The 144,179-nt window shown below is 44.0% G+C and overlaps 1 protein-coding gene across 1 annotated transcript; it reads left to right on the top strand.

Annotated features, from left to right (window-relative positions):
* The first annotated feature begins 49,019 nt into the window (after positions 1 to 49,019).
* On the top strand, positions 49,020 to 111,314 carry PRR5 (proline rich 5). The gene is made up of 8 exons (XM_074168677.1): positions 49,020 to 49,150; positions 59,129 to 59,209; positions 65,838 to 65,886; positions 66,562 to 66,619; positions 70,949 to 71,040; positions 73,248 to 73,388; positions 106,992 to 107,130; positions 109,919 to 111,314. Exons 1-8 carry the CDS (start codon positions 49,020 to 49,022, stop codon positions 110,467 to 110,469), a joined length of 1,242 nt encoding a protein of 413 aa, XP_074024778.1. The 3' UTR covers positions 110,470 to 111,314.
* Positions 111,315 to 144,179: the final 32,865 nt, after the last annotated feature.

Raw genomic sequence — 144,179 nt, 5'->3', positions numbered from 1 at the left:
AGTAGGATAATACTGAGAGAAATAATGAGGATTATGAGAGAAGAATTAAGAGAAGGACAAATAAAATCTTAAAAGCATCTTCCCCCCCCCCCCATCCCTTCTCTCCCAAATACTCTACCTTCTCCTCTCCAGTGGAAGAGAGGCATGGGGAATAGGGGTTGTGGTCAGTCCATCACATGCCTCAGCTGCTCCCTTCTCCTCAGGGGGAAGACTCCTCACCCTCTTCCCCTGCTCCGTTGTGCGGTCCCTGCCATGGGAGACAGTTCTCCATGAACTTCTCAAACATGAGTCCTTCCCACGGGCTGCAGTTCTTTATGAGCTGCTCCAGTGTGGGTCCCTTCCATGGGGTGCAGTCCTTCAGGAACAGACTGCTCTAACGTGGGTCCCCCATGGGGCCATAGGTCCAGCCAGGAGCCTGCTCCAGCATCAGCTTCCCATGGGGTCACAGCCTCCTTTAGCATGGGGTCCTCCATGGGTTGCAGGTGGATATCTCTTTCACCATTAACCTCTTCAGGCTGCAGGGGGACAGTCTGCCTCACCATGGTCTTCACCACAGGCTGCAGGGGAATCTCTGCTCCAGCGCCTGGAGCACCTCCTCCCCCTCCTTCTTCACTGACCTTGGTGTCTGCAGTTTTCCTCTTGCATATTCTCACTCCTCTCTTCTCGCTGCTGTTGTGCAGGGTTTTTTTTTCCCCTTCTTAAATACGTTGTCAGTGAGGTGCTACCACTGTTACTGATGGGCTCAGTTTTGCCAGCAGTGGGTCCGTCTTGGAGCCAGCTGGCATTGGCTGTATCAGATATGGGGGAAGCTTCTAGCAGCTTCTCACAGAAGCCATCTCTGCAGCCCCCTCGCTACCAAAACCTTGCCATGCAAACCTGATACACCCACAAATATGTAAGACTTGAGTTAATGTGTATTTGGATACATTAAGAGAGATCAAACATTTATTATTTTTTTTTTATTTGGAAACAGCAGTGGCTGTGGAAAGACCAATAGGATATTCAGTTGGAGTCTTACAGAAATTTCACATCTTCTTCTGGTAATGTTTTTGAAAGAACAGTTACAACAGTGGGTATAAGGCAGTAAATATGTATGAATTATCATTTTATTACTTTTAGTCCAGTATCAGATTTATAATGTTATTTATTAAAGTCATTTTGGTATATGGATTTTAAACAAGATACTATTATTCCCTACAGCATTACCAGTGTGCTGCTATTAATATTTAAAATCTGTTACATGGGACTACTGTGAGTTTGATCTTCGGGGTATTAAAAACAGTACTTAAAAAAGAAAACAGGCTCTCTTAAGGAAGAGCCTCAGCAGCGTAATAAATAAATTGTTTAAAAAACACATCAGAAACTATAAAGTGAAAAATATTAAAAGGAAAATATTTTTGTAAGAACTTGAAATCACTGTAAGTGATACGTGTGGGTTCTTTAGCCAAACATTTTTCCTTAAAGTCTCTGTGTCATTTCACACTTGCTTCTGAGTGTCTCATTGTTCTGGGAAATTTAATCATGATAATTATGTACCATCTCTTCTTTGACAAAGACCTTTAGCACTTAACAGACTTTTAATGATGATATGAGGCGTAAGAATCACTTTTGCAATCAGGGAAATGCAGCCAGTGCTGGCATGGAGTGTGGCGACTGCTTGGTAGCAAGGCAAATGCACTACACGCGTCACGGTCATGGAAGGAAGAGTTGAATTGGATCCGGTGGTGAAATAAACAGCAGTCCCAGTTTATTCATAACCTAAAATCCTAGAAAGGGTGGACAGGGAAGTCCTATAACCTAGTTCCCTGGACCAGAGCAGGTTACTGATTCAGAAGGGCAAGAGCATGACAGCAAGAAACCTCCTGTGTCGTTCCCTGCAGCACCTACAGCAAAGCAGTGCAGCAACAGCTTTTATTTCCTGCAACGCTTTTCGAGATTCAAAATATTGTCTTTTTTTTTTTTTTTTTTTTTTTTGTTAGAGTTGTTTTGTTTTGAGGAAGTCATCAGATACTCTGCATGGCCGGGAGAGTCCCAGTACCTGCTGCCCAGCAAGAGGCAGGGGCAGTCTGGACCCGTGTGGAGCACAAGGGAGGTTTGAGAAGCGGAGGGACTGCTGTGGTGTCTGCAGCCCGCTTACACAGTAAGGGAGAGTGAGCCTCTCGCAGCCCTTGCCCAGCAGGGGTGGGAATAGGGTGAGAGGGCAGCAATAGCTTCTTTGATAGATTCCTTTTGCTGGCAATTCTCATGTACTAGGGATGGAGTACTCCCGTGGTTCTTGTCATCGCTGTGCAGTTCTCTGATGTCCAACAGGAAGGTCACTGGGAAAGTGTCTGTGTCTTTGCCTGGTTCACAGTGAACAATTCACACCAAATTGAATAGTTCCAAAGACAAGACAGAGACAGGTCCTCCCTCAAGCAGCCAAAGCCACAGATGTAGTTTTGCTCCTACAGAAGCTGAGGGAGACCCACCTGCAAATTCAACAGTTGAATCAAAGCAGGAACACGGGTCCCTGGCATCCTGAACAAGTGTTTTCCATCCTCAGGTGCATTGTATATTCTCTGGGCAGCCTCACTGATTTGAATCAAAAGTTTCAGTCTGGATTTGAGCTTAATTTGAGAATTACCCAATCCTGATTAGTTTACAAGATAAGATAAAAGCAGGAGAAAGGATAGTCTCTCTCTCCCCTCTGTGGTTCATAGCCTTCTTGTATCTGGGATGGTGGGTTTGGGACAGTGGGCTCCTGCCAGACTTCACCTGAGTGTGTGTTTAAGCAATGCTAAGTGTAAAAAGAGCAGAGATCCCAACCAGCACCTCTGCAGAGTACTGCAGTACTGCTACCGGTGATTGAGCTCAGGGCTGACATTACACTGAACTGCACCATCAAAGATGCTGGGTTTTGAAACGTCAGCTGAACTGCAAGTCCTCTTCTTTCACTGCTGACCGTCAAGTTGAAATCTCTGGTTTATTTTATAGATCCTCCAATGTCAGCCAGAACAACTCCAAAATAAAAAATGGTTTTAATGTTCAAACCTGTTTGTTTATGCTGAATCCTTGGTGGCAGCCATCTACTGCTGTACTTATAATTCACTTAGCAGAACATTTGGAGATATCTTGAGGTTGAAAAGTTCCTGGACCACCAAGAAGCAATATGAAATGGAAGACAGGATATCTGAGACACGTATCAGTGGTATATCGCTGATTTGCTACATGCCCTTCAGCAACTCATACCTGCTTTTACATCTGTTTTGGTGTAAGTACACTTACATGTATTTTGGCGTTTTACCTATTGTAGCTGTTTTGCAAAATAACTCAGTGTCTCAACTGGATGTTTTGAGAGAGCTAATTAATTAATGTTAGTGGAGCATTTGGTATTCTTGGATAAAAGACACTACAGAAAAACAAATTATTACCCCTTATGTTGTAAATCAGATTCCACTACATTCCTAAACACCCACTTTATCTAAGGCTGATAGCAAAATCCAACAAGCTCGTTAAAAAAAATGGTAAGATACAGTTGCCTGAGGGCATCCTTAATCCGAGAAGATCTTTCCTTTTCAGCCGAAAAAGTTATCTACAGTGAACAATTTCACTAGCCAAGAAACAATAAAGAAAAGGCTTCCCATGCTAAGTTAAATAGATGGTAATTACTTTGTGACTAGAGAAGGAATGTGGGAAGAAGGCTGAGACAAGCATCTCACTTCTGAGCCACTGAAGCTAGAAGGAAGCCAAAGCCCTGTAGCTCCATTAAGAATCAGAAGTTAGAGGTCTTTATCACAGCTGCCTCATAGCTGAGAAAGTTATTTAATCATCTACTTGCGCCTTGGTTGCCCAGGTAGGTTTCCTTTCCCATCGTCTGCAACCGCACCTTTGGACTACAAGCCCTATTTAAAATTTTGTGATTATGGTTCATCCTCACTTCCCCTGAGCTTCCCATCCTCAGCTCTTCTGACAACAAACACTCCCTCGTGTAATTTGAGGACGCGCAACAGCAGGGACATTGTAAAACAAGCGTGCGCACAAACCCCCTAACTGCGTGCAATGAAGTAAATCTGGCCTTCTATTAATTTTAAGCAGCTGGTGAAAACCGAGCTTTCTCTGTGCTCTTACTTCATTGTTTAGAAAAAAATGACTGGTTGGCGAGGTATTGTTCTTGCAGATGGAGGGAAATTTCTGCCTTCAGTAATATCTGTGGAATGAAGTTGCCGGGAGTGGGCATGCTACGGCTTAACTGAGGACACTCTGGCAGTCCTACTCTTCGACAGTGTGAGCTGGTAGTTTTCCACAGCCTCTACCCAGTATCAGGACATCAACCTTTTTTCCATTAACTCATCCTTTCTGCAGCTCTGTGGTTTCCTGTGCTTGTTCTAGTGCGAATTTCCTTCCATCCACAACTTCGCTGTGCAGCTTTTACTTCGGGAGGCAAGAGCTTTGCCCTTGTTTTGATAATCGTGAACTGCTTAGAGCACCAAAAAAAAAATGCTAACAGCTAACGCCCTACATTTCCCAAAGCCCTACATATTCTTCCTGCTGCCACAGCTGAGATATCTAAAAAACGTGCCACCTCAGCATACTAGGCACCAGGAAATGTTTGCTTAAAATTAACTTTACCAATCTCCTGTCTCTTCGGCAGCCTAAGAATATGAGCCCCAGAGTCTCCAATAACATGTGGATGATGATGTCTCTTGCAGAGCTGTCTCGGAGCTTGGCAGCCTGGCTCAGCATGGCTTATACAAATGCTCTCGCCTCAGCCTTTACTGCTGCCACTCAGGCTGCTCCGGTGATTAGCATCGTTGGCAGAGGTGGCCCTGGTCCTTCCAAATATTCCAGTTGATTTTTGCCATCTAACCAAGTCTCCTCAGTGACATCACCCACAGGAGGGAAAAGGAGCTCATAAACCTGGTGATATAACTTTAAAGCTACTGCTGTTTCTATGCACATCTCAGGCTATTTGTGTGTGATGCTGCTGCTCCCTTTGGTCACCTAGTGCAGGAAAACAAAGCGAGATGGAAGTCAGATGAGGTCCTGTCAGTAGGATAGCCACCAAGACCTGGCTCCTCCCGCGAGGCATGTTTACTTTGCTGCTTGGTACAAACCCTCTGCTAGGCAAGCTCCTTCAGGTAGAGAAACCTCTTGTTCCGGCTGGACAAACTTCTGCCTCCCTCAACAGCTGACCAAGAGTGTACGTTTGTGTGCAAGGCATCAGTCTGAGCTTTTGCAGTGACAGTGTGCCCTGCCAGCTCTGGCGTGTGGCCTGCTAGCACAGCCATCTTTGCGAGGAGGTGAAGGGCAGCGGCTCCACACACCTCCTGTCTTGCTGGAAGCACATTTTCGGACAGGAAACGAAAACTAGCTCTGGGAAGAGGAACTGAAACACAGAGAATGGGGCTCAGCTGCCTGTTGATTTGACTTTTGCTGCCTTCCTGGGCGTGCTTTGGTTGGCTATGTCTAGTTTCGTACAGGTACTAAAGAGGGCTTGCTTTCTCTTTGTGTCCTTTAAGACAGGCAAAAAATTAACAATTGGTTCCTATGTACAGATAACTCTATAGTAGACTGTTTCACTGCCCTGGGCACCTGGGCTGACTACGGTTATAACACTCCTAGTCTGCTTCCTGAGGCACTTATATCTGTATTGAACTGATGAGGGGCAATAAAATCAGTTGACGCCTTCTCTGAACTGTTGCTGTCTCCATAGAATCACAGAATGGCTTGGGTTGGAAGGGACCTCAAAGATTATCTAGTTCCAACCCCCCTGCCATGGGCAGGGACACCTCCCGCTAGAGCAGGTTGCTCAAAGCCCCGTTACCAGTGTAGCTACGTTGTACGAAACTCTGCCCATCACCTCTTGTACTTACACTGGTAAGAAGCGCAAGTATCCAGATTAGACCTTAGTAGGAAGCTGTTGCTAGTGATGTGGGGTTTTATTCTGAAGGAATTGGATGCATTTGGCTCTTAGCAAAGGATTTGAGCGTATTCTGACTGATGTTACTCCATCTGGCACTAAGATTAATTTGAATCCTTTGGTATTTTTTCCTGTTGTGAAAACCAAGCACAGCTAAATATTTCTCACATCAAGACACCATATCAGGGTGGTATTTCGCCGACCCAGAGTAATCATAAATTAATACTGCAAAATGAAGCTCTGATCCCGTAAAAGGTTCCTAACAGAAGGGGTTTTGTGCCCATGCTAGTTTTGGCGGAACTCAGCTGGGCTGTGAAGGGGTACCAAGAAGTTGCTCATTTGGCTGTAGCTATGATCCTGGTACTCATCATTACAGTCAATTGTTAAGTACCAATTCTCTCATTTTTATGCTTGCTAGGGAGTATGTAGTTTTTAAAGCAAAGCTGTTGGAAAACTTCCAGAGAGAATGTAACCTGTAGGTTTTTGCTTTGTTAAGTAAATAAATAAATGTGTTTGAGGCTTCTGATGACAAATTCAGATACCAGTTCCTACCAAAAAAGCATTGTTTAATAGTGATTCTGTAACACTTATGGATCAAAGACCCAACTCGGGTTCCTTTGCATATTAATTAATTACACTTTAATAATTCGGTTTAGATTTTCTAAAATCGAGACAACTTAAAAGGAAACAGACAGTGATGAAAATGTCTCTTCCAAGGGCTTTAGTTACTCCTAGAGACCTACTGTTTGAAAAAATGCCAGATCTGGAGAAGAAACTTCTCCCTGATCCTCAGATTAACTCTTCTTTGCATTCAGGGACAAGGGCAAACAGGGACATTCCTTTCATTCTTCCACTGAAGGTTTTGAAGGGCAAAGTTGTCTTCCCCAGATTTCTGGGTCAGTTAAGCAGATGAGAAATCATGGCTTTTTTCAATGCAGTGGTTTTATAGGTTACACGACTCTCAGACTACTTAGTCCTGAACTTGATTGTTTCACCATTTAATCACAGAAGCCACCATGAATTCTGCATGTATAAATATTCAATGACAACTCATGTACTACTGCTGTTGTCCTTGCAATCAGAAAATAGGCAACGGTGTGCTTTATTAATTGCTTTTAAAGTGTAACAATTTGCCCTGAATACCGCAAAGGAAGACTCCTTTGTATAATCCTCACTTCTCCTCTTTTAGATTCCTTCATCTAGCGTTACCACTCAAAATCATTAGAGCCTGAACACAAACTGGATCAAATCAATACAGTAAGTCCCTGATGTCCAGCTTCCGCTGAAACAGGAAGAAAGTGAAGCACGAGCCGAGCCTTCTGAGATCAGAAGACCATGTATTTTGAAGCCTATGGTACTGTGACATGATGTTGTGGCATTAACACCCAGACACAGCCATCATTTGAGTCCGCTTCTCGGCACTGTCATTGCCTCGGCTGAAGCAGGTAGGAAACCAAAGCAGTGCGCCTGCCAGATACCCCAAACAAGTTACGATTTTGATGTGGCTGAAACTCGGGTTGGAATTGATTTGTATAAAACTTCCTTTGGTTTAAATCCCTGCAGGGTGTACTTTAAATCCCACAACTCAGATCAAAGCCACCAACTACAGACCAGGCGAAAACCGCCCAAGTTTTGATTGATGCACAGCCATAAAGCAAACTTCAGCCGGCCAGCATTACGCCGTCCCTGCGCAGGATTTCATGCTCCAGCCAAACCCTTGCCCGGGATCTCCGCACACCCCAGTCCCTGTGCCGATGGCGCAAGGTGGGATGCTTCCCAGTGGGCTTCCCAGCTCCGCTGGCACCGGAGGGCCCGGGAGCAGCATCGCTTCTCCTTTGAGAAATGACCCCTTCGCTTGACGGCCGTGGAGGGGCTCCTTTATACTCCTGCCTCAATCTGCACCTCTCTCGTAGGAACTGAAGGTTTGAGTCGCTGCCCGTGTGCTGCTCCCTCTTCTTCCCCTTCAGCAGCCGCAACCCCGCAGCTCGCCGGAGCGGGGCGGGGGGCTCGTCAGCCAGGCTTCGGCTCGGCGGTTGTTCCGCAAAACAACTCGGGGGGGGCTGCACCAACAAGCTCAGCGCTCCCAAACCGGCCGGCGCTGGCCCCGCGGTTACCCGCCGGCGAGCCTCCCCTCCCGGGCGGCGGGGACCGGGGAGAGGCCACCCGAGGGAGGGAAGGGGCTGCCGGGCTCTGCTGCTGGGTGGATTCGGGGGTTTACGGGGAGGTCTTGTTTCTCCCTCGGCTCCCCCCCGGCGGCGAGGAGGGGCGGAGCGGCCCCGCCCCGCCAGCGGCTCCCGCGGCCGCGCATTGTGCATCGCGCCGCTGCCCCGGGCGGCAGCGCCGGTACCGGCCCCTCTCCGCTGCGGGGCCGACGGACGCGTTTCACCCCCGCCCCGGCTTCCACCTTCCCGGGCTGGGCCTCCGGCTCTTTCCCGCGGTGGCGGCGCCGGCCGGGGTCGCGCACGGTGAGTGGGGGGCGGCGGCGGAGGGGCTTCCACCCGCGGCGGTTCGGTCTGGGGGAACCAAGGCGCTGCCGCCGCCGCCGGGACCGTGCCCAACCTTGGAGGAAGGGAAAGTGGGTCTGTCTCTGTCCCCCGTCCCCTTCCCCCCCTCCCCCGGCGGGGGGGTGCGGTGCCGGAGATGTGGGGAGCGGCCGCGGGGACCCCTCTTGGCACCCACGGGCCGTGGGGCGGCGGGGAGTCGGGGGTCTGCGGTGAGGGAGGGGAGGCGGCAGAGGAACGGTGTCCGTGGTCTAAGGAGGGGGCTCCCGGCTTTGTTTATTCCCGTGAAATGAGGTAAAATAGAAGCCTCGCAGCCGCGTGGATGATTTCTGCTGATTGTGGGCTCGGGGCGGGCGGTTTTTGGGCACCAGGTGAACGTTAAAGGCGCGTCTGTGCAGACACTCACCTCCTTTCCTTTACAGTCTGAAATAGCGATCTCAGGTAACTGGAGTTGCCTCTAAATGTGATTCCCGTGGGTTGAGCTGCCGTAAGCCTTATTCACGCAAGTAAGATCTATATGCATGAGTAAGATTTTTGGGTTGTGGGGTGGGTTTTGTGTTGTTTTTTTTTTGCAGTATGATTTTGCATGTTTCCACCACGAAATGTATAATCTCTGATAGCTTTTGCAGAAGGTGGGCTTGCCCGTTTCAATTTTTGTCGGTGTGCGTGCAGCCTCTATTAATTTTGGCAGCTCGTAAGTGATCTTTGGTAAAGGTCTGGTGTCTTCATTTTCTTCAAGAATCCGTTCAGTTGGGTGTATGCCAGCGTTTCAGTATTGTAGAAGCAACAAGAGAGACAGCCTTAGGAAAAGGATCTAGGAAATGATTTAGCTTTTCTGATGTTCATCATTTCCAGCCAGCATACTTTTAAGCATTTCGTTTTAAGTTACAGGAAACGATCAGTTTTTGCGTTTACCAGCATGTTGATTAATAATGGAAAGGTAGGTCTAAACTAGATTTTGATGCTTCATTTAAAGTAAATGCTTTTCATTTCTTCTGTCTCACACGCCTATTAGCTTTTAGGAAGAAGAAGATCGCTAGGTGATGATTAGGCAGCTTTCTTACAATTTGAATAATGAAGTAATAGTTCGATATAGGCCAGCTATAGAATAACGGACACGCTTGGCATCTAGGGCATAGTTGGATGTAGAGCTGTGGTGCTGCCTGGCAAAACTGTTCTTTGTTCATAACTTCTCCCGTCGCCAAAGCATAGCGTGTCTAAAACTCCGTTCTGGGAGTCGGATAAATTGTGCGTATAGCCCTGGTTTCTCTCTGATAGTCTATTAATATATGACTTGCTATGAAACGTGTATTGACAGGGATTTCATATTTGTGATACACACCATTGATTGAAGGACTTAATGCTTCGTCTTTCTTTTTTTCATTAATAATCTAATTAGGGGAAGACTCTGGAAGGAATATGGAATTAAGACACGTTCCCAGTGGATACACAGTAAAAAAGACACTGCGAAGCAGACAGTGTAAGCGGAATTTCCAAAAGTACTCATCACCTAAGACAGAGCCATATTTTGAGCACTCTTAGGCTTGTCTTTAGGCTCCAGAGTAAATTGCTAGATTTTTGAGTCTTTCTTTTCAGTTCTCAAACTTTTGTATCCAGAGTTCTTTGGGGGACCTTGAAGGAAATGCATCTGTGAAAGCCAAGTTCTGAGTCTTCAACACTTAAGAAAATCAAGCCCCAAGCACTTCAGAAAATCCGGTCCTTGGGTCACAGTCGTTCCTCCCCCCATTTTCATTCTGGAGGCATTTGCTTTTAATTTTTATGACAGAATTATAGTTATAAAAAGTAGCCACAATAAAGAAAGCCAGTAAATTTGCTTTAATTGTTGGGTTTTTTTTTTAATGTAAAAGCCAGTGGGATCAACGAACAGCTCCATAAATACACTTGATAAAACGCAGGATTGGTAATAGAACTGTAAGTGGCACTTAATCTTTAAACAAAAATAATAGGTAATGGCTAAAAATAGTATTTCCCGTTTCAACAATAGAGTTAATTAAATATTGTAATGGATATTAACAGCAACAAGGTAGATTGGTCCTGAGCTGGAGGCTCTGACCGTTTGTACCCACTGACCTTCTGGCTGCTTCTTTATTTTCCTTGAAAGTATCACTATAGCACATGTGCCTGGTAATAAACCACAAATGCAAAGTAAAAAGCTGTTCTTTAAAGGGAAAATTGGAGCTTTTTTGCTGCACGATAGTGGCACTGTAATTTCTAGAACGTATTCTGATCTCATGTAGCTCAGCGCAAACTGCAGAGCTGTGTTCAGGTTGTACCTAGATTTACCCAAGTGGTTGGTCCCACACATGGGCAAGAGCATCCTTGCACCAGAAGAAAAGCAATTAGGTCTGGTTCTGATTGTTTAAAAGCGTTTGAAATGTTTCGAGATCACCGCTGCATAAATGCCTTCATATTAAGGTCAATGAAAATGTTGCCTCTCTGATAGCCCTGGCCGCAGCCTCTCAAGGAACTGTTGAATTATGAGAGCTGGTAATTATCCGCTTACATCTGTGGCCTGGGACTCATTGACACCGAGCACAAAGGAGAGAAGAAAATGATAAATGCTTGTCTAGAAGTACGTCCCTTCAGTGGTGTTTGCTTTCCCCCTGGTTTCTTAGGATAAGATTGGCGAGTTTGGGGTGTGGAGAAAACAGTGATTAATTAACTAGTCCATCTCTCACCCTTGGAAGACGGAAAATACTGTATGGGGATGACTTGAATTAAGTGCTGTTATTCCCTGCTATTAAAGAAATTGCTTGCCTGCTCTATGTCTCAAGTTGGAGTCGTAGGCGATTTTAAGGCATTATTTAAACTGTGGTTTAGGTCTCTTTAAGCAGAAGGGCTAGGGAAAGTCTTTCAATAGGAAAAAAATAATAAGTAAAGATTTTCTTGCTTAAGCCTTTTGTTTAGTAGCTGCAAACCTGTGTATATGGGAGGGAGGAAAAGGGAGTCGAACGGAGCCGAGCGAGGAGCGGTGGTTCGAGGTAAAATTCTGATATTGTTCTCTCGTGCCACCCCGCAAATACATTTGCATTTGAAATTTCCAGGCGAGCCAAACTGTAGGACCGGTGCGGAATGCTAAACACAACCTGACAGCTCACTTGGAAAACGCCACAAAGCGATGCCGGCCATTCCCCTGCTTGGACAATTGAGTTGAAGATTGTTTCTTGTAGTGATTATGGATCTGGAACAAAGACAGGTGCAGAAAAAAAAAAGGGACATCAGTTTTATTCCAAGCTATTTTCACTTAAAAGATGTTTACTTTCTGTCAAGTTACCCTGTGACCGCTGGAAGGCTCACAGGAACTGTAAACCCCAAATCCCTTCCTGCCCATCAGCTAGCCACAATATACTCCTTTGTGTCGCTCGGGCTGAAATTCAATCTGCTTGGGAGGCTGACGAGTGGTTCGGTGCGCAGTTGTGATCTGAAAGATATTGGGTATCACGAGGGAGGTGCCCTTTATGCCACTTGTGCGAGCCAACAAAGCAGCAGCTCTTTGGGGGAAACTTGGTGATGCATCTCCTGCATAAGAGTAAAATGTATTTATGTTCAGCGGCGGCACGATGTAGGAGCCAGGGTGATGACAACCGAGGAAAGAACACGAAAGGCATCAGAAGAGCTCGGTGCGTTGTACCTTTTCATGTGTAAAACTTGGGTGTCTGCAGTTACTGGCAACGAACTCGGCCTCTGCAGGCAGTCCAACGGTGCAGAACAATCTGAGGAGACTTGAGGGATGGAGACGGGAAAATGAAATGAATGATAGGTTAACGTGTGTATTGGGTGTGAAAGAGCACAGGCAAAGTCACAGGGCTGAAACAAATCGAGGGCCTGTGGTCAGGCATGGCTCCTGCAGCGATGCAGTAATACAAGGCAGCTCAGTTGTCCGTGATAGCCCGGTTACGAATGGAAGAACAGCAGGCTTTACACGGGCAGCGTGGATGCATCTGCCTCCCTGGCTTAAATATAGGACACCTGCCCTTTGAAAGTTTGAGAGGAAAGGGAAAGAGCTGATGAGGAGAGTACAGGGACTGATTTCTGAGGAATGATTAAAAACGCTTAATGTTGACAGATTATCTAAGAAGCAAAGGTACCAAGAGTTTCAGGTGTGGGTACTCAAGAGCTAATCACGTAGCCTTTGCAAGAGCGTGCATCTAGACTTAATGGGCTGCAGAAGAGAAGGTGACTCGAACATCAGAGAACAGCTTGTTGATGGAATGAATCTAAATAGTCTTCCATGAAAAATGCCGGTAGCATTGGGGGTTGTTGCCTGTTGTTGCTTGGGGTTTTATAAAGCTCATAAAGAGCCATGGAAAACGTCCTGCAGGGCTGGCAGCTCAGGGTCACATCTCCCCCGGCCGAACTGCGCCTGGGGATTAGGATGGAGGTTTCCGGAACAAGGCTCTTTAGTTAGCAGGCCAACTCCTCTGCTGGGAGTCAACTTCTCCACTCCCCTTGTGTGGTCTGCTGGAAGGGACAGAGTCATGCTCTGCTAGCTTGGATTAGATGCTGATAGGGAGGGAAATGGGCTGGATGAATTAATGGATCTTATTCCATCTTTAGCTCATAGGAGCCTGTGATCCAGGAAAATATGAACACTTACCTTGCTGGCAGCTGAAATGCATGCCATGATTCTGTAAAACAAATGCTATAGCATCTCCTATGCCTTTCCGGTCATGCAGCGAGGGAGGATGGGAGGAGGGATGTGATGGAAGACACTTTTCCTGTAGTGAGCACAACAGGCCAGGCTAGAAATATTGCTTAGTTTACATTGACTCTGTTATTTTGTGTCCTTGGATCCACGTTGAATTCTCCTCTTGAGGAAAAGCTAGAATGCAACAGGCTTGGGGTGTTTTCCTGCTTTAAGTTCCAGCCATTATCAGCAAAAAAAAACCCCAAAGGATGCTGTTGGACAGTAGTTACCTCTTCCTTTGCTGCCTCCCATAACACAACGTTGAGTACTTACTGAAATGTGAAGAGCAGCTTCCAAGGGGTGTGCAGCTCTGCTGAAGGCACAGGCGATCCACAAACAGATTAGAAGGGCCGAGGGCCATGATCCAAAATGCTCTGCAGTCAGAGGAGAGACTGCTGATTTGGATCAGCTCCAGCACTTCTTCAGTCCAAGATCTCGTGTTTGCTTATGTTTGGATTTAATCAATTTATTTGGGTTTAAGCTATTTTTTAGAATGCGGTTCCAAGAATATGAAGAGGTTGCAATTCTGAACTTAATTAGTTTTATGGCATTACTGCATCCTGGTGATTATTGTCCTATTCCTCTCTTCAGATATGAGGTGGGTCAATTAATAAAAAGTCTGATTAAAGAGACCACTGAGTAGTATCATGTAAGACAGTACAATAACCTGCCTCTCCAGAGTGGTTTGACGTCTTAACGTGTAATCTTTCTTCTGCCGCATTTCTTGTTGTAACTGAGAGTAAACCAGAGTTTATGTAAATTAGACATGCTTTTACTGCAGAACAGGTGGAGTTATAAGGGCTCCAAGATGGTATGTTGTTGCTAGATAGGGAGGAATATTTTTATTCTGATTCATAGTGGCTGCTTTAAAAATCGGAGACAGTTTGACTGTCTTCAGCATGAATGATTTATTGGATGGTAGGCATGGAAAACATTGACAAACATTTACAACACTGGCTTAAGGATGACTCTCCCTTAATTAAGTGTAATTTGAGTCCCAGAATTTCTTCATCTGGTGACTTGGTACTAGGTTTTTACTTTCTGCGTTGTCCATTTGAAATGGAAAGTCAGAAGAAAAGAAGCTATGAAATTTTGTTGTCTTGGTTGCGAAGGAAATCAGAAAGCTGAAAGAAGTTAAGCATTCTTCCAGAAAGTGCATTAACCCAGCTTGGATGTGCTCATCCAGCCCCTCCATACGCCAGTACTGCTGGTTTTCTTTTCACCACTATATCAGTCTTTCTTTCTGTAAAATATTCTGTTAAGGTTCTCTCCAAGAAGAATGGAGGGCCACTCCTTTTCCTTGGATTAATTATATCCTGATCTAGAGAAATACCAGCAAACTGGTTGAACTTGGTGATTTTCATTGATTCCGATGAGTAAATTAATTTCACATCTAATTGTCCCTGTAAGAGGAACACCCACTGTTATCTGCATTAGTTCATAGATATGACTTGGGTTTATAGTATCAATTACTTTTTAAAGTACGGGCACTAAGCATTCACTCCTGACTGCTCTACTGGTAGTTACCATGACTTTGTGGTCATGGTTTTGCTTGTTTGTTTTGCTGGGTTTTGTGGTGGGGTTTTCTTGTTGTTTTTGTTTTGTTTTGTTTTTTTAAATTTATTTTAATTCTTGCTTTGGAGGACTAGGCAAAGGCTGCAGTCGGCAGGTCATGAGGTTCAACAGATGATTGTGTTGGCTTGGCATAACAAAATCTCTACTCTTAAATAAAGCATGGTTCCTGGTATAAGTTATCCTGTAGTGTATCCTATCAGTGAGGTTTGAATCAGTCCAATTCAAAGTGCCAGGAAAAAGACATTCTTGTGGTAATTCTGGCAGCCCTGAAGATAGAAAGTATTGGAAAATTTGAGAGAGCTTGTTCTCATAAAATACCCAAACCAGTTTTGTATAACTGAGAAGCAGCTTGGAAAGTTCAGATAAGAAGCCAGATGTTGGCCCAAACTTGTGAGATTTGCTTGCGTGGATCAGGTTTGGCATTACAGCACGCTTCCCAAATTAAATCTGTAATGTATAATTTCAGCATGAGTTGATTTTCCATTTTATTCTGCATGACTTCTGTTCATTTGTCATTATTAAACAATTTCCTGGAGATATTCAGGCTTAAGTATGTGTTTGTATGACTACCAGAATTGTCTGCAGTTATACAGACAGCACAGAAAATATTAATGCAGGTTAGAAGATAATTTTTTCCCATGTACAGCTCTGTGTATACCTTGTTACAGTCATCAAAGATTTCTCAACGTTTATCAGAAGATTTAATTTGAAGAGTGGTCCCAGCCATGAACAGGATGCAAGGTTTATGCTTAGCATACTCATGTATAGTAAATTCCTTTCTTTTGCTGTTTTTGGGGTCAAGTTGCTTGGATCGTTCCTTTTTACTCTTTTACTGGGAAAAGAGTATCCAAAAGAATATTTATTAGCTGATTTAAATTCAATTAACTTCATTTCCCTTTCGTGGAGTTTTTAACAATGTTTAATGAGAAATGCAACTGAATTGCAGAGCTATTATTTCCCTCTGAATACGTTGAGGTCTTTCTTGAATTCCCATGAAGGTTTCTTAATCATTCACATTTTAATCCAGGCCCTCGTAATTATTTTGTAGCATATGGGAAGTCCTGTAGATGCTAATTCTGGTGGCCTTTGTCATGCTTATTTAACAAATAGTTCCAGTCCCTCATTTATCTGCCTTAGTATCTATTGTTTATTGGTGATTTGGGGTTTTTTTTCTACCTTTAAACCCTTGGGTTAAGGAACTAAGACCACCCTGTGCTAGGCAGCCTACAAACACAAAACAAAGTGCAGTCTCTGCCCTGGACATTAACGTTTTGTTTTTATTACTAAATGAGGGAGATTCCTCTTAACTGATCTGTACTGAGACCTCTCCAGACTCTCAGTTGCCACTTTAGCAGCTTTTAGATATCCTAGAAAGTAAATCTCCAGTTTAGGGAAAACAACTTAAAACTGAGCACCACCATAACAAAAACAAGCGTTGTGCTTGATGAAAGCTGCAAAGAATTTATGAAAAGCCTACCTTTCATCCGTGCGCTTGGGCAAAAATATGATGCTCTCTCCTCTCTGCTCTGCTTTATTTTTCCTCATTTAAGCAAATGGGCTGATGAATTCTTAGGCAAAACATGCCCCTCCTATTGTCTGTCGTGTTTGCTCGCTGCTTTCAGCAGCTTCTCTGTTCAGCATTAAACAACAGGAGAAGAAAATCACTGCTAAAAATGAAGATATTCTCTTATCACGTAATCCTGTGAAGAAGGGTGTTCTGTTTCTCCCAGAAATGGTCGAATTAGAGAGGATCCTTGTTGGCCCTAAAATCCATGATGGCAGGGAGAACGGTAAAAGCACATTGGAATTACAAACCATTGCGCTGCTGAGCGCAAACTACTGTATGTGGAGCAGTCGGTACCCTTTGAAGACTGCAGCCTGGAGTGTGACTTTGTAGGCAGAGCCTGGGGATGTCAGAGGGCAGTTAACTGAACTAGACTCTTCTCTAAGTATTCCTTGTTTTTCCTTTGGTTTCCCATACAGGCGCTCATACTTAACGCAGACATACATAGATACATCACAGGCAGGCACACGATGTTTAACAGGTGGAGCGTGAAGGCAGATCCGCTGCTCTTAAAACAGCGGCCGCCGCTCTGCAGGTTTTGCAGCGTGTCCTCCCTAGTGCCCTGTGTAACCTCGTTTGGGGAATTAAATGGGATATGACTCCCAGAAAGCTACGTCGGGTATTGCAGATGATGCCTTTCTCGCACTGACACGGCTGGTGGAAAAAGCGCATGGGGTTTGCCATTCTTTTGATCCAGGAGAAGGTATGTCCAGACGGACCCTGGGTGGCTTCTGTGTGGTGATCCCGTCACCAGCAGGTGCTAGGGAGGATGGATGTGGCTTTACGCTGCCAAGACGTATCCTTTAAGACTTCTTGCTTCATGCTGTCATACAGAATGTGAGGAATGCTACGTAGTGGTGAAGAGCAATGAAACAGCTGACACATCTATTGGAATTCCTACTCTTTCAACCCGAGCTTTCCAAAGCCTGGTGAGGTATCTCTGGCAGAATCCTGAAGAGCTCAGGATGGCTTTTTATCCACAAGTCCTACTGAACAATATTTATGTAACGTGGGGCAGGATCCCCTGTGGTTTGATCTTTGGATAAGACCCAACTCTGTACCACTGTATCATGCCATATGAAGTCTAGAGGCATGTTGTGGTTTGGGGTGGCCACAGTGATTAGGTGAACTCCTCCTGGGGGGCCAGGGGGAGCTTAGGCAACCACTGCTACTGCTTTGGCAGCTCCACGCACACATTTGGGGATCCCAGATAGAAGCAAATAAAAGCCGTTTGCTTAGGTTCCCCCCACTGCCTTTTATTTTTTAAAATTTCTGCATCTGCTGTGTTCCATAGTCTTCTGCCTGTCTCTGCAAACGAGGCAGTAATGGAGCAGATTTATTAAGCTGATTGATTAAAGAACAGGAAATAACAGTGGATTTAGTGGGATTTGAAGACAGTTCTGACCTCTGAGAAACACAGCCTGGTGTGCCAGAATAAAGCTGAAAGATTATGGTGCCCTTGGTCAGAGTGCCCAAAGTCATGGGGAATTTGAGACTGGCTTTGCTTATGTTTTAAAAACACCTTGTTGTTTTGCTGACTCTACAGCAAAGCCCCTATCTTCCTACCTTGGAAACAAAGTACCTTTAGCGTGCTAGCGATGCGTGTCCCCCCTCAGACCAACACTTGGTTTAGTTCTTAATTTATTATGGTTTTGGCTTACTGAGAGATAGTCAAATGGGTTGTGGTGCTTTGGATGGTGGCAGGAGGTGTCTGGGAATGGCGAGTCCAGCGCTTTTGCGGACAAATCTCGGTGCTCATGGCTTGTTTTGTAGCTGCTGAGTGGGGTGTGATGAGCCAGGGCTTACGCTGTCGTGTTAGGGAGTCGGGCAAATTCTGGGAGAGCACTCAAGTAAGAAGTCTAAGTGCAGGGTCTATGTGAACAAATGAGGAGAAGCCGAATAACGCCCATGTACTTAGAGTAGCTAAAGGTATCGATTCATTTTGCGTTGAGTTTTATATATGAATGCGATCTATAAGCAGCACCACATGTCCTTTTCCTTGGGGCTTTTCCATGCAAACAGCACTATCTCATGCTGTAGCTGATGCCTGCAGCGCTGACAGCTACGTCTTGTGTGCCGTCCTGTTTCTCATTCCTCCCTCTTCCCCACCCCCTCCGATTACTTTTCGGTTTCTTCTGTTTAAGAACTGTAAATTACTACAGTAAACCTATTGCTCTCTGGGGTTACGTTTATCTGTTGCTGATTTTACTGAACGGAGCCCTGCAACAGCCTGAAAGATTAAGACCGTGTGAATTAGGATACTAGGTCATGTTGGGGGCTTTTAGTTTCTACGAAGTGGAAGAGCAAATATTGCAAACTTGGAAGAAATACAAGGGGAATATTTACTGCAGCCTCCGTGCACGGGATAACTTCAGGGGAGGATACAGGTTCGCCAGCCCCGCTGTACCTCAGTACACCTAAGCGAAAAGCGGCGCAGCTGCCTGGTGCCGAAGAGGAAGATGGATGTTTAGCGCAGCACTGCTTGATGCGGCTGCGACCTTGTGCCTTCTCCCAGCAAGGTTGTGCAATGGGGGACAGTGGCAGCAGGGAACAAGGACAGAAGGGAAATGACTTTCCAGTTTTCTCTCCTCCCTCCCAGGAAAACCTGGGCCGTGTGAAGTCACCCTGAAGCTAAAGCAGTTTCAAAACTCACCGAGTCAAGCCACCACCCTTGCCGGAGAGCAGAAATCCGGTCTCCATTTCACCTAATTCTGGTTCAGCCACCAAAACCTCTTTGTATTAGGCCCTTAGAGCCATATTCCAGCTGTTTATTTTGAAGAGCCAATCTGGGTAATGCCTTCTTGGGGGAAAGAGCCTTCCTCTTATGGGGGATACCAAGCCTGGAGAGTCCTCTGCTTCCACAGAGGCCATTTATATTCAAATAGAAACAAGAAGAGCTTTCTCCTGAATCGAAAATCCCCATCTCTGGTGCATTTGCCGGCTGACTGCTGCAGCATCTTATTTGCTGTGCTCTCATGGCTCCCTGGCAGTGTTCTCCACTGTCGCGTTTCATTGTATGTTTTCTGTTAACACAAAGGCATCTGTGTTAATCTCTCATTTTCCAGGCGATTCGGTGTTCTCTTCCAGCCTCTGGCTGCCTCCTTTTCTCAGCTTTTTTTCCCAAGGTGGAAGTCAAATTTGGTAGAAATATGTGTAAGGGGAGTTTGACCCAAGTTCTCAAGATAAAAAAATTACTACAAAAGGGAACCAAATGGGCTTATGCCCTTCTTTATTTCTGTTTGATTTTTTTATTTTTTAAATTTTTTTTAATAATAGTCAGATCCAGGGCAGCCCGTAAGTTGCCGTGACCATAGTAAGTCAGGCAAGGCAAGAGGGGCTTTTGCATTTCTTTCTTTAGCAAAACCTATAGCCTTCTGGCCAAATCCCACAACCTTAGAAAGGCAGCAGAGTATTTCAGCTCTTGGAGCAGCCTGCAGGCTGCTCCATTATTAAAGAAAATGCACTTGGGGGAGGCTGTGGGGAAGGGAGCGTTCCCTTGTCTTAGATTTTGATTTTCACTTTTGAGGGTTATTTTTGTTCATGTATTTTTTATTTTTTTTTTTCACCTCTTTGAGCATCACTATCATATGAGAAATCTTTCCTCTCCTGGCCTTTAATAAACAGATGTGAGCTACCAAACATCATCCCATTAATATTTCAACGAAACTATGGCATTCCTGGTGTATATATAAGGTAAGCAAACCAAATGACAAAACCCAGGTTTTTATAGCAGTCATATAATATTAATAGTAGGCTTTCAACTTCTTCTGAGGCTTCAGAATTAATTTTGAGGCAGGGAAGTAATTTTTTAATTAACTTTAAATAGAGTGCTGAGGACTATAAAAAGCTATGTTGCCTCTGTGTGGGGAACGGAGCAGCAACGACGCGGACCATCTTTCCTTGGGGACCGCTGTGTTGTAGTCATCTCTGTGAGGTCTTCAGTATTCAGTCAGGTACCAAAACGGTGTGAAACAAATGGAGCCCACCAGCCTTTTGTGGCATCTTGTAAAAGCCTTTTTCTCCCTCATCATTTGAAAACGAAGGGAAATAGGGAGGAATTTTTTTGAGTCATCTGGCTTGCTGCTATGAGATTATGTGGAAATGCTTTAGCTACTCTTTAGTTACCCATGAATGATTGTGCCGAGAACATATCCTGAGAGAACATATGCTTCTGGTTTTGCTTATGCTTAATTATCTTTTTTTGTGCTGCCTTCCCACAGCACCTACCTCAGTCAGATTTTGGTCTGTGAGTCTATGATAGAGGCTCCATAGCTTGAGAATAATGCAAAAATACCCCAACAAATAATAATTCAAAATCCTTAAATACAGCTACTTTTGTGCTATCTTGTAGATGGAGCCTGCTTGATAAAGCTTGGAGGGAAAATTGTCAGACTTGCAGTTAATTTTTATTGAGGTGTGATTGCCCTTGAAGGTCAGAGAGAGTTTTCCCCAAATAAAAAGTCTGAGAAGTTGTGCTTAGGCTTGTGCAGTCTCTCGAGCAGCTTTCAGGTTTGGGGTTTGATTCTTCGGGGTTTCCCCCTCTTCGCTCTCTTTGTGTCTGAACCCTTGGCAGCTCTCCAGCATTGTTCTCCGACCTGCTGTGAAGGAGTGGAGGAACGGTGCTCTCTTACCGCTAATTCAGCAGAGATTGAGCGATAGCATTTGCTAAAGGTTAGAGACGCTGGCTGAGGATAGGTTCAGAGTCACCCACCCGGCCATGTGGCTCAGCTTGTGGTCCCTCCCTGTTGTACGTGCCTGTTTCTTTATCACTGAAGGTAAGTGCTACCGAAGCTGGGCATCACTCTTCAGGTTCTCACTTCTGATTTGCCTCTCTCTTTTTTTTTTTTTTTTTTTTTGCATATTCCTTCTCTCCCCCCTCCCCTCCCCCCCCCCAGGTGGAATAACTGATGCTCCAGTGTAAATACTGTGGCCCTGGAAAAAGCCTTTCCTCTCTCTCTTCATTATAAGTGCTATGCATGTTGTTGTGTCTCTGTATCATGCAGAACACTGGCAAAAAAGACTCCAGGTAAATTTGTCATCAAAGCAATTACCAGCACAGATTTGACAAGCTCCACAATATGCATTGATATCCACATTCTTCCTTCTCTTTGCTTATCCCTAACTTTTGCTATTGGGATGCAGAGTTTTCATAAGATTTCCTAAAGTTTAGTTTCATGTTTAGTAAGATCTTTTGGTTGGGTTGTGCTGCTGAATCTGAAATCTAAATTGTGTTGCCCTTCAGACACCTGTGATACTGGATCTCCCGTATTTCCTTTGTTTTCATGGAAGCTTGAATATCCCCCAACTCTATAATCTTTTGTGAAGAACTACTTTTATTCAGGTTTTAAATGACTCCTCCTACTTGCATAGGGTTGTTACCTGCTTACAAAAGGGTTGTAGAAATAGCGTTTAAAAAGTTTGTAGGTTTGCATTCTCCTTGCACCAGCAGAAAATTTCTTTGAGGGTTTTACTGGATGACTCAGATAAGGCACAGCAAAGATGCTGCACTGCCATCTGCTTTGCAAACTGCTGTTTCCAGTGAAAATGAGGAGAGACCCCCTTCGCCCCAGCTGTTTGGTACTGCTCCTCTGCCAGCAATTAGTCTTACATGTGTCTGCTTAGCAGAATAGACTGTGTGAGCACTCCCTAACCTACTTCGGGCAAAAGCGGAAATCTCAGGTTAAACTTCAAATGAGAGATGCTTAAATGAGGATGGCTGTCTTAGTGCTGGTGGGGCTGATCTTCCTTCTGCCCCAGGCAGGAGGGATGGCTGGACCCGGGGACTGTTTCAACACTCCCACTTGCATCCACAAAGGGATCTGTTTGCACAGTGTGGCAGAAGCTTATGGTGGTTTAAATAAATCCATTTAACACTAGTGTAGCAATCGTGTTCTGGCAGAACTGGAGTGTTCCTCTGAGCCTAGTTAATGTGTTGGGTTTGCAAAACGTTCACCTTTAAATTGCCCAGTTACGTTTTTCTAGCAGCTCTTTTCTTCTCCTCTGCCTGGTGAGGGGCTAACACTTAGGGCTTTCATTATGAGCGGTAGTTTTGTCCAGGTGTCTTGGTACAGGTTCCCAAAGCTCACAGAGCACCGTGCAGGTAGCAGGCTGCTTGTGGTCTCTCAGCAGGCAGTAACTCTTCCCTTGCTTTTCCATCCATCCGTTCATGTGTAAAAATCCCAACAGTCGTGGAAATCTCGGTAGGAATGAAGACATGACAATGAAAGTCTCTGAGAAGAACCTTGCAAATTAAACTGGAAAAGAGAAAGATACCACCACCCAGACTGAAAAGGGTCTTATTTTAAAAAGTTTAAAGTTGTGTACAACTTTAGCCAAGTTGGGAGCGAGTTGGGTAGTCCAGGATAACCTCATTGGTTTTACCAAGTGGAGGAGAACAGGGAAGGAGTTTGAGGTTTTTCTTTTTATTGATAAATTGGGGTTCCTTTTTTTTTTTTTTTTTCCCTTCTTTTTCTAGTAAGGATGTTTCTTTTAAGTGCAGCTGATACCAGTTTAGCCCTCAAGATGGTCATGAGGCTTTCACGTTCGTGTGCTTACAACAGTGTCAGGTTGGGACAAAGCTCTGACGTGATGGTTGATGAAATGCCATCGTATTTTGGCTGCAGAATGAATGAAGAGAGACTCTTAGGAATATTGCTGCTGTTGCAGTTATTTGGTCATGATTGTACTTAACTTATTAGCAGAACCGTTGTATTAGGCTTTACATAAGTACATGGAAATAGACACTTAAAATGCATATATATACACACACGTATATATGTATACACATTCTAAGTTAATGAAAAAGAAGAGGACTGGTAACAGCTCCTTGGAGTGGAAAGAGACTTAGAGTTGGCACCAGCGAGGAGTCTACCACCTCCTTCAGTCCTCCGATAAATGCCCAGTGTCAGCTGGCATGGTCTAAGTCTTAACGGACAAGTATATATTAGATTTTTCTCTGATTAAACCACCAGCCATCCTGCAGGACCACTTCTAAATCGTGCTCTCCTCAGCCCATAGGCTGGGTTTTCTTCCTTGATTTCTTTGCAGCTGGTGAGCCAAACCAGCTTCCCACCTGCCTGCCATTCATCCGCTGGCTTTGCTGGTGCCAGACCAGCTGTGCAGCAGCAGTTGCCATCTGTCTGGAGCGAGGACAGATTGCTAGTACGGAGGCTCAGGAAGTAATTATAAGGCGAATTTAATTTGCTCTTCTACCACGTGGAGGTCCAAGGAGCTCTCCCTCCCCCCACCGAAAGAATCGGAGGGGGAGAGAAAATTATAGGAGGGAAGTATTGGGAGGAAAGAATTGAGCTGCGTCCTCGCCATCTGTCCTCTGCGATTCGTGCAGCTGCTCTGCCGCTGACAGGTTGCTGTCTCTCCAGACAGCCAAATGACTTGCGTCCTGAATACAAGCCACTGAAGATTAATACTAGTAAATAGCCTGGTTAGAACAAACTACCCTGAGGCAGAGCCTCTAGCTGCTCGAAAACTGTAGGTATGCTCCCCCTCTCCTCTCTCATTTATCCATTCTTTTCACCAAAGATTTTCCCAGAATTTGGGAGCTAAGCATAATTTCAGTACACGTGCTTTTTTTCTGGATCAAATCCCATACCTCTGAATGCAGCACGATCAGTTTTGGAACGTTAAAAGGTTACCTAGAAGCAAAGGGGAATGGCCAGCTAGAGCTACAGTGGGACTACTTCTGTGCTTAAAATTAGCAAAGGATGTGCTTAAAGGCATTATTAGCTCTGGGCCTCCATCTGCTTCCTGGGGCTGCACAGTTTCTGACAGTCCCAGCTCCAGGGGCACGTGGAAGATGCCCTCCTTTTATTTCTGAAGAATATGTATTTTGCATCTATTGCTGTGGAAACGTGGCAAATGGGCAAACGTGGACTTCAAGGTAACAAATACTAGAAACTAAACAAAAATACCAAGGGTGCAGTGTCCTTTTGTGAATGGCTTTAGATATGTTTCTTGAAATCTTAAGTCAGGCGCTCAAGAGCTTGCACTGAGGGGTTTTCCCAGTGCAAGGAGTGTGTGGAGTCCACTTCTCTCCTGGAGGCTCTTCGGCAAGGGGGGGGGGGTGTCTCTTATGAGAGGGGCCTGATTCAACCTGGGGCCTGATCCAATATCTTTTGACATCAATAGAAAAATACCTTGTGTACCCAATATAAAAAAATCCAGCACAACACTATTTTTGTTTTTCCTCTCCTGGTATTAGCGTCTCTTCCTGAGCCTGAAGGACCATTCAGGCGGTTGCTAATTCCCGAGAATAGCTCTGCACTTTAGTCATTACTGAAAAATTGAATATTATTTAGGGGCTCAATGTGTCTCTCGTAACTCTTCAGAGCAGTGATGATGGGGTGACATTAAAGCTCCCTAATGTTTGTGCTGTAGGACTTTAAATTATTGATGGCAGGAGAACAAAATGATAGCTGAGTTGAATCCAGGTGCTTTTTGTGACAGTCCTGTAATTGCTGCTACTTCTATTTACCTCTTCATTTTTGAAGTCAGTTTCTTTCCCACAAAACCCTTCCCTACGTACTGCCTCCAGCACACTGAGTCCTGACATTGCTGCACAGTTTATCTAGCGCTGGCTGGTTTCAGTGATGGAGGATCGATGGAGCTATGAACTTGCTGATTTAAGTCCAAGACCAACGTTCACGTCTCCCCAAACCTTTGGCAAGTGAGAAATTAGAGACCCACTCTGTCTTCTCCCAACAGTAATTTATCCTCTGCTATCCAGGCATATCATCTTCACTCGAGATGAGTGAAAAGCTAGTTTTATATCCTTTTCTCCTTTTATTCTCAAGGGGTTTTGGGCAGCAGTATTTGCTTTGAGAATGGCAGCAGATGCAGGCTGTGGAGCTGTATTCTTGTGTTACTGGTTTTTCTCGGGAAGCTTTTGACTAAGCAGCTGCTATCTCATGCGTAGTCAAAAGATGCGTCTGAGAGTGTAGTAGAAACGTCAGAGGAAATATAAGAAGTCGCTGCCTCCAGCTATTTGCTACCTTTCTTCAAAATCTGCAAAGCTGGTACAGCAGAAAGTATCTCAGTATTGCATCTGGCAGCTTCACCGGAACCTCACCTTCCTTGGCAGCAGAGCTGACACCACGGGATTTTGCACAGAAACAGAGTATATCACATCTCTGCCAACTTTGCTTTGCTAGAGCAGGGGAAGGGGCAGAAGCGGTAGTGTCATCATTTCTTAAATTTCTCTTTCCAGACTTGGAAAACCTCTGTGATGACATTAGAATGAACTGCATACTTATTCTTTTTTTCTCTTTCCTTTTTTTTTTTTTTCCCCTTCCCCCTCCCATTGTTCAATGCAAGTGGCAATTACTTCTGCTTTGAGGATGCATGACTGTAGAATACTACTGGTGCAAAGATAGGATTGTCTTTTTTTCTTTTTTTTTTTTTTTTTTTTCCCCAGCTGCAGTCATAATCATCCTGGAAACCAGGACTTAGGATGTTTCACATCCCTTTTGCCCAATCCCTGCCACCCAACCAAAATTTTCCTTTGGAGCCGGGGCCTTTTGAGCATCTCTTGTTAAACTCCACTACAGGTCCTACATATGGCTCTAATCTGGTGCCAATGCTGGCACCGTTAGGCTTGGTTATCTCTACTGTGGCTATCAGTGGCCCCAGCTCTGCTCTAAAAATAGAGAATTGCCAGTGGCTTTTACTCTGGTGTATGCCTGAAAGGTGCTGAGCCAGAAGCTTGGTGGTTTGAGTAGAGATGTCCACATTAATGTTGGTGAGTGTTAGAGCGTGTCCAGCAAAGTCTACAGGTTTGTGACAAGAGACAGATAAAGTTGTCAAAGGGGTTGTGGGTCGTGACCTCGTCGTTCCTTTTTTCCACGTAGACTTTAAATTCTTGCTGCGTTAGAAGTCACTTTTGGCTCCGCTCTACTGTCAGATGCCTCTCTCTCCCTGTCCTGTTGCTTCTTCCAAAGCTTGCTTATTGCAGGCCATGCCAGGACCGATGGATCGGCTGAGAAGGGTGTGATTTGTTTCTGGTTATTGAGTCTCAGTTGCCTGGGATCCTTCAGTCTCTTAATCTCTCCACAGAGGGCTGATGCTATTCTTAATAGGAAGCTGCTGTTCACGGTGGATGTTTTTCATGTAGGCTTCAGAAGCAGCTGCCTTAAATGTGGTCTGGCACCTCTGGAGAGAGAGGCTGAGCACTGGACTCGGAGAGGGGCTGGGGTGAGGATGGCTGTGGGCAGGACTTCCCCGCAGTGAGGGAATTGCTTATAAATAGGAAGACAAATGGTTCCCGTTTTGGTTTTCCACCTCCTGCGGTTCCTGGGAATGAGGAAGGAGGCCAATAAGGCATGTTGGCATTTTAGTCTAAAGCGAAGGCAGCTGAAGGGGAATGCCTCTTCTCATTGTTTTTGAGAAATGTTGCTGCAGAGATCGTGCCGGACTGCTGGGCAAAAAATCCTGCCTGGATTTGCTCAGTTTTCAAATATAGTGGTAAAGCAGTTGACAGTCCCTGACCGTGAGATTGCAGAAAGAGACTGTCATGGTTTTGGCCAGATTGACCGATCAGAATGACAGATGGCCCCTCCCTCCCCCCTCTAAAAAAGAGAGGAGAGGAAGAGATAAAGAGATTTATGAGTTTAGAAAAAAAAAACCTAAACTACTTTAATGAAAATATTAATAAGTAATGAAATAATAAGAAAATCTTTTTAAAAAGGGGAAAAAAGTATACAGTATATACAAAACCTTGTCTGTCTCTCAGAATGATGATCATGTCACCAGCAGGCACTGGGAAAAGTCCCAGACTGGACTTGGCAACGGACAGGAACTGGATTCCAGATCTGGAGTCAGGAAAGCATGGATCGGGATCAAAGGCAGACGAATAGACAGGGTCCTCCTCGGACGTCAGCCATTGGAGAAAGAGAGATGACCCTTTGATCCTTCAGCTTGTATACTGAGCATGATGCAGATGGGATGGAACATCCTGTTGGTTAGGTTTGGGTCACTTGTCCTGTCTGTTCCTCTCTACGGGTGTGACCCCTCTACACTTCTCCGCTTCCGACCCTCCAGTGGGGCAAATAATGAAGTTACCTGACTTTGGTTGTTACAGGAATAAGTGTAAGCAAGAGCCTCTCTGCGTACCATTCCCTGGTATAGTTGGGTCTTATCACTGTGAGAGTGAGCAGTTTCTGAACAATGTGCTGTTAACTTCAGAGTTTAGTCAGTTAGAAGAGGCCCAGCTAAAAAGTAGAATTACTGAACAGAAAATTGGTTCTGTTTTATCTCAAGTCAGGACAGTGACTGAGCCAGCAAAGGAGACCCAGGTGGTGCTCAAGTGAAATTCTTCCAAAATGCCCTCATTTACACTCACTGCATCCTTTCCCAGTAAAAACCCTTCAATGCTGCTTCAAAAATTAATGTGTTTGAGTGCTTTAATGGAAGCAAAGGAGAGACCTTTCTGTTTTGTCCTGAAAAAGCCCGTGGAAAGTTCAAAGGGAACTTTCAGTTGCTGTGTTCACCCACCCAAGAACTCTTCTCCCTGACTAACCTGAAGCTTTAATGTTTTACTGAAATTGTTGAGGGATGTTGGCTTTCATGTGAGACCAGTAAATGGGCAGCCTGTAAAACCCGAATGTTTTCACTAACACGTCAAACATGAATTTAGCTTAAAACGATGCCTGTTATGAGTAGGATTTTCTAGTCTTTTCCTGCCGAAATTGTTGAATGTTTTTCTGTAATTTTCATTAAAGCAGAGCCAGGGCAGTGCAGAAAGATTTAAAGGGATTTTTTTTTTTTTGCCTGTTTTGTTAAGTGGTAGTAATCCCTTGAAAAATGTGTTACTGTTCTACCTCCACGATTAAATTCACAGCTTGCTTGCAGCATGAAAACGCTGGCAGTGTGCAGTTGCATTTGCAAGCTTTGCTTATGAGATGTTTCCACTTAGCTGACCACAAATTAGACTTGGGGTGCTGCGAAATCCAGTTCACAAGGTGCTCTCTATGAACTGGAGTGTCACCACCTACACCTGTGCAAGCACACTTGTAGTAATCTGTGCACCACTCGTCCATGCCATCAGTTAGTCCTTATGTTTAAAATTCGGTCTATGGGAAATGAAGAATGAGAAAGGTTTTAAATACAAATTATTGGGGTTTTGAGTACCGAGAGAGGTTTTAAGTAGGAGTTTTGGGTGTGGAGAAAGTCATAATCTGAGATGAGGGGAAATCTTTTGGTGCTTTTAGACTCGGTTGATACTGTAATGAGCCTCTTAAAACTTCATTTTTGTTTTTGGTACATTCTAGCTTTTTCTTTGTCTCCATGGAGTAAAATTTGACACATTTAATGCAGAGCTTTTTATGACTTTTTCATCCTACTTACAGAAGTAACACCAAAGATTTTCAGGAGAAATTATCCCCTTTAGGTTTCTGTCTTCATAAGTTGATGACCTTGGAGACATAAAAGCAGATTAAGTGTCACTATTGCAGCAGAAAAGAAGCTCAGCAATACATGCAACAGAAACAGACTGTCAGCAAAAAAAAAAAATCAGCTATGAGAAGTCAGCATTAAAAACAATCATATTATTTGTTGGAGGTACAGTGGTGCCCCAGGGAAAGTCAGCAGGGGCTTTCCTATCCTTTCCTGTAGCCAGAATTAATTGGAATTCATCCTTTAGTTATAATTTGAATTTATAGTATGAGTTTTAATTCCATTAAAGTGAAATATTTTTTTAAAGGAGAAAGATCAGGGAAGTAAAGCCTAGAAGCCATACTGCCATCTTTTTATCTCTGGCAAAAAAAAAAGAGAGGAAAAAAATATTTAGACCTGCAAATATTTCACAAGTCTGAAAGAAGAGTGAACCAAAGTGCTTTGGATGCCAGCAATAACGTAGGCTGAACCCCGTGGTCTTGCTTGTTGAGACCAGTTGTAGACTGGCCTGTTAAACAGCTGGGGAGGGGAAGGCCAAAAGCACAAAAGGCCACTTGCTTCATAGACTGAAATAAGACTTAGCTAGCCCAAAGGAAAATCTACACGTACGTAACTCGAGGAATAAAGCCAAGAGTACAGATGGTATGTTTTATATGGAAGTCTTTTCACTTCATTCTTCCTATGCACTTTTTTTCCACACTTACGGTTGATTGAGCTGAGCTTGCGAAGCTCTGAAAGTAGTGACCAAGCCTTTGCAATTTCTAGTCATCAATATTCTTCTTGGTCATTGCAGCCCCAAATTAGAATCTTCCAATAGAAACAGGGCTGTAATAGTGCTGCCGCGGGTTTTCACACAACAGACCTTGACCACGTCAGCTTGCCAGGCTGATTGTAGTTAAATTGCAATCACCATTTCCAGCCAGTGTGTTGATTCTTGGCTTGCACCTTTGTAGGCTGCAGTCGCTGAAATGATAGAGCTTATTTGCTGGCCACTCATGGCTGAATTGAAAGGTATATGCAGTAATACCTGAAATTAGAGCCTGTGTGACAGATTTCTCTGGCTGTAGCTGGCTGAGCAGTAGGTGTAAGTGGGCAACTGTGTCAGCTCCACTGAAATACTGATGTAGAGCAGCTCTTGTTGTTGGTCCTGAGGAGGAACTGGCAGTCCCTTTGCTGAGTACATTCATGCTGTATGAAAAATTAATTTCACCCACACTCGCAAATAAGTTAAAATACAGTCACTTGGAAAAGGAGGACAGTTGTATTAATGTGTTAGTTATAATCCACCTGTGATGCATGATCTTGTGTTTTACCATGTATTTTTGAATACTCACTAGTATTGGTCAGCTGACCTGTGGCAGAAGTAGAATTTTAGATTTGAGCAAATTCCAAAATAGCTGTTTTTTCGAGCAGCATCACCAGCCATGCGGCTCCTTTTCGGCTTCTACCTCACACACGCAGAATATACCTGGAAATTGCACTGCCCTGCGGCTCAGAGCAATTTGACCTGAATCTGGATTTGCGGCAGCTTTGGGGTGCAAAAACCTCTGGAGTTGTGTTTCTTTCCATGCTGGTCAGGAGGTCTCTAAAACCACAACGTGACGGTTATGGCTGCAAAAGTATTTTGGGTCCTTCACTGTGGTTCTCTTCAGAGACTTGTATTGCTGCTTTCCCTATGGTTGAGGTAGCGGGATAGGTAAATAGTATGTGCCTGAGAAAACTCTAAAGCAGTTCTGAAATTCTGCCTCTGGGAAATGCCTGGTTTATGGTATGGTATCAATACTTGATAACAAAAGGCTATATGAATTCTTGATTTTCTTTACCTGCCAAAATAATGTACTGATTGCTCAGCTGGTGTGAGGAATATGCTTAATCACAGTCTCCTGGAATGTCTGTACAACAGCATCATGGGTTGGTTTTTTCCAGACATTCTCTTTTTCCCTTTTCTCTGAACCTATAAATAGTTTAAGATATACAGGATATTAGATGAAAGCAAGATAAATGTAATTCACAAGTTAAAAAAATAGTAATTTAGACTTCATGCATGCATTGATGGAGTAGCTGAGCTTTGATCATCAAAGTTAGGTCGATTTAAATAAAAAAGGCAATGGAGTTTTATTCTGAAATAACCCCCTCAAATCCTGAGGAATAGCACTATGATGTTGGTTTATTATCCCAGCTAATCAAATTATCACAGGTTATAGGCAAAATGGATGATTTTGTAGTGTGGGTTTTTTTTTTTTTTAATCTGCTAGCATGGAAATGCCAAAGCAGGATCTCCAAGCAAAACGCTATTTTCATACCCATAAGCATCTAATCGTTAGAGAACCAAATAGCGATTATTACACTTGCAGTCCATAATCTCTGTCTAAAATTCGTAGGATTTCTCACATATACTTTAAATTAAAAGATTAAGAATCTTCTTCAGTTTGCCTTTTAAGTAGGGAGGGGAAAAAAGCCGAAATTCATGACAAGACCTATTATTTTAAGTACGTACTTTGATAGTATCCACTTCCAGCTGAGATCAGTCGGTCAGAGCTTTTGGAAGACCTCAGTGTCCTGTCCACTCTAGCAGTTTTGGCAGACGCTCCTAATATAAGCCCGGCTATATCAAGAAAGCTCTACTCTGATACAGCTTGCTTTGCTTAGAGCAGTTTTGTGTATACTGATATAACGTCTAGCTGTGTCCACAGGAGTTTTTGTTGGTATGGCATGCCCCCTGTCCAGTGTGCTATGCTCACATCTTGTGGTTTTGCTATACATCCCTCACTTCCAATTTGATCATGTGTCATCTCCCAGATGCACACGTGTCACTGAAAAGGTTGCTTTCCCTGCCTTGCCCCCAGGGACTCAAAATGTCAGTTCATGGCTCTGTAGCCTACAAGCCACCAAGAGTTTCTCCCATTCTGCGGGCTGGCTGCTGTGTCTGCGCTCCTGAACGCATTGCAGTCAAAATGCACTGACTTCGCACGACACTGTTATTTAAACTAACACCTCTGATTTTGACTAAAGTAAGTGGTAACGGAATGAAGCTCGCAGCCACAGAGCAGACAAAAGGTGGGAGTATAAGGGGATTATTTAGTTCTCTCAAATGCAGGAAAGATTAACCTTAAATTTTTTTTAAAACACATGCAGTTATTTACATCCTTGTGAGGTGGGTATCAAATGCCACAAAACAAAAGCAAGAGCAGCTTGTACCCAGGATAAACTGAGTCAAAAAGGGGATCTATATATTCTTAGTTTGATTTAGCAGTGTGTTAGAGCTGCTACTAATGACTATGCAAAGTGCAAGCCGTGACCATACTCAGAATGTACATGCAGATCTGTGAATCCGACTGTGTGTATGTGTATATATATGTTTTTCCTAATAGTGTTTTATATTTATTAACCAGTGTTGTGTTTTTTTTTTTTTTTTTTAAAAATCTTTAAATTATGAAGATGTTTGTATTGTAAATCACATAATTATAAATTCTCTGCTGCACCAAGGATATCCACTGTGGCATTGTTTACTCTGTCAATAGTCATCTCAGAGAGGCACTTCAAGACCAGCTCAGGACAGGCAGCGATATGATCACCATCGTTTGAAGCCCTAAAGAAAGAATTTCCTGTATTTCTAAATGATGCGTTAAAGACTTCTCTGGGCCTTATAGGACAGCTGCTCTCCAAAGGTCATCACTGCAGACCATCCAGCATATTTGAAACCTTTTTCTGTCATGTCTTTAGTGGTGGAACACAGAACTACTTGCAGTGTGTGTTCTCATGGAAACTCTCTTATCCTCTTTAGTGACGGGTGTAGCTCTTTGTGTCGGTGTCAATGAGTCGCTCCCCCTAAAGAAAACAAAACAGAAAAGGGAAAAGGGCGAGAAGAAATGTTTATTTCTATCAGTGATGAGAGGGAACGGCGCTTGTTTCATTTCTGCATGTGTTATGAAGTCATTCTAACAATTCCTAGAATAGCAATATGTGCAATACTACTTTTTGTGCATCTTTCGTTGCAGAGCTGCCTTTTTTGCAAGGGGCTTTTTTCCAACCAAATTGTATCGCCTGTCAAGAATTTTCATGTGACTCTTGGAAACCTGCTGCGGCCTTCCCTATTTGCTATTCAGTCCTGTTTTCTTCTCCTTTTAGCAGGTAAGCACAAGTTTCTGCAACATTATTTGCAGCTGGAAAATATTTCCAATTTCAGACACCTGGAGAGCTCATTCCCTGATTGACTAGGGTTAACATCTCTCTTCCAAGATTTCCCACAGATCCCACTTTATTTTCTGTCATAGAAAAATATCTGAACAGCGATGCAGTACTTTGGGATTTTTAACATCAGCTCGTGTCAGTCTACATCCCTCTAGCTTTAGTGCAGCTTAAAAAAAATGGTATGCATGAACTTTCAGCTGTGAATCTATTTACAGCTGAATCAGGGTTGTGAGCAAGCAATATAGAAAATTGCTTGAATTTCTGCTCTCTGAGAGGAGCCTCTAAATAACTTTATGTCCTTGGGGGGGGGAGGGAGGGGGAAGTAGGGAGCCAGAGTGGGTGATGCAGAAGCTGGGGTGTTACCCACCACCGCCACCTCCAGCTGAATGAGAGGGTTCAGATACTGTTCACCAAGATCATAGTCAGACAACCGTTGCTGAAACAGATTAAGCCACCCCGGCTGACTGTGCACTGAAGCGTATGAGGAATTCTCAAATGACCTATATATGATTGATGTATATGTGGGTGTGACAAGGAGCGGCACCAAACAGCTGAGGGGTAGTAATATCTTACACAGCTGCAGCTATTTCTGCAGAGGTGCTCGGCGCAGCCCTCTTGGGAGTCCCTGAATATTCACTGCTAGAATTGGATCTCCACGTTTGAGATCCAAGGTTTCTAGGAAGGAGGAAATCTTACAGATTTCTTGAAATCGCTTTCAGCAAACGCTAGTCATTAATGGAGAGTGTGTATGGGGGTGTGTGCGTGCATCTATGTGAAAGGAAAGTAAATGTGCTTAATCTGTCTTTCATGTTGTTCTGTTTTCCTTTTAACATTATCATCGCATGTAGTAGCTCCTGTTTTTTCAAAGCAACTTAGAAATTTTCTCAGAAAACAATTGCCAGTTTCCTCCTCCAAAAGAATTTTCTTTCTGAACATATTAAGAGACTTATTTTCTCTTAAAGATTTATTTGCTTTATCACTGAGCTGCGGAATCTAACCTCTGCTGTGGCTTCAACTTTTTTCTCTGTGTTTTTTAAGCAAAGAGGTCTTTTCTAAAGGGTTTGCTCTTGAAAATTTCTGGTTTGATTTACTTGGCGGTAATGCATGCTTTCTTCCCAATTTGTATCAAGTGGTAAATGATGGGAATGCCTATTCCGTGTTACTTTATTGCAGCAGGAGCTGGATTTTGCTGCGGTGGTTACTTGGTTTTATCTCAGGCTGCAGGGGTAAATGGTCCCTTATAATGTGCAGCTCCCACCAGGGCCTTGTACCGTAATCCAGTGCAAGGCTGTGACCTACAGCAGAATTTCACTGGGTCTGTAATGTGGGCACATATTTTTAAAAGGGAAAGGAATGATTTTCACTTGCATTGCGCTTTTTTCCCCCAAGGATTTCCAGGGTGTTGTTAGCTACTGCCTCTCTGGATTCCCTGAGAAGTGAGTTAGTGCTATCAGTAGCAGAGAGGGGATATTGTACAACAGGCACTTGATGGTCCTAGGCCATGAAGAGCATGGGTATGGGCATCGGTTTTCTCCTTATAAGCGATTCCTCTAAGAATCTGGGTATAACTCAGTCAGGAAATTTCTCTGCCCATGTTATTTCAAGTGTACCCAGAAAATTTCTGCTCCTGAATTTTACAACCTTCTCTAAACCAAATATCCACATCTGCTGTTAACTAAGTTAGCAGTCTACCAACTAATCTGTTACCAAACATGAGTTCTGTCAACTCCAAGCACAGCTGCTAGGAGGATTCAGCCATTGCCAGCAGAACTAAAAGCTGCTCTCATGCTTCACTGAAGTATTTTGAAAAGTTCACTTTGCTTTGTTTGTTGTTCAACTTTTTATTCTTGGCGTTGTAAATAACTGCCCTGCAGGGTAAACAGAGTCACATATGCATGCCTTCTGATTCTAGCAGAGCCTTTGCAAGTTACCCCACTGTAAACTGTGTACAGATGACTCTCTAATCTGTAACTTGACTATGATGGACAGTCAGGTCAGAGTTCCCACCACAGGAGGAGGCATTATTAGACATTATGTGTTGAGCAACTTACCACCACCCTGACAAAGTGTTTGCTGACTAGAAATACCAATGCCTTATGAAAAAAACACTGCCTGCGTGCTGGAATCCAGCATTTTATAACCACTTGGGTTTTTTTTCATTGCAAAAGCCATAACTTTTCACTTGCTGGCAGTATAATAGACTGTAAGTGATGCTTACAGTTTTAAGTGTGGCATTGTATTCAAATTTTATATTCCAACAGTGTGCATATTTTCACAGTTACACTTATTATTTCCTTTTTGTTGTGGTATGATATAATTTAAAGGTCTTAGGAGTCTGGTCCTAGTGTAGCAGGGACCACAGAAAACACGTATGGAAGGTTGCAGGCCCCCGTTAGTTTACATCTGCAGGCCATGGCCTTTGCAAACGGTTGTACATAGGTCTTACTTTCTGGGATGTGTAGAGTATTATTCCATGGAAATGTCACAGGTTTTCAAATCCAGTGCACCTACAGAAGCCTTGGCGTGGCAGGGGCCTACTCAGAAACAGCAGAGTAATGTCTTTGCTGTGCTCACACAGAGACAGAAGTCAGTAGGAGAGTGTCGAGATGATAAAGGAGGTTAGCGATGTTTTCTGTGTCACAGCTGATAAGCACTCAATCTTTTCATAATTATTATTATGAGAAGTTCCTGGCAAAATTGTAACGCTTTGTTTGCTCCCTTTTTTCTCCTCCTCCAATACAAAGAGGAGAACCTGACAGTATCTTTACTTATTGTTTAATTCTCCTTGCCCACTGCTGGAGTGGGTGTCACTCTCAGCTCAACTCTTCCTTAAAATTTCAGCTTATTCGCTAGCCAGAAGACACTTTTAACCAGCAAATCCCATTTGCCTTTCTCTTGAGGCTGTCCCACAAAGGCTGCAAACTTTGCCCTTTTCTCTCACTCCCTCAAAGCCTTTGGTCAGCAGCAGATTCACCTAGAAATACTCCTAATTTAGTATCTCCCTACTTGAAATACCAACAGAGCTTGTAAGCCAAACCCACGTCCCAAAGGTCTCTTCATCTAGGGTCAGAGCATGTACTTGAGGAAGTGAAACATTCACTAGTTGGATGCCAGATTATTTACACTTCTATCATGATCAACCAGGCAGTAAGATGACATTCATCCCATCTAATTTTAGATATTTACATCTTGGAATACCATATCTGAACTACTCATATTATGTTCTCTTTATAGTTGGTGGAGAGAACAGGCACATCCCCCAGCATGACTCTCCTGACCAGATTTAAATACCCGTTATAGGATGCCATGAAGTGCACCCTGGATGTGCCCAGTTTTCTCCAGCAACCACGGAATGAGGTCTGGATTTTCCTGTATAACTCTATTTGTGAGACGTACACATCTCGCTCCCCGTGTCGATTACCTCATTTCCTAGTAGCTAGTGCTGAATGAGCTTAAAAAATGGAAAGTCCAAGCTAGAGTGACTGAACTATATGCACCTTCCAGTTCTGACCTCCCAGGTCACTACGCTGCTGTCACTGCAGTCACGAGTGTCTCCTCTCTCTTCACAGCAATTACGGAGAATTTAATCAAAAGGAAGGCATTACTTCAAATGTTATTCCAAGTTTTCTTCCTGTTATTTATTTACCATCTCAGTAAAATACAGACAGTAGTAAAGTGTAGATAAAAGCATACATATTCCATCTATTATCTATCTAACTTTATGTAAAATAACTCTCAACTGTATAACAGCTGAAATGTTACATTTATTACATTTAATTTTCCTGTAAGTAAAGGAAGGTGAAAATAGTATTTTTCATTCCTCTTTTTTTCCCGAACTCCACACATATGCAACCCAAACAACTTTCACAGAGCTAAGCAAAGGAGGACGGGTCACCTCACTGAGGTTTAAATAGTCCTCCAAAAGTTAAATAATGAGAATTACCAAAATAAGGTCTTAAAAATCCCATACTGGGCACAAAAAAATCATAATGTGGGCTTGAGAAATGATTATTTTTTACTTATTTACAACTTGTGTCCTACTTATGAACTGAAATGGGACTGTTTCAGCACCTGATGTTGAAGACTAGATAGCATTTCTTGATAAAGTAGTAACAAAAGTACGTAGATAAATGTAAGTGGGTCCTGATAGCATTTTCATTAAAGCTCTTAATTAGAACTTAACAAAGTATCTAATAATTATGGATGCCTTTGGTTTTGGCCCTCTTACAGGGAAGATTGTTACACAGCATTAAGAATTCAGTCTTTAAAAACTAAGACTCCTATACTTTTTTTAACACTACTAGGTACCAATAATAGAGTTGGAAAGCCTTTTGCCTTTAAAAAAAAAAATGCTTCAAAACATTTGAACCAAGAAGATTTTCTTTTGAAAGCATTGGTAGGAAGCAATGCGCTACAGTAAATGAACAGTGAAAATTTCTATTTCATTCCAGCAGAGTAAGTTTAGATGTGTTTACGTTTCATCTGATACGCTAAATTCTTGTACTAAACAAACCAAGGAAACCCAAATGGAGTCAATGAACCAAAAACCTGGATTTAAAAAGTCATTTATCTTTATGCCAGTCTGAGTCAAAAGTTCAATTCTGGGTATCCTCCTTCCTCAGAGTGTTCAAATCTGGATCCAAAACTTTGTGTTGGAGGCAATCTCTAAAACAGATGACTAATGAGACTAACATAATGACACGCATATATATACATGCACATATCTTCTTTTTAACATGCAACATATTAGCTGAGGGCAAGGGTTGTTTTAGTTCTATGTATAAAGTGATTCAACTCCTCCTTTCCCTGTCCTCTTCCCTTTTCCTAGTCTGGCCAAATCTTTGTGCTGGCTCCTACTGCTGCGTAGCCAAATATTGCAAGAAGGGAGATGGTGCACTTTTTTTTTTAGCAAAAAGTAAAAATTTTGTTTTACTTTTTTCCCCTGTGTTCATTAGTCAAATTAAACAGCTTAAAATTTGATGCAAGCAAATGGCATCCAAAGTGCCCTTGTGCATTTTGTAATTGTACCCAGCTGTGATTACAATCCCACAGAATATATTTTTGCATTTTCTTTTCTTCCGGTACACTTCACTGGTGATTCACTCCCTAGAAGGGATTTACCCCTTTTAGGAGAGAGAGAATTCACTGGTTTCATGACCTTTTATTTCTGCAATAGAAGTGGGTGAACTCACTTGGAATAAATACGAACCAAGCCAAAACATTACACAGGACAAAATTAATTCCAAATCTGACCTTTCTGAGTCTTACAGGAAAAAAAAAAAAATGCTGCTTCCCTCTATCTTTTGACCGGTGCCCTACCGTTTGCAAGCACCAAAATGTCACAGCAGAGAGTAAAACTTTATCAATATGTGTCCTGGTGAAAGTAGATGAACGGCAAAACTCACAGTGCTACAGCTGCTTTTCAGGTCTGTACCTGGAGTGGGGTTAGGGGGCCTCTGTGGCCACCTGGACATGTCCGTGTTGTCCCTGCATGGGGGTTCTTCACCTGATGTGTGAGAGCCAATCAACACACCGAGTCGGGATATTTGTTTTTATTTCAATTTTGCAGGATCAGATGCCAGGCATTTAACAACAGCCAGCACACCTCACATTTCAAACCACCCAATATTTATTATGATAAAGTATAGCTGATTGGTTAATAATGATTCATTCACCTCTCCTAACTATACATACGCATTTAAGCTCATGTTTAAAACATTGAGGGAGGTTACCTGATTAGCGTGCTCATTATTCAGAAAGGGGGGTGTGTTTTAGCATTACAATTGTTCAAGGTTAGTTGCGAATACGCTCTGGGCTTGACTGTGGTCCAGAAGTTACATTTTTTGCTATCTTATGTCTAAGTCAGCCACTCCAAGAGAACACTTAAGGCACATGGTTTCATTTCGCATCCTATTCAAGGATATAGGATGTGAATGTGATGCCTCAGTGACGCCTCAACCGTGTCCCAACTGAAACTTCTTGATAAACTTTTAACTTTGTTGTTTAGGCATCGCCGAGCTGGTTTGAAGCCACCGGTACACCTTGCTGCCCCGACCCACCTTACTGCCATGGCTCGTGGTGGCTGTGGCTCAAAAGAGCAGGAACGAGAAAAATGGCACGTAAAAACGTAACGCTGATTTGCCCCTCCTTTGATGCGGGGCTGTGGAGAACAGAGCAGAAGTGTGAGGCAAGGAGGGTTTATTTGCTTGCCTGGGACACCAGAGCGTCCCATGGGAAGCATCTCCCACCAAGGAGACGCCTGAGGACCTGGCCTCGGCTTGTTGTCCCCCTGTAAACAGGGGGTGACGTGGCACAGTTGTTGGGGGCTGCCTGAGGGAGCAGGGGACCAGGCCCTGCCTGCTGTGTTTGGCCTGCTGCTGCTGCCCCTTTCATGTCATCTGGAAAACCAAAAGACCGACTTCTTTATATTAAAAAAAAAAAAAAAAAAGCCCAAATGTGACAGAACAGCAGCCGATTTATGAATGTTTTCAGGGGTTAAGCTGTTTCAGTGGTGGGGGGCCCGGCGGGCCGTGCTGGCTGCCATATTGTCTGGCCTCCCCCGGGGCCAGCCCCGGCAGGGGGCGCGGCGGCGGCGGGCACTCCCCGGCCGCCGGTGTCGGGGCGAGGGGCGGGCCGGGGCAGGGCCCGCCGGGGCGATCGATCGCCTCTGGCGAGCAGTAACGAAGCTACTTCCTTGGCAGCATCTCCTCGGGTCGGGGGGCAGTAAGGGTGCATCCTGCCCGAAGGAGGCCGTAACAAGTCGTGAGGGGTTCTGTCAAAAAGTTTAAAATCCGGTTAAAAGCAGCATGCCTGGGAGCACACCTTCACAGATGTTATGGTGCTATTTTTATTGGGGGTTTTTTGTGGTTTATATGGCTGTTTTCAGGGCTTCCTCCCCATATGCCCAGTGGGTGAGGGCACTCAGCAGTGGCATCTGGGCGACTGAGGGGACACACAGGCCCGGCCGCCCTCCCTGGTGTCCTCGTCACATCAGGTGTTTGTCCCTTCAGGTGTCATCAGGCTGAAACCTGGCATGTAGCTCAGACGGGCTTGAAATTAAAAAAAAACCAAAGATGCAGGCTGACACAGATAGGTTACTCAGTTTTTAAGAGTCAAGAGTGAGCAAAGGCTGCAGTTTCCCTGTGAGGCCAGGCTTTGTCCATCCTCCTGTGATCCTCCCCTCAGCGATCACCTTGTCTCACTGTAAGAATGTCGACTTGGTGAGGTTTGGCACCGACGTAGTTATAAACACCAAAGTGTCTTAAAGAACTGGAGACAGAGATTTGAGTGTGGAACTGACCACAGTCCAGGCTTTCCCGCTCATGAGAGGTTTTCAATTTATTTTTTCCAATGATTTTCCCCAAATCAAGTATGCACTGCAAGAAGCGGTTCAACCAAGTGCTGGCTGCCGACCTGGGACTACATAGTCTATGGCTTTCTGTATGAAGGAGCTGTGCATCCTAGAAACATCGCCCAGGGCTTTCGGTACCAAGATTGCAGTGGTTCAGCAGAGCATCTGGGAGCTTTGCTTGAGAGAAGACCTTCAACTTTCCTGCTTCAGAGTGGGGGAGCTCAGTCTGTGTGGGCTTTCAAAGTGCTGGCCCTAGAGCAGCAAGCCTGAAAGACCCTGGATGGCTCATGGTTCCAGGTGAAGCCTAAAAGATTTGTTGTCCCAGCAGTTTTCTGAGGGGAAGAAAAGAAAAAAAATAAGGAATTTTAGTTTTCCATACGTTTAGAGAACTTGAACTGTTTTGCAATGAAAAGTTAATATAGCCTGAGTTTGGAGAAGAAATTACTTTAAATGACTAAAGGAAGCCTGGTGAACAAGAAAGCTGGGGCAACAGGACTCATCAGGAAAGAGAGACAGGAAAGATACTACAAAGCTGTTGAAGATGCACAAACTTCTGAATGACACCTGTGTTCTTCAACCACATCCCTCAGTAGCTTGAGGAGGCTGATTTTTATGCTGACTTTAGGGAGGGAGGAGTACTTTTACTAGTTACGTAGTAGTTGCTACCTTGTAGGGGGAAAAAATGTTTTCTGGAAGGAAGTGTAATGGAATTTGCCTTACCTCCTCTATAATGAGGCATTCCTTCTGGGTGGTAACTCAAACAGGGATGTCATGTTGATGTCTGATTGAAGACTGAGACTGGCTAATGAGCTGGAGTGAGAGTGAAAGGAGTTTTTCCAAACCTTGTTGTGGTGTCTAAAAAATTCCAGCACTCTGCCCTTTGAGAGAAGTAATTTCCCAGAGCGTCCTGAGAAAACGCTGATGTGATACATACTGGGAGGTCATAGCGCTGGACCTGGTGACCTAGTGAAATGAAGATTTAAAGGTACAAGTGTAAAATAATTTGTGTGATGAAGGCCTTTTTTACCCTTGTTGTTTCCACTGCTTGGTATTGCAGTATGCAGGAACTGTCTCAGCATGTGTGTATGAAAAGATGGCAAAAGGTCCCAATTTTTAAGTTCCTAATGAAAGCTCCACCATACTGAATGCCACAGAGTCTGACTACACAGCTAAAGGTTGCAATTTTGGATTATTTTTAAATTTCCCTGGTGTTTTTTCCATTCAGAAAAATACCCTTGTGATGCCAAGAGAGAATGATAAATTTTCTGAAAGAATCCATTTGTATCGAAGGCCAGGCTTTTGTGACTTTTACAGGACTTCAAGATTTGTTCCAGAGAGCTATGGTACTGTTCGAGTACCAGCAGCGGAGTACCACCAGAGTCAAAGATCCCCCAAATTTGCACTGCTGTCTCTTGCATTGCTCAGTACTGAAGTGACCTCCCTGATTTATGCACAGGAGGTGGCAGTAATCTCAAGGCATGGTTCATGTTTCCAGCCTTGCTCACATTCTCATGGACAGAGAATATCACACAAGCGATACCCTGCCTTTGAGGGTAAAGCCGGGATATCACTCATAACTAACAGCTGGCCACCAGTGAAGTTTATTAGAAACTCATCCAGTTACCGAAGTGGGTTCTTTATCTTGGTGACCTTCCAAGGCAATCAGAGCTTTCTTGGAAGACCTTGAATCAGAAATGTTTGGATATAAGAAAAATAGCACTGCGCAGCACACAGTTCTGATCTCCCTGGGTTCACAGATTTGGAAGGCGCTGTACCATATATAACTGTAGAAGACAGCACTGAGATACTGTAGCTGCTGCATCAAGGTCATGGTGTTCTGGGATCCAATTAAAATTATGCAAGATAGGCAATTTAGGAAAGAATTCACATAGAGCTCAGGAAAGAAAAAAAGTCACGAGCATTATGAGCTCAGTTACTTTGTAAGATTAATTTTCCACTATCTCACCATCTTGTAATAAGAGCACAAAGTATTTTAAATGTTTGATTTGCTTATTGATCAGACCTCTTGAGACCTTACTTCCTAAATCACAGTTACAGGTTTGACTTCCATTTAACAGCGAAGTTGTGGGCTTGCCTTGGAGTACATGCTGGTTGCAACGGGCTGTGAATTAGGTGAATTAGGGCAACAGTGAAACCTGGAACTGGCACGTCTGATGCTCGGAAAACCACCTCCTTCCCTGTGTGAACAGAAAAGGTGGTAATGCCACAGGTCCTGTGATCCAGAGCATTGATTTTGCCTCCTCCAACATAACCATCATGCTTCTTCAGGTCACTGTGCTATCCTTAATTCCCAGAAACCTATAAAGAGATAATGAGGAATGATACTGTGAGCTTGGGGAATTGCCATTTGATGGAAAGATGATATTTTGGATGGGGGTGTAGCAGGCCTGTTCCTATCATAATTCTCTACTAAATCCCGTGTCTTGAAGGACAAGGATAACAGATTTAGCTATCTACTGTATTTTAAGAACTGCTTATATTGTTATGCTCTGTAAACCAAAACCCGCTGCTGGCAAAGGGGTCGGGATTTCATGCATGCTTTGAGCATAGGTTTCCTTACAGGTATTGCTAGATTCGTGACCTGTGCTAGATTAGGCTGGTGAGTGGGGACCTACTCTGAGCTCAGGGTCCTGTTTTGCTTGCTAGAGTACAAACACCTACCGAAAAGGGTAAAGAAGAACTCACAGTCCAACCAGGCAAGTCAAAGACTTTATTCCCTTACAGCCAGCCAAGAGTGGTTTGCAAACACTGTGTGAGTACCAGCATGTTGGTCTCCTTTTTCTTTTTCCTTTCCTTTATATTTAAAAACTTTTCCTGAGGAAGAATTAGCTAACCGAGAACGATAAAAAAGGAAGAGGGGAGCATAAGAGCAAAGAGTAATGGAGAAGCAGAAAGGGAGCAAGGTGGGGAGACTGAGAGGCTCAAACAGTCAGTGAACAGATAAAAAATGTCATCCAGCAGAAAACCGTGGGAAGAAACTAGACACAGATGGTTGCTGCTGTCCAGGTGGCCCTTTGCTCAGATGCAGGTGTCTCTTTCTGCTGACAAAAGTCTCCTAGGCACATTCATGCTGCTCTGCCTCACACCGAGCAGACATGGGAAGGGAAGGTCCAAGAAATTGGCCCTGATCCTCCGCAGGTTGCAGTGATTATGAGTGTCCTTGTCTGGTGCAAGCCAGTGTTGTATCTCCAGGGCAGGCAGTGGAACTGCAGCTGGGAACTGCAACTGGTCAGGTCTGAAGCTTTGTAGGACGGGCTGTGCTTGCAGGTGTTACTGCAGAAATGGCGAGGGGGCCAGAGCATCCCTTTCCAGCAGTAGTCAAACGACTCTTCTTAGGGGTCACCTTCTACTTGCTTAGGAAGGAGGTACTGTCTTGAGCATTTCTTCTTTTTCACAGCGTAAAAGACAAAGAAACCCCACGTGTGAGACCTACATGCAGCTGAAGGGGCAGAAAGCCCAGCTCTGTCTAAAGAGAGGCAACTGTGGTCATGTGGGCACACTTGGTGCAGGATGCAGAAGCGCAGGAGTACACAGGAGGTGTTTCAGACATCGGGGAGATGACCCAGTGCCCTCCTATAAATCAGAGCTTGGCTGTGGTGAGACCAGAAATAAAGCAAAGGACTAGCAAAATGAAGGCTGTCCTGTGACCAGCCTCGATAAAGGACAGGCAGGAACTGTCCTTGAGAGTGCCTTTATCTCCAGAGGTTGCAAAGAGTCAGTGGGATGGAGGGGGAAGGGTGTAAATAGTGCCTGTTTGGTTTCATACTTTCTTTATTCTCTTCATTCTTTGTTTTCTGATGATAAAGGAGCTTTATGTGGATAGGGTAGCAAAGGAATTGATGAGTCATAAGGTTTGCAACTTCATTTCCCCCTCCGCTCCTTTTATTTTTTTCCTGGTACTCGCATCTCCTCCTTCCCTCCTGCCTGGTCCCTCCTCTGCTGGCGCAGCAGGACGTGCTGTGCCTTTAAGAAGTGTGGTTTTTCAGAAGACTAATTCCTGAGCTTTGGCATGTGTTGAGGCATGCCCTAAGTTTTGTGGTGTGGTGTATGAAAAACTAAGTGCATTGGTCTAAGGAGGTTTTTAACTCCTTTCTGCCATAGATAAACTTTACCTCTTTGTTCTTCGCTTGCAGAGCATACACCATTCAGCATTTCCATGGGGATTTCTGCTCTCCTCTCCAAAAGAGGAGGGGAGATAAAGGGATATTTTTTTTTCAATTAAAATTTCTATTTGTTGAGTTGTTTTTTACACGGCAAAGCTCTGGTGAATGAAGCTGACATAGCAAATTCTCTTGCTGATTATATCCTCCCGCTGACACCAATATTGCTGCAGTGTTAACCTGTCATTGCAGTAGCAGAACGGTGTAGCCAAAGACGTGTTGACCTGTAGCAGTCACAGCATTGGCAGCTTTATTATGAATTTCATATATTGTGATTTTTTTAATGTTCCCATTCATTAACGTTACTTTTTGCTTCCTTTCCCCTCTCATAACAGTCAAAAAGAAACTTGTAAGAAGACAATATGATCGTAAAAATTAACATAGCATTATGCAAAGAAAATTTAGGGTGGTTTTTTTTTTCTTTTTTTTTTTTTTTTTAGCAAATCTCATTCATTTGAAACCAAGTGTATGCTTGGGTAGGTCTACCTGGATTTTTTTTTTTAAGGTTTGCTAGGGGCAGCAATGCGGTCTTTAAACCACAGCTCCCAGAGAGAATGTCGCAGGCGTTACAGACATACCGGGAGGAAACTACAGAGTTACCCTTGGTGATTATTTTAAAAGCCATGTTGCTACGAGGTCCTGGATCTGTATGCTAACGTTATCTTGCGGTAACAGCATAAAACATCTTGAGCTGTCAGCCTGTATTTACGTACCTGTAAGTTGGTTTTAGGCCTCAAGATAGCGAGCAAGTCCAGGTGAGTAGAATTCCCCTACGTCTCCCAGCACCGTGGCAGTTCCGGGACTTGCCATGCAGTCACCCGCAGGATGTGGGCCCCACAGATGAAAGAACGGTTTCTAGTAGAGACAGGCCTGTTTTTATGAGGAGAGATGTTGGAGGGGAAGGGAGGGAACAGGAGCTAGGGCTGGATGTGGCTTCCACGCTGAGGTGGGTGTGTAGCTTTGATTAAATCACTTAACCTTTGAGCTGCAGGTTTCTTGTGAGTGAAATAGTGGTATTAGCACCGTGTACGGCATGCTGGGATTAAATGAATTAGTGTGACAGTACTTTACGGCCTTGGCTGTGTAAATGTGCTGAGTGCAGTTGTTCTATTTAAGAAGCTTGTAGTGCTCATTATTGAGCCTACGGGAGGCCCCCCCACCAATCCCCTGTTCTCCCCTCCCTCCCAATTAGTCCGGTCAGTGCTCTTATCCCTCTCCATGACCAATAGCGAGCAATCTCTGCTGCTTAGCCTCTCGGTCTTGAAGCAGTGCTGTATTGCGACAACTCTCTTCACAAGTGGCTACAGAGGAACAGCTGAACCGCAAGCCCTGGCAAGGAGCTCTGTCTTCTGCATCGCCCTCCAGCCACCAAGGCCCAAGGAGTCCCCAGCTACCCAGTCCCTGCAGCATCCCCTCGGTAGCGTGCTGGAATGGGAGGTAGAGGTCCTGGGGTCTCTTGACTTCTCTGCCATCTCCTCATGGGGTGGCCTGGGCAAGTCACATCGCCTTGTTCTTCTTCACTGTTCGTGCTGAAGTGCGGATCATATCTTTTGCCTTCATACCCGAGAGCTGCTCAGGGCTGAATTAATGAATGCCGTGAAGTCAAGGATGTCTGTGGATGCACAGCGCAATGTAAATGCGAAGTATTACTCGGTAATTATGGGTGGAGGTAACCCTTGTTGAAAAGGATTAATTTTATCATAAATCAACATTTCATCAGGTGGAATAGTAGGAAGAAGTGTAGGGAAAGCCTGCCCTCTGTTACCTCAATCTGAAATTCTTCATGAGACTGGAATGCTGCCTCTCCCATGTGCTTTGTGCATGCGTCAACTCTGAATCTAGTACTGGTTACTGAGATTGATGGGGTGGCATAAAAATAGTCTGACTTCTATAGGTGTAATATTTCAACATACAGAGGGAAAGAGGTGGTTTTTTTCCTTCTCTTGGGATTCAGCTTTTTATGAGGAAGCCAAGTACTGCTTTTTGCAGTGTTGTCTGGCATATCCAAGTTTGACACAGCAGCTCTTTGGGTTCAGTCAATTTAGCAAGTTGTGGATTTTAAGAAAAAAAAGCAGACGACATATTATGTAGCTGCTGACATACTGGCATCATCAGGGTGCAGTTTGTAAAGTCTCCTAAAAAAGTATATTTATATACTATAAATATATATAAATTTATAGTATATAAATATATGCTATAAATATAAATTTATAGTATATAAATATATGCTATAAATATATATATATTTATATACTATACTAAAAAAGTATATTTATAAAGTATAAAGTTTATAAAGTGCTGCGCAGGGATCAAAGAGTTAAAAATTCCAAAGGCTTAATCCAGTATAATAACATTTTGCAAGGCCTATCAAATTCACAGCAAGTGAGAAGCAGAAAAGCAACCGAGCTAGGTGGAAAATGAAATTAGGTGGAATTATATTGCCACAGGTTTATCTAACTAGTTGTTTCACTTCACAGGGTAGATGCACGTTTATCTGAGCCCTCAGCAGAAGCTCAGACCGAGTTGGGCTCCCCTGCTCTCCCAGGCTGTATTATCCACAGAAATGGAGTGCCCTTCATCCTATTTGAACAAAGCAGTGTTCTGCTGTATCTATTTTTGGTCACTGATTTGTATGCTGTAGAAGCCATCTCATTCCTTAGAATACAGCCCTATATTGTTGTGTTTGTTTTCCTTTTCCTGCTGTGTACATAGTGGATTGTTGTTCGTTTGTTTGAAGGATTTAAATATCTGGAAGAGACCGGGGATAGCAATGTCTTTGTACATAGGTTAGATGGGGAGCTGCAGGTCCCTTCCAAAGTGAAATGTTATGTGCCATCTACCGTGATGCTCATTTGTATACTTGCGGGTTTTGGTGTGGAAAGGACAATCAATATAATGCTAATCCAAGCAGCTGGATAAAACTACGGCTGCTATAACTAGCACAAGGTAAAAATGGATTTATTTCCCTAGGTAGTTCTGCAGTTGCTTCCCACGGAGGTAATACCAAATATAAATTTTGGAAGTAAATATTTATATGCAGTAAGCTTAGCTGAGATTGGGTGAGTAGTGAGAGCAATCAGTTTTTACTAAAATATGTCAGTAAGTGATGCACATAGGGCAGGTCTCACTGTGAGAAATTCAGTTCTCCTGTAATGTAAGCTTTGCAATATTATTTGGACACAAACAAATCCAATTATAGTCCAGGTTTAGACGATAGGTTATCACAGATGAAAGGAGCAAGTAGAAAGTGGGGAAAAAAAGAAAGGGTAAGTTGGTGTGTAGTGCAGCCCCCTTCCCGTGAGTGGGAGGTTATTCTGCGAGGAGCCCTTGTGGCTTTTACCAGACTATTTGCAGATCAATGCTGTAGCCACAGAAGAGGAGTTATTACGCTCTGGCTCGGTCTATTTCAAACAATTTCTTTTTTGAGAAAACTAATTTTTGTTACATTACTTCCCAGCAGATGAGCCAGGCACTCCTGAATTTAAAACAGAACTGTGAGTGAGTGACAGCGAGCTAAGCATGGGCTGGAGTCTTGTAGCAGCATATCCTTCAGCTCCAGTGCTGCAGTCAGAGAGAGAAAGAAGATTTTTCCTTTGAAGATAAGACACCTGGGGCTTTTGTAGAAACTTAAGTATGCCCTGAGTTGTGCAGCTGTTATCTCTATTAAAAAAAAACAACCAAAAACCAAAACAAACAAAAAGAGAAAGACAAAGCATCTGGCTCTTCTCTGCGCCACCAAAAATTCCTCCAAATGCTAGAACCCAAGCCAGCACTTTCTGTTCTGCAGTTGTGTCGCTTGCGAATACTTCCCGTCTTGTGGCTTCTGTGACATTTCCAGCCGAAGCAGCCTCCCGTGAGGAGAGCCGTGAGGCTGTGCTGTGTGCGTACGGGAGGGAAGGGTGTGCATACGGGAGTGTGCGTATGTGTATGTATATGTATGAACGAGGGAGCGAGAGCCTGTGTGTGCGGTGTCGTAACGTGGCTGGGGCACAGGCAGTTATGAAACTTTCCAATAAAGTCTCAGTACGTCAGTATTGGTTGCTTGGGTTTGGGGTTGGTTTTTTGTTGTTGGTTTTTTTTTTTTTTTTTTCTGTCCGTGGCCCTCCAGTTTCATTTCCATTTATGAGTGCAGAGAGCGAGCGAGAGAGGGACAGGTTGAGAAGTGCTAGCAGATCCCCCCTCCCCAAAGCCGCTGGAGGAGCCGAGCTGTTCCCACGACAGGTGGAGCACGCCTCCGCCGCCCTGGGCGAGATTCCCCAGGTCGAGGTGCCCGGGGACAGGGGGAGGGGAAGCCCTCGCTCCCGGGGCAGCTGCGGTTGTTGGAAGGGGCCCCTTCAAAGTGCTGCGGCAGCAGCCAGAAGTTTGACTTTTTATTCTTTGAAAGGACTGGAGAAATTATTAACCACAGTTGATGACGTCAGAGTTGATCTGATTAAAGGTTTGTTTTCTTGCTGGCAGAGGTGTGCTCCGTAGAGACTGGTTCTCTCTTCTTTTTTTTTTAAGTTTCTTTTTTGAACAGCAAACGGAGGGAACTGCTCGCATTGCTGCTGCTGCTGCTGCCGCTGCTGCTGCTCCAGCTGCGTGTGTGTGTGTGTAAACAGGATGGTGTATCTGTAGCTGCCACGCGCAAACACACATTTGACCATGAGGACTCTTCGCAGGTTGAAGTTCATGAGTTCGCCCAGCCTCAGTGATCTGGGCAAGAGAGAGCAGGCAGCCTTGGATGAGCGGGGGACCCAGCAGCGACGGGCCTGCTCCAACGCTACCTGGAACAGGTAAGGTCTCGCACGGTGTGCCCACTCCCCCGCAGCCTCTCCCCGCTCCCGTGGCCGTGATTAACGCGCGGGTAGCCCCTCCGTCGGCTTGCAGGCTAGGGCTGCCTTGCTCCCAGCTCGGTAAGGTTACAGTGCGTTGGGCTTGTGTGTTAGCGCCTTAACACATACCGAAGTTTGCGTTCAAGTAAAAGACGGGAGCGGCTTTTTTCCCGTTGGTGTTAACCTTTCCCTGAAGGATGAGAGCGAAGAGCCTTTCCTGCAGATGGCTCAGCCTGCTCTTCCTTATGACAGACAAGGACTTATTTCACAGGGTCCAGCTACAAATACGTCTTTGTGTCTCTCTAGATATTCTCATTCGAGCTTGATTTGGTTTATTTTAGTTTAAAAACACAACTGTTAAAATTCATTATTTTTATCTGCATAACTCTATGTATTGCTGGCTGTTGGTACAGATATGACAAAGTCTGCTCGATTTACTCCCATTAATACAAATAGCTCCGTGCATGTGTGTATGTGCGCACGCAGGCACACGCACTTTGGACAGGGAAAAATAAGCCCTGATTGTTCTGTTTATTGTGTTTATACATCTGAATTTTATTACTGTTCGGAAAAAAAAAACCAAACATGCAAACATTTTGCTGAGAATGTGTCACTTAGCACAGATATTCGGAAGACGTCTTAATGACTGTTTTGGTGACACTCTTAAAAATGAGTCTAAGTCTCTTAAGTCGTTAGGAATTATATTCTTATGTCCTTTATGAAAATGAAATGTCATCTCCTGGGTCACAGCTTGGAAAGTGTCATTTGTGATGTTTTATAATTGTATGGCGGTATACCTGTAGGAAGAAAAATACCAGTGAACTAGAGACACGTTTGTTAAAGGTATTTCAGTTCTGAGCAAAAACAAAGAATTATGTCACATCTTCTGTCCCTCTCACCACTGGATTTCTGGTTCCATGCCTGCGTTACGAATTAGTTGTTTAATGCCAGCAGCACACTGAGGACTGAAACTGTACTGGTCACAAAAGAGAGTGAGGGTCTGTTCAAATATTGTGCCATATTATATGACTATGTGCTATAATATATGACCCAGCATTCCCCCCGAGGTCTGGATGGTGGTGGTAATTAAAGACTAGATTGGGCCACCTTGGCTTGTGCCAGTAGGGGCATCACTGGGCCAGTAGCCTCAAGGGAAGCAGCAAGGAGTAAGATACTCCTTGGTGTGAACCAGCGTGACACAATACGGTCCCCAAAGCCTTTTTGTGATGGTGTGCTTATGGCTTTAGTTGGCAGGGATTAGTGTTTCCAGGTCTTGCTTGCAGGGAGGGAGCCATGGAGGCAAATGCGAATGGGGAGCAGGTCAGGCATGGGGCTTGCTGGGAGGAGGAGAGCTCCAGGCTTAGGAGCTGCTGATATTTAAACCAGAAGGTTTTCCTAAGTGAGGTGAGCAAGAGTTTGCTATTTTTAATTCGGACAGGACAGGTATAGCTCTGGCCAGAAGTGCTTGCCTGTCAGCGAGCTGGACTTCTGCATGTTCCATCCAAATGCTTAAGACAACTGTCCTTTTACCTGTTCCTGGAGTAGGTGTCCACGAGTCATCCTGTCACCAGTTTGCATGAACTCAGGCCTAACCGTGCTTTCCTGCCGCGGGTTGCCTTTTCCCTGTGCAGGGATCGCCGGGCTGTCCCTACCATTTGGTGGCACGTGCCTCCGAAACGCCTTGGGAGCGCTGGCAGGGCTGCTGTTGTGTGGTGGCAGGCTGGTGCTACCTGCAGTGGCAAGTCAAGTGGGCATCGCCTGCCTGCACTAACAGCTGCCTAAAGCTATGGCAAAGACTGCTGGTTACAAGCCAGTTGCTCTGCACGGGCAAAGGGAAGGCCCTTTATTTCTTATTTAATAGTGCAAAGCTTTCTCCTGAGTGGAAGAGAGAGTGAGAGTGATTCTTAATTCAGGTACAAAACAACTTGTATCCTCTCTTGGCTTTAAGAAACTCAGATATTCTACAGGCTGTAAAACTGGAGCTTATCCTCAGGAAAGCCAGGGCTTAAATGATGTTGGATTAGTTGTATTAAGAAGTTATCCACTGTAGCTTCTGCCTATCACCAGCATGTACCCATCTTGGCATTTTTAACAGGGTCTGGTCTTGAGGGAGCTGGTGTTCCGCTCTCCTGGATGTAACCATAACGTTGGCCTCACAAACTGGGCGTCTAAACTTTGACTCGCCAGAAATCTCGGGTGGGTTTTGAAAATCCCGCTGGGCAGTGGAAGGTTTTTTACTTTTCCTCTGCAAAATTAAAACACCCCCAACGGAGGACTAGCGTACTGTACTTTGGTTTATGGGAATATTTGTTCTTCCAAATGAAAGAATTGCCTCTGCTGTTTCATTCTGTGCAATATCGAGCGTAAGAGTTTGCTGATCGAGGAAGTCGAGATGCACCAGCGGAGCTCTTCCCTCTCAAAAAGCCTGGCTGTTCTATATTTAAATGTCTGCTGGTTTCTTGCCTAATGTCAGCAGCTGTGCCTGGGTGTGGCATGTGTGTATCTGCTTTTGAAAGAGGCCTTGAACCAAGTTCATCAAAACTGATGTGGGGAGAGGTAAAGCGCAACCCCACGGCAGGCCCTGCCCCACGCAAGACTGCGGATCCTGATCCTATGCTGAAAGTCAGCCCTTTGAGGTGGAACGAGGATTGCTGCCTCGGCCCTGCCGGGGACCACACCGAAACACTCCCGAGCCGGAGTTTTGCCGCTGGGGTCTTCTGCAAAGTAGCAGCTTTGTCAACGTGGGCTTTCTCTGAGGAAGATGTGATGTGTGGCGGGTGTGTGGCTGCAGTCTGGCTGCCCAGCGATGTCGCCTCCGCTCTGTTCAGATCTCAGCCCTTAGACTCTTTATACCAGAGGATGCCCACTGCTTTCTGACACCAAGGGAAGGCAAACTGCAGGAGCTTCATCACAGGGTTCGGTGTGCAGGGGACACCTAGCATTCAGTGCTGGCAAGGAAGGTCTCTTCCACCCTGGTAACTTTCCTTCACCCCCAAACTATAACGCTGTAAAACTTCTCGATGCTGTTAGATCAAAGGGAAGTTGGTGCCAAGCTGCTGTCTGCTGCTATGCAAATTAGACTTTGTATCACAGCTTTTTCTGAGCTTGCTTTCCCATGAACTCCAAAAGATCTGTACAGCAACACACCGGCAGCGCACGTTAACTAGCAACCCACAGCAACATAGTGGAACAATACGGTTTCGTTACAGCTCACAGAATTTGCATTGGATTAAAATAGCTTAGATTTTTTCACTAGCATTGTCTTCAGTTCCTTTTCTCTCCCCCCCCCCGCCCCTTTTCTGCTTCAGGCAAAAAATGAGAGCTGAATGCTGACTAAACCAATTGGACTGAGAAAACCAGGGGTTTTTAATCTTGAGTTTGCAAGCCGGGGGGGGGGGCAGGCAGGGGGGGGGGGAGCCTCTCAGGGCAAATAAAATCCATTGCGAGGTTTTCATTCTGACTGAGCTAGCACAGACTGCCTAATCAGGGCCTGATACTGTCTGAGTTGTGCTGTGGGAAAGCCTCTAGTCAAACGCTCTGAGATCCTCTTTGGTTTAAAAAAATGGGGAAAATTCATGGAAATGTGAAAGAGTAGGAGATAGCAAAGAAAAGGCAAAGAAAACAGGTGAGATGCCTGTGATATTAGTGAGATCAGCAGTAAATCCAAGGAGATGTACAGAATCAGAAGGATTTTTATGGTTTGGGCTAATTTTTACAGGGTTGTAATAAGCACAGTAACTTGCTGTAAAGTAATTTTTACAGTCATGGGAACCGTATGTCATCTTCTAATTAAAAATGAATGTTTTTTCAGATCACGGTGAGGCTTTTCTAATGGAGGAAACATTCCAGACGAGCATATTTATCTGCTACATCTACTCAGAAAATTTCTTTCTTCCAATATTTAGTGTTTATTTAGAAGTATTTAAAAACTTTTCCACTGTCTTGAGGATCAGCTTCTTTTTCATGACCCTTTAATCGGAACCCGCTTTGGACCTTTTGGCTGTGTGTGTGCATGGAGGACAGACAGAGCCAAGTTGTGGGGTGGGGAGGAGATACAGGGGGTGAAGGGGACTTCCCAGCTGGTCAAGCCACCACTGCACCGTGGGACACGTGCCAGCCTTGACTACAGTAATAGAAAGTGGTGGTGGTGGAGAGTTGCTCCTCCCCATAGCCCTCCAGACATATTTATACTTGCTTGAATGCAGGTATGTATAATTGGAAGCCAAAATCTCCATAGTCCTACACTCTGCAGAGATAATAACTCTTGGTAAAACCTCAGGGAAGTCCCTTCACCTGTCTGTCTCAACTTCTTCCTACGTAAGAGTAGTGTTTATAGTTGCTGAAGTTTGTGAACTAATGCCTCCCAAACTCTTTGAAGATGGAGTTCTGCAGCCCAGCTTACTTTCGCTGGTATGATCCAGTGTGTAATTGCAGCCTATCCCTCTTTGCAGATTGCTTTACCTTGGGTAGAAATTTCAGAAACGTAAGTGAAGTAGCAGCTGCAAGCTTATTTTGAAAGGGTCAAGGGCTTATGGATTCACAGCTGGACTGAAGCTGTGCTGAAAATGGGCTCTTCCCAATTGGATTAAGCTAATTCAGAAAAATGAGGTTTTAGTCTGAAGCAAGGGTGTCTTCACGGAGGTCTTGATGCAAGTATATCAGGTTAATTATTGTTAATTAGCTATTCCTGTAACTGTCCAGAGGAAATGAGCCTGAAGTCACTTAGTCCCTTTTTAAAATGCAAACGTTGTCTTTAACTAGCCAGTACTCTCAGGGTGTGATTATTCACGCAGGATTGTTTTTGCTCATGGACTTCACCTGGAGCTCTGGAAAGGGGAGAATTTGCAAACACTAAATAAAAATGCCATGATATGTTCACCTGTGCTGTTTGCATGTGAAGATAGTGACTGCTTTAGAGAACCACAATTACCTGTGTACTGTGCACAAATGAAAATGTGGGTTGCTCCACCTGCTACGCCAGGAAGCGCCAAGCCGGGAGGGCCATGGCCATGGTCAAAGCAAACAGGACATCAAGATTCAGAGAGAGACTTGTGAGCCAAACTTCACTATTGTTCCTCAGCTCTGTGGACAAAGCGATTCTGCCCTGGCAGAAACCAATGTTTTAATCACAATGGTTTTTCCTCCTGGGTTTCTTAAAAACATCAATGAAAGAACAGGGGTGGGTGGTACTTCAGTGCTGGGACACCACCCACCAAAGGCAGTGGTGTCTGGGTGCACAACTAGCGACTCAAAGGAAGTGTATGTTTTGGTGGTATCGAGCTACAGTGGCAGTGGCTTTCCCTTATGCAAAAATCAGAATAATAAACCCCACCCTCCCCATCTTGGAACTCACACTGTTAGGCTGGTTGGGAGTGCCGTCAGCGAGCATCCAGCTTTGTGCTTTGGGAATTTACACCTTCCAGATCCCTTCGTGCTGAAGCAGACAGTGGGGATGGTCTGCGCTCCGTGTGCTGGAGCTGCCGTTCCCCACGTTTTCAGGCAGCTGAATAGTGAGTCCTGGAGCCGGCATCTCCTCTGGAGGATGGGGCAAATCTAGAATGAGTAGTCTCTCCAAAAAGATGAAGTTTCTTAGCATGCTGGGTTGATTTTGGATGCTGTGAGTGTCTTCTTGGTTGTAGGTAGTTTTCTTCTGGCAATCTGTGGCCACTGTGGAATAGAGAAGTACAATAAATTGCTGGAGCCACCTGACATTTTGTCTTCATTCTAAAGGCAAACCACCTCCAAAAAACCTGGCATCTGCAGTTTTCCAATCCTGATTTCCCCTCCTACAGCCAACCTGCTCTAGCCATGCTTCTCTGTTCCCTTTTTGGGCTCTTTTCGGCTCTTTTTGGCTCTTTTTTGTCTCCTCTGCACTGCTTTGTTCAAGTGCGCCTTGAGCACACATTTACACACACAGCATCTGCAAGGAAGGTGTTCAGAGTAATATCAGTACATGAGTGCATCTATTATTAACTTTCGGGTTGTAAAAGACTTACAGAAGGGAGTTTACAAAGCATTTCCAATTCAGGTTAACTACTAAAATATAAGTTTAATTATATAGTTATTGACTTAAGCTTCAGTGAAGGCTGGTCGCAGACATAAGTAGAGGGGATCCACCCACCTCAAGCATCTTGCAGGGCTTCTGTGTGTAAGCAGCAGCTCAGTTTTTCTTTACACCAAAAGGTTGTACCATTCTGACTAAACCCTTTTAAGCAATCGTTCATTATAGAAACACTAGCATGACTTTGATTTAAGCAAGGGTTGGGCTCATTTTTTTAATTAGCTTAAGGTAACGAAGAAGATTTAAGCTAGCTTTTTATTATCCTGAGACCAACCTATGCCCCCAATAGCATCCCGGTTATTCCAACTCCTCTTTCTTGCCTCTTGAGCAAGTGTGGAGGCTCAGATCTCCACGGCCCTCCTGGCACCGCGTGCCTGCACCCTGCAGGCAAACGCTGCTGCCGGCAGTGGGTAGGAAACGCTGCTGGTCAACGTAGTGGGGCCAAGACAAAGCAATTTCCAGACAAGGCAGTTGTCCCTCAGTACAAGGGAGATCCCAGACAGATGAGAAGATCGGCACTAGGATGTTTTATGCAGGTGCAGTTCTAGTACACAGGCAATAACTTAAACGCTCACAACCTGTCCCTCTTACTTCTTAAAAAGCTTGCTCTCTCTTATTTCTTTGAGGAATTATAATGGACCTGCTAAGCTGGAAAGAGAAAGCCTCCCCCTCGTTTAGAAAGCAGTGCCAGAGAGGAGGAGAGAGAGCACGTTGGCTTCTATGAGAAATATTTAGTCATTCTTCTCTGCAGAGGCTGGCAGGGAACATTGCAAAGTTCATTTCCGAATCAGAAGAGCGTGTAAAGACTGCTTGTTTTATTCACTACATTAATCGTACTTCACATATTACTCATAATATTAAAATACGCAAGTCACTTCACTGTATACCAGAGACATTTAGCTGCCAATTTTCAAATAATCGTAAATTGAGTGTGTCTCTTTGAGCCAGCCAAAATAAGCTGGGTTAGATCGTGAGTGTATGTCTGTGTACGTGGGTGTAGGGGGGGAAGAGGGACCACCGTGGTGGGGGGAGTGATTAACGCCTTGGAAATGTTGTCAAAGGAGCAAAAGAGAGAAGAGGATAATGATTCCTATTTTGATCTGCTTGTGCATTTCTCCACAGCAGGTCATATCCTTCACCTGCTTCACTTTTAATTTCCTTTTCCCACAGATGAACGTGGTTGAGCTTTTCTAACTGTGCATCTCTTCGCTGTTCAGCGTTGTTGCATGCCTGCATTTCCAGTCTCTCAGTGAATAGCGTCACGGTTACCTTCCAGCCCATTCCTCTGCTCCCAGCAAGTATTGAAAGGGTTTAATGTGGCTGCCTGAGGTCCCCACCCACACTCCACTGCCACCTGGCACGGTGGCAGTAGCTGCACGTGGCTGGATCTGGTCCTGAGCCCACCAAGCTTGTCCGCCAGTAGGAATCAGGCTTCCTCCCGCTGGAGACCTTATGAACAGATATCACCTTTAGCTCTTCTTCTCAAGACAGGGCAACCCCAAATCCTGGTACCTCCAGGATGGGCAAATCTGGTGCTGGCTTTGCTTTCCAGAGCTCCGAAGCTGGTTGCTGCTCCATTGCACCAGACTCTAGCACAGTGTGAGCAGGAGGAGGTCAGCTGCAAAGCTCTGAAAAATGATGTCCCAGCATCACTGGTAAAATTAGATCCCCGGGAGGGATGCGCATGCTGTAGCTTCTCATTTTTGGCAAATCTTTACAGTAGATGTTCTAGAGGTGAGATTCCAGTCAGTGACCTCTAAATAGTCCTCCTGAGTATCCTTGCGGCTGGTTGTTACTGTTCCGCTCCTGCTGAGTACAGGCTGGGAGGTGGTGTGCAGAATGAGAGACACCCAGGGAGATGGTGCAGAGCAGGAAGACTTCTGCCCTGTGTTTTTTGTAATACATCTTAAGATGTCATCTCCCCTTCTTGGGTGCAACATTGAATAGGAAATGCCACATGCCAAAATCTGTATTTTCCCTTGGCAGTCAGTATGATTGTGAAAGAAGAAGAAAAAAACAGCGACAATGATGGCGTGTAATACTGCTATTGATAATCACACTCATTGCTTCTGTTATTATTTTCATAAATATATTTTTAAGAACCCTTTAGTGATCACTGTCATCATCTTTATTTTACATGTGGGGTAACTGAGGTAACAGTTCCATTCAGAAATGAAATAACTTGCAGTCACTGCTAGCAGTGGGAACGGTCATTTCAGTAAAAGCAGTCATAATAGAAACCAAGTAGCAGCAGTACGAGCAGTGGAGCTGATAAAGGCTGCTTTCTTGTGGGTTAGCGTCTGTGTGCATGTTGAATAAAGGCTGAGCTCACCCTGCAGTATGTTCTTGGTCATTAAAAGATGCTCCTTCTACTCCAGCTGAAACCTAAAAGACCTTAAGGTTCGGGGGACTTCCACTCCGTAGTTAAATGTGGTAGAAGTTGCCAAGCAGTTCCAAGAGTGTAGGAGTGAGGATGAGCTGACAGACAGAGGGACCGTGTGAGCGTACTTTCCTTTTGAAGGCAAAGCTGTGAGGCTATAAAAGGTGGTACTGGCTTGGGGAAGGGGAGGGAGACTTCTACTAATGCTGAAACAGGTTTGGTCTCACCTTTCACTGGCATTTCTTTACCTTTGTCCTCAGACCTAAGCTCAGTGATGTAGGCTGATGTGTCATCGCACTAATTGCGTGAAGTGTATTTCAGGAGCATTTCAGAGCTTCGTATTGAAGCACATACTCATTTCTGTAACCCTTTGAGGTGCAGTCTTGTTAAGTTCATGGGACTGGTAAGCATCCCTGCTAAGCATGTGGATTGCCAGGTTCCTGCAGTACCTGGCAGGTTTTTGTCATTCAGCGTCCTAGACTTTATGGGGCTGGTGGTCATATGCCCCAGGGACGGACAGCGTTGGGTATGAGACTTTCCGTTGAGCGAGAGAATTTTGTGGTCTCAGTCCTGTCTTTGGTTGCGTCTGATTGCAGCAGAAAGCTACCACCTCAAAGCAACATCTGCTTGCAGAACAGTTACAAATGGCATTGAAAACGAAAAGGGAGCATTTTTGTAGGACAGATGGTTGGCCTATGCCGAGCGCATTGCTGCCTCTCTCACTGTCCACCTCAGAAACTCTAGACCTGTTGTTCTTTCAAAGCAGCCTTGGTTTTCCTTTAGCTGGAGCAAGAGCATAAATCTTTGAGAAGTGAAAAAGTGCTAATAGGAAACAGTCTTTGTAAGCAATTGCCCCTTTTCTATTGTTTCATTTTTGACAGTGAATGAGAGATTGCTTCAATTGACTTAAAATTCATAATCGGCCGGTGTTTCTTTTTTTTTTTTTAAAGAACTGACCATTCTTGAGATTCCATTCCAGTAAAGAGATGCTATATTTGTGGGTTAAACTTCAGGTATAGTGTCCAGCCTGGATAAATGCTGATTTGTTCATAAAGGAAACAAAGTAACCATAGCTCAGACAAACGTTTGCCAACAATGCCAGGAATATAATTAATTTTATCTGTGGTGAGCTATAGAGACAAAAATATGCTTTAAAATACTTCAAATGTACTTAATATATGAATCTATTAAAAGTTATATTTAATATACTTCAAGTACCTGAAATATGTAAGCCTAAGTTTTCTGAAAGTACTGATTTCAGATGTGCAACTGTTGAAATTACTGAGTTGGAACATAACAAAAAGAACTGGTTTTCAAAGGTATCATCTATTTTCTAGAGCATAATTCCCTTTAAGGCGTTTGAGATGGGGTACCAGCAGTCATCTATGTCTTTTATAAAGGTCCTGCAGCGTCTAGGCAGAGATGTTAGGCTTATTGTGGAAGTGATAGCCTTCCAAAATGTGATCAGGTGCTAATGACTCCTACTGTCCTCTTTCAGTATCCACAATGGAGTAATAGCAGTGTTCCAGCGTAAGGGTCTCCCGGACCATGAACTTTACAACCTCAATGAAGGAGTCAGGTAAGAGACTCAACTCTACGCAGAGTGTTGGTAGCCAGCGTGCACAAGAACTGTTTGCTAGCCCTTGCACTTGGAAGCTTCTACAGCAGTATTACAGGGTTGGTTTTTTTTTTTCCCAGTGGTAGTTTCAACCAGTACAGTCAGTTTGGCTTTGGTCAGATATGTGTCAACACCTCACTGGGTAGCAAGGGCTGGGTTTCTCCTTCTGCACAGGAGGTATTCAGCCATGAGGAGGATGGATTATTTCAGAGCCTGTCTTGAGGTACTGGATTGAAACTAAGGAAGGGAGAACCTGGACCCCTGTAGTACTGCAGCCCTATACCACTGCAATGCTGCTGGCCTTTCCGTAGGTGCCAGGCCTAGCTCTGAGGTGCTTCCCTTGCATCCACGGAGAATGTAAAGCCTCCATGCACTCAGCGCAATGTGGTAAGGAAAGATGTCCTGCCTGGTGGTCCCTTACATCTAGCTTCAACTTCCACGCAGGCTGAATGTGCTGTAGATGCTACAAAGCTGTCCTGTCAGCACGATGACCAGGGTAATGCAGTGTAAGGTTCCTATTTCTGTCTCATACTGTAATGATACTGTTTGCAACAGACTAAATATAGACCAGTTAAGATGTATAATGGGAACTGTTTTTTTTTAAAAAAAAAAGGTAAAAATCCTGCCATTTGAGTTATTTAAGTTATAGTTGCAAAGAAAAGTTTACCAAGATACAAGCTGATATCTGGATTTACAGCACTTTACTTTTTACTACTTTTTCTAGTACTTAGTATTACTTACTAAACCCTCTCTCACTGACAAGGGCAAGGTAGTGGATTTCCTTTTAGAAACTTGTCCCAATGCTTTGAAGAATAAACGGTGGAAAAGAAGGTGCATTTACAAAAGACAGACAGCTTATTACATTCCCTGGGCGTCTTCAGATAAGAGCCTCAATGATTCCCTTTCCTTTCTGCTTATTCCCACTCTATCTGGGCACCAGAGTCTGACAAAATCCACAGAATATCCAGATATTCTGGGGTTATCTGTCCCTGTTAGGTTCCAAGTCTGGGATAGCTGGCCCAGGCTGAGTCCATTAATTGTGTGAATTATCTTCAGAGAAGTCCAGGCAAATGACACTTGACCTGTAATCTCTCTTTTTTCCCTCTCTCTCCTTCTTTTTGAAATTAGAAGACACTTATCCTCCAGTTGTTTCTTACTTCTCTGGGGAGAAAATGACATACGAAGAATAGCTTTTCTAGGATGGCTGTCAGTTAGCATGATCCATCAATCATTTTGAGTTAGTTATTGGAATAATGGTTGATCATTATTATTGTAAGTGCAGTTAGGATTCTTCAGCCTTATCTGAATGACAAAAAATGGTAGTTCTGGGCTAAGTTTCCTGGCCCAATGCATTTGCCTCAGGATGCTTGTCTGCTGGTGAGGGACAGAAGAGGAAAAATTACCTGCTGATGTGACAGAGACAAATTTAATCTTGTATGAACCAACAAATAAAAGATAGATGGATAGATGTTATTTGGTGAATTGTGTCCAGATTTTGCTTTCATTTACCTGGGTAAAACCCCTGCAGCATGATGATGCTTGCTAATATAGTTGTGTTGAATTATTGCAACATCACAGGCAGCCAAACAGGCAAGCTGACTACAAATAGACTGATATTTATTTTTTTTTCATTTTATGATGGGCTTTCTTGCGGCATGATAGGCCCATGTCTTTTTGTTAGGGTAAGGATAATGCTGCTTTGGTGTTATCTTGGCTGATTGCTTAGTTTTGCTCTGCCTGGGGGAGAACAACACCTGGTGACTCACACCTGAGCTGATGGACAACATATTGTGAAATCTAGACCTAGCTAGAAAACTGCTGTTGTAAAGGAGGCATCAGCAGAATAACTCTTGTGGGATGAGTGAGCGTTTGGCCAGATGCAGCGTGGCTTTCAATGCTGGTTCTTGCCTACTGCTGCTCTGAGGTTGTTCCCTCATGCCTCCAACTTGGCCTGAACAGCCTTCTGGTTTATTGCCAGGAGCTGTCCATCCTCTCGGTGACAACTCTTGAGTTTGCTTTTGACGTGTGTCCCGCTTGCTTCATCCATAGAAAAAAGCAAAAAAAAAAGAAAAACTGTGAGTGGGCGAAAAAGGACACAACAGCCGAAAGATCTGTTTCTAGAGGAGAATATGGTGGTGGTATTTTTTTAAACACGCCTGTTCACATGTCCAGCCACAACCTCTTCCCAGAAGCTACTGCACTCCTGCTGTTGGCTTCATTTTACTGCCGACCACAGTCAGTAACATTTTAGGGCCTCCTGACTGCCACCAAAGCTCTTTTGCCTCACTTCAGCTGAAAACCTATCTAAGAAATTACTGATTTGACCCATACCAGAAATATTTGGCTTACTACTGTCGTTAAAAAAATAACTTTTTTGGGGTTAATGTTATTTTTGAATGCAAAAATATCTGATTCATAAACATGACCTCAGAAGTGGAACAAGTGTTTATTTGCTTTATGATTGTTTTAGATGCATTTTCGCCACAAGTCCATAATTAAAAAGAAACAAATAGCCATTATTTCCACTGGGCATTCAGGTAAATGGCTAGTATCAGTTAACTTTTTTCAACAGTTACAGGACAGTAAAATAAGTTTTTTTTTTACCACTTTAGTTAGAGCAGATTCTGGGATAGTTTTTGTAATTAAAGCTTGAATATCCAAGTTGACTCACAGACCAAGTGTAAATATTTGAACAGTTAGGTTATGCCCGCAATACTTGCACGCCATCGTTTTGACTCAGGAATGTCACGTATATTCAACTACTCTATGTCACATATGTGCAAACAAATACATACAACTTCCTTTTCTGAACACATAATCTCAAGGCTTTGAACTCTGATTATGTATGCACTGATTATTTAAGAAAACATCAGTGGATACAAATCTGTACAGTACCATTTACTTTTCTTCTAGGTTTGGCTCATAAAAGCTGCCACTCGTTTACACCGATGCCTTTTGACACCATTCTTGCATTCCTCTGGCATTAGTAAGTGGCCTTAAATATGGAGTTACACAGCACTCAGAAGGCCTATTACCAATAAAACCAGTGTGTGATTCCAGTCTCTTTCATATTGCTGTAACTCCTGAATAACGCTGCTAAAGCTAATGATATACAGTAAGGTGGTGAGAAGATACTCCAGTAACTGGGAGTATCACCAGTGTATGTCCTGTACATTATTTCTTCTGAGCCCTTACTAGGTGATTTAGTAGAAGATTAATTCAAAAGTCAGTGATAAAAATCTATATGCATATACTTACTGTTTAGTACTCCTTTTGGCGCATGTGTGTGATATTAGTAATCATATAGTGTTTTTTCCTTTTTCAGTTAATGCACCATATGTCATTTCAGTGTTTATTTACATCACTTGTAAATCAAGGAAGAAAAAGAAGGAAAGGGAAACACAGTGGAAGCAGGATATCCTGTATTAAAGTTAATACATATTTATAGCTGCCTCTTTTCTGAGTTTCAGGATACGGGTTTAATGCAAACAAAGCACATTTTAGTGGCATTTCCTTCTTTGTAGCGAGGGTTCAAACCCAGTAAAATCACTTGTTTCCACTTGCTTCATTTAACTTTATTTAACTAATAAAGTTAAAATCAGATATTATACAGTGTTAGACTTTCCATACTGGGTACTGTTGCAAGAGTTAATTTCAAAATGAACCAAAGAAAGCGGCAGCAGGAAGATACAAAAAAAGTCAGGAGCTATTTTCGGATATTTTATGTGAATTTATATTATCATCTCAATTTATGAAGTCATTAAATAGGCAATGAAGACCTGATATCAATGATATACAAGCTTCATAAAAGTGCAAAATTACTAGCTTCAGAATCAGATGCACTTGAAATTAAGTCCCCTGTCTGATCAGGGATCTCTTTGAGGTTTGATTTCAGACTTCTACCTGGATTCCCCCATGTTGTCCACATATCTAGGTAAGGTTATTCAGTAATCTGAATTATCCAGGACCTGACAGGTGACAACCTAACTGATTTTTGTTAAAGAAAATTAGGAAGGATGAAAGAGAATTGCAAGCAATGCCTTGGATTTAGTTTTGTTGTGGATCTCTTTTAAATGAATATGGGTACAGAGAACATCAAACACCAGTGTTCTGATGTGGCCTGAGGGCCTCACTATTTCACGAGAAATTAATTAAGCAGCGTGAAGTGTCTGTATTATTAGGGATTAAAAGAGCAAGATGCATTCATTGTGCCGTCAGTTCATCTTCCACCCTTTAAGCAGAGATGCTAATGTAGCCATAGTGCTGCTTGGTGTGATGCAGTCCAGTGCATATAATTAACTACAAGCTGGTTGTTTAGTTCACTCACAGCTGAAAAAATGGAAATGTGGTGGGATTTTGTTTTATCAGAGGGGCAGTTATTGGATAAGTAGAAGATCATTTTGTATTTCCTCCCCTAAATGCCAGGAATTATCAGTAAAACCTAATATATGAAAAGAGAACGTATTTGCAAATCACCTGTTCAAGACTATGAGGAATCCAGGACTAGACTTCAAAGAGCTGCTAGCTTGAGGAGAAGGTAGGAAATTAAGCAAAACCTGTCGGCATAAAGTATCAGTATTTTTTTGAAACAGTGGCATAAAGAGATATCTGGGAATAAATTGTCTCTGCCAGAGGAGAATTCAAAACTGCAATTTTCTTGTTATTTTAACTTAAAAAATGGTTTATCTGTCCATGTTCAAAGTAGGAAAAACCTTTAGCGCTATTGCTTGTGATCCAGAAAACAGTCACAGCACTTGGACAGTAAATTCCTACTTTCAGCGAGTGTGGCACGATTTAGCTATAGCATCCTTGTACTCATTGATGTACCCTTAAGGCATTAAGAATTTAACAATCTTTGGGAGAGGTGGGTTTTAACCCCTGTCAAGGGCTTTCAGTGCGTACCATTGAGGATGGAGTCTCAGGGCACTGGAAGGACTGTCCTCTCCCATATGTTGCAAAAGCATGCCAAGGGGGGTAATCATACAATGGCCATTCATGGCAAGGACAGACCTATGGCTAAATGCCTATGAGCTGCCTTTGAAAATTTTTGTCTGCAGATAGTTTGTCTGAATTAATCAGATTTCTAGCTCAAAAGGATTTTGACGCTTAGGAGTGTCTAAAAAGCCCCTTCCTTTTGTATATTTTCTATTTCATTTATGCCTAGAGTGTTTCCACAGGGTGGTATGAGGTCAGCATAGATATGTGCTTAAGGATAAATAAATAAGAGATTGTATTTCGGCCTCCTAAAGATTGACCTGCTCCTCCTTTCCCTGGTCTTTCAGAAGATCCCAAGAGGCTGGGCTGAAGCATGCGGTGTTAAAAGCATCGGATCCAACTTGCAAATTTTTGCATGGAGCGTAGGGATATGCTGGATTTCTTAAACCGGATGTGTATTTGTTTACTAGATAAATAATTTTATTAATTAGTTATTTGTTAGTTAAAGACATAACCCAAAGGGACAGATAATGACATGCTACCGAGTGTATAATTTACGCAATTGCCCTAACTGAAGTGGGCATTCAGATTTTAAGTCGAGTTTGACCTCATTTTTTCATGTGACCTGAGGTGGTCACACTGGGACGGGTTGTCAAAAGAGCTCATGGCTTTCAGGCCAGATTTGCAAATGTTCTGAAAACCCAGCTGGAACTACATTTTTATAAGGTCCAAGCTCTCATTTATGCATCCAAACAGCGACCTGAGTGCAGAGAAATACATTTAGCATCCAACATGTGAGACTTAAATGACATAGAGCTCTTTGGAAATGTACTGAGTTTTATCCACGTACAAATGTTGGGCTTGCGGGTTGGGTTGAATTCAGTTTCTGAATTTGAGGGTTGTTTGTGGGAAATTTTTTGCATGTGAGTTTGGTTTGCTCTCTGAGATTGTATTGTAGGATTTAGTGTAAAGGAATCATGAAAGGCAGAGCTAAACTGTTAAATTCCAACCTGCTTTTTCACTGAAACTGTATGAAACTAAAGCTGTCCTGCATCTCCTGACAGGAGGATCACAACCCTTTCAATTAGAACTGGCCACGTTTCATGCCTGCAAAAAAACCTGTAGAATATCATCCTGCTTCAGGTTTCTCTCTTAAGTATTTTGTAATGGCTTGGGGTTTTTTTACATTACGGAGGACAGAGATGATTTGGCTCTGAACTCGTCAGCCAAGTCACATGCCCTGTTTATGGCTCAGATGCACAGATGAGCAGAGAGCACTTGGAGTTCTCCCACGTCTGCAACGCCAGGAGCCAGTGAAGCCCTGGCACAGCAGGAGCACAACTCCAGCATTTTTAAAAGGGTTAGATGTAGGATTGAAAGCATCCTCTTTTTGTCGAATCTCAATTTCCTTTCATGTGTATTTGTGCAACTGAGCCATCTAAAAGCACAGCGGGTATTTTTCAACACACAGAAATGCTGCCTGGGAGTCTTTGTATTGTTGACCCTGTTTGTTCTATTTGTAGTTAGGCATTATTGACAGGCTCTGTGCTGATATGAAAATATTTTGCTATTAATGACTTCCCCTTTTCCGTGCAGTGCACAGTTAATATGATTTGCTGATTACACAGATCTTTTCTTGTTCTTTTTAATACAGGCAATTATTGAAAACAGAACTGGGATCCTTTTTCACTGAATATCTACAGGTAGGCATGTGTTTTCTTTCATTTAAATCAGATTTCATTATATGCTACTTAGTAAAATCATTTCACTCACTCTAAATGTTGATCTGGAGGCCCTTGAAACCATTCAGAGAAGTCCACTGACTTCTCTGTGTTCTGTCATTTTACGGACTAATGAGATTTGGATTTTATATATAGTTAGATAGTGAAAGCCCAAGACGTGGAATAGATTTGTGCAGTCACTATGTTTCTGTATGACATTGCTGTCTTTCAGTAGGCTTCAGACATTCTCTTTTAACTTAAAATTTAAGATCCTGAGTAAACCATTTAAGTTCATTTTATTATAGTTAATAGGAAAGACATTTAGCAGTAAGTACGTGCTGTCTATTGAAGCAGTGTTCTTTCTGCTTCTCTAAGGCAGAGTACGTGCTTTGTGGGTCAGCCATTTGAAGTCTGAGAAGCACTTTGTACCACACAGAATACATGCTGTATCCTGAAAGCAGTAGGTGATTATACCATCATTTGACAAGTGTCCCAAGTGATTTAAGCAAGATGGACGCAGGAGGAGTCCTTTGATGACCGATCATTAAAATAAAAGACCCCTTGTATTGTCAAAAGTTAAGAATGAACAAATTGTGAAATACGTTGGCTGTAGGGAAGTACAGAGTTGAATAACGGTAGCCTGTATTTTATTTACAGAATCAGCTGCTCACAAAAGGCATGGTGATCCTAAGGGACAAGATCCGGTTTTATGAAGGTAACTTTGATTTTAGCATGGCTGTCTATGTCTGTCACAGGAGTTTCAGCAAATGCATTCTGGAGGCAGTGTGATGCTTTCCCTATCTTCCCAGACTATGAATTAGTTTGTATCAATTCATTCCTGCAGTCTCTTCTGTCCTGCCTTGGTGTTCCCATTGGCTTTCATCAAGGAGAGGTGATTGCCTAGAGCAGCAGTGAGGGAATAAAGGAAAGTTTACGTCCAGCATGGACACTTCCTTCTCCTGTAATTTTAGCCTGCTCAGTATTAAAGAAAAGTGGAAAAAATAGAGTGAGATAATTTAATAAACAAAGAACTAATCACTAAGATCCCAGTTAGTTGAAGTGTCTGGCTAAATCCAAAATAATATAACGCTGTAGGTTGTTTTAAGAGTTATTTTGGATTCATGCTTACATAAATGAGGTCAGACACTGTCTCTTTTTTTACAGTCAAGGCACCATTTGTCTGTCGGCACCTTCTGGAGGTGGCACCTTCTGGAAATAAACATCAAGGATAACCTCCGCCAGCTGTGTCATTTTACAGTCACCCTCATTTTGTGTCCTATGCTATTGTGCAGCACTTAGATGTGCTGTTAAATATGCTGGTTTGTCCTAGATGTAGGCATACAAGTTGCACCAGGGGAGGTTTAGATTGCATATTAGGAAAAATTTCTACACTGAAAGGGTTGTGAAGCATTGGAAGAGGCTGCCCAGGGAAGTGGTTGAGTCACCATCCCTGGAGGTGTTTAGAAGACATGTAGATGTGGTGCTTAGGGACATGGTTTAGCGCTGGACTTGGCAGTATTAGGGTTTCAGTTGGACTAGATGATTTTAAAGGTCTTTTCCAACCTAAATGACTCTACAATTCTCTATGTCATCAGAGAGTGAAATGATTTCAGAAAATCTTCAAGAATTATTGCCCACGTAAACAGTCTGAAGATCTTTGGGGACTTCTGAGGCAATTTTAAAGAAATTAGTCTTTCCTTTTCCAAAGCTGCAGTCATATCACTTAGTCTAAACATACTGTTTAAGCAGTAGCCTGGAGACAACTGTTTCCATTAGCTTCAGCTATCTATAAATCCTAAATGTGACCTTTCATTACTGGCAGTACAGTTCATCAAATTAAGATAGTGCTATGGGACCCAGCTTTTCTGATGAAAAGACAATAACCCTGAGCACCGCTAAAAGAGAATGAATTTCATATTAAAAAAATACCCCCCAAAAAGTACACAAACTCATCTAAGGTGAATACAGAATTCCTCAGTTATATAAAATAACAGCTTGGAGAGCACAAGGGGAGCTCTAAGGATCTTGAGACTTTCATAGCTGCTTTATAAATCACAAAGGAAGTTGGTTTTTAAGTATCAAATCAGCAAATTAGATGCAGAGACCTACCAAAGGCCAGCCCCTTTTTCTTCTGGTTTTGCTAGCTTGAAAATCAATAATATTTTCGCTGATCTTTAAGATCGAAGCTGAGATGAAAAATTGACATGAGAGATCACTAAATGACTTGCAAATGTAGGAGCATGTTTAGCAAATACAAAATTTCAGCAAGCTGTTAAGTTCATTTTGGTTTTGAAAGTGATGTGTCATTTTGTGGTTGCCCCAGAAATGCTGGTAAGGTGAGAAGTAAATCAGTCATCTTTTTTCCCAAGTCCTTCCTCGGAAATGTCAACTCACTAAAACTGGCAAGTTTCAGGAGGGTAGCTGTAATTTACGGATCTCATTCAGAGGCAGAGGTCTTTCTGACAGACTTCCTACAAGCTTTCTGTCAGCTTGCCTGGGGAGCTGCTGATGGGTGTGAGTTTTCAAGGCTGGAATTTGGGTTTTCTGGCAGCAGAGTCAGCATCCATCCTGTAGTCAGTGACCCCATGGCTCCCAAAACACCTGAGACAAAGTTGGGAGCACGGAAATCTTGGGAGCTCCCATTCTGAGCAGGGCTCCCTTCCTGGGTCTGCAGCAGCAGCAGCAGTCCTGCCCTCAAATCTTAGCTTGTCCTACATCCCATGGCTTGAGTTTTCCTATTCAGCTGGTGTTGAAGTTTTCAAAAGAGAAAAAAGATCACTTCAGATCACGCTTTGGAGGGTTTTTGTCTGGCAGGAGGTTTTGAAAAGATTTTTTATTCTTCTATTTCTTTCAGTAGTTTCAATTAACTTCTAGAAGCACTGAGAAAAATACTATATGTATTTTTATGTCATACAAAATCAACTATATTGTGCTTCATTAAAATGAGCATCATTTAGAGTAACCCAGCTACCTGGAATCTGGCAAACACTTGTTGTAAATGTAGGGATCTTTGCCTGACAGTAAAACAAACATATTCTTGAAAGGACACAGAAGTCACTTTCCTCCATGTGAGAGATGCACGTCATCAACAAACTGTAGGAATTCGTCCACAGCCCCCAGTAAAAGGCCTGCCTGGCGAAAGGCAGTTAATTCCGCAGCCTTTCTGAGCTGTTGTACAGAAATCCATCACTTCACAAACCAAGCTGCCCGCAAGATGAGTGTGTGACAGTAAAGGCATGTTTATCTCAACAGGGTGATTTGACTTCATACAATTCTAGCCTCGAGATTTGAAAAGGAACAATGTTCAGCACCCACATCTGGAGCCACATTTGTAAGGGCTGAGTTTCCACTTAACCTCAACTTGTGGGCAATTAACGTATTTAACTCTTTTTAAAACTCTGCCCTCAAGGAAGTGGTTGGGCTTCTCCTTCATGATCGGATTTCTATCTTTGAAACACTTTAGTGTTTCAGACATTAGTATATGGAGGTTATAATGCAGCACTATTTATTATTGTTGTTATCACTGCTACAGTTGCTAGGAATTTTTGACCTGGTTCCCGGCCATGTTTCACTAGAACTAATGCAAGATAATCTTTTTTAAAATTGAAACAGAACACCCTTTTCAGTCTTGTGCACGAGCGTGTAGGACAGCAAGAATTCCTGCCTGGTGGTGCAGAAACGAAGACCTTGGCATGGTTCACAAGCCAGCAGCTGCAGTATAGCGTGATGATCCACACTTGTCACTGAAAGCACTTAAAGTCATCAACCCAGGAATAATTCAGGAGTTGCAGATGGGCCAGAGCTGGTGCTATTTGTCATGTGCTCAAAAATACAGGGAGATGAAGTATCCCATAATTAAGATTGGCACTTGCTATCTTGGAGTGTAGATGTTTTCATGCAGAGTTTCTTTGTGATGTATGTGTAATTCTGGGCAAAATGTTCCCTGGCAGGGTCCCTAAGTAATGCTGTAATACCAAAATTAAGAATAGTATCTGATTCCGACACCAGTAGTAATATTGATTGATTGTGATTGAATTTGCTTCCTGATAAGTCATATTGTCTTGTCTGAATGCCTCATAATCATTGATGTATTTATCTCCATAATACTTGCTGGTGGAAGTGCAGTGGCATTGCTCTTCCTTCACAGTTGGGTTAGGGACACAGGGATGCTAAAGAGCTTGCCCAAGGTCACGCAGGCCATTTTGCAGAACACGGATTTGAAGCCAGCATCCAGCTATTGAGCCAGACTTCCTCTCCAGTAGGTCTCGGCTCCTGCGTTTGCCTCTGTGTTTTATGAAATCTTCTGTGAGGAACTGCATGCCCAACTTGGTTGTAGGCCCTGGCCAGAGCTTCTCTGATCTCTGCTGGGGAGGCTTCCAGGTGGCTGCAGCTGGGGGGGAATAGAGAGGGAGGTCCTCCTGTCTGTGAGGACCATGGGGAACCCACGTCATAGCAGGTTTTGACTGCATCTTTTGAAAGTTACAGTAAAAAGTAGAACCACAACCCATTCTCTTTTTTGGTAGATCTTGCGTGAGGTTTTCTATGTAAGTGGAGATACAGGGAAGCTAAGGGATCAGTCTGAGAGGGACGCTTTGTGGAGGATCTCCACACAGCACAGTTTGCTCTGCTCCCTTCCAGCTTAGAGGGCAGAGAGGAACATGGTGGGGAGGAATATTTCTTACAGGAATGTTTCCACATTTAACCTGCTGTGTCTTCCTCCTACTGCTCTCCTTCGCAGTCTTGTCCAGTAGGTATTACTGCAAGAAGAGGAGGAGGTAATCTGAGCTATTACTCTTTATTCTTGATGGGGTTTTTCTGAGTAAGCTTTAACCTCAAAGTCTCCGAGTTTGCTAAGAACATTAGATGTGTCATCTGAAAAGAGACAAATACCGGATGATCCAATACAGTGAAAGGAATACTAATTCTATACGATTAGTAGTAGCTGTTTGTATGATTCACCGTTGTTGTTTCCTGTGTGTTTTAGTCGTTGCAGTTAGCTGGTTACAACCTAAACAGTTCATTAGTTTGTTTTTTGTTTTTTCAGGGCAGAAACTACTGGATACCTTAGCTGAAACTTGGGATTTTTTCTTCAGTGATGTCCTGCCCATGCTTCAGGCTATTTTCTATCCTGTGCAGGTGAAAAATTACTCTTGTTACTATAGAATCTTGAAAAACTGGAAAAAGCAACTTTACTGGTTCATCAACAGGTTGATGCAATCCTTAACTCTCTCTCCTTGGGCTAACCTCCCAGTGCAGGAGGGAGTTGTTGTATACTATGTTTTGTATAGTCACGTCATGCAAATATGTTACTTATGCAAACAGCGGTTTGAAGTGCTTGGGTGAAAAAGATGAAGGGAAACTTTGAAAACAGGAGCAGAGTACAGGGAGAATGGTTAGTCCTGTCACACTAAACTCACACTAAAAGTCAAAAAAGGTTATGAATAATAAACTGAAATATGCACGCATTGAAATAAGTGGAGTTGTGTTGACTTAGATATATACATTTCCTTCTCTGTGATGTGAATTCATCTCTGAAGTATCTCCACTCTTGAACAGGAATTGTATTTCTGAGGTCAAGTTCTATGCTACTATAAATGAACAGTAATATTCGTGAAGTTAGACCAGTTTACATGGGCACAGCATTTGACTCCATTAATTTTCAATCCACAATAGGTACTTGATCTGATCTGGATGAGGCTCACTCTTCTAACTTAGTGATGGCCACAGAGTTGTTCATCACTTAAGTCCCACGGCAATCTGTAGCAGATAGGTACAAGGGACCTTCTGGAGTTGCTCTTAGATGCCTATAGATATTAGTGAGAGTTTGGTGCCTAAACATATTTGGGGAAACTTTGGAAACTTTCTCCCATTTTTCCAAGTGGGACTTCACGCCTAAAATGATTGTCCGAATGTTATCAATATTATCATTTGCATCTGCAGTTAATTACAGGCATGAAATCTGAATCCAGTGGAAAAGCTGCAACTTTACACAGAATTTGATTCTGAAGGAGAAGAGCTGTAAAAACTTACAGGGCTACTTTACCCATTGACTTGTGTCTTACCAGTAGAAACTTTCAAACAATAGACATAATATGGTATTAAAAGCATATTTCTAAGTGCATCCAAGGCATTTGGTAACCTAGATATATAGGTAGACTCTCAACCTCGTTGTCCATACCGACTTGACTAGATTAGAACTTGGATGTTTTTGAAAATTGCACTAAATACTCCTTTGCACATTTATTTTCCTGAGGCCTTTGAAAATAACTTAGCAACACAAGTCTCCTCACCTTTGAGGTGAAAAAAATGGCTTGAATTTTCAAAGGAGCCTGGAGGGGGTAAGAACCCTAAGTTCCATGTAATTTCAAATAGATGTAGGGGCCTGATGTTCTAAGGATACTTCCAAAAGGCCAGCCGGTGCTTATGTGCTCTTGTCAATTCTATTCATTAGCAACTGAAGCAGATTTGGCCTTCTTTACTTCAGTACAAATAACTAACAAAGTGAAAAGGCACGGGTGGGGTGGGGTCAGGCTTCTTTATTCTAAACTAAGGTAAGTCAATACCAGTTGAATATCAGACCTTCCAGCAGGGTTAATATTTGGCTGGCAGCAAACAGAACTGCAGATAAGAATATATATGTACAGCCATATATACCCAAGGAACAAGCCTTGATGGTGGCAATGGGAACCGTTTTACAACTCCTCATTGGGTATAAGCCAAGTGGTGTTAATCTCTGCAGGCAGAGCCAGCATTGTGTTCTTCAGATGAGGTTTTTTTTCAATCAGAAGTGATGCTTGGAATGCAAAAAGATGCCTTTGAAAATGCAATATGAAACTTCAGCTCTGCTTCTACCTTATAGTGACGTTTTCTAAACTGTAGAGAAAAGGAGGATCCATGGGTGGGCTGAGTCAGGATTCCCACCATATTTGAAGAGAGTATCCAGCCAGTACTCAAAATCTTGAGAAATAATGGAAATTCAACCCCTTTTCAACCCTGCTTTTTTTTTTTTTTTTTTTCTTAACATCTGATACATTTCATTATTGGTAAAATACAAAATGTTCATATATAGTCTGTGTTCAAGTACAATCCCCAACACCCACCCCAACCTCATCATCTTCATAGACAGTCAGACTCAGTCATTGTCTGCAGCATTCATTACTGCCAAATCAAATTCACTGTGCAGACTTGTAGGCTGCACTGTGTCCTTTGTTATGTTTCCTCAGCTTTTCATTCAGGTTTACCATTCTTGTAATCCCTCAGTGGAGGAAGGAATTTTGACAGAGGATTTTGAAACTCATTTTCACACTGTTCATAATCCATCTTGCTTTGCTTCTGTTTCTAAGGGGAAGGAGCCCTCAGTTCGGCAGCTGGCTCTTCTGCACTTTAGGAATATAATTACCCTCAACATTAAATTGGAAGATGCATTATCACGTTCCAGAGCCAGAGTTCCACCTTCTATTATTCAGATGCTGTTAATACTCCAGGTAAATTGGTTACTTTTCTCAGGCTGTTTTCCTTTTCTGTCTTTCTGTACTGTATTGCTGAAGTCTTTTTAAGCAGCTTGTGATTATGCTCATTCATTGAAAACTTCTGACTCAGAATGTCAGAGCTTCTGTGCAATTAAATTTTGTCCTAATATCTAAACGTAGAGACTGTAGAGGTTCAGATTTCATGCATTGAGATCCAGAGGGTCTGAGAGTAAAGACTTATTTTGAAATACAAAGTTTTGCAAGCAGACCAGTGTGTGTGGTAATAAATTACTTCCATGAAATGCTGTGTGTTGCTGCATTAGCAGTTCTGGATATGAAGCTTCACATTTGGAGTAGGCAACACAGTGAATATGCAATTTATCATTGAATGATGGTCATATTTTGTCACTGGAACCAGATTCTCTCAAAGCTGTTGATACAAAAACTTTAAGACCAGATAGATACTTTGCCTTCAATGTTAGATTATTTTATTTTTTTTAGTAGCAGTGAGGAGAAACAAAAAGAGGAATACCAGGAAAAGGGCAAATTTAAGATTTTTTTTTGCTTAATTAAAGTAAAGCCTGAGTTTGTGTTGAGAAAAAGGGGGGTGAGGCAGAAGGGAGGGAGAGAGCCAGGAGTGGGTTCTTAGGGAGTGAGGAAGTTGAGATTTTCCTGGCTGGTGATTTTTTTAATAAACAGATAGATTTACAGAAAATGAAAGGATATAGTTTCTCACACTTAAAATGATTCTTTGCTCTTCATCACCATAAGGATTAGTTCTGTGTCTGAAATTGTTTTAAACAGCAGGATAATCTAGTGATGAAAATGGAGCAATGAGTAAGATTCTCTCTGCTAGGTAAAGAAATGGTATTTCCCCCCTGCTATCGCAGTGTACATTTGTTGGAATGTATAATGGTACATTTAACCTACTTTTCTCAGAAAGAGAATTATGTGATAGGACTGCCTGCTTGCCCCTTGTCTCCCTTCTTCCTAACCTCCAACTTGCCAGATGCTTCTTGAAACTGCTGGCTGATTATGGCACAATGACAGTGATATCGGAGATATTGAGATTCCTGGGAGTTTTGTGGAAATTAGCATCCAGAGAGAGGAGAGGAGCTTCAGGGAAAAACTGAAGCATGGGCTTAACTGCATAATGAGACATCAAAGAATTAATGTAATTGAGCTGTGAACCCAGCTGTGTTAATAGACACCAGAGATTCCACATCAGAGAGTACCATCACAAAAACCTTTAATCACAGGAAGGTTGTCTATCCGGCCTCTTCCCTTCTTAGATGCGAGGTAAGCTGTCCGTTCTAAACCAGGCTTCAGCAGTGTCGTTGCAAACATATCTGCTAGCTTTTTTTTTGTGGTTTCTTCTTTAAAAAGTCTGTGTTGGCTATGGGTAAGATCCGGCTTCAAATAAATTCAGTGGTGAGCTGGGAACTGGAAAACATACTGATTTAGAAAGTTCATAGGAGGTGATGTGGAGTCATTTGCCAGGATTAGCGCTACAAGAAGCAGTTTCTTTGCAAATCTGTTTTCTTTCAACAACCGGAGGTGTTAGCAAGGTGGTTGCCTGTTTAGGATAAAAGGCCAAACCCATTCTCATTGCAAAGCTGTTGATGGAAATCAGTAATGAAGTGAGAGGGAGTTTGTCCCTGGGCGTTTATTTCTGCATATGTTACCTACAGTTGTGTGGTAGGGTCCTTTCACAGCAATAGCTCAGCCAAACTTGTGGTTTAAAATCTAATGGAAATTACAGGAAAAGGTCAGAAGAGGATCTGGGAATGAGATATTTACATGCTAAGCACTATTAGTCAATAATTGGATTTCAGAGCAAAGGCTTTTTCCCAAACTCAAATGTCACATGAAACAAAAGCAAATTTTATACATTTATTGCATAATAATGGAATTTCCTTGATTTAGATTAACTCAACATGTGAATAGGGCTGGAAGAGAGATGACAATTGAGCTGTCCAAAGAACAGATGGTGGGCTTGTGTGCATGGATTTCCCAGCCAGAGAGACGATGCCTTGGTGTGGACATTGTCTAATCCCTATTTCTGTCTACTGTGGTTATCTCTTCTGTAACAAACTTGGTGACACTGGAGCAGACTCCCATGGCTGCAAGGTGAGTCTAGTGATGCCGACCCTGGACCAAGTGTTGAACCTGGCGCTAAGTTTCCCCATTTCTGACCTTGACGGCCTCGTGCAGCTGAGTTACGTAATTAAGGTAGTAGGTCATGTTCTTCAAGACAGCAGCTGTTATGTCAGCTGAAGGCCACAGGTTGACAAAGGCCCATACTGACATGCAGCAGTCTGTCCTGTTAGACTGGATTAAAGTGGCAGAGATTTGGTAACTAACGCAAGGTGCATCTGATACTGCTCATGTATTAGCTTGACAGGGTGTAGGGGAAGAGCTTGTGTCAGATTGTCAGGAGAAGACATTTTCTATATGGAGAGGAGGGAAGCTTTTTAAAGAGGGAATGGAAGGTGCAGCAATCCTTGGACTTTATTCAGGAGGTAGGTGCTGATTCAGCAAAGCTCAGTAAGCCCACGTTTTACCTGAGCGTGAGGTCACTCACATGCTGAAGCCAATGAAGCTGTTTCATTGACCTCTGTGAAATTACTGACCTATTGCAAGTTGCACTCATTCCTTGCTTGCTCAGCTGTCCATGCTCTGGCAAGGAGAATAAAACAGTCCCTGCCAAAGACCTGAATAAAAAGGCCTGAAATGAAGTTGCACCCCTTACTTCATTGTTGGTTGATTGTTTCTCCTTTGCATCAAATCTTCTTTCCTGTCCTCAGTAAACTATTTGCTATATGTATGCCTACCAGCCATGCATTTAATACCCTAGCACGTGATACAGCACCCACACCACTCCTCTGGTATACAGTGACGTGACAGAGGATATACATTGGGACAGAAGGGGTCACCAACCTGACACATACCCGGAGAGCCAAATACCTCATTTTTTTTTTGTGTTAAAAACATCAAAGGCTAAAAACAAAACAAAACAAAAAGGTGGCGGGAGGGGGAATCTTCTATCTACTCTATGCAGTCCCTTTTTGGAGGAAAGAAGAATTTCCTTTTCTGGGATAAAGCTGTTACAGGTATTGTAATAGCAGATTGTATATCTGAAGCTTTGTTTTAAGATACTCTCCATTTAAAGGATCAGAAATTAGTCCTTAGGTTAATTATTAGACTTAGGTTCTCCGATCCAGTAAATCCACTTCTCACCAGTGCTATTACCTAGTCTAATTACAAACCAATGTTCTATCGGGAAAGCAGAACTAGGGGAAAGAGTGATATTCCCATGCTGTTGAAGTCAGTGGGAGTTTTATCATGGCTTGGAAGAAGGGCCTTATACCACTCGAACTTTCGGTTGCCAGCATAGCCTGACCCAGTTACAAAGCACAAACTGAAATGTTAATCCTTTGTGGCTGCTTACAGGCAACATAAGCTAAAGTGCCTCCAGGATGCTCCTGTTTAAGATGCAGGGCCTTCAACAGCAGAGTCATGATAGAGGGAAGTAAAAGAACTAAAACTGCTTTTGAGCACAGAGAGATGCACAGGAGCTCACGTAATTACACTGAGTTGTCAGTCTCGCCTCGATGACCTTTCTCTTTGGGTGAAATTAGGAAGCTGGAGGTAGAAAGATAAACAGAAGGAGAGGTTAGAGAAGAATTTTCTCCTTTATGCTCTGTGAACCAAAGAGAGTAGAACTACCACTGGAGGATAAACAATCTGAATTATTTCCCAAAGTGTACTGTCAAAGACGCCCTTTGCCACTGAAATGGGAACATCTTATCTCCAGGTATCTCTCCTGAGGTCTGAGAAAGTTGGAAAAGAAGAATTACAGAGTGTTTATCTACATCTTTGAGTTAACATCAGTGTAATTTGAGTTCACAGAATCTCTGTGGGTGACCCGAGGTATTTAAAAACTGTAGAAAAGCGCAGCACAATATCTCTCATGCTGAGGGATGGGGCCTCACTAAACATAAGCTCTGAAGAGAAAAATAAAACCTGTGGTTTCCTTTTTGGCTTCTCTGAGCTTCATTTGAACTCCCTTGCCCGTTGTCTTTGTCTGTAAAGGAAGACAAAATAAATACCTAAAGCTGCCCAGTGGGACCTATTTGTTATCTCTGGAAAGTTCGTAAATGTAGGTTCAGGTCCTTGCACTTTAAAGGGGTGGAAAAACACATTGCAAGAGCTGAAAGCAAAATGTAGAGTGCTGTTTTTCCATCACAGCAGCCACCCAGCAAACCAAAGACAGTGTGTAGTGGTTGAAAACAAAATACCCTTTGCTATCAGAAAACTGCAGGGTCCTACCTGTGGAACAGCAGATTTGCTGTAACACTACAATGTGTGTCAACTGTGGTCAATTATGGCCATAGGGTTTAGAATTCGGTGGCTGCTTTTGAGAGTTTGTCTTGCAAAGTCTTTCAGACCTGAAGCACAGGTTGAACAAAGTGGTGTGGGTGTGAGGTTTCAACATGCTTTTAATTTCTCTTTACCTTTTTCTGAATTCCTGGTTTATAAGACACAAAATGCAGAAAGCAATAAATAAATGTATTGTAGACCTTACTTAAATATAAATCACCATATCAAAAGGCCTGTGCTTCCCCTGGGTTGTGCACAAATGTGTTTTCTTCCTTCCTGGGGAAAGGGTGGCTTGTCTGTGTCATTTGCATCAGCCCCATAGGCACGTAAGGGTTCAGGTATGAGATCTTACAGCCGGGAAACTGCCTGACACAAAGGGAAGAGTCCTCCATTGCTTTGTGTTGACATACATGAAACTGAGAATGTGACCCTCAAGAATATTTTGTAGAAGCAGTGCTCGCTTGTAAGTAATATCCTCTTGTCTTATTTATTGTCTATATCAGCAAGTGCACTTTTCAGTAATTAAATTGACACAGGTTTGTTATCCTGGAATGAATCTGTCTTGCCGTGATTTTTAACAAGACATAGCATTCCTTTGTTGTAGGAAAAAGATCCTTTTGAAAGAAAATCTTGACCTTTTCAGTAGAGGAATACTTGTCATATTTGATTTTTAATTTCTTCATGTGGTTTTTATTATTGCACTAGTTTTCTGATGCTGGGAATCATTTCTGCATGGAAGCAGCAAAAATGCTAGAACTATTTCATCTACATCTTGGGGTATTGCCTCAAGCAGGTTGGGATGTGCTGTGTTAATGAGACAAGAAGCTGGGAACTGACTGGAGAGTTCAAAAAAGTGACAGCAGCAGTAGCCTGAGTGCAACATGGGAACCAGAAAGGTCTAAATATACATTACAGCGGTGCTGACACTTTGGTCAGCTGATGGTGCCAGGTGGGAGTGCTAAATACACTATCTGTACTAATCAAAGTACCACTTCCACTTGCTTGCATGTCAATCAAGAGCCATAGCTGGGGACCCTGCTCTAAGTGGTAAGGACTTGAGTCAGCGGCAGTCGGTGGCTATCCGCTTTCCATTTACATGCTGTAGGATTATAGCTAAGGAGGGAAAGCACACGAGAGGCATTTTCCCTCTATAATGTTTTTAGCTCTGTTTCCACCTGGCACTTATTTCACAGCTCACCACAAGTATGTTTTCTCTAGGGCCAGAGATAGGGCAAGTGAGTGTGGTTTCTACTAACCGTCCTGTAAGCCTGAATCACAGTGGGCTTTTTTAGTAGTAACTCCAACTCAGCCAGCATTTCTGCACCACAGACCTTGAAAGATCTGCACTCACGTGGACCCTCTTTCTAACAAAGGCCGATGGAAATCTATTGCCATATGAAAAGAACAGATTTTGTTTTGAAATCGAGCACTCTCCAGAACTGGCTCTTAACATATTTGACAATACTACATATTGCCACTTCTGTGACCTTAAGCAGCAGAAAAACAGGAAAGCAACATAAAACATTGTAGTTGTTTTGCATTGTTATATATGAACCTGTCTCATAAACACCATGGCGTAGTAATTCAAATGTGCATCTTGTCCCTCCTCTTAGCAGAAAGACTGTCTTCAAGGGAACATGACCATAACCTTGTCCATACCAATTAAACCCAATTGTTTTAGAAGGTAATTTAAATTGTGCAAACTGCCTTTGGGTGTGCGCTCATAGTGCACTTTAAGAGTACCTTGCATTAAGTAAAATGTCACTTCTTTGAAGGATATCAGTTAGTTAACCAGAGGTATGGCTTCAGAGGGAGTTGATCAAACACCACATCAGTTGTCTAAACTGCCCCAAATTGTGCTGCTACCATCTAACAGGTCCTCTGCAGTTACTGTCCATTTGCTGTCTTGCACCATGGTAGGTGAGAAGTTCTTGTCCTCCTTCAAATGACTCAACACTTGCCTTGGGGCTAGAGTGGGCATGCATGGAGTTACGGTGTAGCTGCTGCCTACAGCACCTGAGACTACCTTAGCCCACAATAATTTGCTTGTGCAACCTAAGTGCGAGTTGTTTCAGCTCAGGTCAGTTAGATAACTTGCTTAACCTCAACTAAACCAGGTTTTCCCTACTAAAATACGTCTGTCTTCTGGAGTTTGTCTCCATTAGTGAAACTGGCCTATTAAAACCAGTACAAGTTCATTGGTAGGCAAGTCCTTAATTCTTACGAAAATAGAGTTAAATCATTAAAATCATTCTTAACTTGAATTAGAATGTCCCTGCAGACCCTGTAATATTATCAAGTAAGAGGGAGGTGGTTTTAACTAACTGCATTAGTTCGTACAAATGTCTTTTGTGGACCCATTTGGGCCAGTAGACTAAAACTGGCATAAAAGATAGAATAGAAATTTTGATTATTGAAAAACTTTGAGCAAGAAATGTTCCCACGGTGCAAGAATACTTTGAGGCAGGGTGCTTTAATACTGTAATTCATGGCTTGTCTACAGGGGGAACATAAGAAAGTTAATCTAAGCTACCTTTTAAAGAAGATTAATTAAACCTCATTAAAACTCTGTATGGACACTCATTCTGAGAATTAAAGGGGTAGGAAGGGAGGCGAGTTAAATTAATGACACTTGAATTCTACATCAGAGGCCTAAGCACAATTTATCTGAATAGCTTTCTGTTCTTAATTTAGTGAATATTATTCATTTTCTTGGATGTCCCCAGGTAGGCAAAGCCACCGTGAACTGCAGCTGTTGAATTGCCCTGGGCTCTACAGGGGGTGTCCCCAAGAGGGGCAGTTACTTCTCGTTTATTACAGCCGACCACAGACCTGGGAGCCATTCCGGGTGCCACCAGGTATCCACCAGCTGCGGCAGTGGTGGCAGCTGGCACAAAAGGGGAGGACCATTTACCCTCCATGACTGAGTTGCGTCCATGCAGGTAGCAAGGTCAGACAGTGCTGTGGTTGTGGTCGCTGATGCAGCACCTCCTGTTCTGTCCTGCTGGGATTCACCTGGCCCTGCTTATGAGAAGAACGGTAAAAGTAATTTCCAACAGAAAGACTGTGCAGGGTTGTTTCGTAGTGTTGCATACAAGAGCTTCCCTGTGGTTTTCAGAGATGAGTCAACGTCGGTTTCCAGTCAGATCTGTACTGAGCTGCAGCTGGGTGTCAAGCGGCTTGGATACCCTGTGCAGGTACCACCACGCCCCTGCCTTCTCACTGCCTAAAGCTTTCCAGCTGGGCACAGGGCTAGCAGAGAAGCTGCCCACCAGGAGATTTCAGAGGCAGCCTGTGTGCCTCTTCTCCTGCTCCTTGAGCCTTTCCTGCAGCAGACATAGGGCTGCACGGTGCTCACAGGATTTTGAATGCTGGTGCTTGCTGGTAGCACAGCTTCTTCTCCCATCATCTTGCTGGTTGCTTTGTCACCTTTTACCTTTCCATATGTTGCCTTCTGATTCTTTTCCTCCCCCGACCCCATCTTACTTTCCCGTAGGGGAAAGGGAGGAATGCAGAGAGGGAAGTAGCTGGCAGCATGTCAGTCACATGGAGGACAACTGGAAGCTCATTCTTGCAGGCAGGTCTTTCTCTGGTCTGTTTCCCCCACCTGACTTCGATTATGCCCATAAACTGGGTCCACACCCAGTAGCAGCCAGTTGCAGACTGCCAGGACACACACAGTGAGGGGAGCTGCCTGCACCGTGGGCTTATTAAGTCCCATAATGGTGGTCGTGACTGACGAGCATCTCTCAGTATGACCAAACTGCTGAGTCCTCCCGGAGGCGGCAGTGACCTGAGCGAGTTGCCGAGTTAGGGGGACCCAGGCGGCAGCTAGTGGAAATACAGATGCTGTGAAGCTCCATTTGCCATGTAGGCAGCAGGAGCTGGAGCTGGCTGTGGTCTCCTGCAGGCAGCCAGCTCCCTGTCTGGTTTGGGGACAGACAGGGGCACGGCCAGCGCTCCTTGCCTTAGAAAGGGGGTGTCTCCCAGCAGCAGGCACGGAGTGGTTCGCCCACACCAATGTGAAAAGTCCCCTGTAATTAGAGGGAGTGAAATTCTCTCTACAGGAATTGTTTGGAAGCAACTCTGGCAGCTGTTTGCTCTCCGTCAGGGGTGATTTCTCCCTGGGTTTTGGTGTTTGCCTGTTTTTCCATCTATGACATAGAATTTTATTATTATGGGAAGAGGTGTTTCCGTTGAAGCCGACATGGTTATTAAAACAAAATATATAAAATGTCCTAGCCTCCACCTTCTCCCCAGAAGGTGCACTGAGAATGGAAAAAGTTGTGAAGGATATGGAAGCTTCTGCTTTGGAATGCCACCCAAGCCCCATTCCCAGGCCTTTCCTCTCCCAGTTTGTAGTTGCTAGTGCCAGAGCCAGCACCCCATGGGGACAGCACATAACAGGCTGGTGGCACAAGGACTTAAGCAGAGGGTAACTGCTCTGTGGTGTAATTCTTCCAAAAATAAAAAAGCTGTGCGTTGCAATCTGCGAACGATAGGGGAGTGATTGAACAAGTCTCTCAGAGGCATCCTTTCTCCCATGGTGAGTGGATGGGGTTAATTGTCTTCTATCAGTAATTTCACAGTCTTGCCCATAGCTCTTCCGCGGCTGCAGAGGAAGACTATGTGGCACGGTGATATGCGACACGTGCTGTGAAATTCATTAACTTGCCACTACCCGATTACTGCAGGCAATTAAAAGGTAAACAGTTAATCACATGACAGCACAGGATTCAGATTGCGTTACTTGATTTAAACCATTACCTGTTGGGAGTCTTCTCCTGTCACCAGTGAGCTACCAGGTGGTTGCAGCAAAACTTCTGCAGCGCAAGGTGACAAGGATGTGACAGGTCGTGCCTGCGAGTCAGGCATGTGGGCAGTCGTGCCGAGTGTCCCTTGGTATGTCATGGCTTTGCAGCAAGCGAACCGACTGGCCCTGGCGATGCAGTTTTGCTGAGAATCGACCACCCATCAGAAAAAGGGTGAGAGGTGTGGTGCGGTAGGGAGGGAAGGGGACTGCTCCTGAGTCGTGTGCTCTTGGAAATGGATCCAGAGGCCTCCGGTTTGAAGTTGTTAGGCAGAGGATTGCGCTTTAATGCTCTCTGATCCAAATGCAAAGCAAAAAAAAACACGCGCGCTGCAATCAAGCAGATGCTGGCAAGAGGAGAAGCCATCATTTAGCCTGGCTGAAACCTGTCAGAAAGGTATTTTGCAAGATACAGCTGTTGCACTCAGAGTAGTTCTCACATCAACCCAATTAAATTTATTTTCCTTGAGCAGCTAGGAGCTGCCAGCCACTCCTATTACCGGCCACCATGTATCTCCAGGCCTCCTTTTTGCTGGCGTGAATAGACAAGAGCCTTCATGCACTAGGCACTGTATAAACACAATGAAAATATGGCTCTCCACTAGAGATCATGCAGCCTGATGCAAGAGATGGTAGATGTATCTGGAATAACAAATGGGGAATGCAAGGAGACGTACTAGAAGTGATTTTATAACAAATAATGTTGGCCTTAGTGGTCCTGCTGTCCTCTAGAGACGTAAGGGGAATGTTGTAGGTTGCCTATTGGGCTCCAACAGGAAAAATAAATCCCTCATTCCTCCTGTATCGCTCATGAGCTTTTCTTGTGGTTTCCTTATTTAGCTGGAAGAGAACAAAACCTTGGAAGAAGCAGTGAGTTATTTCCATTGTTTCTCAAAATGTCTGAATCACATGAGGACAGATGTTTAGGCAGCATAAAGCTAATGCAGCTCTGTTAAAGCCTGTTCATAGTTGAGGAGGAACTGGGCAGTAGTTTTATCTGAAAAGTTCTGGAGTATGGTTATATATTTAGCAGTGTTGTTAACATTTAAAACAGAACCAAGGAGAAGGCTTGCTGTGTGGAGGCAGCTATGTGACAGTAAGTGAATTAAATTTAAGCATCAGCCAGATTTGGGGGGGATGGGACGGGGAAGGCTTTTGTTTCAGTAGTAGGGTCATATCTACAAGGGGTAGGTCAGGGTATCTGTTGTTTTCAACCAGACAGGTTTCCATTACATGCACATCTACCAGGGTTGTTGCAAGAATTGCTGAGTGCTGCTGAATTTTGCTGGAGCATGGAATTGCCAGTGTGCATGTCCCTGATGGGGGACAGGGATGAAGGAAGGAAGGTCAGCCCTTTAGGGCCACTTCTGTGATCACATCCCTGATCCATGTACTGTTTGTGTTTGGGGAGTATACTGCTCAGTGCTCTCAGGCTGTAAGCTCAGATTCTGTGTCCTTTTTATCCTCTACACATTGGGTTGCTGAGGGAGTGTTTCCACTCTGGAACCAGTCATTTACTTCCCAAGTATTTTGAATTGGCAAAGCCTTTTTTATCTAAATTGAATTGTTCTGTAGAAATGTATTGCTTTCAGCACAGCTTTTGCTACAAGCCAAGGAGGGCTCCCGCAGGCCCAGGCTGCCAGGCACTTGGGCTCCCAAACTTCTGTTTTCTGGGACTGATGGAAGCTCAACCTCCTTGTGCAAGAGAGTAACTACGAAGCGCTCGCTCAGGAGTGCGCTGCTCAGTTCCCAGTTGCCCTGGCGGGTTGCTCCCTGCCTGCACAAGCAGCAGGCTGAGGGCAAGCAGCTGTCCCGAATGGCTGGTTGCCCGAGCAGACAGCTGCCCGTGGGTGGTGTCTGAACCACACACCTTCTGAAGCCAGGATAGATAGGTGATCTGAAGGTGATCTGCTGCTTTCTGGCTCACAGGAATGAGTTGATGGTGGTGAAAATTGTGTCACTAGCAGAAATAGCAAAAATTTTAAAAATCCGGAAGGCACAGCTGACGTGTCTGCTCAGTCAATTCAAGTGTGTTTCAGAAACGAAGAAAATTTGTGGAGTAGATTCAGTCACCTGCAAAGGATGAAGCAGCACAGAGGATGCTGAGAAATGAATGTTCATTAATGATTTCAAAGGGAAGTGTGGCTGTGAAAGGCAGTATCAGAAGTCCTCGCAAGTTGGTAACAGCAGTCAAGTTAATGTTTGCAGCTCTTCAAAAGTGTTTCCTGGATGTCTCTTCAAAAGAGCCTGGATGCACTAAGGGAGGGCTCTGCCATCCTTTTTTCTGCTTGAGTACACACCTGAAAATAAATCCAAGATGGATTTTCTTGTAATAAATGTTAAATGAGAAAACAGAGCCAAGACTAGGTAAAAGACTTGAATGTTCAGTTAAAAGTCATCAATTCCCTGGCAAGGTTAGATGAGCTTAATGTGTATAGATCAGCAAGAACTTGAGGAGGGAGCCTAAAAAGAACTGAGAAGCTTTATTCTCTTGGACATTAAACATCACATCTAATCAGTTGGTAACTCACAGGGTGATCTCTGCATGGGGCTGCGCATGCGCTTCCGTGCACATGTGTGTTTGCCCGTGAGTGTAATGTGGAAGCGCCAAAGCATTTGTAAATGCACATAAACTAACTCCAGCTCAAATTTAATCCCATAAACAGCTCTTCAGAGACGCTTACCTCTGCATAGATTAATTTGGTGGGTTGTTTAAAAGTCACATTAGCTTATTTGACTGAGATGATTGCAGCTCTTGTCTGTGCTTAGGGGAGTCACTTAGCCAGGAATCAGACAACCTCTAGCCCTAAAGGTATGAGAGGCAGAAATGCATACCATTGGTTTTGGTGGATCTTTATTAGCAGAGTGGCTGTTCAGCTTCTGCAGGATCCTAAGCACTGCGTTTAAAGCATCAAAGTAACTTCTGTACTTCTAATCATATCTTTTATTTATCTTCTGACTTCATCTTCTGCTTTGTCTTTTGCAGTCTCACATGAAATGTTTAAGAACACTTTAAAGAAAAACAATACATTGGATTTCTGTGGGTCAGGGGAAGACCAGCCTGTTCTCAGTGCTTGATCCTTTCTGGAAAGAAAATTCCTATTGCTGTCTTTCTGCTGCCGAGCCATTTGAAAAACTCTCACTAGCTGAACACAAGCCCTGTCTGGGTGTTTTGTCTTCCTTATCTTTTGTCTGTGTCTCAGTGCCACCAATGAAAGGAAGAGAGAAACAGAGCAGCTTCTCATGCTGACATTGACATAACTTGGCACTTGCTGGAGATTAAAGCGACTATGACAAGATCTTTATTTCTGAGGCAGTCATAGGGATCTGAAGTGCTGACTTCTGTCAATACAGCAATGGCAAGCCTCTCTGCCTCTCCCTCCTGTGAATGCTGTTGCTATGAGAAAAGCAAGAGGCAGAGATGAGACAAGACATGATTTAACCCTTCAAATATTTTAGGCTTTACCAGTATGCCAGTGGCTTAGGATAAAATGAAGAGAGGAAAAAATAATGTGAGGCAAGACTACCGCGGGCTTATAACAATACAGCCATGAATTGTGCAGCTGCATCTGTCCAACACATTCAAAAAGGATACCAGTGCCTAGGAATGGACGTGTAATGCATAGGGCATGGCCTTCCTTGGTTGCAAACCAGTGTAAAATTATTAACCTAATGGGTTATTCTGACTTAAAGCAATTGGGAATTTGATGCACAAGTCCTACTTTTCACATTTGCTCCCACTATGAGATACACCTGTTTACAAACAGAGATAGCATAGTTTTAGAGGTCCCTTATAAATTCTTAGGCCCCTCCGTTGGGCTGAGATAGCCCTCTGAGAGGGAAAACTGCTTTCTTCCAGCTTGTTCCAGTCTGCAAACCTGTGGCCTCCATTTCCCCCCAGGCCAGGCACGTTTTCTCATTTTGCCTTTGGGCTGCTGCAGGGAAACCCCCATAGGGAAGAGGGCACACACAGTTTAAGTGGATCAGGTTCAGCTTCATCAAGACAGGCTTGGACAAAGCAAAGTTTAGTCCCTGCTTGAAGCAGTTTTGATCCTGTTTTGAGTCTGTTTCCTAAAGGCTAAAAAATGTCTGAGTTGTCTGTTTGGGATGAAAGTGGCATGAATCATCAGGGAAACCCAGGAGGAAGTACCTGAAATTTTGTGTCCTGGCAAACATAGACAAGTGAGCTAGAAGCAGGAGCAGGAAGATTAAACTCCCAGTCCTTGACCTCTTTCTGCTCCCAGTTTGTTTGATGTAGAGCATTTCTTTTTACCCACGTCTCTTCAAAATAGATCAATTGATCTTGTAGGCCCTCTCAGTGAGGTCCCAGAGTTTAACTCAATGGTTTTTTGGGACTTGAAACTCTCAGGTGGAGAGTCCTCCAGAAATGCTGAGCCCCATTGAAGCTAGTAGAAGAACATGAGCCGACAGTGTGCCCTTGCGGCAAAGAAGTCTAATGGTATCCTGGGCTGTATTCAACAAAGTTTTGTCAGCATGTCAAGGGAGGTGGTCTTTCCCCTCTACTCAGCACTTGTGAGGCCACACCTGGAGTGCTGTGTCCAGTTCTGGGCTCCTCAGTACAAGAGAGACATGGACATACTGGAGAGAGTCCAACAAAGGACAACAAAGATGATAAAGGGCCAGGAGCATCCCTCATGTGAGGAAAGGCTGAGAGAGCTGGGACTGTTCAGCCTGGAGAAGAGAAGGCTCTGGGGAGACCTCATAACAGCCTTCCAGTACCTGAACTGGGCCTACAGGAGAGATGGGGAGGGACTTTTTATCAGGGAGTGTAGTGATAGGAACACGGCATAATGGTTTTAAATTGAAAGAGGGGAGATTTAGATTAGATACTAGGAAGAAATTCTTTACTGTGAGGGTGGTGAGACACTGGAACAGGTTGCCCAGAGAAGTTGTGGATGCCCCATCCCTGGAAGTGTTCAAGACCAGACTGCATGGGGCTTTGAGCAACCTGGTCTAGTGGGAGGTGTCCCTGTCCATGGCAGGGAGGTTGGAACTGGATGATCTTTAAGGTCCCTTCCAACTCTAACCATTCTATGATTCTATGATCTTATCAATGTTTATAAATACCTGAAGGGGAAAGAGTGCAAAGAAGACGGAGCCAGGGTTGTTGTGTTGCAGAGCCACTTTCCATCATCTACCAACAGTCGTGGCAAACTGGGGAGGTCCCAGCCGACTGGCGCCTAGCAAATGTGACGCCCATCCACAAGAAGGGTCGGAAGGATGATCCAGGGAACTACAGGCCTGTCAGTCTGACCTCGGTGCCTGGAAAGGTGATGGAACAGATCATCCTGAGTGCCATTATGCAACACATGAAGGATGCCCAGGTGATCAGGCCCAGCCAGCATGGGTTCACAAGGGGCAGGTCCTGCTTGACAAACGTGATCTCCTTCTATGACAAAGTGACTCGCTTGGTGGATGAAGGAAAGGCTGTGGATGTTATCTACCTAGACTTTAGCAAGGCCTTTGATACAGTGTCCCACAGTATCCTGCTGGAGAAACTGGATGCTCATGGCTTAGATGGGTATACTCTCCGCTGGGTTAAAAACTGGCTGGAGGGCCGGGCCCAGAGAGTGGTGGTGAATGGAATGAAGTCCAGTTGGCGACCGGTCACGAGTGGTGTCCCACAGGGCTCGGTACTGGGGCCGGTTCTCTTCAACATCTTTATCAATGATCTGGACGAGGGGATCGAAAGCACCCTCAGCAAATTTGCAGACGACACCAAGCTGGGTGGGAGTGTTGATCTGCTGGAGGGTAGAGAGGCTTTGCAGAGGGATCTAGACAGGCTGGATCGATGGGCTGAGACCAACGGGATGAGGTTCAATAAGGCCAAGTGCCGGGTCCTGCACTTGGGTCACAGCAACCCCAGGCAGCGCTACAGGCTTGGGGAAGAATGGCTGGAGAGCTGCCTGGCAGAAAAGGACCTGGGGGTGTTGGTCGACAGCAGGCTGAACATGAGCCAGCAGTGTGCCCAGGTGGCCAAAAAGGCCAACAGCATCCTGGCCTGTATCAAGAACAGTGTAGTGAGTAGGACCCGAGAGGTGATCGTCCCCCTGTACTCGGCACTGGTGAGACCCCACCTCGAGTACTGCGTCCAGTTTTGGGCCCCCTACCACAGGAAAGACATTGAGGTGCTGGAGCAGGTCCAGAGAAGGGCAACGAAGCTGGTGAGGGGTCTGGAGCACAAGTCTTACGAAGAGAGGCTGAGGGAGCTGGGGCTGTTCAGCCTGGGGAAGAGGAGACTGAGGGGAGACCTTATTGCTCTCTACAAGTACCTGAAAGGAGGCTGTAGAGAGGCGGGGGTCAGTCTCTTCTCCCAAGTTACAGATGATAGGACAAGAGGCAATGGCCTCAAGTTACGCCAGGGGAAGTTCAGGTTAGATATTAGGAAATATTTCTTTACTGAAAGGGTTGTCAGGCATTGGAATGGGCTGCCCAGGGAGGTGGTTGAGGCACCATCCCTGGAGGTATTCAAGAGAGGAGTTGACATAGTGCTTGGGAATATGGATTAGTGTTGGGTGGTGTGGTGGTGTGTGTGTGGGTTGCGTGTGTGGTGGTTTTGTTTTTGTTTTTTTGTGTTGTGGGTTTTTTTTTTTTGTTGTTTTTTTTTTTTTCATTGGTTGGACTAGATGATCTTAAAAGGTCCCTTCCAACCTCTGTGATTCTGTGATTCTGTGATTCTGTATTGTGACTTTTTGCATTACTCCTTGAGGCAACTGCTCCTTATTTCTTTGGGTACAGTCTGGTACTGTCCTTAGGAGCAGGTTTAACAGAGGATCAGTCTGAATTATTCGATCTTTTGGAGATAATCCTTCCAGACACAGGTGAAGTATTATTGCAGCATGGCAAGCATGCATCACTACTGGCGATCGTTCTGTGTGTCTGCTTCTTTGACCAATGCATGGATACTTGACTTGGGGGGAAAGCTTAATCATTGGGTTGTTGTGTTGAGAGGATGGACCGGTGTTTTGAAGCATTTGCTTTCTGAAAAGGTTTTTGAGAAGCGAAATTCAATTCATGATTGTAAAATTGCATGGGAAACCTCACAGTAATTACCAAGAACACTTTGGTCAACTGATCTCAGTATAAGTGATGTTTCTGAGCTGAAAACAGTAAAAACAATGACTGATGAGTGGTGGGCAGAAGAGAAGGACGACAGGCCAAGTAGGGACCAGCAGTGTGTTAGCTGTGCCTCATGCTCTTGATCATGGCCTGTGCTGCAGGAGCAGGAAGGAGGAGGGGAGTGCTCCCAAGCTGGGTCCCACTGATGATGGGGGGAAGTCGTGCCACTGTTGGGATGGGCCAGGTGGGACTGTTCTATGTCTCTGGACCACAGTCCCACCTTCCATGCAGGTCACCTGCTTTACACACTCGATGACAGCAGGGGCTTCCTGAACTTCTCTTCTTGGGTTCAAATGCCAAATGGCACTTGGGTTCACTACTGGCTTTCCTCTGGTGTCTTTGGAGAACCTTCCCCCAGCCTGGCTTGCCGTGGTGTGTGATAATCTGTTGATACTGTAGAAGAAGCCAGACTTTTAAAACTCCAGTATGTTGTTGTTGTTACTTTGCAGGTCTAGTGCTTGTTTACTGCTTCACGTTGTGATGGTAAGACTTGATTATTGTCAGCCGTGGTCAGTTTTGGGTGAAAGCACAAAACCCTTGTGTAATGCTTGACTATGGGCAGGCAACCAGGGGTGAGGGTTTTGGCGTCCCTGCCCCCTTGCCTGTCGCTGTTTCAGGCAGGGGCTGGGGAGGAGCAGCTCCTGTGGTGGTTGAGCTGTCGGGGAGCATTAGCAGCTCCCCCATGGAGCCTGCAGAAGAGTCCCCTGTCGGGCTCGGGTGGCCAGGCTGGTTGTGATCCCCCCGTCACTTGTGAAGGCTTTTCCAAAGGCCCATGGCGAGAGCCAGAAATGTCTCTGAAACCGCCAAAGGGGTGGGATGGAGGATGGCAGCGAAGGGAGCTGCGTGTGATAAACCTCCATGGGACATCGAACAGAAGGGGATGGTGACGCTGCTTTACCAAATCCTTGGTCAGGTTTGTTTTATGCACTTGTGTTTTAGGCTCCCGTAGTCAGCGTCACTAAGGCTGAGGCGGGGGTGAAGGGACGCCACCTGCCAGGTCCTGCCCTTGTCCGGTGGCCCGTGGGGAAGGACTAGTTTTGGGCAGTTTGGGCCCATGGGCACTTTGTGTTTGCTCTTCGGGGTGGATCCTGTGGTTTGTAGAGGTGGGTTCCAGCTTCGTCCTCGCCCTGCCCCAGAGGCCTGGAACCAGAGCTTCTTCCCTGGGCCTCTGCCCCCCGGGCGCCTCGGGGCAGACATTGTCCCCTGTCACTGTGCTCATTTGCATGTGGAAGCCCATTGGCTGCGGCGTTTCCCAGCAGCCTTTGCTCCGTGGTGCATGATGGGAGGGCCTGGGCCGGCAGTTGCCCGCGCTCCCGGAGCGGCTGCGGAGGTGGGAGGAGGCGAGAGGCGGCTCCGGTTCCCCCGCCCCGGGAGCTGGAGCAGCACTTCCACGCCTTCCACGCGTCCGGTGGCATCGCCAGCGCCGTGTCTGTGTCTCCGTGTGGCCTTGGTAGCCTTGCTGTGTAGGGAAGGTCAGAGGAACAGCTGCCCCAAGCGAGTCTGGTTCCAGCTCCCCAGCAGGGACTGGCGAGTGGGAGAGGAGGGAGGCCGCAGCCGCTGAGCTCTCGGCCCCAGAAGGTCCATCCGCTGGTTCCCTGAGTGCCTTGGTGGAGCATGGGCAGATTGGGAAGGATGGCCGGCCACCCCTCAGGTGGAGATGGAGGAGGAGGAGGCGGCTTCTCGCTGGTCTTTGTGGATGGGACAAGCCCTGTAGAGCAAAGGCAGATCCCCCGGAGCCAGCAGGTGCCCCGGCGCAAGCAGATTCCCCGGAGCAGACGGATCCCACGGCGCAAGCAGATCTCCCGTCGAAAGAAACGCCGCTTGCACAGCCTGTTAATTCTTACTTTGTTTTGACTTGTGTTTGTCTCGTTCTCTAATGTTTGTAATTTCACCTTTAAAAAAATGGTATTTCTGTCACTGTCGTGTTCCAAGCGAGAGTTCTAAAACTCCTCTTTCTTGTGTTTTTTGAAACTAAATGCCAAGTCTGCCTACCACTTGGGTTTTGCTTTGTGTTTTGGTGATGAAAATGCATGATTGCCAGTCATGCTTGATTTTGGTTGGTAACGAGTGCAGCCTTCAGAGAATGCCTGTTCACACTATTTCTGCTATGAGGGGCTCAGGCCTCTCTCTCAAGCAGAGCTGTTGGAGAGCACACTGGGAAACACCACCATCCCGGTGGTCCCTAATGATGCCTCTTCCAGCTGCGTCCATGAAGGGGAAGAGGTTAGGAGAGGAACGTGGAAGGGAAATAATTCAGCCTTGAGAAGAGATTGTTTTGGGGTTGTGGCGTCAGGGCAGCCTGGTTCTGTCAGGAGTGGAGGTTAGGGCTCCTAGTAACATTTGTTTTATGAATAACAATGATGTTTATAATCGGTTTGATTAGCTGTAAACTTCTGTCAAAGCTTGAGGTGCAAAGCTGAGTGTTTCTTTTTAAAATGCCTGCCCCTCCTGCACATCTGCAAGCAGATGTTAGGGTTCCATGTGTTTCATGGCAGCTTGCAAGCTGCAACTAAGCCACATGTGTCCTCTCTGGATATGTTTCTTGCCTGTCTCCTTCCTCTGTCCGGCTGGCAGTGGAGTTGGAAGCACACATCTGCCCTGAGGCAGAGCATGTCATGAAAGTGCAAGGCTTGCCTTGGTGATGTTTCTGGGCTTGCCTACCTCTGTGTGTGTCTCTGGAGAAAGATGTGCCCCAGGTGCCTTACAGCTCCAGGCTGTGAGGATTTTTGGGGTCCCTTGTACCAGTTGTGGATTGCTGAGTCGGAAAGATAGGAAAGGTTTTGGAGTAGAGTAGGTTCAGAGGCTGGGGATGAAGTGGCCTCTCAGTATGAGTAGATGCTGAAGGAAGGAGGGAGGGTGGTGGGGTGCTTGTGTACGCCGGTCCTCCATCTTTGCACACAAGCCAGCCAGCCACCTTATTTTCAACAGCATGCCCTAAAACTGTTTTTCTTGGCTTCTTCACAACTTGGATGTTCTGTGAGGCTTGCTTTTTTTGAAATCTTAGGTCTGTCTATGACCTCTTTATTGGATTTGCCTTTTGTTTGATGCTTGTGCTCCAAGCAAAAATCAAGGCACAAACCAGTAGGAAGAATGTGGATCTGTCATATGGATGCTCTGTGAATACATTGAGGAACCAGGACCTTTATTCTAATTTTGAAGGTGCATAAGGAAGTTTAGCTGGTGACACACAGTGTTAGTGACCCTGTTTCTACTTACTGTTATATTTTGGTTGGTTTTTTTTTTTCTAAGCCTGGCATTCCCTGGAGTTGATTTCATCTTGCAGCATCACTGCTGTTGTGTTTGATGAAGGGTTATGGTGGTTTCTTGGAGGCAGTGATGGTAGTCCAGTCCTGCTTGAATAGTGGGCCTAGCTGGACTTCAGTAAGGCCTTTGACATAGTCTCTTGAAAGATCCTTATAGAGAAGCTGTACAGGCTGGATGAGCAGACAGTGAGAAGGACTGGAAACAGGCTCAGTGTTCAGGCCCAGAGGGTGGTGATTGTCAGTGTGAAGTCTATTTGGAGAGCAGGAATTAGTGGCATAGCCCAGGGGTCAATACTATGTCCAGCCTTTCCTTAATGATCTGGATAACAGGGCAGAGTGGACACTCAGCAAGTTTGCTGATGACACAAAACTGGGAGGAGTGACTGATACACTAGAGGGTCATGCTGCCATCCAGAGGGACCTCAGTGGGCTGGAGAAATGGGCCAACAGGAACCTCATGAAGTTCAACAAGTGCCTGAAGTGAGAAGTCCTTCACCTAGGGAGGAACAAGTGCAGATACCAGCATATGCTTTCCAACTGGAAAGCAGCTTGGCAGAAAACGCCCTGTGTGTCCTGGTGGACACCAAGTTAAACGTGAGCCAGCAGTGCGCCCTTGCAGCAAAGAAGGCCAACAGTAACCTGGGCTGCATTAGACCAAGTATTGCCAGTAGGTCAAGGGAGGTGATTGTTCCTCTTTATTTAGTGCTGGTGAGGCTACATCTGGAGTGCTGTGTCCATGAATGTGGTGAAAGGACTGGAGCATCTCTTCTATGAGGGGAGGCTGAGTGAGCTGGGACTGTTCAGCCTGGAGAAGAAAAAGCTTGGGGGGAAATCTTATCAATGTATGTAAATACCTGAAGGGGGAAGGGTATGAAGAGGATGGAGCCAGGGTCTTCTCAATGGTGGGACAATGGGCACAAGCTGGAATGCAGGAGGTTCCCTCTGAACATCAGGAAATGCTTTTTAACTTTTGAGAGTGACCGAACACTGGCACAAGTTGCCCAGGGAGGTTGTGGAGTCTCTATCCTTGGAGATGTTCAAAAGCTGTCTGGATATGGTCCTGGGCAACTGTCTCTGGGTGGCCCTTCTTGAGTGAAGGGGTTGGACCAGATGACCTCCATAGGTCCCTTCCAACCTCAGTCATTCTGTGATTCAGTGAACATAAGTATTTCATCAATATAAATGGAAAAATTCATCACTCTCTCCGTATCTTACCTGTTTTCACCCTGTTTTCACCCTTGCTGGCTTGGGCTGGACCACCAGTTGATGTCAGTCAGCATAGTTCCACTTAACTGCAATTACCGTTCAGAATTAAGCTGAGTAATTACTGCCAACAGTCTGGTCCTTCTCTGTCAGACAGCAGAGGGGTTCAGCATTGCACTTGCTCACTCTGAAATAGGAAAGCTGCAACTACACAAGGAAAACAGTTAGCGAAGGTACCAAAGAAATCCATCCTCTCCCTTTTTCAGAAGGCTCGATTCTGGTTCTTTATTTCTGCAAACTATTGACCATCGTCATCCTGTTGGTTAACTAATTTCTAGCACAGATTGTTTATGCTTAAGGGCTACTGCAAAGTCCCATGCAGCAAGTTTTTACATCACTATTTGCCAGAAGCACCAATGTGTTCTACAAGAAAGACCACACTGTGAGCATGTGCTATTTCCTTTTTTTTTGTCCCTGCAATTCTACTATCACTATTAGCAAGAAAACGTTGAATTTAATTAACTTTTGATCTGACACTGCACAGTTGATTCTATGCGCAGTGTTACCCTTGGTGTCAAGATTGCAAAGCGGAGTCGGTTATCACATCTGATACCTGCATGAGTTTACGTTTACCCCATGTGTAAATGGAGGCCAGATGCTGCTCCACAAAGGTAATTCCATTTGCATAATACTGGAGGATTCACTCTGCAGTGCTGACTTCCAGGGAACAAGGTCAGCAGTTCAGTTGAGTTGAGTTGAGCCACCTATTTGGGCTTTCTGATTTTGTCTTGGAGCCCAGGGAGTTCCTACAGGGGGTATAAGAGCAAGAACTTTCAGTTTTTCGGTAGTGTTGTGCATGCCAGCTGAAGATGGAGTAAATGTGAGCGGGAGACTCCCACGATGATGCTGTGTTGCAATAAGAGCAGCAGCTCTGAGCAGCTGTGCACAGGAGGGACAATTTCAGCTGTTTGGGCAGCAGTTGCTGCTCCAAGAGCCACTGTGATCTCCTCCAAAGCATGAGCCTGGGTGGGCTTAGTCAATGAAAGAACCGGAGTGCTGCAGAGAAAACAAAAATTCTGCACACCTGGGGATCATTCCTGAAGCCGCTTCTCAACCAAGTAAACTGTAAGGTAACTTCACTGCCATAGGTTTGCGTGTGAGCATTGCAAGATCAGTAAGAATTAGATTATTAGATGATACTAAGTATGTGCATATGTCTATTCATAGGAAGATGGAGGGATGCAGCCCTCAATCCAGAATGTGACCCATACCATACCTGGGAGCACGTGCTGTGCTGCCAGTGGTGCACATGGCAAGGACTGGTGGCCCATTTGTCCCCGGTTCCTGCTTGCAGTGATTTCATGCCTGCTCTGAGTCCAGGTTGCTCTGTGTTGCTCTAGTTTTAGAAGGTTAGATGTGATGCAATGAAAGGTGTTACATGCACAAATTGGGATAACAAGTAATCGTGGCCCGTAAGGGCACTGGTTTCCAAATCTCTTACAAGCAAGGCTGCTGCTATCTCTGTGACTAAAATAAGAAGCAGATCTTGCCGTTTATGTGGTCACCAGGGTGTGCACTGCAGCCTGCACCCCTTTATCAATTCTCCACCAGCAAGTGTTGGCTGACTAATGTGTGTTTTCACTACAGATACTAGTCTGTGTCTGCCTTGCGGTATGTCTTGTGACTTCTAATTTCAGTTTTCCCTGGAAGCAGTCGGGTGAGTATTGTACCCAGTATTTGTCAGATTATCGCCGCTGCGTGTGTGTTTCTTTCAGTCATGTTCATCTGACCCATTGCCAGTTAAAGAAATGCATTTCTAAATCCGTTTTTCTTTCCTCCAAGGAATCTGCTGCTCTTAAGCAGAAAATAGTTATATTTCTTAGCTGTTTTCCTGTGTGGTTAAGATAGGGCAGTACATGAGGCCAGGACCTCACTTTGTGTTTGGGCTTGACCCTGTAAACGCTTCCTGCAGCACGTCTCGTTTCATGTAGCACCAGATCAGGACTGCTTCAGCAGTAGGTCATGGCTTTTTGTTGGTAGACCAGGGTGGAAGCCAGCTGTTAAGGATGCCCCAGCAGACCCAGGCTGAGGACGCCCCAGCAGGCTGAGGTTAAGGTTGTTTTACTTGGCTATGAGCTGAGCTGTATACGGGCACTTCCTCTTCCATGGGCAGAGGACTTCGATCGTCTGGGCCGTCAAGTCACCAAGAGTAATGATTGCTGAAATGACTTCATTAAATCATTCAGAAGTCTGGCTTCTACTCCTTTCTTTCTTGAGTCCAGAAGTTGGTAACCCTGGATCTGGCTCACGGCTGTTCCTGCTTGGTGTCCCCTGTGGTAGAGCTGCTGCCATGTCAAGCACCAAGACATGCTCTTCAAGGAGTTAGTAAATAGGACCCCGTGGGAAACTGCCCTTAGGGACACGGGAGCAGAACAAAGCTGGCAGATCTTTAAGGATGCTCGCTATAGAGCACAAAAGATCTCAATCCCGACATGTAGGAAATTGGGCAAGGAAGGCAAGAGACCACCATGGTTGAGCTGGGACCTGCTGGTCAAACTAAGGGGCAAGACGGGGCTACACAGGAAATGGAAGAAGGGACAGGCATCCTGGGAAGAGTATAGGGACGTTGCCCAGCTGTGTAGGGATGAAGTCAGGAAGGCCAAGGCAGAGCTAGAATTGAACTTGGCAAGGGACGTAAAGAAAAACAAGAAAGGCTTCTACAGGTACATTAACCAGAAAAGGAAGGTTAAAGAAAACGTACCCCCCCTAATGAGCAGCAGTGGGGAACTTGTATCAACAGAGGAAGAGAAGGCGGAAGTTCTCAATAATTTTTTTGCCTCAGTCTTCACTGGCAACCCCTCTCCTCCTAGTTCTTGTGTTGATGGCCCACAAGTTGAGGACCCAGGTGACAAAGTCCATCCCACTATAACTGAAGACATGGTACGTGATCACCTAAGGAATCTGAAGATATACAAGTCCATGGGACCTGATGAAATCCATCCCAGAGTCCTGAAGGAACTGGCTGATGAAGTTGCAAAGCCACTTTCCATGATATTTGAAAAGTCATGGCAGTCAGGTGAAGTCCCTGCAGACTGGAAGAAAGGAAACATCACACCCATTTTGAAAAAGGGTAGAAAGGAGGACCCTGGGAACTACCGACCTGTCAGGCTCACCTCTGTGCCTGGGAAGATCATGGAGCAGACCTTCTGGACGCCATGCTTGGGCACATGGAGGACAGGGGGATGATTCTGGACAGCCAACATGGCTTTACTAGGGGCAGGTCCTGCCTGACTAACCTAGTGGCCTTCTATGATGGAGTGACTATGTTACTAGATAAGGGACGACCTATGGATGTGATCTATCTGGACTTCTGTAAGGCTTTTGACACAGTCCCCCATGACATTCTGCTCGCCAAACTGGAGAGATACAGATTTGATGGGTGGACGGTTCAGTGGATAAGGAATTGGCTGAATGGTCGCATCCAGAGGGTGGTACTCAATGGCTTTAAGTCCAGATGGAGAGCAGTGACAAGTGGTGTCCCTCAAGGGTCTATGCTGGGACTGGTACTGTTCAACATTTTTATCAACGATATAGACAGAGGGATGGAGTCCACCATCAGCAAGTTTGCGGACGACACTGAATTTCACTGAATTTTTATTTTTTTTTAGAGTTGGAAGGGATCGTATAGATCATCTAGTCCAACTCCCCTGCTGAAGCAGGATTGCTTAGAGAATGCTAACTGAATTTCACTGAATTTTTTTTAGAGTTGGAAGGGACCGTATAGATCATCTAGATCTATAGACAAGATCTATAGACAAGACCACACCAAGCTGTGTGGTCTTGTCGATACACCAGAGGGATGGGATGTCATTCAGAGGGACCTGGACAGGCTGGAGAGGTGGGCTTAAGTAAACCTCATGAGGTTCAACAAGAGCAATTGCAGAGTTATGCACCTGGGCCAGAACAATCCTCGCTATCAATACAGACTGGGGGATGAGGTATTAGAAAGCAGCCCTGAGGAAAGGGACTTGGGGGTGTTGATGGACGAGAAGCTGGACATGAGCAGGCAATGTGCACTTGCAGCCCAGAAGGCCAATCGCATCCTGGGCTGCATCAAGAGATGTGTTGCCAGCAGATCCAGAGAGGTGATTCTGCCACTTTACACGGCTCTGGTGAGACCTCACCTGGAGCACTGTGTGCAGGTCTGGAGCCCTCAATATAAGAAGGACATGGACCTGATAGAGAGGGTCCAGAGGAGGGCCATGAAAATGATCAGGGGGTTGGAGCACCTCTGCTGTGAGGACAGGCTGAGGGAGCTGGGGTTGTTCAGCCTGGAGAAGAGGAGGCTCCGGGGAGACCTAATAGCAACCTTCCAGTACCTGAGGGGGGCCTACAGGAAGGCTGGAGACAGTCTGTTTACAAAGGCCGGCAATGACAGAACAAGGGGTAACGGCTTTAAACTGGAAAAAAGCAGATTTAGATTAGACATTAGGAATAAGTTCTTTACCATGAGGGTGGTGGAGCACTGGAACAGGTTGCCAAGGGAGGTGGTTGAGGCCCCTTCCCTGGAGACATTCAAGGTAAGGCTCGACGAGGCCCTGGGCAACCTGGTCTAGTTGGGGGTGTCCCTGCTGACTGCGGGGGGGGTCGGACTAGATGACCTTTGAAGGTTCCTTCCGGCCTAGATGATTCTATGATTCTATGCTGTCCCTCCCTCCGTGTCACATCCACTCCTGGCAGGGTTCTGGCTTTGGCTGCAGAAGGCCTGCTTTCTTTGCCCACCCTGACCTGGAGGAAGACAAGTTTTGTATTATTTTATTTAATTTACTTTATTTTATTTTATTTTTTATTCTATTCTGTTTTTCATTTAAAAGCTATTAATCAGTTTGTCAATTGAAAGAGGGGGAAGTCTTCTACACCAGTACTTACTCATGTAAAGATGCTGATCAGCTGAAACGTAAAAGCTAAAATTGAGTGCTACATCATTTAATGAATGACCAGTGTATACTTCAGCACATCTACAGTTGCAGGTGGGGGTGAAGTAGTTCCCGTCATTATGTCCAGTTGTTAGGGTACAATTAGACACTGGAGATGTCTTTTTCACGTATAATTTATGAGGTAAATGGTCCTGTAATACTCTGTGCTAAAGAGAGAAGCGAAAAGCAACTGAGACCACTATTTCTGGATGTTACTAGTGGTGGGTACTATGAGTCAGAATTGGAAACTGTGAAGGACCTATGACCTTTTACAAGTACTCAGCAAAACAGTAGGTTACTGCTGGTCTGTTAAAAGCAGTTTGCTGTTTAATAGCGGTTTATGATCATTTTCAGACACAGATGAGCGAGGAGCTGCCTGGGGCAACTTGCAGTTATCCAGCCAGAACTGAAGCAGCCTGTGGCGAAGATGAATACAGGGAGGCTCATACAGCAGAGGAGCTCAGCAGATGGCAGGGGGCTTGCCCAGGGCCTGAAAGAGGAGGTCAGGATGGATGTGGAGTATTACGACAAAGCAGATGTCAAGGGGCTAAAGCGAAGCGTTGAAATGAAAGGAGTGAGGCATGAGAGAGCGATGGCCACGTGGAGATCCAGCTAGGACAGTGAAGTGCAATAACATGAGCCAAGCATCAGTGAAAAGCAGCTAGAAGAAGCAAGCAGCAAAAAGAACAGCCAGGAGCTAGGTTTATTTCTAGCCTCTTGGCATGTGTGAGACATCCCCTTCAGGTGTGCCTGATAGCCAGAGGACATGACAGCTTTAGCTGTAGCTCTTTTGTCTCCAAGTGGTGTGATTTATGTGCTCGGGTCTCTGGGCTGGTGCCTCGCCTGCCATTAAGAGGGCGATGCATTGCAGGATTTTTAGGGTAGATCATTTTTCAGTCAATGCAACCCACAAATTCCCAAGATTTCAAGACAGTTTGGATGAAGTGGTGAATATACCATTCTTCTGCTAGTGGCTGCTCTGCCCACCAGGAGTCCTTGGGAAGAAAATTTCATCTTGGTTCTACTTAGTGCTGTGCTAGCAAGCATTTGTGAGCAGACAGTAATTCACAGAGCAATGGGGCAGAAACTGGTGCAGCCTGCTCTGTGGCCAAGGAGCAGTCTCTGCTCCTAGGGCTGTATTTCATTATTGGTCTCCCTGGGCAGGCTATTAACATTTGCCACCAGTTTTTGCCACTGAAACAGTGAAGTTTTGCCAGCTCTTTGCTCCCTAATACACTTAAAAAGGAGACGTGTAGCTTCGCATCCAGTTTTTGGGGTGAGAAGCAAGAGGCATAAGCAGCAAACGATACCCAAAACCAGTTCCCTTTCTGCCACGTGCCAGGGTTCTGTGAGCCAGGTTTTTTCCATAAGATGTCCTCCATCTACACACACGAGCATGGGAAGCCTAAAACTCTGCTTCCTAATTTAGCTGGGCTGTCTAATGAGACGCACCGGACCATCAGCAGCCTAAATAGCTTTTCGTGGCTCTGACTGTCTCTGGGGATTGCTTCATGTCTGGGTTTTTTACCAGAGCCTGAGGAAATGAAGTAGCCAACACCAGGTGAAAAGTGGTGGGAGGCAGATGATTAATTTCTGGGCTCCTTTGCAGCTCACAGCCTGAATACCTCCCCGATGGGCTGGCTTGGTGCAGCGGGGTTTATGGCCATTTCAGAGCATTCATTTGGAAGTGCTGATACTATCCGGTTATATTTTAGGTGTCTTTTTTTTTACCAAAAATTAAAGGATTTTGGTTATGGTGGTGAATAAAAAGACAGAGATGGACCCTCAGGGAGTATGCAGGCATGACCACCTAGTTGCACAGGGACAGAGGCTGCAGGCAGGTTTGCATCTTACACCGAGCTGGGTCGATGGCAGGTCTACCCACCTGCGTGTTCACTGCCTATGAAGAGAGGAGGAGGGTGTTAACAATTAATACAATAGCATACAGAAGTAAAGAATTGTGATTGTGGTTATTTCATTGCCATGGTAAAATAAAGCAAGGACTTTTGATACTTCTTTTTTTTTTTTTAAAGACAAATTGTGGCATATGTTGCCAAAATAGAGTTTAGGCAGCTTTGCAAGTCATGTAGCCTGTGCTTAGATACAGCAGTTGATAGTGGCTTAATAGTATTTTTTGTTAAAACATATGTTCATTACAAAATCTACAAAGCAATCTATCTTTGTTGTACAGCATGCAAAAGGTTAAAGTAATAAACCTTAGCCACAGGCAGGTTTTAAGGTTGTGTTTGATGAGGACTCCTCAAGTCCTTAAATGCCTGCTTGGAGTGGCATCCACTTGAGGACCACTTTGAGGCTTAGAGAAGTCCTACGTATTGAAAAAGGAAGCTGTGGCCTTACGTGGGGTTACAAAACTTCCAGCTGTTCTTCTGAATGTATCTGTTTATTTGCAGTGCCAAAAGACAACTTTATTTCCTCTGTACTTTCAGAGGAAGCCCTTGTGCTCTTTAAAAACTCAGTAGGAGTTTGGGGTTGACTTACAGAATTAACAGGGATGGAAACCTGAGCGGTTCAGTGCGTCTGTTCTCACTGGGGTGACTTATGGTTTTGACTCATGGGGTTTTTATTCCCTAACACAAGGAATGTTTTGTTCCAGCAACATACTTGAGTGCAGCAATGGGGGGCACACACACAGCTGGCGCCACGGTTCAGCAGATGGGGCAGTAACTTCATAAAGTAGCTACCTCAATGACCTCTAGTCTTTAGGGTATGTGGCCCTTCTGGGAGTGCTTGCAGATTTACATATCAAAAATAGTAGTGCATAGGGTCCTTTTAATGCTTTTGACAATTCTCTGTTTCCAAATGATTTAATTACAAGTTAATGAAGTAAGGGACTTGGATACAGTGTTACATGCAGAAATACACATCTGTTGTGGATGCTGAGTATAGATCTTTTCCATTTTCAGTGGTATTCATATATTCAGGAGTCAAATCCCCATTATCTATGCCTTGAGAGTAGGGCAGAATCTTGTCATAATATTACATTATAATCCTTCCAGAGATAATGAGATGACTCTTGTTGCATTTCAAAACAGCGACCAAGATGAGGACTTGATCTCGCAGCTACAGTCCTCCAGAAGTATTGAGGTACTTGCAGCTATTTGATATTGAGCTATTTTGGCCCTCAATTGAGAAATAAATAGATCAGGCAAGGCCTTTGAAAAAATTTAATAGATACATCTCACACTTGCTGAGAAGCATGAAGCTCTCCTGCTAAAATGAAATTGGGTTCATGAAAGGTCACGGTTATCTTTTAAAGTAAGTTTTTGCATGTCTGCAGAGCAAATACTTCATTAAAGACAAGGGTAGAGTCTCTCTTTTATTGATAATGCTCCAAGTTTTCCTTTTTCTTTCAAATTATAATACAGCTTCCTACAAGCTAAACAGCAAGCCTGCTAGATATGACTTCTGCTTTATTGCTATATGGTGACTTACAAAACTAGTAAGGCATCAAGCAGTAAGTGCAAAAACCACGAGCTGCCAAAATAAAAGGAAAATACTTTTTTAAAATTTTTTTTATCGGTGACTTTTAAGTCCTGCCATAATTTTTTCAGAAACTATTGTCACATGGATAACAATCCCAAGTTGGCTTTATTCTACAGCTAATTTTGCCTTTATAAGCACCATCATTTAACAAATTTGGGAAAGGGTCTAAAAAGGACTTCATATATCTTTAAGTATATGTAGATATCCATGTAGATAGATGTATAGATGTCTATACATGTAAATGTATCTATCTACATTTACATACAGCTATATAAAGCATTTTTAACTATACTTTGCTCCATCCTAAACTTCCACCAGAAGTACCTTCCCACTGAATGTGGTGTCACACAAACAGGTGATTTCGTGTGTGGCACAGTGGACACGGTGGGAACCTCTGGTGGAGAGAAGAGTTTAAATGCACCCTTGGGGCTGACAGCTAAAGTAAAATAAAAGCTTCCCCCAGCCTCCTGAAACTGATCTGCTTTAGGAGATGTCCATCCTTCCCCTTGAAGCTCATTGCCCTCCTCAGCCCCATACAGTGCCGTATTACAGTGCCCTCTGAAGTGAGGTTTGCATGCTGCTGTGGTAACAAGAATTGGCAGGTCAGTCACCATTTCAGACCCCTTCTCTAACCCAGCTATGCTGGATACCAGTATCAGTGAGGCCATAAGAGGTAGGACTCTGCAGCCCCCTCAGGGCCATGGGATCTGCCGGGTGCTGCAGCCTCTGTTGCTGTGGGCTTGCTGTTGCCTGCATCCCACTCCCGGTTGGCTCAGAGGTGCCACTGCCACAGCAAGTCCCCTTGTGGCTGCCCTTCAGATGCAAACTTCTTCAGCGAACGCATCAGCCATGCCTGGGGTTCGCTGAAGAAGTGAAATCGGAAGAATTGCAGAAATGGAAAGCCCCGCTTTCTCGATAGGGTTGTGGGGCACCCCTGCCCCTATTACTACCTTTCATATATCTCAGCTAACTTGTGGCCTGTTGTATGAACCTGCAGCAACCTCCTTCCTGGGCCATGAGCTTAAAAGGTCATGAAGAGGAGGTGAGACTGCCTTACACCCTGTGACTCAACCTTTGACAGCCTAAGGACCGGACCCTGGGGTCAGGACACTTCCCAGTCGTGTCACGTCAACACAGCTGCAGCAAGGACCAGATGGCTCTGGGTCAGGGACATTTGGCTTTGAGAGAGGGGCATGCAGTGACTGTAGCGCGGTGACACTCTGCCCCTGGGCAGGGGCAGTGGCCAGGTGGAGGTGGCCCTAGCTTGCTCTGAGCCTGCAGACACTCCTCTGGTCCACTCGGGCTGGGGTAATTCATAAATAAGTGATGGTGCCGTTCAGATCATTCGGAAAGTTTGGGTTTGGAAAGCTGAAATAGTCCTTGCTGAATATTGGGATGTACTTGTATTTGGTTAAATAGAGGCCCAGAGGATGTTTGTCATTGAATAACACAGCAGAAAAATACAGGAAAAATGCTCTTTTACAAGTTCAGGATGTGTTCTGCATAGGATGTGTTACACTCCTGCTTGCACAGAAGCTCCACACCAAGAAAATGGTTTAAAGGAACTGCCCCATCCAGCGCCTGCAGGAAGCCCTGGAACAATGGCCAACGCAGGAAGGATGTTGCAGGTGGATACGGCGCGTTTTGCCAAGGTGCAGAGCAAGAGAAGTCACCGTGGCTCCAGTGGACACCAGATGTTCTATGACTTTTCAGTATGTTTTGAAAAGCATCCCGTAGATGATCTGAGGAATAAGAGGAATAAGACTAGTGGCAGGCTGTGTTAATACAGGGTGGTTTTACAGTGTAAATGAGGTATTTTGTGGCCTCTTCACTTCAAAGATGGGAACTAATAAAGGCTGAAGTGAAAAGGGGAGTGGAGATCAGCACTGCATTTGGGAGAGCAGGAGTGAAGGTCGAGGGCAAGACTGAAGACGAAGCTGATGCAAGTGGTTAGGGAGTTGGGATTTTGAGAGAAGAGGGTGTTTCTCAGGAGCAGTGAGCCGACGGGCTCTCCAGGCACAGCAGCTGCAGGGCGGCAGCAGTGGTGGGGACGAGGTGAAGCTGCTGCTCCCCAGCCCTGTGATGGAGGGGTGTCGTAGCAGCTGGAGCTTGGGGTCCGAGGTTCCATCCTCTGAGCTCACTCCAGGAGCCCACTCCAACCCAACAGAGCTGCTGGAAGCCTCCCTGAATCCCCTCCAGAGCATCACTCAATGCAGAATACGGCTCAGGCTTTTGAGGTATTCATCAGAGAAGGAGTGTATAGCAGAACAGATGATTCACAGCCAAGAGGGAAAGCAAAAGAACTTTTCAGGCATGTAAGGCAAATAGGAAATCAGACAGTCTTAAGATGTCACTGGACGAGGACACTTTTTTCACATGTACAGCATCACAGTTCTGCTAGTGGTAAGAGTTACTTGGTGGCAGCATGGTACTAGTGAATTACTGGGTTTCCTTCTCCACAGCTGATATTTAGCTACCCTTTTTCAAAAGAATCAAAAGTACTTAAATGGCAGAAAAGTAAATATAGCCTTACCACAAAATCTGGGCATGAGCAATGCTAAGCAATGGCTTTTTCTACTAGTATTAAATATTACGATTAGGAGACCTGTTCCAGAGATAATTAGTATGGGAGCCTGGAGAGGATGGCCTAATGCTGGCCTTTGGCAGTGGGTTATGAGCTCGATGCAATTGTGAATCTGTAGTAAGGTAGCAGGCATACTGCCCTTCTGAGGGCTGAAAAGCTTGGCTAAATCCCAGCAAGACAGGAGGGGAGACCCTGGAGCAGATCTCAACATGATAAAAATTGAGACCCTTCTTCCTGTTATTTTAAATGTTTTCTCCCATATAGGCCAACAATGTCTTGGAAATAATACATGCACCTTCACTAAGTCTTCTGAATTATTCCTTTCTTATTTTTGTCTGGTTTAAATTGGTTGAATAGCTATGGGCTCGGTTTGCTGTTACATTGGTGTTTGCAAGCTTTCAGATTCACTGCATATGGCCTTACGTTCATATTTGTATTTGTGACTCTCACAAAGTTTTACAGGACATAGCACATCTTCAAAGATTGTTATTCATTATATAAAACTCACTGAACTGGAAATCCAAATTCTATACGTTCTCTGTTGGCCTCTATTTATTTTCCATTCATAAACTTTTATCAAGTAACTCCAGGCGGCATTCAGGCAGCGGAGCAGCCAAGAGGTGAAGTCAGCCATTCACAAACAAGTCACAGGCTGATAGTCACCCAGAGACACTGGTTGGTGAATCATACTAAGCAGCAAAGACATCCTGAACATCAGGATCCTTTCACATGCTGAAGGAAGTGTTGCAGTTTTACTCATTTGATCTGCATATTGCTCTCCGGAGGCTTTCATCCCAACATGTTTCTTTTTACAATAGTTCAGGGACATATTAGGAAATCTGGAATTCTGCTAAATTCAAGCAGACTTCTTGCCGAGTATAACATTTAGGTTTTGATTCTGCAATAAGATATGTCAAACGTGGCCATATAGCAATACACTAAAATGTGAATTTACTTCAAGTTGCAAGAGGAATCCTACACATGCATAGAGAGGGCTCCGCTCAGACAACACAAGAGCACACACACTGCAGCTGTAAGGGGAAGGGAGACTACAGCTCCACAGGGTTTTCCTGTCACCTCTGCAGCCTTGTAAGTCCATTTGTGGGTGGAAGTGCAGAGTTAACAGCTAAGGGCAAAAGATTTTGCCTGTGGGTAAATATTACTATTGTAGTTATAATGTGACTTTTGCCTGGATAATGGCAAGTGCCAGGGAGGGGGCACTTCACTGTAAATATTTCTTGTTGAAAATATCCTGGAAGAAGTATTTCTGAGTCTCAGTTTTACCTTTTTCTTAACCCTTTTGGTATTGCTTAGATTGCAGTGACACCCTGTGGTACCAGCAGCTGGTGCAGCACTTGGCAGTAGTTCATTCAGGAAGCCAGAATAAGACTGCAATAACAAAAAGTCCAGGGATGTTATTAATTCATCTTCAGAGGCTGCATCCTCCATCCTCCCTGACTGGCTCTGCACTAAGTAGGTTGTACATTGCTGGATTTAAATGTCCTGGAAGTAGCTACTGCCTCTTTCTGAGCATTTGTGCAGCGCCTGCACAGTGAGTCTCTCTGGTTCGACTCACGTCTCTTGGCTTTACAGGAAGAGGAATCAGCTGTGGTAACGAACCAGTATCGCATCACGGTGCACCTTTGCTGTGTAACTCGGTGAAAATGCTTGCTGCCTCTTTGCTTGCCCTGGTGAGCAAGGAAAGCTCGTGGTTGGAGGGGACAGTGCTCATCTCGAGTATTTTCTCTCTTTCAGGGGGTTCATGAGTCGAAAGGTGTGACTGAAGATTATTTGAAACTGGAATCCCTGATCCAGAAAGTCGTTTCTCCTTACTTGGGCACATACGGTCTGTATTCCAGTGACGGACCCTTCACGCACTCTTCCTGTATCTTGGGTAAGAATAACAGAGACTGGATTTGTCACAGCACAGAGGGCTTCACCAAAGCCTTGGTCCACACAGGGCCAGGGCCCACACGAGAGGAGACCGCCAGTATTGACGCAGTGCAGCCAGGCTCCTTTTCTAGGGACATGCTCTTTGCAACGGGCAAAGTCACAGTGAAAGTGGCCAGTGGCAGAAGATGAAAACAGATCATCGTAACAGTGCTCATTAATAAATCTGTGCAGCTAGAGTGTGTTTAGCATTTCCATTTCTACCTTTTAATGACAGAGCTTTAACGCAGGATGCTTTATGGACAGGGAGAGGAAGAAGCAGGAAGCCATTTCTAGAGTGCTGAATAGTGTCGGTTCATTAGTGCACAAAGGCTGTTTAAAACAGGGAAGAGAGTAGGAATATTTCTCAGAGAAGACAAAGCGATAAGCCTTCAAACACGTAAAGGCTTTCTGTAGAGTGGAAGGTAATAAGCTATTCTGCATCCCACTGGAGATAAGAAAAAGAGTGGACCACAGGGGAGATTCAGATTACATGGAAGGAAAAATCTCTAATAGTACATAAAATGCCTCTGGAGGCTGTTGAGTCTTCAATGCTAAAGGTACTATATACGTGTCATATACATAGGCATCCAGAAGGAGCAAGGTGGGTAAACGTGGCCCTGCTTGGTGACAGGCTGAGTGAGTGACCTTCTTGAGTTCCTTCCAGCTTATTTTCTATGATTCTTTTGAGTTACAAAGCATTCAGTGACTTCTGTGAAGGCAAGATTTGGCCAAGATGAAGGTCTTTTGAATATCCCACTTAATAATTCAGTTTGTTGGAAAATGCAAGGGTGATACTACCATTGTAAATCAAAAAGGAATTGTGGTAGTACTTGAGTATTTTAATGTAAATAGTGTGATGGCCTGCTTCGGTAGAGAAAATACAGGGATAGATAAGTTCAATGGTGTGTTCTCTATGCAGTCAATTTAGTCTGTTTGCTTGTCAGGAGTGGTCAATAAGGTAGTTGATTTTCCCTGAAAGTTAAAGGGAAAAATGGTTTTATTGCAGTAGGCATTTAAGAAACAGGTCAGTTTTACATGAATAAGTGGAGCCAGTTATTTATGGAAAATGGTTCAGGTTTACTACTTCATATTCGTTGCTTGCCATTAAAAGGCCACAGGCATTTAAATGGAGCCCCAAACTGACATTTTCTGAATACAAGTTTCTGTACGTCAGGACAGAAAAAATGCACTGAAAGAGAATAAAACTCCCATGAAGTGTGTTATTAGAAAATAAATGTTGTATTTATATGACTGCAGAAGATAGGAAGGTTTTGGTGGACTGAGCACTTCCCCTTGCTGCAGCCTGTGGCAGTACCCCTGGATAGTTCACTCCCCTAGAGGGAGCTGAGCACATAAATCTCTGCTGCCTTTAAACTAACGCATCTAGTTCTGTCCAGCTAATTTGGCAGTATGATTTCAAGCTTTGACATACTTTCCTTGGGACTGGTGAGGCCTCTGACCCCTTTTCTACCCCATCTGACCAGCGCACCCAGCCTTCCCCTCCAGGCAAGCCTTGGTGTGACCAAAAAACCAGAGTTCCTGTGGCAGGGCAGCCCCAGGGAACCTTTCCTGTTTGCCAGGTCAAACTCCTAACAAAGAAAAAGTCCAAAAGTGAACTTGGCTCAGTTGATTTCACTGCTGAGGCAGAAACAACTGCAGAATACAGTCTTCAGTACAGAAACTGGCTTTTTTAATAGTACAGCATGTAATTGAAATTTGTGTCAAGGTAAGCACATAATTATACACAAGTGTAATTTTAGAATAGACTCGTATTTGTAAAGGAAATTGCGTGGTTTGGAGGGGAACATATACCAGCATCCTAATTTAAAGCCAGCCATTTATATGCAATGGCTGTGGTTGATTTTCCAGAGCGTAACTCAGTTCCTTTCTCCAGCCGTGCCCCTTTCATGGGGATGGCGAAGTCAGAGGAGCAGGGAGAAGGCTTCAAAAGTGAGTCTGAACAACGAAGTCTACAGAAAGTTTTCACGATGATCATTTTGGTCTAGCTGCCGGAGATCACTCCAGCCCTAAACCGCTGTTGGTGGGTCTCTGTGCTGACTTGCTGCCACCTGCTGCTCGTTCTCTGGAAAGAGCCCACTTGGTTAACAGCAGCATTCATACAATCACTGCCAGATCGACTGCAAGTTTGTTCCCCAAAAAAGGTTGCTGTGGGCACTGCCCTCCAGTTAACGTTTCCGAACGCTCCTGGTGCTCTCTCCTTGTGTGGTCTCTGAATGATGCTTTGCATTTAAGTTTTTACGGAATTATTAGTAAGACTGCCTGTCTTAATCCCTGTGCCCCACATCTGAAGACACCTGATTTTCCCAGGGTGGGGGGAAAAGTTCGATTTCAACTATTAGAAATTAGTGAAGACCTTTGTAGCCCGAACAATAACAGAATTGCACTTCCTGTCCTTGTCTAAATAAAGTATTTGCAATTGTATAACAGGTCTCTCCCACAATATTTACTGCTTTACTCTACCTGCTGAGGTGTTATGAATACAAGAGCATCTCAGCTGTTACTTGTAAAGGTTATGTTTGGGGTCTTCAATATGCTAAAGAAATCTAGGAAATCTGAATCCTATGGATCCACAGAACCAGCAAAATACATTCTTTTTAAAAAGTTTTTGTCATTCGAGGAAAGCTCATGAATATTCAGGCCTTGACTTTTCTTTTGAACACTTGTAATTATTAGTACCACAAAAATGGGAGACTTTGTAGATATTACTCTGAATCTCTCTCTATTTACAGAGAAGCGGTTCTTCAGGCGTTCAAAATCGGGTGACATCCTTGCCAAGAACCCTGTGGTACGATCAAAAAGTTACAACAATCCTCTGCTGACACCAGTGGCCGAGTATGAAACTGAGAGCATGGCTGCCAATGGAACGGGCATCCGAAGGCACTCTGTTTCGGAAATGACCTCCTGCCTGGAGCTACAGGGGTACTCCAACCTCACCACCATCATGGACAACGGTTCCAAGAGCTCCATGACGGCCACAAAAAGCTCACTGTCAGGAGACCAAGAGAGGCCCAGCACTGGGTCAGTGCAATCCTCTAGCAAACTGAGCACAGTTGAACAACAAAAAGGACTCTTCCACTCAATGGATGACCCACATAGGTCTTTTGAGCTGGACAGGGACCCTTCCTTGATTCCAGTTCCCTCTTCCAGCCCTGAGAACATAGTGGATCAAATTTTGGAGTCGATCGACTCTGATTCTGAAGGCATTTTTATTGATTTTGGCCGAGGCTGTTCCAATTCATCAGCATACAATGTGGACGTGAACAGACAGAGCATCATATGAAGGACATTGGGAGACAAACCTTGGATTTTAATATTATATATGAGAGTTACTAACGCATTGAGTCGGACTATGGGCAAGCCATATATGTCTAGGGCGGAACCTCTGTTGTAGGTCATCACAGATGTACTGAAGTACACAAACACAAGTTTACAGCGGGCGGGATTCTGCTGTGAGGGGGAAGAAACTCCAACCACTTCTCCCTGTCCCCGTCACTCTGCAGTCAGATTTCCTATTGTCTTTGCAAACTTGGAGGTTCACAAGCTGACAAGTGTCTGGTAAAATGCTATTAGTGCAGCTGGCAGTGTCCGTTCAGTAAAACAGCCTAGCAAATAGCTGTGTTCGCTTTTAATTTTCTCAAGAGATTTTGTGTAGACGGCAGGTTGTTCTCTGAACTGTGACACCTCAGCCAGAGTAAAAACATCCTTTTGAAAAAAAAAAAAAACCAAAAAAAACAAAAAACCCAACAAAAAACCCCAGAGGCTGTGGGCCTTCATGCCACAGAACACAGCGATAAAGAAGTCTCTTTTAATCTTTTTCTTGTATGTCTTGTATGCACTCCTTTGCCTAATGGTGAGGTAGAGTTACTGAAGAAAGGCAAATAAACAGAAATGTGCTACCTGATACCACGCGATGCCTCATGTCTGATGTTCTGTTTCACAGCCAATACCTTGGGTCTGTTAGAAAGTTGTCTTGAAAATGGCTTTTAAGGTTGTGTTAATGTGCTCTGAACGTGGCAATTCCAAGAAATCTGTGCACTGTCAACTCCTGGAGCATCCATTGTATGGAGAGATTCCAGCAGAATCCAACTTGTTTCCTAAATAAATAAAAATATGGCCTCTCAGTGGAAATCCTCATTATATATTTATACTCTTAAAGCAATATAATAATGCATATACTGTCAATTATGTATTGATATTTGGGGAGTGTGAACGTTGCAGCTCTTCTCATCCTGAGCACTCCCAGCTCTTTGATTCTCCCTTTCAGTAGCACAGTGTTGAAAGAACTGTGTAAGAACTATCAACTGTAAGGGTCGATGGCACGTGATACTAGGCTGAAGTAGAAACCCTGATGCGTGATAGATTTTTTGATCAAATGGTTTTACAGTGAAGAAGGCGCTACTTCAGGTCTCTCCATTCTAGGCATCTCCTCTGGAGGAGTCAGTCGGTAACTCCTGAGCTGCACAGCAGTGACTGGTTGTCAGTTCGGACTGGCAGCACCTGGCACTTAGCTCAGATGCTCAAGGACTCTCCAGCTTCGCTCTGCACTTGCACTGCTGACCCCAGCGTTTGCCCCAGCCATTGATTACGTTTCTAGGCTCAAGGCCTCACTTCTGATATTTCATTTCCTTTGCCCTCGCTACCTGATCTTTTGGAAAGTGTCAGCTCAATGTTTTGCTATCGCCCTGCTTCACTGCTGGAGATTTCAGCTTCTGGGTAGATGTGCAGGCACCCCATAACAAAGATTTGAGAACCTCAGAAGCCAGCTGAGGAAGGAGACCCATAAATGAGGCAGGGGGTTGGTGTCTGTTTTGCTGCTTCGTGTTTGGCATGTGCAGCTGTGCAGCCTCCCCTACAGGTAGGCACTTAAGTTAGGTCTTACTTAAAAGTTTCTTTTACACAGAGATGAGGAATTGCTTCTATGTCCCAACAGCCTCAAACCGAACAGACGGAGAACACACCTGGATGGGACCGTCCGATGAGGGGCGGTCAGTGCGGAGGGACTTAACACCAACCGGCAGAAACGCAGGTGCAGCAGAACCTATCCTCAGTGAGAGCAACTCCAGTGCCTGTGTGGGATCTTTGAGGTCCAATAAAGGAAATGGTTTAGGACGCAGGTACCTAATTAGCCCTCTGGGTGTGCAACTGAAAGTTGCAGATCATCAGGTCACCACCCATTTGGCCGCTTCCTGGCCATGGCGACGCCTGCACGATCCCGCAGTTGTGCACGCTGAGGAGTACTTCACTCCTGATGGGGCTGAGTATGTTGGCAGTTCACTCGCATCTTAGGTTTATCAGGTTCCTACCAACTGGTTGGTGCTACCAGTGGGTGTTTGCCCACCCTCTCCTAGCTGGGGAGCACGATGAGCCCTCAGTCTCAAGGCACATCTGTTGCCACATTTGGCCCTGTGCAAACCACAGGAGAGAGAGGAGGTCTCACTGAACTTGGGTCCAATATATGATGGGATCGGCGATTTCCAAAAATGTCCAAAAGTGGTACAAGCCCTGATGCTGGCACCCTCAGTCTCCACCCTCATTGCTTCTGACAGATACTGTTCTGGTTCCTGAATTTTTTTTTGGATTGGAGAAAAACAGTATCCACAGCCTTGTTCTAAGGACACAGTGCAGGGGAGGAAAAGATAGATACAAACCCCTACAAGAAAATTTTAAAAATATAGTGGATCATGGCCTCTGCATACCTTCTTCCCTCAGGGAACATTAAATATAAGAAGAGTCATAAGCTAACTTAATTATTGGAGAATGTTTAAGCACAGTTTCAACTGAGAAGACAAAGGGACTGCTAGGACCCTTCCCACCTGAGCTTTTGCATGGTTAGTGCCCTCCCCTGTGATAGGAGACCTTGAATCCCCTGATGTGCTGGCGATGAACTAACCATTCATGGAGCTTGCATGCATGGAGCTACTGACTGAAAATCCCCCTCTAGCTGTTTCAGGTGGTTATTTACAGATTGGGTTCAAGACAGTGACTGTATAAGAGGAGTATTCCTAACAGCCACCTCAGAAAAACCTCAAAGAGGAGCAGGATTTAGGGAATAGTCGTCTTCAACATTTCTTCTTGGCCAAGCAGGCAGCATGGTGCCTGTTGTAAAAGCTTGAATTTGGACACTTGGCCTTCCCACACGTGCTGCCTGGGGAACCAGCTATCTCAGAGCATTGTAGCATTGAAGCCTGGCAACTTCCAATCTAGCTTTTACATTTCTTACTCTGGACTCTGTAGGGTGAAAGCTCTTGCAGCAGAAAGATCTAACACAGGCTTTCATTAGCAGCACCTGGACTCCTAGGATCATAGAATGGTTAGAGTTGGAAGGGACCTTAAAGATCATCGAGTTCCAACCCCCCTGCCATGGGCAGGGACACCTCCCACTAGAGCAGGTTGCTCAAAGCCCCATCCAGCCTGGTCTCTTCAACAAATACAGACCAAGCCCTGTTCACCAGGATCACAATGGAGAAGAGGAGACAATAAAATAAAATAAAATTAAAATAAAATAAAATAAAATAAAATCAAAGCCAACCCCACCCCGCCCCCAAACCTGTGATTACCAGCTGTGATAGGGTTGAATGAGCATTTAAGGAAGCTGGGTTCAGACCTGTTGGGATTCGTTACTTGGTGTTAGGATGTTTTGTGAGCACTGCTGAGCTGAAGTAAAAGGCTTATATTTCTCCTCTTTAGGATGAAGGGGATCTCAACTGGCTTCAATTAAAGTAAGTTAACCTGATGATGCTGTAATGGAACAGGCTGAGCTTTGCTGCTGCTGCGGTGTAGAGCTTGCTGATGATGCTCGCAAATGTGGTGGTACTCACAAGTGTTTTGTCTGCTGTGCTAAAGCTTTGCTGCTGGGGGAATGACTAAAGAAGGAACAAGTGCATTCTGACTCTTAAGGGTTCAAGCTGCAGTTTCAGGGCTATTTTTTATTAAAGAAAACATTATAAACTCAGCCGGCTTGCTAAGAGCCTGAAAATCTGAAGTCAGAGTTAAGTTTTCTGCTGTGATGGTGATGGGATGGCATTATGTCTCTCCTTCAAGTTCCTATTAAAATATGCCGGCAGATATGACTGTGAACTGAAAAACTGGCTGTGGTGGTCTAGCTAATTCCTGTGAAAGTCACCATCTCTGTTGTCCTCAGAGATGAAGTTTCTCGTCAACTCATTCCCCAGGAAGTTGCATAGCTGGTGGCACTCCGTAGAAAGATGTAGGTGGAGCTGTGCTCCAACTCTGTGCTTTGAGCCTTTGGGCAGGTCTGTTTTGTATCTGCAAGATCGTGTGTGTGAACATCCTTTATTTGTGAACGTCCAGAGGGGCAGGGAGTGGGGGATAGCCCTGGGAGCCAGGTGCATGCAGGCAATCAAAGCCCAGTGGGCCAGTGTTCAATGACTTTAAGTGCTGCATAGGTGTGAGACTGCCCTAATTTGTGATCCTTCTGCTAGTAAGCCCAATGCAGACAAGTGAGGGATGTGCTCTTCTTAGAAGACAAATCGCAGAGTCGTTGCAAAAGAAAAATGTGTATAAAAGAGTACAGGTTCTTGCCAAAATGTATTTATGAAGTGATGGCTTTCAGCTTTCAAATGCTGCTACGTGGCAGTGTCCCGGTGCGCCAGTGATACTCAAGCCTTGTCCCTAAGGGGGCATTCTCAGTGTGCCAATTCTTCCTCTCCACCTGTCCTTTGTTATGATAAACTGTGGCATTTTATATCCTAATTCAACACTCAAAAGCTCTCTGCTTTTTCCCTGGTTGGGACAGGTTCCAAAACCCTATGAGGGAGATACCAGAGCAACAGATAGCACTTAAGGCTCCTGTCATCTGGCACTGCAGGGTGAACGTTATGCAAGCAAAAGGAACTGGGAGACTAACCTAATGAACAGCTGCTGAGCCCCGTGGAGAAGCAATGCAGCTCCCTGGAGCACAACTGGAAACAGCAGAATAATTGGCTGCAAATAATGCTGCCCAAAGAGAGGCTGTTTTTTCGTAGAAACGGGGAAAATGACTTTCCATTATTCAGTCAGCTCCTGGCAAGCTGGTCTTGATAGTGCTTTTGACTAAAACCAATGCACTTGCTGGTACCATCTGAACCACTAAGATGTGGTGACAGAAGAGCTATGGGCCACCTTCTTGTAGGGCCACCATACAGAAATGCAAGTATATGAAAAGATCTGATATCTCTCTAAAGTTTTCGTTAGAGATATATGGATTGTTCCTTTATTAAGCTAATATCCTGTAAGAACATCTTGAAATTAAAGATGTCAGAAAGGCCTTAGTGTGACTTTTGAGCTCTGGTCTGCAGAGGTGTGACTGTCATTCCAGAACTTTTCTCAAAGTACCAGAATTTTGAGGGCAGTGGGAGAACAGAAACCCAGATATCTATCAAGCTGGCAGTGCTGCAAATAACACGCAGACATTTTTAATAATACATAAATCCTTGCCACCATGCTCTCCAGGAGAATGAAATGCTTGGTTTACCACTGAAGTCTTGTTTGCACCTTTCCACAAAGGAAAAAATACACTTCTGAAAGGGGAATAAATATATTTTGCATCAAAGAGCCTTCTAATGTCCCTTTCTCTTCATGTGGTGTGGTAGCAACAGCAGCAGACTGCTGTGCTCAGTGGTTTGCAAGTTCCTAGACTCCTCTTCCTCTGCAAAGGGTGGAGATGGTGCTGGGGGCTGGAACGGCAGACCAGCATCTCAAGATGATGTGGGTGAAAGGTGCCAAGAAAGCAGCTGTGCCACTGTGTCCTCTAAAATCCAAGTCGGGTTAGAGCCTCTTGAGTCAGTTTATTTGTCTTAACTGGCAGCAGGCTTCAGAAAACCACAGACCAACCTGATGTTGGGCTGCTGAGGGTCAGCCACCAGCCTACCCCTCTCAGGAGGGTGATGGGGAGAAGAGCTGCCAGAAAATATCTGCTGGAGGCATCCAAGGTGGCTCCTGGTCACTCCATATGGCCTGAAGGATTCGAGCTCCTGCCTGTTTTCTGATGTTACCAACAGATTAGGGATCTCTGAGGGATGGAGGTTATACCAAATGATGGAACTCCCCAAGCTATTGAGATGTGCCAGAAAGTGGTTCAAGCATGTTGTGTGGTGCCAGGATGCCACAAACAAATGGACATGAACTCTCTCAGGTGTTCTGTGTTGGCCTCTGGTCCCTCAAAACCCATGGTTAAACTCAACTGGTTTCATCAGACTCAGAATTAGGCTAATGCGTCGTCTCTCCAAAATCCCCTACCCGGCTTAAAGCTGCTGCTTCCTCCTCTGTATCACCCTCAGAAGCCACATTTTGGAGAGATCTGCAGAAAGGATTTAGTTTTGACCTACTATCATAATGTCATAATTACACTGGCATTTTAATATTCCTCAGGCAGGTAACTTGATTAGTAGTTGAATAATGAAAATAGCCTGTTCTTTCACAAGTGGTGCACCCCTCAGGTATTGTAGTGCATAATTGGATTAGCAAGCTGGCTGCTTGCCTGCCTATAGCAGGATTTCCTACCTGAGAGAGGAACTGCCAGGATGCTCTGCCAAAGCCAGAGGAGAGGGAAGGGAAAACTGGGTGTGTGAGCAGCCATGGAACTGCCGCGCTAATAAACCTGCCAGAAGTTTATTGTTAGTTAGTTGCCTTTGTAAAATGAGGTAGCGGGGGCTGAGTTTATATTTCTGTTACTGAGGGTCTGCATCAGCATTTTCACCCCAAGATTGCTAACTCTTCCAGAATGTACTTATTTCCTAGTAATTTTAGGATGATTTCTTTTTTTCTTGAAAAGCAAATAGTCTTAGGCAGAGTTTTAACTAGATTGCAAAATGCATTGCTTTTATTAACCCTAGCCCTCTGAACTCTGGCTTTGGGAATGAGGATTTAAAGGCAATTCTTATGTTGTTGTCTTTACGACAAAGATTAGTCTTGGGATCAGTTTGCTGAACTGAAACTTGGAGACTGGGATGGGTTAATTCCATGTCCTCCATGGGCTTTTTGCATAGATTTAAGTCACTTAATAGCTCTATACCTCTTTAGAACGTGGGATAATGCTCTTATCTGTCTGTCTTACTTTTTAAACTGTTGAGTGGATTGTCTGTTGTTAAAGGTTTCATGATAAAGCACGCATAGCAATAGGAGAGGAGTCAGTGTACTGGAAAATGATTGAATGTAAATTAGCAATGCAACCCTAACTTTTTTGTATTTAACTTTGTTACCATCATATTCTTTTAATGTAGCTGCACCACTGATTTAAGTCTATACATGGTAATTAATTCTTATTTATGATCCATTCCCTGTCTATCTTCATGCCTTGTTTGGCTTTTCTCCTCAACAGCAATCTCCACTGACCCATTTACAATGACACTAGGCTCTGTTTCTTTACCTGATGTTACCTCTTTAATACTCCATGAGCTTTGAGCATTTCATGGTTTTTTCCTTCAATCCATGTTACTTTGTTCTCATCAGCATCAAGCTTCTTATTGCCCATTATTCTAAATAGTTTAGGTCCCTCTGAAATTCCTCATGTTCTGTCCTGAATAAACTCAGTAACCCTAGGAGCAAATATATTTGCTGCATGCTTCATCCATCTCTTCCAATCACAAAACTGGAAGGCATTAGGCTTGATTTCTAAAGAGGAAAATCTATCTTCCCACTTGAAGTAGTTTTGTGCAAAATTGAGATCATAATGTTCTGGTTTTCATGATCACTTGAACTGTTTTTCCCAGATACAGATGTAAAGGTTGCTAGTTTATAAGTGTTTGGATCCCACCCTCAGGCTTACGTTAAAACAGAGGTATGGTACTTGTGCTCTCCAGTTCTCCACAGCAGTGTATGTCTCTCATGAACGACTCCATTTTCTGTGAATTATTAAGCCACTTCATTCTTAAACCTCATGGGTACGCAGTCATCTGGGCTGGTAAAACACTACAGGAAGCTGGAGAAGCTGGTAACTTCTTGGGGTATCCACAGGCAATCTCTTTACATGGTAAGACAGAGAGGTAAAAATAGAAATGGAATCGTTGCACCCAAAAAATCAGAAGCAGAACAGCATGTGGGTGCTGGAGCAGACAAAAATGCAAACCATTTAGTGACAAAACTTAACTGACTTCAAATGCAGCTAAGATCTCATCCCACATCTGCACCAGCAGATGTGTAATGTCCCTATTCTTAAACCTTGTTCAAGCCTCCCTGGGGAAAGAGGAGGAACAGAAATTATTCTGATGAAAAAAATTGTGCAGAGCTCTGAAGAATTTTGTAAGGCTTATGAGGGGTGGAATTTGTCAGGGTAAGGGTGGAAATATTTTCAGTTTCACTGGTTCAATTTAAATCCTGATTTGTCATACAGATGTTCCCAATCTTTGGCAAAATTGGCTTTTAAAATTATTTTTAACTGCTTTTTGTGTCATCCACTCCAGGAGTGAGGAGTGGTGGCAGTCGAGTACACTGTACCGCTAGCAAACTGGGCAGTACTCAAAGTGGATAAAAGCTTTTTGAAGAAAACTCGGATTTCTAGGGCATGTTGACTGAGAAGAGGAAGAAAGGGGTTTGGTGCACAAACATTCCTGCAGCTCCCCAGCTTCTGCTGCGCACAGCGAGGGGGAAGGCGACCAGCTGCACTCTCTGGGATGTGATGACCATTGCTGAGAAAAACAGGCTTGGGATGTTAGTTATTATCAAGATTAGCTTCTCCCTTCCTTGGGTCAAACACCAAGGACTCTGTTCATGCACCAAACAGCATTTGGATGGCAAGACCCAAGGTGGCATTTGAAGTTTTACTGTGTCAGATGCAGATACAGCCAAACACATCTGGGGCAGCGCCAGTCCCCCTGCCTCCTCTTTCTCTTCTACTTCCTATAAACAAGTGATTACCGATTATTGACAAACAGCTCTAATATTTTGAAATTGGCCTTGTACGGGTCAAGCCCTGGAAGGTACTACAGATGCATTCACAGTGTATGGATCCATCCAAATGCTTCCACTAAGCTCCATCCATGGAACATCAGGGAGCCTTCTGTAATTGGAGACTGCAAGCATCCAGCACAGCTCAGGATCTGGCCCTGTCAGTCTGGAATTGGCAAATGATGAGGAAACAGAGGAAAACTGATGCCACACTTAGCAAGGGAAGAAACTGCACATTGATGCCTCCAGTCAGCACGTGCAGTCTGGCAGGACCACGCACACGGTTACTGTGCAGATTCAAGTGAATCCAACTTTCTGTCAGCAAGAATAGCTCAACGATTTGCTCATGCTGAAGAACTAATTTGATACTCTACCTTTTGCATCTTCCAGAAGTTACTCCTGAAGTGCTGTGTGTGGGCGGGGGTTCTTGGCTGGTAATGCTGCGGTTTAAGTGCTTCATTTTTAAATGCTCACAGCGGATGTATCAGTCTTGGTTCAGGTTGTAGGAGTATTCAAATATAGCACCAAGTCACTGCCAAACAGTCTCATATATACAAAGATGTGATTTTTTTTCTTAGTCGTGAAACTGTCATATATTTTCCTCTTACTAGTTAAGTACAGTTCAGGGATTTATGTGTGTGGTGGATGGGGTTTTTTTACTTGTTTGTTTTTTCCCAGAGGATGCTTTAAATCAAACCTGAAGTCCTGCTTTTCTGCTGTTGGCACACGCAGGGATTGTCTCCCTGTCTTTTCTAATACAGATGACTATACTATTCTTTTCTACGGTAACCATGCCAGCTAGCTCACTGGGACACTCTCTGACAAAACCTGACCGCTGGCTTCATGTAAGGAGATGCTCCCTTGGTGGTGTGGCAGTGGCCAGGCTGCATGTTTAAGAAGGGAGACATTGTAAACAGGATTGACTGAAACTGGCTATGCTGTTTGCTCTTTCCACTGGAATTTCTCCTTTCCCTCATTAATCTAGCTGCTGTTGCCTTTCTGACCGGTCTTGTTGACTCTACAAGCTACAGACACCGCAGTAATCTTATGGGGGTTCAGAATCTGTTTCTTGGACTCCTTTTGTGTGGCCAAGGAGCCTGTTGATGAGGGAGGTGAAGACAGCAAGGAGATGCACCCAGAGCTGAGTGTCTCCTTGGAGGTACTCCTGTTGCAGCCTGGCTTGCAGAAGACAGTTTCTCACCTCATATGGTCAAAAGTGGTGAACAGCTTCCTTCAGCAACACCACCTCCTCTATCTACTCCAGACTGAAGCATATGTTAAAAACTATACAGAGCAAGGAGTCTACTAAGCATAAACTCTTCCCCTTCCAGCAGAGGCTTTTCAGGAGGGCTACGTGCTGCAAGGTTTGTTCAAGTCACTGCCACAAGCCAACATTTTCCCAGTGCGGGAGTCCAAAGGCAATTCTCGGGGGGGGAGATCCTTCCTCACAATTGGCTGGGTAGCAGTCAATCTTCAGACTAAGATTTTCTACAGTCTATTTCTGCAGGATTTCTATGGCCTCACCTCTGTGTTTCCTTGGGTAAGCAGTGGTACAGAGCCTATAACAGTTCCTATTGGAATTAAAAGATCCTGCAGGTCCACTTCTTTGTCTCTCTCCATGTGCTCTCCAGGCCAAGATGTCTAACCTATAGCAACAGATAAATAAATCCACACTCCTGCCTCCAGATGCTGGCCCTTAGAAAAGCAACATATTTAAAATGTTAATTTATTACTGGCAGTGGCAATGCTAATGCCTTCTAGATGGTGGCCCCTTCCTTGCTGGAGGGCTGTTGTGGAAGTAGTGTGCTCCCTGGTCTGGGGTGCAGGTCCTCTTCTGGGACGTGCTTTCACTCCAGAGCGGTGTGGAGCTGGGGATGGTGCCAGCATGCATAGCACCTGTGCTTAGCACCACAGGGAGATAATACTCAGAAAAATATTAGTGAGGGTTGTACACTTTTGTGAGGATGGGTCCTACTGCTCCTAAAGAAGAGCTGCCCCATTTATTGATTCCAACAGCTCGGTCCTGAGCCTCTCTTATCAAGAAACATGGATCTTCTGTGCATCTCTTAAGATCACTCACCAATAGACGTCACTGCTTCTCTGCAGGCTCACTGATATTGCAGCTCCCTTTAGGTATGCTTCCTAGTTTTGCAGTGGATTAGAGCTTGTACAGTATTACCATGTTACTATCCAAACTGGCCACTGGATTGCACCATTGCTCCAAATAAATGCTTCTGAAAGCAATGCAGCATCTGAGAGCAGAGGAGCCAGCTCTGTATATAAAAGGCCTTTTGTGTTCTCACTTTCCAAAGTCCCTCTGAGAGAACAGCAGCAACATGCTGAGCTTGCTACAGGAAAATCAGCCTCTGATCAAACTTGTGTCTTCATTTGTGGGCTAACAGGGACTGAGAAACACAACAACCTTAGCACTCTCTGATTTCCTTGGGCCCTGGTTCCTGTAGCATACTCAGCCACTCACAGTCTGGTGATGAGCTGGGCAAGAACTACTGCCTGGTATTTCAGAAGAATGCCCCTTCCATGGTCTGTCATCTCATGGTGAAGGTGAGAAGACTGAGCAGCTTGGAGAACTAATTGCTCTCTTGAAAGACCCTGGTGAGAGGAATAAACAGCAGAGGGGCAGCACAGAAAGGTGGAGTTCTGGCTGCCCAACACAGCTGTCACAGCAGGGCCATCTCCTGAGATGTGGAGAGCTGGGATGTCAAAGGCGCTTTTATTGAAATGAAACAAATAGCTCTTGCAATAACTGTCTTGCCTCCTTCCCGCATGGTCACCTCTCTAACACCATGCATGCCTGGAGTTGCTGCTGTGTTCCCTATACCCCAGCCCAGGAGCCAGCAGCCCGAGACATGAGCATTGCTCCACAGCTGCTGAAGCTTGGTAGCTAAAAGATCCATTTCTACAGAGAGATCTGATGACCCTCCTACAGGTTTGGACCAGGGCTCCACATGTAGCTCCTCCTCAGGAGCTCTGCGAGGCAGGGACCTCTACCATCAGTGTTCAGGTCCACCAATGGGTTCTCCTCTGGGGTTTTTGGGGGGGCTTCCCCAGACCTGACCTGCCATAGCTTGTGCATATATTGGAGGTCTCTAATCATCTGGTCAATTAGGTCCTTCTTTGTCTTGCCTTGGTGCTATTCAGTTGTCATAACTCTCCAGTGGCCATGACTCTCTGTTGTGACTTTCTGTCAGCTGCCTTGCAGCTGTAGTTCGTTTCATATCCTGTCCATCACCTTAAAGCCACAGTTTAGGTATTTCTCTGGCATGTTCAAGGTGTCCGGGGAAGGTTCTGCAGACTCTTCCACAGGTCCCAAGCAGAGCAAACGGCCAAGTTACAGAGAAGTACGGAGGATCTGGCATGGGGTCAAGAGCTGAGGGCCAGAGTGTCCCCAGCAAGGCGGTCTTAGGGGAGGACCTGAGATACATCCCAGACCTGCAGCCCAGACCAGGGAGCACACTACTTCCACAACAGCCCTCCAGCATGGAAGGGGCCCACCATCTAGAAGCCATTAGCACTGCCACTGTCAGTAATAAATCAAGGCAGTTCCTTCCTGTGTATGAGGCTTTCAGGATGCAAAATACTGTTAATAAGCTCATAGACACCTTGCCTCTGAGAGGCAGCATCCCCTGATCTCCCCATGTTCAAATGGCACACTTTTCCTATAAGTGATGAAGGTAGGTTTGGCTTTCAGCCAAGAGGTGGTTGACTGCTCCATTTCACAGCATTTTGACTCGAAACACATAATTCAGAATCTGCTAATTGTGTATATGACACCAGTGAACTTTATTGTGCTTTCTGCCTGGCACAGCACTTCAGCCAAGTTCTTAGTCCTCTTTCTTTCTGCGTGCTTGTGCCAGAGCTGTGCCCTCTGTGCTTCTGGATGTCTATGCTGGGCTTTCTGTGTCTTCCCATCTCATCTGTGCCCTGCTTACAGCCCACAGCTCAGCGCAGAATATTACCTATTTTCCTCTGGTGACACTGCTCATCTCGTATTAACTTGATTGCTTGTGTCTGAAATCTGTGATATTAACTGCGTGAACCTTTTTGGCAATAACATCACCGTCTAAGACTCTGTTATGTCGAGCAAAACCTTAATGATGAGGAAAACCTTGGCATTGGTGAGCCACCTTGGTGGCTTTTCTGAAAGATGAGGAGGATATAAGGCTGCTTGCACAGAATCAGTACAGCTGCGGGAGTGGGAGAAGAGGTGGCACTGAAAACATGAGCTTTGCTTGGCTTCAGGTGGTGCGATGGGCCAACACAGCTGAGAGACACCCACTCTCATAGCACGCGAGAAGGGGGGTGATTGCCATTGCATCTGGTTGTTTAGCACATGTATAGCTGGCCTTAAGACAAGGCAGACTTCAAAACAAGTTCAGACTGAGGCACTTAACTCATGTCTAGCAAGACATACCATTGCTTTGTTACTGTGCCCCTAGACCTTGACTAAATCTAAAAAAACTTTCACTTTAATGAACATCAGTGGGATATCTGTATGTACAAAGAATCCAAGAATAGTTATCTGTACAATATACTCCAGCACTGTTATTTTAAGAAATAAGGGTAGATAGATAGAATGTGTATTTATTTCACTGAAAACCAGATATATTGTGCAAACATGAAAGTTAAGCTTTGCAGTTGTTGCCGAGTTGAAATTTAAAACGCCCTTAGGAAACGCTGAGTTCAAACAGAATCTGAATCTTAAAAATATATCCTCAGCATAGGTAGGAAGTAACCTAGCTTTACAAGTTGCCAAATATCTGTGATTGTTTGAAGCCATTTGATGTAACTGTTCAGTCATTTTCAGGGATGATTCAATTAGGCTTGCAAGAAGATTTAACAGTTTGTAGTTGATAAAGGCTCTATGCTGCTATTTCTGGCTATGATACAAAGAGAGGTCTACAGTATTTGTCTGATGAATCACTGAATTTAATATATATCTTGGAGCATGAGATAATAAGTTTTGTGCTTTTATTTATATGCCATTAGTGTGGTAATATATTAAAGTGCAGAGTAGCTGTTTTGTTTTGCGCCCCAGCTTAAAAATCAAAACTACAGTTAACTTGCTGATGTCATTGGATCAACATATCTTATATGCTATGAAGGTGAATATTGTGCTTAGTTTTTCAAATCTTTAGGTGTTAGGGGAAGGAAGGTATAGGTAAAGGCAAGGGCAGGTATAGATCTCTGCTGCCATTTTAAAGTATCTAGAAGTAACCTGGGACAGCATTCTTGCAGCCTAGGCACACTGTAATACTAATCATGTCCTTTGGGAGTTTCTGTTATTCCTCTTAAGTAACCAGCAAACGTGATCCAGATGTCCAAGGGCTTGCCCAAGGCTATAAAAAGAACCTATCTAAATTTATGATTGAGTAGATTACCTCATAATCCAGTGAACCACAGTTGTCCAGGCTCAGGCATGAAGCAGAGAGCTGGGAGACTTGCACTCGTGAGACCCCACCTGGAGTACTGTGTCCAGCTTTGGAGTCCTCAACACAGGAAGGACATGGACCTGTTGGAACGGGTCCAGTTGAGGGCCACGAAGATGATGAGAGGGATGGAGCACCTCTCCTATGAAGACAAGCTGAGAGAGTTGGGGTTGTTCAGCCTGGGGAAGAGAAGGTTCCAGGGAGACCTTATAGCAGCCTTCCAATATCTGAAGGGAGCCTACAGGAGAGCTGGCGAGGGACTCTTTGTCAGGAAGTGTAGTGGCAGGACAAGGGGTAATGGTTTTAAATTGGAAGAGGTGAGATATAGATCAGACACCAGAAAGAAATTCTTTACTGTGAGGGTGGTGAAGCACTGGAACAGGCTGCCCAGGGAAGTTGTGGATGCCCCATCCCTGGAAGTGTTTAAGGCCAGGCTGGATGGGGCTTTGAGCAACCTGCTCTAGTGGGAGGACACCTCTAGAGGTGTCCCTGCCCATGGCAGGGGGGTTGGAACTAGGTGATCTTTAAGGTCCCTTCCAACTCTAACCATTCTATGATTCTATGAGACACAAATGAGATCCTGAGAAGTGAAAATCTGATAACACTTGTAAGGGAACTGCAAGGAGCTCCCACCAGTGGAGAGCGCCTAATTCCTAGAAAACCAGACACTGGTCCTCTACCCTTTTGGAAGTCCTTCCTTTTTCTAGCTGTGCTGGAGGCTCACATCAAGATAGCACAAGGTAGCTGCATCACACAGTGCCAGAAGATGCTTCTGCTGGCTCCACATATTTGCAGTGCCTGGGCACTTTGGCTGACAGAGCCTATGTTGAGCATTGCTTGTGCAGTTTCTGGTCTAAACATGGTCCAAACCTGAAGTGGAACAGTAACTTTGCAGACAGCCTTTTCAGGCTCTTTTCTATGCCGTGCCACATGAGGACAATTAGGAAGAGCACAGGATGAAGCCTTTCACAAATGGCTTTCACCAGGCCTTAGTGACAGTGTCAAACATTGTTCTCGGTTCAGGAGGTGACAAACTTTTTCTCAATGAAGGCCTTCCTCTTTCAGGAGGACAGACTGACCTCCTGCAACCAGAAGTGAGAACTCCCCAAGATATCTCAAGGCAAGGTTTCCTCTCTCTTCAGAGGAGACAGAGGTGGCTCTGAGTCCTCTTGGAGAAGGAGCATCAGAGTTGGGGCATGGGACTGCAGGTATTGCTTGTCTGGGAGACTGAACACAGGCCTTTTTGAAAAGTATGGGTTCCAGTCATCCTTGAAGACTCCCCAAGGAGATGGAGTGATATCACTACTTGGAAAGATGCTCAGTGAAGAGATGAGCAAGGCCAATGCTGAGGAGTCCTGCTGGGTCTGGGAGTCCGGGAGAAGTTGACGGGAAACAGGATCTTGAGCCTTGGAACAAAATGCGTCCCCAACTCTGGCTATTGGCCAAGGCCCATGGCAAGGACCACTGCTGACAGAAGAGGTTTTCAAGGGTTGCTTTTCCTCAAAAGAGCAAAAGCAGTTCAGCTTACCCCATGTGTGCCACCCATTTGGGGCTCTTGGCCCAGTGCAGCTCAGGAGCCCTCTGCAATGTAGCCTTGGAGGTCATGCAAGGGCCTTTGCTCTTGATTTTTGAAGGACAACTCAGTCACACCTAGTTCAGCTCGACCCAAATGTCTCTTGTTGATCCAAATCTCTCTTTTGTGGGTGCACCCAAGTTGCAAAAAAGTGCTTGCTAAGCACATAGTCAAATCACAGCTTCCCCTTGATCCCTGCTTGCTGCTTCCTTCACAGGCCTAACCAAGATACAAAGAGGACAGTCCAACTGAGGCTTCAGGTTATCTTTTGCCCATCTCCTTTCAAATCTCCAGTGGTCATCCATCTCTGGTGCCAGGCTAACCCAGAGAGCCTTGCTCAGTGTGGTCACAGACTGGATGGGTGCAAAGGCAGTACTGGCCACAGAAAGGTGGCAACAGGGACAGTGTCCTGACAGGAAGAGAGGTCTTTGAATACACCAAGCCAAAAAAGCATCAGGGAGTTCCTGCATAGGTGCAGGAACAAGTCGGGACGTAAGAAGCGATTGATTCTCCAGCATGTCATCAGTTTGGGGCTTGTGGTTGTAACAAAGAGCTCTTGAGCACTTCTTAGGCATAAGAGGGAGTCTCTGGTCAATAGATTTCTCTTTGGGAAACATGCCTCAAAGGTTGCTCTCAGAAGCAGGTTTTTTAGCTCTTCAACAATATGCCTACCCTCTGTTACAGATAAGCACTTGAGGAGGACCTCACACTGTGGTCTGGGAAATGCACCCAACTCTTGGATGGAGGTGCTCTGAAGACAAAGTTAATAGAACAAGGCTGGGTTTTATCTTGGGGATAGTTTGGTTCCTCCTCATGGAAACATCATAACCCTCCACAGCTGTTTTCTCAGTCTTGTACCTGGCTTGCCTCAAGCCCAGAACTGCATCCAAGTCAGGCAGGAAGAATCTACCAGAAGAGGAAGTTACCTGTGCCTGCACAGTCCCACTGAGTCAGGAGAGACTGAGTCATAGAGACAGGCATGGGGCAGCCTCCCATATGAGCAAAAATAACTGTATATGAGAAGATTATAAGGTCCTTTCCAAGATAATGGCCATTTCTTGTTGCCCAATAAGTTACAATCTTCTTGCTTTGCATTGATTTTTTTCTTTAAATGTCTATTGCATTTTTCCCATGTTTGCACACACATATATACTAGAAAATTTTCTGTTGGGAACCCCACCCCCTAAGAGTCACCTCTGTATGGCAGCTCAAGGTATAGCTGTGTCCTGCTCTCCTCCTTACCTCTCTGCTGATCTCAGAACCCTCCAAAGTATCCAGCAAAGGCAATACTGGTCTTTCCTCTCCTTCCTTTCTGGACTGTAGTCAGTACTATAATGGAACAAATGCTTTTGCTGTAGCCAGTTCAGACCTTGGTGGTTGAAATGAAATAGGCTCAAGCAACTGAGATATGAGTATATTCCTTGCTAAAAGAGCATGGGCATGAGGAGAATGAGGTGGAAGGGGGCCGGGGGGGAAAGAGACAGCTGTTCTAAAAACTTCCTAAAATAATCATAGCAGGCTTTATCAGGCTTGCTTTATCAGTTTTCAGCCCTCTGTGGTTCAACAGTATGCAGCTGTAAGGTTTGTAGGGCTAGACGAGAACTACCACAGCCATGAGATGCACAGTGCTGAGCTAACGTAAACTCACTTTATTGGTCACATTTGTTTTAAAAGTAATTATAAGCCAGCTAGACAACAGAAAGGTGGAGCAGGACTTCTTGGTCCTTTTTACACCTAGCATAAGCTCAACATCAGGCATGGTGGTGAACTTGATTGAAATGTGATCAATGCTTGACGCAGATTGTATTTTTGTGGTGAAGTGAAGGTCTGGCATTAGGCCACGTGGAATCGTGTGGTCCCACATAAGCCACTTTGCTTTGTAATTCCAAGAGAATTTACATCAGGGTTTTTCTAGAAAGCACTTGGAAAAATAGTTCTAATTACAAGCACTTGCTGCACATTGGACTAATTAACAGCATGAGTGATGTCATTGAATTTCTTTAACTTTGTGAACTAGAGAAAAGGGCTTCAAACAAAGAAGGACCGCGGTGCTTAATCCATAACCCTACAAGGAAGTCATAGCAGGGGCATCAAATTGCACTCCCTTTGATAGACTTTGTGCAACCAGACACCAGAAATGCAAAAAGGGGCAGAATATCAAGTGGAAGTAAACCCCAAAACCCCAAAAGCCTTGGAGTAGGAGCACACTGTGAACTCAAAGCTATGCACATAAGATCATACTTTAAGTTGAGATTTTCAAAGAGACCGAAAAGACCAGAGTGGCAGTATTGCCTGCTTTTCATCTTGAGAAGAGCGAGTAACTCTCTGGTGGGATTTTTCTAAGGTTTCTAATCCACAGGGACTTGGTTTCATCTCTTTACCTCCATCGAGCATTAATAGAGAGGAGACATGTGTGGGTATAGCTAGCAGAATGTTTGATTTTGTGTTTCCAAATGTGAATACTGTTTTGAGGCAGGAATGGTCTGTTGAATACTGGTCTGTTGACCGGTAGTTGAATATGAGGGAGGAACAAGATGTGGAACCTGAGTTCTCATTTCTTTGGCTTCCGAAATGTTGTGTGATTATATGAAGGTCTTGGCTCTCTTTCCCTGTCTAGGAATCTAACAAATCATTAAGGTTCTCGGCGGCACTGGGTCAAAGGTCTTCAAACTCATTATCCAGTCCTTAAGTCAGAGAAGGAAACACTTTTGTATTGTAGTTTCAATGTGTGTCGTATCTGGCAGGGACTGGGTACTACCATGAAAGTCTTTGTAAAAATAAAACTGGCTGTTAATTAGGAGAAATGTATAAGGCTGTCTGCATCTTGTTCAAGGCAGGAACACCAGCTGCAGACAGATGTGGATTCTGGGAGGAGATTTTCCAGCCACATTTCCTCCAAAACATCTTCTTCTCTCCCTACCTAGAAACACCCTCTGAGGAAAAGCTTTCCCTGGACTAGAGAGCATTCTTCTTCAGTAGCATCCAACTTACTATTTTATAGGTGGAGTGTGGACCCCTAGAAAGCTGGTGCCAAAAATGCGACCAAGAGTTCCCTTCAGAGAACCTTTGGTATTTGTCACTGCTTTTCTTTCCTCAGATGCTGGGGGTCTGTTGGGTTGAAAATAGGAAATCCTTTCACTAAAACGCACTTGTGAGGCTTGCCAAGCGGCACGGCGGTGTGGGGATGTGCAAGGGGATCTAGAGAGAGTGAAATAACAGAGCAAATAGATGAGTTCTCCACCCTCCCACTGGGACCAGCAGCAAGAAGTGATACAGAAATGAATGCCGCAGGCTGCAAACATTCTCCCAGTCAAATAGAAGGCTTGAGATGAAGTTTCTTTAAAGAAAAATGTTCCCCTCTCATGCCAGGAGTCTGAGAGCCAGTGAGCAAAAATGTCAGTACCTTGCTAATTAACAACAGTAAATAAGACTGTATGGCCTGGGCACATTCCTAACCCAATTTAGTAAGTCAGTGGATTAATTTTACTTTCTTCTCTCCACTCCCATTTTAAGTTGTCATATTTTAAGGTGTCACAATTTTGGGAGGGAGAAAGGGAGAGACACATTTAAGTTGTGTAGTTACAAGAGGTAAAACCATGGTGAGACGTCACTAGCTAACACCAGTTAATAAATGAATAAATGAAAATTGAGACCATGGTACTTAGGAATTATTTGAGGCATGAATCTAATCTTCTACTCATACTGGTTACACCCTACTCACACATAGTAAAGCCCCTTTAGTTTTTGGCGGTTTTGTAAAGCAAAACCATGGTGGGGCAGGAGCTCACACAGTATCTCAAAAGCATGGAAGTTAGATGCTTACTCTCCACAGATGGTTTGGGTGCTCAGTGGAAGAGAAGGAACAATTCAGAGTCACAGCCTAACTTAGGTGGTAGATCCTGCATCTCATTTCTAACTGCACAGGGATCCCACTGAGACCACCGCAATCTCCTGGGGTGCCTATTGCCTTCCTTCTCCTTATTGCTCCACTGCAGAAAGCTTATCCTTCAAGAATGACCTTGAAAACCCATAGACAGTTTCTGGTGACATCCCTGTCTTGTGAAAGTGCAGCTATTAATAGAGTAGGATGCTGACTGGGAGGAAGGGGAGAAGAATGCCAATACCCTACACTTTGGGCCCAAATCATATCTTGTGTAGGTCTTTGTTGCTGAAAAGAAGCAACAGTGCTGATGGAGATAGACAAGGCATGAACCGACTGAATCCCACGATCAGACTACCCATGTGTTATTCCTCATCAGCAACAACTATGAAAAGGAAACCCAGCTTGATTCTTGGATCATAGTACTGTTTAACCTACTTGCCTGAAAGTCACAGACAGTGCTTTAAAGTTCTGTCCTGAATAGAAATAAAAATGTACGTCTCTTCAAGTATAAGACCTAGTCTGAGACTTTCCCAGTGGTTCCACACCAGCAAGTCAGATAAGGCGAATGATTGTGCCTCAGCTGAAAATGAGAATCTACTGATGCATTTGTCTAGTAGGGTTGCCCTCAAGTCTACAAGCTCTTTCTCACCCCTGCCATGCACATGCTTTTTCTCACAAAGCTATTGTGCTCAAATCACTTGTTTTTTAAATGAATTGGTCAAGCTGTCCGCATTGCTGTAGCGTGGCACTGATTCTGCTGTCTAGAGTTAATCCATCCTTAGCTGGAAACTAAGTACTTCTTACCCAGCATAAAAAATGATACCACCAAGATAATGTGAAAGAAGCCAAGGAAGACTTTAAAAACAAAAAACTATCCCAAAGCAGTACTAGTTGTACGCAGTCTCATTTCTCCTGTTCATGGCAAATACAGTAAATCAAGCACAAGAACTTAATTGGAAATAAAGGGTCAAATTCACTAGTTGTCCACAGAGGCCTGATGTAGTTAGTTCCTTCTGAAGTGAGCGGGGTGTCTTCAGTAATTCAAATGCAGCCCTACGTACCCAAAGGACAGAAGACACGAAGGCCTCTGACTGCTCTGTGTGCCTTTGAGATGAAGCAACCAGTATTCCATAGTTAATATCCCCAGTTTATAGTCATGCCAGGTTAGACCAGTGCCAAAGTAGGCAGTGCTGGAAAGAATGGGAGCTAAACTATGCTTTAGTCAGTCCCTTCATCATGCAGCAGAATGCATTGAGCAATCTGTTTAATGCTAGTGGCTGTTAAGAAGTGAGACAAGAGATTGTTACTACTGTGTTTTACCAAGACTACCTTGATTACATACTATGTTGTCAGTGCATTTGTATATCTAGGCATGGATTGGCAGGGGTCAGCTGGAAAGAATTTCTTCCATTTGCTCTTACCTCCCATTTTTTTCTGCTCACCCACTTGTACTATATCTTATGCTCCGTGTGGAAAAAAAAAAATATCAGAATATACACACTAGCGTATGTACTCACCTTCCCTGGTCCAGACATCTCCTAGACAGCAGTGTCATCTGCTAGCATGGACAAGGGAGCATTGGGTTGCTGGCAATAACATGGAGTTAAGTTTTATTTTAAGTTTTTAGTCCTTGAGATCCTTATGCTGGAACTGATTTGGTGGCTTAAGAAGCTTAGGGACAACGGAGGTGAGTATTGCCATGGTGTCAAAATGCTGCATTCTGGTTCAAGTAGTTGATAGGTAGTTGTAAATGCCACAGCCTCTTTCCAAATGCTGCTTCCACTTTGAGCCTCTTTGCAGTCACCTGTGCATGGTGTCCTTGAGCAATAGCAGGATGTCCTTGAGAACCGTGATTTCTTCTTGGTACTCCTCCATAAAGCCACACATCTCTTCCAAATCTCTCTACGTGACCCACTTTATTGCAAAAATATCTCTAAGAAATCAGCAAGCCAAAATGAACCATAATTACTGAGAGCAGATATTTCCTAAAAAGCCACGTGAAGACCAAAACTGAAATCACCTTTGGGACAAGAGTTACACAGCTGCTAACCTCCCAAACCATTTGATTTCATTTCCTTCTGTTGTTCTTCTTTTTGTAATTTCTTCCTTTTAGCTTCTTGTTTGTAATCTAGTTTGAGATGGTTTGGGGCAGAGTATACCTGTGCGTGAGGGCTACTGCATGTAGCATGTTTCTGCTCAGAGCCTCTCCCATACCATCCTCTTCTTCCCTTCTCTTCCAAGGACTCTTTTTCCCTCTCCCAAGTCTCCTAACCAATTGCAAGTGCTCCTCACTCCCTTTTAACTCTATTTTGCTTTTTTTCCTCCCTCAATACTAAAATTACTAGGGTTCTACCAGCAGCCCAGGTCACAGCCTGATGCCTCAGAACGGAGAGGATATAGTATTCAATAGCTACCATGTTAAGCAAAGAAGGGTTCCCCGTTTGAGTGTCATTCCTCACACTATACCTGGCTGAGTAATATCACACGTCCATGCACACCACGCTCTCTGGAGGGCTTCCCCCTTATTCTCAGGCTCTAGCTGCAGCCGGTAAGGGGTGAAAAAGAGCTGTGGTGTGTCACAGCGCAGGTACACCTTTGAGACACACACTGCCACGGGGCTCTGTGCTGACTCATTGACTTCCAGTTACAGAGCAATGCCACCGTATTTCTGTCTGTTAAATGATGATGCCTGCTGCCTTGTGCCCTGAACTCACCGGTGCTTTGTCCCTCCACAAAAATGAAAAGCGCTCTGTAAAGATAAGATACCGTTGTCAAGAAGGGACAGTGTTGGAGACAGACTGCAAGGACGGAGAGATATTATCAAAGCTTGATTCTCTCCTGCTATGTGCTACACAGCCCTTCCTCCTGCCCTTTAAATATTTGGCAGCAAAGTACCATGTGTTGGGATTATCCTGCTGTGAGGCCATCTCTTGTGTGCAGGTTTTTTTGTATCAGTAGAAGACACCGTAAAAATGGCTTAGTGACTTTTGACAATGACTGGGAAGGGGAAATTGTTTTCTGTCAGTATTACATTATATGTCAAACAACAACCACAAAGAACTTGCTGTCAATTCATCACTTAGAGGATTTGTTTGTTGGTTTGGTTTTGTTTTCTTTTTCCTTAGTGTGAATTCTGTCCTTTAGCAGGAAGAGGTAAACTAAAATTTCTACCCAGAGAAGAAGAGCAGAGTGGCAAACTCATTTCCATTGCCCAAACTGTATCAGTCTAACTTGGAGCAGGAGACCTGTTTTTCCTTGTCTGTTTTCCTGTCTCCCTGCTGAGGTAGTTGCAGTAGCTGTTGTTTGTGGTTCTCTTGGTATAGATTATGGCTTTCTAGAACTGGATTGATACCAAAATAGATTCTCGCTTTTCCAGTTGATATCATGGTACTAATTATTTACATAGTCCCTGAGCCAAAGCTCTCAGATGCTATAGCTGACTTGACTTTTGGAGGTGTGTGTGGAAACAATAAATTGATTTACCAGCCAACAGAGCTTTCTATGCAGAGCTGTTAGGCTCCTCCAGATGGAGGAGCTGGATCATTAGAAATACAGAAAACGTGGTATCCCCGGGCTAAGGTTAGTCTTTGAGAAAGTAAGCAGAAACAGAAAAGGGGTCAAACCATAGTTTTCACTAGTATTGGGTTACGTTGCTCTGTTAAGAATAAAAAGTGAATTGAAATGTTAAGGTGGGAGGAATTTTCACAAAAATTTCTGGCAAACTACAGAATGAAGTCCCTACTTTGACTCTAAATGGACAGAACATTATCTATAAGAAAAAAAAAAAAAGAATACTTTATGCATTTCCTCAATCATGAACCAGGGCATATAATAGTGAAAATTTAAAAAAAAAATGTTGGTTTTCATCCTGTGTTGGTTCTCTTGAAACCAGAAGGATTTAAATGGCCACTATGCAGACAAAGATAATCCCATTCTTTGATGTTTGTGCAAAGAAATTTGCAAGAATCCCAGGCCAGGGGCGAAATTTGGAAAACTATGTCCCTTACTCTATTAAGTAATTCCACCTAAGTAGCACTAATAACACACCAGCACTAACACAAGCATACAAGAAGCGGCTCAAAGGACAAGGCTCCAGTGCTCCCTGCCTGCATGCGTCTTCCTGCCTCCTGTTATTTTCTAAATGGCAAGCCAGGTTTTGATCTCTACATCGAAGCACAGCAATGTTTTGGGTTGTGTTTTTTTTTGTAAAGAAGTATTTATCTCTTCTAATATGCCTCTTCCTCTCCAGAAAACTTCTTAAGCTGTATCTCCCTTTCATCACCAAAGCAGGAAAGATGCTTTCATCTTCCATCTCTAGTTATACTTCTCTCACTTCATCTTTAAAAAAGCAAAGAAAATTCCCTTTTAGTAGCAATGCTGTTCAGAACTTTGTTGGGCAATTCTTTGTCCTTGGTAATCTCCCTGTCTCCTGAAAGAAAATGGGTAAACCCTCTAATTTGAAATGGATGTGATAAAATATCTGTGCTCAGCTTGTGGGAAGCACAAAGATAAATATATACTCTGCAATATTGACCTACACCACCCAACAAGTTCAGAATTGGGGATGTAAACCACAAAGCAGGGAATCTCTCTAGATAGGAAAGTAGCAAAGATTCTCTTTACAACCTTGATAATTATTTTGGGTTTTTTTGAGAGAGAAAGAAACCAGCCACATAAAGTTGCTGGGGAATCTGAAAGCACCTTCACAGCAGCGAGAGCAGCTACGCTAATTCTCACTGTAACAAAGGGAACGTGGCCAATTTCATTTTTCCACATTGAAAGAATAATTTAAAAAATGTTAAGATCTATGTAGATGTTCAACTTCTTTGGCCTAAATGATGTATTTCAGTAAGATCATAAATGCTTTTCTTATGTATTTGTATTATTGTAGAGCTTCTCCTCCAGAATACCTAAGACTTTGCAGGTGTTAAGTGAAGAAAGTGCCCTATTTCCCTAATCACTGTGAAGCACTAAGGGCATCTCAAAGATGCTACAGCACTGAAAAGGATAGCAAAAGGAACAGCCTATTGTTGTTACTCATGCAGGTTTCTTTACCTTCAAGGGACACCATGTTTATGACTGTTTATCTATGTCCAAACAGTTTTTTATAGGTTTGAGGTTTTTTGTTTGTTTGCTCTTGTTTATACTATGTCCTGTACATAAGGTTAGCTATACAAATAACACAGACCCAGATCTCTTCTTAGTATCTTTTAATCAAAGTCTTGTAGACCAGAAGAAAAATTTTATTGAAGTGCATACTTTTTTCTAACACTTAAAATTCTAATTTTCGCTGTACTTTGTTATTTTAGTTTATGCCAGACCAGGACAAACTGTTCAAACCTGTCGCTAACTCATATCATCTGAACCAAAATAAACTTGGTTTCAACCAAAATAAGCACCCCAGGCAGCCTTTTGCATAGGTTTGAGTGAATGTGCTTAAAATCATACTCCGTGGTAGACCTCATTTAAATGAGATACTTAAGAGTGAAAGGCTTGAGCTTAAGGTGGGCTCTGGGTTTCGTTGCAGCATTGGGGCCTGACTACAGACAGGAAAGCTAAAAATGCGACAGCGAAAAATGGAAAGAAAATTAAGACAGAAGGATTTGGGTTACATATTTATAAACTAGGTAGTTATTAATAGTTTAATTTAAATGGTGTATTTTTTCCTACTTAGAGTGTGTTTTCTATATATTCTTGTCTTGCAACTAAACAACGCTTCCTTCCCACTCTTGCAAGTTTTTTTTCCTCCTCTGAAACCACACTGCCTGTGACCTTGTAGTCAGGAAATACCAGCTGAGCCTTTTTTAGCCTCAGTGTAAACAGCTGAATTCAGTGCTGTTAAATTTTTTTCTGCTTTGTTTTACAAGATTTATAGACGTTGAAACGTTCCGGTGTATTTAAACACTGTGATCAGTTCAACTGTCCTTATCTTTTTGTTTAATAAATACAGAGTGTTAACTCTGCTTTGTCAGGTTGGGGTATGTGAATGCGTGGGCGTGAGAGGAAATTCAATGAGCTGCGGTGCTGAGAGCAGCAGATTATTTTTTGCTCTTCTCAAAGCAAATAGCTGTGATTACAGTTCATACACGCAGGCCCCAGGAAAAAAAAAAAAAGTACAGGCTCTTAATGCATGTCAGACTCTGGATTTCCAGTTTGCTGCTTTGACACCTGACATGGACAGAACCGTGCGGTATTTGAAAATCTGTATGTTGGACTTGGAGCAACACGCACAGCTACAGTGATGCTCTCTGCACGCTCTTGGTTAGCAGCTCAAGACAATAACTTTGCATTCACCTCGTGGATCTTGCACAATCAGAGGCAGATTTACTGAAGATAAAAGTCTATCTCAAAATGCTAAAGCAAAATTTCGTGTACTGAAATAATCTCAGACCAGACATAATTTGATAGTCATATGAATTGATAGAAAGAATCTTCAATTAATGTACAAGTTTTGATTCTGAAATAGATAATAATGACATGAAACAAACTGCATTTTTGAGGAATAAAAAAAACTATTTGAATTTTAGAATTCTAGATGGTGAATTGTAAATCTTGAGATGTAAGGTGCAGTACAAATGTTTTTATTACTTCTTTCTTTTTTATTAACACTATATGGTTTTATGGGGAATGTAGTTAGACAGTCAAGATCTGGTTGAATTCCAGGGCTTAGCAGGAAGTCCAGGACTATTCAGTAAACCCTTTATTCCCATTCCTGGAAATGGAGGCATTATCTTCCCAATTCAGTTTCGAAGATTGCTTCCTCATATATTACCTTAACAGCTGATTGACACTTTTGTTTTTACTGGCCCTGCTGTAGCATGAGCTGCGTGTAGTCTATTTTATTTGATTACCCCGGAGGGCAAAATCTGCTTGACTTCTACTTTCATCTGGCTTTCTTTGGTATAAAGCAAAATTGAGCTCGGTCCAGAGAGATGCTGAGCCATCCCCCACCAGCGAAGGCTATTTAATTTTGAATGATGCTTTCTACCTTCCAGTACCGAGGCCACCCGCCACATGCTAAAATGAAACACAGTCTGGATGATAGGAGGGTACTCGTTTTCAGAGGCTGTTACTCCAGCAGTAGGGTGAGACTTCAGCAGCATTACAGAAGTCCCTCTATTACTGTCTTCTGCAGCTGCTCTAAAAGAAGTGGGGTAAGCGCAGCACAAGGGGTGCCACCTCTCTCCCCCCTGGGAAAGGGGGTTCCCTTACAGCACTCGGCAGCGATTTGGATCCAACAGTCTCTCCTTCAACCATGTGGTGCTGGTGGTGAAACACTAGAGGGAAGTGCCAGGCGGTGCCGGCAGTCAACAGAAGTGGAGAAAGCCGGAACCCACAAACAACTAACAGCTCTCGCTCAGTGTTCTCTCTTCTCGTGCTACCCGGCCATTGCTCAAACCCTATCTCCTATTGTCTTCACACTTGTTTCTCCAGTGTTCCCTTTCTTTTTTGCTTTGCTTTCCATATACCACTTCGCCTCCAGAGTGAGCCCATGAGAGGAAAAAGTAATAATCGTGGAGTTGATGCTTGCTATTGCCTTTTCTATTTAGCCCACAGGGTTATAAATGTGTTCTGCAGAGTACTTTGCAAGGCAAGGATCTGTCCCTGAGTGCTTGTTAGGCACTGCTATCCTAACGTTCATTAAAAACTTTATGCCAGCTGAGGATGTTATTATTAGCACTAATTGGTGTAACTTGGCTTACTTGACTTGACATGAGGGCAATTGACAGTCTCCAATGTTTAAGAATCACTCTATTTGTAACAACACTTCATCTCTCTACAACCTCTTACATCTGCCAGAGGCATTTGCAACGTCATCAAAAAGCCTTCTCTAACTTTTGATCATGGTAATGATGCAGTATGAGTTCCAGCAAAGAAATTTGCTTTTCTTAAATAGGCTTCAGAATAATGCTGCCTTTCATGGTACTCACTTTCCTATTTTTAAAGATTACTTTGCAAAACAAATACCCCTGGAACAGCAATATGTGAACAAAGATTAATGTTTTACATCCTGGGACAAGTCATTTCAACTATGCCTGTGTCTTGCCAAAAAACAACAAAGTTAAACGAAATTGTATGAAAATGATAGCACTCCTCCTCTTGCCAGATGCTCATTTCTAGCCCTATGTGCCTTCTCCTACAAGCCATGGAGTCCTCAGCAAATCACATTTCATCTTAACCATGGAAAAAGAGATTCAGAGACATGGAGTTTTGTCCTTTTAAAGCATTAATGAGAAACCAAGTGATAACATAAATGAATGGGACAAACCCAGTATTTCACTAGAATCTATGTAACGCATGAAGGTTGGATGCATTTCAGCATTAAATAATTACAGACCCCTTTCCGTTCATAGTTACTTAAATTACTTGAAAGATGGGTGAACTCAGCACAGGGGGCTTTGTCTAAATATAATTAATGATGAGCTACTTAAATAGGCTTTTGGTCTGTTCTTGAACTTTCAGTGCTTTTCTCAAGGTGACCGATCATAATTTACAGCAATGGATAGCAGCAATTCCTAGACAGCCGGCAGCACCATTGATTTTGACCTAAGCTTTCAACTGGCGAGCTACCAATTACTTCTATAAAGGTTTCAGCTGCTTGCTGTGGAGACACACACGGCACCGGCTCTTTGGCAATTTGAGATGGCAAGACAGCCAATGTATCAATTCTCTTCTATTGATAAAGCTCCGGGTTGGTAGCTGCTGTAGCGCTACTTACAGGTCTGGAGATTTTTGACCGTCTCAGATTTAATGACTTCCCCAAGCAGAGGACTTAACGTGCGTATATTATTTAGCAGTAATACCTAATTGGCAACAGACATAATAAATACCGATTGATGGGCTTACAGAGAAGTGTGCTAAGCGTACACTGTGCCCAAAAACTCCCCTCTTTTTTTGACAAAGATGGATCAAATGTAAAGTATAACCATGAAAATTTATCAAAGCATACTAGGCAAATCTTGAATGAAAATCTAATTGAAATTCATGATACAATGCTTGATTATCTGTATAGGCTTAGAGATTTTAGCGCAAAGTGAAAGGCTTACTTGCACAAGTTCAGAGTCTTGTTTTTGTTTTGGCCTTTTTTCTTGGGTACCGAGGAATTTATCTAGCTTACAGCTTCTAAAGACTCTGTATAAGAGGGTCTAAAACTATCACTAATCACAGTAAGCAGATTTGGAAAATCCTTTCTCTTCTGTGCAAAGATCTTCATCTGACATACCATTCAACTACAGGAAAGGCTATTTGTTGTTATCCGCTATCACTGGAAACTCCAGCTATCTTTATTGCTAGAATCAACCTTAAAAAAACATAATAAACTGCTATCATACACAAAAATGCAGGCAAACGTACAGGATAAGGAATATTAGTAAGACACACAGATGAGCCTTCCTTTAGGCCGAAAAGGTATTTTAAAGTTACTTGATCATAATTGTACTGATTTGGAGATTTTTAGTAGGATGAGCTAGTAGAAGATAGTACTTAGCCTGCACAGTTTGGAAGACCTTCTAGTAAGGTAGCCTAATTCATTGCTGCCTCTGCTTGATTTTTGCATGTTTCTTAGATTGTAAGTTCTTGTGGGCCTGGTTCCCTTCTGTTGTGCATTTGTGAAGATCCGAGCGCAGTGAAGCCTGAGGCTTGAGTTCCTCCAATGCATGTAAAGAAGTAAAAAGCTACAGCCCAGAGGCTGAGTAATACCACCTATAGAATATCTAGAATTTCCCTTGTACTTTTGGGACTTTCTGAAGAAAGTTTCTGCATAGGTACAGAGATTTTCAAAGAATTTCTAAGCACTATACGCCTTCCTTTTAATTTTTCCTGTTTTATTTCCAATGGCTTTTGGCTTTTTCATGTGCAGTGGTTGTTCATGGTAATAACCCCTAAGAGAAGAGGCAGCGTAATGCTTCTGAAAATACAACAGATGCTTGTAATATCATTGCTGTCTCTACAGGGACTTCTGTAAACTGATTCCTTGCTACAGTCAGCATGTTAACATCCAGGAGCAGAATATTGTTTGTGGAATTTATAATGGGACCAGGGATTCCAAAAATTGATCCATGGGGTCTTATAACTACAGAAGCTCCAAACTATACGTTATCAAGCTGCCTCGACTTTGCTGGTTTTCAAACACAACTCAGTTTGCATTTACAGCCTATTCTGAATAATCTTCACTTGGTACCTCCTTACTCAGAGACTGTCAAGGAGAATGATTATCTGCCAAGTACTGATGTGTCTGGGAATATTCAGCACAAGTTTTTGGTGTGTTATTTAAATGAATGTCTTCTTTTGTCACCCTTGAAATATGCATCGTCACTCTGGCAACCTCTGTATCCTGGAAGGTGTGCAGCACAATGAGACGTGTAAATGAACAAGAGGCAGGCAGAACAGCATACATGATGAATGAGAAAAATAAGTCATTAGGAAAGCCTGGGATAAAAACAGAAGGGACAAAAAAAAAAAAACCCTCTCGTGCGGGGGCGAGGTGGGAAAATGGGATTGGTTTCATTTTCTTCTGTCTTGGCAGATTTCTGGGAGTGCGTGCAAGGGCTTAGAGTGAAAATATGCATGAAAAATGCAAAAGTCCATGAGAAAACATAAACTCCTTGTTTCCAACATTCAGTTCTTTTATGGCATTATTTTGTCTTCTCCGAGTCCCTGTTATTTTCCACTGATTTCTCAAACCTTCCTATGAATAAAGTATAACCCACCCCCGGCTCTGCCAGGCTTTGTAGCTGCAATCATTTTTCTGGTCCAGAAGCCCCTTCCTCCCCATGAGCTCTTTGGTTATAAAAAATGATTTTCAGCCATAGAAAACTTCAGCAGGTGCCCACAATCTCTATCGCTATATTCCTGCTGCCTCCTCACCCCACCTGCAGACATGGATGAGCATCAGCCATCAGCAGGCTTCTTTCCAGTACACCAGCTCTAATATCCAACATTGTCTTTGGCTACGGCCTCTACCTGTTTGAGGGGGTATATAACAAACATATTTCCCTCGGCAACTGAAGGCAGGGGGGGATAGAATTGCATCTCCTCAGCTAGCATTTCCTATTTTTCCTGATGAAAAATGAAATGCTTGTCAAATTAATCTTTTATTAAAAATTCTCATTTTGGAAAGTGGGATGTTTCTGTAATAGTATGCAACACAGAATTAATGTTTTCAAGAATTATGCATAACGCTCATTTGCTTTTCAATGAATTATGATTTTAAAATGTAAATGCTATAGACTTTTACAGTCCTGTAACTTGGGAGAATTCCAATCCCAGTGCAAATCTCTGCAGTGTTTGGGGTTTTTTGTTTTGTTTTGTTTTAACTTGCCTAGCTTAAATCTATACTTTTTCATTTGGTTCATGTGACTACCAGTATGGTTCTTGAATGTGTACAAGGACAATACATGAATCCGGTCTAAGCTTTTGTTTCACTTTTTTTTTTTTTTGCTTATATAACCCTAAATACTTTTGTTGAAAACCCAGTCGCTGATGAAAATGGCAGTTCACGGGAAGAACACCTTATTCCTATTTGTACCAGCAACCATTTCTATAGGTGGTTGTCCTGCAATAAGTATATAAATACAGATAAAGCAGTACAATGTTTTAGTATTAGTAAGATGTAATATGTCATTTTCCTGGGGTGCATTTTTGCCAATTACGTGTATAAAAAGTATGAAACACCATAAACCTTTGAAGCTGGAGTATGTACTATGTACTTGCTATTGTTAATACAAAGAGCAGTTATAGTACCACCATCTTCTGTATGCACTTGTTAATTGCCTGCTTACCTCATCCATATGGGAAGTCCTAACTCCCTTCATCACGTGTTCAGCTAAGACCAGAGTTCTTTAACTACTGCGGACACTTTAAATCAACCTGCAAATATCTCGACTTCATCCGCTGCACCTCCTCATCCTACAAAACCACAGTGTCCAGCATAACTTTTTCTTGGTCCTTTTTTTCTTCACTGGATTGATTCCCTGGATGGATTAGATATTGTCCATGGTAGTCTAGCTGCTTATCAGTCACACTCTCAAGTTCCCTGTTATCACAGTTACGTGATCGTTAGACTGTGTAGCATCGCTTTAGCCAACTCAGGTTATTTAGCTTTAAGTACATATATTCCATTGGTTTATTAATGCTTCTTCTGAATCTCCTCCTTTTTTTTTTAAATAAAAAAAATGAATATGTTTTCGGGGACTGCAGGGAGGTGCAAATTTGAGAACTTATATGACAGCATCGCCAGGCTTTGTAAATACCGCATTATCTTCTACGCATACCAGAAAAACAGAACTGCCACTCTACCCCAATTATTCCCAAATCTAAAACGTTCTGCAAATTACATTTGCAGAAAGATGTTCCATGGCCAAAACATGTGATAGGGTAAAGGCAGCATACAGATTTAGCACACATTTATTTGGGAAGGTATTTTATTCTCCCCTTCAGGATTACAGAGTCTGTGTTTAGGGACTGTATTAGCTTAGCATGCCAAGTGTTTATGCAATTCGTCTTCCACGCTCATGCTCTGATGTGTCCTACTCATGGGATGCTGGAAACTCATCCAGAGCCAAAGGGGTGTTGGACAGCCTGTGAGTCTGAGCTTTGTCCTTTTGTATTGTCTTTGTTATCTAAACATGCTACTTTGAGATTTGGGCAATTCACCTTTTAGAAATTTCTGATGAGTGGTTCACATTTTCTTGACAACAACCCCTCAAACCCATTTCTAAATTACGGTTTTGGCCTCTGTAAGTCCTGATAGCACTTAGGTATTTACCTTTCCGTGCCTCAACTTGTCCCTTTTCAGGCTGAGACTGCATAGGTAGGAAAACTAGTGCCATATGTGTAAGCACATTCAGCAAAAAATGCTAATAATCCCACAACACCGGATAGTGATTTGTCTTTTTGGTTTCTTTTTGGTGAGGCCCTGGGGAATTTGCATAAATCAAGAGAAAGATAGGCATAAAACGTGACAAATGGCTCCCTTGGCTTGAACGTGAAAGAGCAGCTCCAGCTTGAGTGATGAACCCAGGGTATTAAAAGGATACTTACACAACAGTACGATATGTCTTCTCAGGGTGCCTCTTCAGCACTGACAATTATCTCTGTTAATGATGCGTTTGCAGAGGAGCTTGCTGGACTTCTTGGACCCAGCTCAGCCCAACCACAGCACCACCAGCATCACTGGAACTCTGCCCATCTAAATGAAGCCGGAGTTTTTTGCACCATGATTTACAGCATGCGTTGCTTGGATAAAAGAAAACTGCAGTTGTACACTAGCTTTTAAAAATATTTTTACTCTTGAAAGAAGCCTGATTGACAAAGAATATGAGCTATTGAATTATAACACACCAGATTTTACTAAGAACACTCTAAATATGCAAATTTATGGGAGGGGAAGCAGTATTCTTACTCTTATTTAGGATGGGTTTGATAGACAGAAATAATTCTCTTGTCACTTGTTATAGAGAAGAATTATTAATTTTGCTTTGTCTGTAGAAAGGCAAAAGCCAGCAATCATGCTACAAAGTAGGTTGCATAAATTGGTTGACTTTCAATGCCTCTTTCCCCATCACATCTTACGAAGAAGAAAAGATTTCTTAATGGTGCCAGGTTCCATTACAACAGTAGCGTAACATAGTTTTAATTGACGTGTACCATGTCTTAGGAAAATAACAGACAAACTCCCTGACCATTCAATTACCATATAAATAAGAATGCGCATATCTCCCCTCATATCAGCATCTTGCTTTTTTTGTTGTTGACGAAAATATGTTAATGGGTAAAAGCAGCTTTTCATTTGAATAATGACTTAATGCTTCTGTGAATTTCAGATGGTGGATTAAGCCCTTTCTTTAAAAGTTTGCAATTTCCCTATAGTTCACCAGCTGCCTTTGCTTAAGGAAAAAAAAAAAAAGGCAAATGGGAAACTTCAAACCTCAGCACCTGCTAGGGTGCTGCCGCAGTTTATAAATCTGTTTAGGGAAATGAAGCATGCAAGTCCTCTGCTGCCTTTTGTTCCGAAGACTATCGTTGATGGGTGAGAGGAAAAAGCCCAGTCGCGCGTGGTTTATCGTGTAGACCAATTTTCTTTTTTGCGCCTCACCAGGTGGAGCTGATCCTCTGCAGGTACACACTTCAGGTTTATAAGATCACCAAGGAAAGAAGCAGCACTACCTTCTTTTGACTTGACCATAGAAGAGGCGCCAGATCTG

This window comes from Numenius arquata, chromosome 1, assembly GCF_964106895.1.
Source record: "Numenius arquata chromosome 1, bNumArq3.hap1.1, whole genome shotgun sequence".
NCBI classification, from domain to species: Eukaryota; Metazoa; Chordata; class Aves; order Charadriiformes; family Scolopacidae; genus Numenius; species Numenius arquata.
This window is presented reverse-complemented; position numbering and strand designations above follow the sequence as displayed.

What these genes read in the sequence shown, in the direction of transcription:
- PRR5 (XM_074168677.1), top strand. Translation starts at nt 49,020, where the DNA reads ATGAGGACTCTTCGCAGGTTGAAGTTCATGAGTTCGCCCAGCCTCAGT. An exon ending in CTATTTTCTATCCTGTGCAG is followed by an intron (nt 71,041 to 73,247) that starts GTGAAAAATTAC and finishes TCTGTTTCTAAG; the next exon opens with GGGAAGGAGCCCTCAGTTCG. An exon ending in GCACTCTTCCTGTATCTTGG is followed by an intron (nt 107,131 to 109,918) that starts GTAAGAATAACA and finishes CTCTATTTACAG; the next exon opens with AGAAGCGGTTCTTCAGGCGT.